The 144,179-nt window shown below is 39.0% G+C and overlaps 1 protein-coding gene across 4 annotated transcripts; it reads left to right on the top strand.

Moving 5' to 3' along the window:
• The first annotated feature begins 40,681 nt into the window (after positions 1-40,681).
• On the top strand, positions 40,682-110,296 carry IGF1 (insulin like growth factor 1). 4 transcript variants are annotated; one of them, XM_088025669.1, is made up of 5 exons: positions 40,682-40,744; positions 42,863-42,865; positions 45,208-45,364; positions 94,148-94,329; positions 96,058-96,219. In XM_088025669.1, the coding sequence occupies exons 1-5, from the start codon at positions 40,682-40,684 to the stop codon at positions 96,217-96,219; spliced, it is 567 nt and encodes a 188-aa protein (XP_087881795.1). The 4 variants fall into 4 exon arrangements, with proteins under 4 accessions (XP_087881795.1, XP_027977464.1, XP_087881796.1 ...); XM_028121663.2 differs by lacking the exons at positions 42,863-42,865; positions 96,058-96,219 and adding an exon at positions 110,237-110,296; XM_088025670.1 differs by lacking the exon at positions 42,863-42,865.
• The last annotated feature ends 33,883 nt before the right edge of the window (positions 110,297-144,179 follow it).

Genomic DNA, 144,179 nt, shown 5'->3' with positions numbered 1-144,179 from the left:
TCCTTACTATCTTCCTTTCCTCACTCCTCATATCTATTCAGCACCAGGTCCTACCTAGTTTAGCTCCTAAATAATCCTCAAACATGTCCATCTCTCTCTGTTTCTACAGCCACCACTCTAACTGAAACTGCCCTCATTCATTACCTGCTCTCCTGCTATAACTGGTCTCACTGTTTTTCCTCCAAGTCTTCTCCTGTTCTTTCTGCAGATCTCAGCTAATACCATTTGTAGCTTACTGGTACTTTTTGGATAAACAAAGTCCCTCATCTAGTCCCTGCCCTCCTCCCATACTCACCTATCCCTTGCTCTTGGTACCACGTAGGTAGACATGAGGAATGCTGATAAGCAGTCTACAATGCACGGGCTTCCACAATAAAGAATTATCCCTAAATGTCAATAGAGCCAAAGTTGAAAACCCCAGTCTAAACTAATCATTTTACACCCCTTGCTCATGATTGGTTTAAAATTCCTGCACTACATACCATCTACCTGGCTACTAGTATAAGGTCCAGGAGTGAGCACTATCTTAAATTAGCTTCATTTGACTGCAAAGAAGGACTTTTCCCCCATGGTTGGAGGAGAGTCTCTCTCTCTCTTCCTCTGTCTCATTCTCTCTCCTTCACCTCCACCCTCTCCATTGGTTAGAAACAAGAAAGCATGTTGTCCCACCTGCCACTGACAAATACCTATGACCATAGGAAGAAAGCAGTTCAAGAACACAACTTATACACCAAAGATGGCAGAGAGGAGAGAGAAAGAGAACCCGGACTTTATGGCATCATTGAGCTATTGGATCAACCAAACCTGAAGTCCACCTTACTGCTGAACTTATTACATGAGATAAATAAATGCCTTAGTTGTATAAGTTAGACTGAATTATGTTTGCTGTTACTTGAGATACTGGCAAATTGATTTGTATGGTTCCTTTCAGGCCTTTATGATTCTAAATGTGGCTAATATCTAGATGTGGCTTCTAGCCCTGTACATATTCAATAGAAAGGTAAATAATTCAAAGGTGTTCTGTTAGAAGATGGCAGGGAAGACTACATTTTCACCAAATTAAAGAATACTTCTTTTCTTGTTTACCACTTGGGTCATTACACATTATCTATTCCTCTCAGGTCTATCTCAGACATATTCAGGACATGACAAAAGGCAGACAATTTATTCTACTAAGATGATGACAGGTGTGTTTGTGACCCCATCAACCTTGCCTTCTGCCTATTTCTATGGCTTCAGTCTCAAACATCTGCTTCTTTCCCCATTTCCAATGTGCTGAATGTTCAGGAACCATCTATTCAACACTACCACCACCACCACCACCATCATCCATCACAGCCCCAGATGCTGTGGTCACTTGCCATGACAATTAGGCACTGACTTTAGGATGAACAAGACTAAAATGCTGGACAGAATTTGGACAATACCAGTGATGGCTAGGATGATTGAGTGCTTGTTATAACCAGGGCTTAGTACTTTACACACCTTCTCTTTGAATCCCCACAGCCATTCCATGATGCAGGCACTATCACTAACCCTATTTTCCAGATGAGGTCATGGGCCACAGAAAGCTTAAATAATTTGCCAAAGTCCACACAGCAAGTAAATGAAGCCCTTTTTCTTGGATCATAGAAAATAGAGTGGGTGAGGTTCCTATGATTTAGTTGGTTTTCATTAAATTTGTCTTTTCTAAAAATTTCCATTAAAAAACAATAAGTACACAAGACAACTTAACTGAACATTGTGTAGAGTGAGTGATAAAGTGAGAAGCAGAAATCTCCCTACCTGGCTGTCCCTTTCTAGCTTTCTTGTCCACCTCTGTGAGGGTAACAACTGAAGCTTCTGGAAGATGTTCTGCAGAAATCACCTTAGTGTATGCAAAAAAAGCAGTTCTTTTTAAGTCACATTTTCCTACCTCCCCTGACCTTTCAGGGCAGCACTCTCTGGACACAAACCATCCTTTGCCTTTTTCCTATGTCTTTCCCATCTCCCTCCCCACCTCCACCCCCAGGCAGGCCTCTTTGCCCTCCCCCGGAGGGCAGGAACTGCCTTTGCCAACTTTTGCACAGTCAAATCATTTTGAGCACAACCATGGAATGAAAGGATGAGAGCTCAATCACCAGCATCTTGCGATGAGAGAAAGAAAAAAAAGATCAAAAAAGAAAAATCCTGAAAAGCAGAAGGTTCCTGAATAGTCTTCCTGCAGCCCTGTGGAACAGCTCTCATTTTCTTATGTCACCCTAAATGGGCAGACTCTGCCTAGTTGCTGAAATGTCAGGGTGAGCCCTCAGCTGGACAGTTAAATAAACACATGAGGTCACTGGCAAAGAAAGACATTCCCAAGGATCTGTGCTGTTCTGGAGATCCCCAAGTTAAGACAGTCCCAAGTGTTAATTTGGGATTCTCCCCTTTATTCTGCTTTTACCACAAGCTGCTTGTATTTTTTTTATTGTTTTTTAAGTTAAAGTGCAGATCTCTCAGAAAGGCCCTAAAGAAATAACCTTTCAAATAGGACCTTCCAAATGTATTCTACTCCAAACGCTTGCTCTGTCCAGAAGTGGCACACATTCCCACTCACTGCTAATCCCAGCTCACTCTCCATCTCTCCATTGCATTCCTCAAAAGCATCAACCTAAGTATTAGTGAGTGACAAACATTTATTCCTTAGAAAACCAAATGGAAATTGGGCAGTGGGCACTGGATCTCTCTAGGGTAGGTCTCAGTGAGAAAGTGACCAAACAGGTGGCTTAGAGTCCTTAAGACCAGGTAATCCTTGAATGCTCGTGTGTGAACGAGGCGCCCAGTACACCTGAAGTAGAATGGAATGGGAAGAGTGGTAGGAGATGAGGGAATGAGTTAGGGAGGGCAGACACTGTAGTATCTTTTATTCTAAGGAAAACAGGAGAGCTATTGGATGGAGACATCTGTCGCTTTGTTGCCTATCCAGCCCCCATTTCCCATCTGTTATCATACCTCCATTTTCCCTCTCCCATTCTCAGTCCATGTGGTTTAGGTGGAGCTGACCAAACCTCATGATCTAGGTTTGGACACCCAGGTCTAGCAAATCAGTATCCTGATCATTGGGGTTGGTTCAGGGTTGGACATTTGACCTGCATTCAACCTAAAATTCAATTCCAGGATTTTCACTGAACCAAAGAAAAAGAGGCATACTTTTTCTGCCTGGGTTGCCAAGTTGATAAAATAAATCTGGAGTTTTCAGAAACCATTGTGGCATCATGAAGCAATAGCTTGCCTCAGAATGATGCCAGCGCAGAGCCTAGGAATGGAGAGACACAGAATCCTATTAACATCACTTGAGCACATGGGTCCAGCCCTATCTGAAGCTAGTGTCCCCAGTCTTTTTAGTTATGTTAATAATTTCCCTTTTCAGCCTCAGCTAGTTTAGTTGGGTTTCCCTTACTTGAATGGGAAAAGTACTGACTACAACACTAATGGATACAAATTAGTTGTCATTTTATAATGACCTTAATGTCTTGCCTCTTCAACCAAAGGAGTAATTAATGGCAGACAAGATAGCAAGGAGTACATGTGAGCTGTGGATAACATTTAAGAGAACTTCAAACCATATGCCTGGCCTCTAACTTTCACAGCGGAGACCATTAAAGGCCCACCTGTGCACTCATTCTTAGCTCAGTTCATGAGAACTTTTCTAGGCAAACATGGATGTATTAGAATCAAATAGGCCTCACATCTGGGTCCCTCTAACCCTTGAAGCCCAGCTCCCCAGGAACTGGCTTCCTGCTTCCCCTTCCCCCTGTGTCTCAGTCCTTTTTGGCTCTGAAGCTGCCAGGGACTTCACTTCCTTCTCCTGCATCTCACTTTCCCCATATCTGCCTATAGTAGATAAAATCATCAGCCCCTGTTCTTCACTCCTCCTGCATTCACAACCTTGCCATGGCCTCTTCATGGGAGCAATGTACTTCCCTACCCTTTGACTTTGAGTTTGGCCATATGACTTGCTCTGGCCAGTGGCATGTGGGCAGAAATAACAATGTGCTAGTTCCAAGCTTAGGTCCTAAGAGGACTCACATACCTCTAATTCACTTTGTTATCACTGGTTCCAAGAAGAGAATGAGAAATTTGTGACGGCCTTCCCATCCGCAATAGTCTGAACTGAGTTACCCCAATCTAACCGAAGATCTACATTTACAGACAGATTTGCTCACTCTAGTCCATTCTAGATGAACAAATGACAGCCAACTTGCAAAAGCATTAGCAATATTATACAGTTATTACTTTAAACCACATATTCTGGAGCAATATGTTATGTAGCATTTGCTAAATGATACACTGACTTTCTTAAACAGGCTGTCAATATCACCTTCTTGGCCCATATTTGTGGACATTCACTGAACATCTGGTATCCTGAGTATCTTGGAGTAAGATATTTAGACTTCACATGTGAAAAGATTTCTCTTTTCTTCCCTGTAGGGCTGCTGGGTAAAATACAGGTTGCCCAGTTTAATTTCCATTCCAAATAAAACCTGAATATTATTCAGTGTTACTATATTCTGAGCAATATTTGCAAATATTTATCTAAAATTCAAATTTAACTGGGCATTCTGCACTTTTATTTATTAAATCTGACAACCCTACTCCTCTACTACTTAACTCTTGTTGGTGCTAAAAAGAGAAGATGCTCCTTCTGCACAACACACACATGGACTTCAGACTTAGGATGACTTACTCTATCACTTCATGGAAGAGTTATTTGCAATGAAAGTTTAGAGCATTTATTTTTTGTCAGTTTTAAGTGACTGCCCTGTTACTCCAAATCCCAAGGTGCCAAGTTGAGGGAAGCAAGATACGGGGAGTCGTTTATACTCTATGTTTATGCAGCTAACTAAATCAGTGTAAGGACAATATTTCTCTCTCTCTTTTGAAAATCTGTCCATTCTTAACACATCATAGGTGAAACATAGAGTTAAATTCCAGCAGCCACATATTGAGATTGCAAATGACTGCTTATCATTCCTCAGTTCATAGAAGGACCATATCTTTTATTGTCAATTTGATTAAAGGCTTCAGCTTCAAAATAAAATTCATGTCCAAGGGGCTTTCTTTTTCCCTTTGATAAACGGGCATAATTCACTTTTCTTTAATGTTATTCCAAAGAGTGTTGTGTTACAATGGGGTTTTTGTGATGCCCCAAAAACATTTTTGAAACTGTTCTTATCTTTCCAGGCTCTTGCTAACAGCCACCACAATACTCTCTTGGGCATAAGTGCGCCTGCTCTAGCAAAGGCTCAAGAAATAAGTTTATAGCCTCTGGAAGTTGGATCTCCTGGGTGGGAGGGAGAAAAGGTTGCATATAAATTCTTTCCCATAAAAGGCTTTATCAAATGACTGAAACAGATCATACTAGGTAACTAGTTCCAGATTCATTTTCAATCAGCATTTTGTGAGCACTTCTAGGTACCCAGTGGTTCATAGTGGTTCTTAACCTTCACTGCACATTAGAATCACAGAAGGAGCTTTTTAAAAATACTGCTCCCTGGGGCCCACCCTTGGAGATTCTAGTTCAGTTGGTGTGCCGTTGGGGCTAAGCATTAGTGTTGTTGAAAGCTCCCTAGTGATTCTAAGGTGGAGGCAGCAGTAAACAATGCTGATATATACAATTTCATTTATTCTCCCCTGCGATCTGGCAAGGTCGGTGGGAGTATCAAGCATAACATATGAGGGGATTGCTCACTATAAAGCAGCCTCAGTGACCTCCTCCTCAAGCTTGGGCCTATTTCATGCTCAGTTTCATACTATGACAACTCAGGATACCAAGGGGCTGCAGGGGATTTGTTTAAAAATTGAGTCCTCTAAAAAGTATAAATCCTCAGATCATCTCAGAAAATTAAACTCAACATACCAAAACATGATAGAGGTATTTTAAACTTTGTATTATCAAATGTTTAAAATACATGAAAGTGAAGAAGCAGCATGATTGAATCCCCAGTACTCATCTCTAGACTTGAACGATTAGGCTGATTTTACCAGTTCTGCTTCCTCTCTGTCCTCCAGGGTTTTTGTTTGTTTTGCTTTATTAGATTATTTTAAATCAAATCCCAGTGGTAGTATTATTCACTTGTACATACTCCAGAATTTTTCTCTAACACCTGAGGACTTTTTTCTTGTGGTGGTAAAATAAAAATGACATAAAATTTACTATTTTAACCATTTTCAATTGTACAGTTCAATGGTGTTCAGAACATTCCCATTGTTCAATGGTGTTCAGAACATTCCCATTGTTATGCAATCATCACCACCACCCATCCTTAGAATTTTTTTCATCTTCCTAAACTGAAAGTCTGTCCCCATTAAACACTAACTCCCCATTCTCCCTTCCGTCAGTGAGGTGGCAACCACCACTCTTCTTTCTGTCTCTATGAGTTTGACTCCTCCAGATCCTAGTTACAGTGGAATCCTATGATATTTGTCCTTTCATGTCTGGCTTATTTTACTTAGCATAATTTCTTCAAGGTTCATCCATGTTGCAGCACAAATCCCCTGAGGACTTTTTTCTGTAGCAGAATCCAGTACCATTTTCATCCTTAAAAAATTAATATGATATTAAGATAAATATCCTTTAATCTAACAGTGCCCTCTTACCCAGAATTTGGCATGATTTTGTGCCATTTATTTGTTAGAGAAACCAGGTTATTTGTCCTATAGAATTGCCCATGTTAGATCTGGCCCATGCTCCTTGGAAAGGATTTGGCAGTCTCCTCAAACCCAATATTTGCTGAAAGCTGGGTAGGACCAGAGACTTGACCAGACTTGGACTGTTGTCCCATTTTTTGGCAAGAAGAATTCACAGGGAGTGGACATACATCGTATTGTGCCTTTCAGGAGACCTGATTGTCCTGCTTTTAGTGATGTTATGGTCACTTAAGTGATGTCACCCTGATCCTTCTATCTGATTTCTTTGTGATGGAATTTCAACATGAAAGAAGCCACTCTGAGGGGCACCTCGGTGGTCGATTAAGCGATTAAGTGTCTGCCTTTAGCTCAGGTCATGATCTCAGGGTCCTCAGCGGGGAGCCTGCTTCTCCCTCTCCCTTTGCCCCTGACCCCTGCTCGGGCTCTCCCCCTGACTCAAATAAATAAATAGTCTTTTAAAAAAGAAAAAGAAAGAAGCCACTCTGAGTTTACGACCCCTTGATCAGCTTTTCTCACCTGTACACAGAAGAAACAGGACAGAAGAAGTTTAATGATTTGTTCAGCAACATTTGCCAACCAATATTTATCAAGTTTCCACTCCTAAGAGAGCCCAAGCCTCTTTCCATGTAAAGTTCCATTGCTCTTCCCCATGCTTCCATGCGGCTCAGTTCTTAAAGAACTTAGTAGGCTATGAAAACTGCCTAAGGGGGCACCTGGGTGGCTCAGTTGGTTAAGCATCTGCCTTGGGCTCAGGTTGTAATCCCAGGATCCTGGCATCAAGCCCTGTGTCAGGTTCCCTGCTCAATGGGGAGCCTGCTTCTCCCTTTCCCTCTGCCACTCCCCGTTTGTGCTCTCTCTGTCTCTCCCTTTCTCAAATAAATGAAACAAAATCTTAAAAAAAAACTGCCTAGAATAGACCACAAGCCACAGGAAGGAAGAGAGTTTATCTATTCATTCACCATTTAACTCCTTGGGTATATGACACAGAGCAAGGGACTGATACGTATTTGTTATATAAAACAAAGACAAAAATGAATGAACGAATGAATGATTAATTGATTTAATTAAAAGATGCATGAACTTTGGGGTCATTTTTCTAAACATATGTTTCTACAGACATCTTTATAAAAGAATGCCCCAATAGTTTTTTAATATATTCTGGCCATCATTCCATCTCAATATAAAATTTAGATACTTGTAAAAAGCAGTGTAATCCTTTGCCAAGTGCCTTTTCTGGGAGATCTCACAAGGGGTCAAGAACTGGCTTTGATTCCCCCAAAGGGCTTTGAAGTCTCTTACCTGTATGCTCTATGCCCCTCTACAATTTCCAGAGAGCAGCCAGGGTGAAATTTTTCAAATGCAATTCTGATCATGTCATTCCACCAATGAAAACTCTCTAATGTCCTTCCATTGTGTTTAGAATAAAGAATAAAGCCCAAACTTCAAGCTGGGACCCCCAAGTTCCCATCCATCCTACCTCATATCTATTTCTCCAATCTCATCTCAGCTTCTCTTCTCTTGCACTGGCCTCTTTTCATTTCCCTGACCCTAGAACCTGCAGCCTGTTCCCACCTAAGGATTTTGCACTTGCTTTCCCCTCTGCCTGGCCTGTTCCCCTGCAGTTCTTCCTAAGGATGGTTTATTTTCATCCTTCAGGCCTCTAATCAACTGCCCTGGGAAAACCCTATTTAAAACGGGCCTCCTCTATGGTGTTTCTATTCCATCACCCTGGGTATTTACTTCATAACACTGTCCTCATATGTAATTATTTTATTTGCTCCCTTGTTGACTATCTCTCTGCTCCATTAAAATAGAAGCTCTATGAAGACAGGTAATTTGTATTTTTACCACTCTATTCTCAACAACTAGCACACTGCCTGGAACAGAAAATGAGCTCAATAACTATTTATTAGGTGAATGAGGTAAGGCAAACCTTTAAAAGTTTGTGAATGCATAATGCCTGAATTCTTGCATCAGCCTGCCTGTTCCTCTACCCTGATCCTCAACCCAATACATAGCTAAGCTTTTTGACACACTATGGCTCTACTTGGCCCCAGACTCTAGGAAAGGTTGAAAAGAGCCCAGATTTGCTTGGATCTCACACAAAATCCCCCTCATGTTAGGCCTGATCCTATCTTGGGCCTGAGGTCTAACTCCTAAGGTTGTGGCTTATTCCTTCACCTAAATATCCACATTATTTCTCAGGCTATATATATAGCCTGAGAAATAATGTGGATATTTAGCTATATGTGGATATTTATATATAGCATATATATATATATATATATATATATATATATATATATATACACTCTGCCTTGTTCTCCCTGCTTCTCCTTCTGCCTTTTTCTTATCCACTCACCTTCAGTCTTAGGCATTAGATCCTGGTCCTTATGCCATCCCTGTGCTGGGACCACACTGCTGTTGACATGGTGGGTCTCCTCTGGATCTATCTCCTTATCCCCCATCAAAGCCTTTCCCTTTCCCCTTCTACCAACTTTTGACCAAAGCAGCCAACACCCAAATGGTGGGTCATGTTAAGAGCTGGTACACCAAAATCAAGCAAACAACTTGCTTTTCCTCTATGGAAGATGGAAAGGGTGTCCCCAAGGTCTTGAAAAGGAAGAGGAAGTGGGTCTGTTTTTCTCATAAACACTTAGAATAAAAGGAAATATCAACATTGCAGATTTGAACTATTAAGGCAAACCACATGAAATTGCCAGTATGCTACCTACCAAAAAAAGGAGGCTCATATCACTCAGCCTAACACATTTCCCGCCTGCCTCTCTCACCCAGTCATGGCACCCAAAGCTATTGTCAGCTGTTTTAGACTAATCTGGAGTGAAGAAAATATGGACCATAATTAGAGGGTGAAGTCTGGGACCAAACAATTCTATGGAAGGGAAAACCTCCCAACCCCTTTGCCATTGCTTAGGATACTTAAAGCCGAGGATAAGAAGGAAGTATTAGTGATTAATTCAATTCCTCAGGACAAATGCAATCAAGTCCTGTGTGCACTGGGCACTATGCCTTTAACTTCACACTACCTTTATACTTTATGTTTAATTACAGCCTTATTCTTCCTTTCGAGGAAGATCTTTGTGTTACAACAAAACAGCACTGCTTTAGGATCAGAAAAATCAAGCTTTGGCTCCCAGATCTGTTCTTAATTAGCTGCATGGCCATGGGACAAATTTCAGACTCTGAGTTCTGAGTTTTCTCGTTGATGAAATGGGTATAAAAAATAACCTACACTATACTTTGAAAATGAAATAAGTTGATCCATATGACAAGTGCACTCACTATGAGAAAATTCCCTTCATTTCTTCTTTTTTCATAAGCACTTTATTTATTCTCAAATTTCCTTATGACAGCCATAGCCTCTGGTTCCCATAGGTTTATACAGGTTGAAGCAAACACTTATATTAAGTGGGATAAAAGTCTGGGGTAAGGTTCACAGACACCAGGTTAAGGATCCCTGAGGTATGTTTAGATGCTCTAATACTTAGTGTATGACTCTGACCCCAAATGATCAATGTTGCTGTTTGCTTTCCTGTTCTATTTTTGGATGTTTGATAAACACACTAATATCAAAGAGTAATATCAGAGTTTGGTTGTCACACTGGACTTTGCCCCTGCCCAAAGCCCTTGGCCAATGTGATCATTGGTCATGACTAATTGTTGGCAAAGCTGCAAGGAAGAGTCACTCTTCTATCCAGCTATGAGAAATATAAATTGAGGATACTTTTTAGAAGACAATTTGACAGTCTATATTAAAAACCCAGAAATGTATATAACTTGTATTCTAGAAATTCACCATTAAGAATATCTGGTGGGAAAATAATATATTAGATGTTTGTTTATAAAACCTTGGAGGGGAACTTCTCAATATCCAACCAGAAACCTAATTAAATCAAGTATAGTTTCCCATAAAATGGAATACAATGAGCCACTAGACTTTTCATGATGAAATGAGAAATTGTAATCTATTGCTAAGTGAATAAAGCTGATTAGAAAACAATACATTACATTGAACACTACATCAAAAACTAATGATGTACTATATGTTGGCTAATTGAACTTAATAAAATAAATAAAATAAAACAGTACAGTACAATGAGGTTTCTTTGTTTTGTGTTTTGTTTGTTGTTTTTACCAAGTACACAAAAAGTTTAACAGTAGTTACATCTGCATGAAGGGATTATTGGTGGCTTTTGTCATCCTCTATGATTTTCTATATTTTCTAAATTTTCTGCAATCTATATAAAGTACTTAAACTGATTTCAAAATTAGGAGGTGGGGTAAAGGATGCACCTTTTTGTTCTTAAGTAGTTGATTTAAAAACAACTCTTTAAATAGCACTCCACCATAGGGGAACAGAGTAGAGAGCAGTGATTTCCGAGAATGATGGGGACACAAATAGCCATTTATGGTCATGCAAGATTTAAGGATCAACCTTGTTGATACTTTCCTGTTCTATATTGTTACATGTTTAAAGGATGTTATAAGTTTTCCAGGCTACATGTAAAAGATTGCCTTGACCACTTGCATTCCACTCCCTGAATAATACAATGGAATTTCAGTGCAGAAAGGAATCTTCAAAATCAATTCGTTTTGTTCCTTTTCTTAGATGAGGCATCTAAGCTCAGAAAAGCCAAGTGACTTGTCTTGGGCTGCAGAATTAGTCATATCCTTATATATGAGACAATGTAGAAAGTACATTGAGATCCATATGATGAATGGGGAAAGATTATCACAGATTAGAAAGACCCATCACAAAACTATCCATCTGCAACAAGGTGGGTACAAAAACAGTAACAAGACAAGATGAAAACTGTGTTCGCCAACATTCCACTGGAGGAGAGCACAGTGTTTGTTTCAAGGAATGTTGTGATAAGCTTACTTGGACTGGAAGTTGAGGCCTTGGGGCCATGAAATGGTTTGGTGCCAAGGCTTCAAGAAGGGGGGGCAGAACCCCCTTCTGCAAGAGGAAAGAATTGTATTTGTTCCTTTAAAAGGGAAGGATGAAGAAAGCGGAAAGAGAGAAATGTTGGTCATGAAATGCTGGTGAGTAGTTGGTTTTTGGGGAGGTCCATGAAATACCTGTGTTCTGTACCCAAGTTGGGGCAACCAGTAGGTTGACTTGTCCCAAATCATCCCAGTTTACCTAGGAGTTTCCCAGTTTAGCGGCCATAGTCCTGTGTCCCAGGAGCCCTCAGTCCTGGACAAACTAGGATAGTTAATCACTCCAGGGCAACATGAATATTTATGGGAGTTGGAGACCTTATTTAACATCTAGTTTACAAAAATAATTTTAAAAATCCAAAAGACTGTCAAATTTTGCAAAACACTGTCAAGTTTTGCAACAGGTTAAATGAGCAAAAGGGAAAAGAAAATGTATTTCCCACATCCAAAGAATGTATAATTTTTCAAAAGCCACTTCCCAGGGTAATAGTAATGCTTTAAATTATTTATGAATGTGAGAATCTTAATTAGAAAGCTTCTGTCTTGTCAGTCTTGTGCATGATGAGCAAGGATTAAATTCCTACCCTCCCAATGGTGCAGCACACCAAACTTCTGTGATGCATGCAGAAATCACATCTCCTAAAAGTAAAACAAAACTTCCATATGTAAAATGGAGATGCAATTGTTGTACTATTTCAAAGTTCCAAGGTTTAAATGAGCTCATGAGTGTAGTGATGACTTAAAAAGTTGTTAGTTTCTTTGACTTTTACTGGTTAGAGCTGTTGATGGCATTTCTATTCCATTTTTAGATACTCTGCAAATGTGCTTAAGATTGAAGGCAGAAGAAACCTGAATGTAAAAAGCTCCACATCACAATGCTGGGTCAGAAGCTGCTCCCCAGCCCATAGAAGCTGCCACATTTTCCCCTCTTAATTTTTCCCACTTTTCCTTTCCTACTCTAATTCTCCACAGCTCCAGAGTGAGGATTTGGGTGGCCATTACCCATGCTCTTCCTGCTTTAAAGGAGAACTTGCCTTAGGAAGAAGAGTCAGGACAGGTGGGAAAAGATATGCCTTTCTTCTGGTCACTGCATTAAAGTCCCCCAGGGTTGGGCACATGGGTCATAACTGCCTTCCCTTCTCATTGTCTCTTTGTGGCCATAATGGTAAGATGGAGTAAGGAGGGGGTGATGGAAAGATGGGAGTTGAACAAAAATACTGTCCACTGAACTCCTAAACAAGAGTTAGGAGGACCTTTAGAAAATAATGGTTCTCAACCCTGACTGAGCATCAGAATCACTAAAGAAATTTGTTAAAAATAGAGATGCCTCAGGATCCATTACAGATTTCCTCAGTCTGAAGGTCAACCATGGCCTGAATGTTTGTGTCTCCTCAGAATTCATACATTGAATTCCTAACACCGCAGGTGATAGTATTAGGAAGTGGGGCCTTTACGAGGTGATTAGGTCATGAGGGCAGTGCTCTTGTGAATGGGATTAGTGCCCTTATAAAAGATGTCCCAGAGAGATCTTTTGCCCCTCTCACCATGTGAGGATACAATAAAAAGTCAGCAACCTGGAAGAGGTCCCTCACCCAACCATTCTGGGACCCTGATGTTGGACTTACAGCTTCGAGAGCTGTGAAGAATAAATTTCCATTGTTTAAAAGCCAGCTAGTCTGTTGTTATACCAACCCAAATGGAGTAAGACAAGTTTTATATTTTTAGCAGGCATATGTATATTTAACCACTTCTTCAACTAATTCCAATGTAAAGCCAGGGTTGAGAACTTTGCGTATGGCATATGTGTGGTGCAGTGGGTCTCAGATTGGGGGTTCTGAGGCAAGTAGAATGAAAACTGCACTTTGAGAAAAGCAACTCCAGTGGTTAAGAGCACAGGTTCTGAAGTGAGGAAGACCTGGGTTGGAATTCCAGCTCTGTCCCTATGTGATCAAATTACTTAAGTTCTCACTTTCCTCGGGTATAAATTGGGAATGAAAATAAGACCTTCCTGTTAGATGAAAGGAGAAAATGTTTGTAAAATATTTAGAAACACATTAACAAGATATACAGTAAATAACAAAAAAATGGTCATACTCTGCTTCTAACTAGTCACTCAGTTCTCTGTGAGTCTCAGCAACCTCATCCACAGAATACAGTGTGCTCAAGGCTATCTCCATGGTGACTCTCAGTTCCCATTCTCTATGATTGAATAGGATGTAAAGTAGGCATTGGCAAACTTTTTCCTCTAAAGGAACAAACTGTGACTATTTTAGTCTTTTCAGACCATATCGTCTCTGTTGCAACTGCTAGACTCTGCCATTATAATGTGAAAGGAGCCATAGTTAATACATAAATGAACAAGTGTGGCTGTGTTGTAATAAAAGTTTATCAATAAAAACAGGCAGTGAGCCAGATTTGACCCTGGGCTATAGTTTGCAGAACCTTGATATAAAGGACAAAAGGAGAAGGCAAGTTCTCTCCACTCTCCAGCAGCGTGTCTTCTCCCAACTACTACGCTGTTAGAATATATTGAGGTACAGAGAGGTTACATAACATGCTTGTAGTTGCTTATATTTTTTAAATATAGTCATAACAACGTCTCCCATTACATATGCTATTCATACAATGAGACTTTGACATCCTTTCATCAAGAGGTGGAGTCAACATTTCCTACCTTTAACTCTGGGCAAAATTATGACTATGGCATGATGGCACTATGTCTTTTGAGATAAGTTCATAAAAAGTGATGCAGCTTCCACCTAGTGCCCTGGTTCTCTGGTTGGGACACTTGCCTTTGTAACCTAGACACTGTGCTGTGAGGAAGCTAAAGTCTCCTTGTGATGAAACCCACATGGAGAGAAATTGCCTGTCAGCACCAAATTGTCAGTCCTATGAATAAGCCATCTTGGAAGTGAATCATCCAACAATAGATGGGCTACCCCAACTGGGAGGAGCAGAGATGAAATGTTCCTGCTGAGTGTTGTACAGGTTGAAGTTTCATGAATCAAGTAAATGATCGGTTTTACTCTAATCCATAAGTTTGAAATGGTATGTTATGGAGCAATAGACAGAGTTTGGTACTGAAAATGGGGGGGAAAGTGAAATATATCACACTGGCTTTGGGATTGAACAGGACAGAAATCTAAAGTGTCTTGAAGAGAGGGTTAGTGACAGCCTAAAGGCCTCAAGAAGGTATCAAAAGGAAAAGTGAATTCAATGTTATTTTGAAGCTGGAGGAAAGGGTATCCATATAATGTAGTGGCAGAAAATTTGACAAGTGAGTCACATAGGGTAATATGGCCAATAGGAAATGTACCTAATGAATGTAAGGACTTAGCTAAAGGGATCTCAAAGAATATTAGAAAAACTATCTATGATAAAATGTAAGAGAAGACAGATTAGCTAAAGAACAAACTTTTATATACAAATAAGCCAGGATTTGCAGGATTTGAAAATAAAACTGTGTCTCATTCCTAGCCTCACCAAGATTTTCAAATCTTTAAATGGCTTCAAGGCAAAGATGATTAAATACAGGATGTGACTATAAATCCCTTTGTTAAGACTTCAGAAATATTTAAACTGATGCCTCAGAGACTTTGATAAAAGGACCTCTGAGAATATGAGAAGCATAGATCACCAATTCTCTCCATCAAGTAATAGGGCTTCCAAAATCTTAAAGGCAATGTCATTCAGTAGACTCACAGGGGGCCAAATATTAAAAGCCTGTCTCAGATAGGTTGTTGGTATAACTTTTGTCTAATGGGTAAACATCAATATGATACATAGAAAACCCACAATGTTTTTAAGATTTTTCTGGTGGAAGCACAACTAATTTGGGTTGAAAGGGACAGAAACTATACCAAATAAAGAGAAATTTGACTGGAATGTGGACTAAGAAAATCACTCAGCTGCAAATGTGGTCTACAGTTTATGGAAAATAGAGGATAATTCAGGAGAAGGAGCCAGGTGTCAGAAGAAAGAACCAAGAGCCATGGAGAACCATTTCCAGAGAATAAGATGAGCTCTACTCAAGGAAGTAACAATGTGTCTGGCTGGATTCCAAAATTATTATGACCCCAAACAGTTGTGTGTTTCTTATTTTCCCTCTCTCTGAAAGAAAATTTTTTTGTCTGTGAAGTTATTTAATGCCTGTCCCAAATTATATATTGGGTATGAAAATAGCAGATAACTTGCCTCTTTAGTCACAGGTCTTCAGAGCAGTATTCAAATGACTGTACCTGATGCCATAATGAGATGAGATTTGGGGATCTAGAGAAGGATATAAGTATATTTTGCATAAAGAACAAATGTTAATTATTATGACCAGAAAGTAAATTACAGAAGACTGTATTTTCTTTAAAAAAAAAATGGTAGAACAATAGCTCCAATCTCACATGTTCTTCTTACAATGTAGCCTTACCACTCTTCTATCAAAATGTGATGCTCTCTGATTTCTGAGGCTAGGTCATAAAAGGTGATACAGCTTTTGTCTAGTTATCTTAAAATGCTCATCCTTGGTATTCAGCCACCATGCTATAAGGAAGCCCAAGCTCTCTTGTGGAGAGGTCCCTGTTGAAATTGCCAGCCATGTAAGTGAGCCATCTTGAAAGTAGATCTTCCAACCTTATGCCACCCCAGCTGACACCATATAAAACAGAGATGAGTTGTCCCCACTGGACCTTACCCAAATTGCAGATTTATGCTATAAATAAATGATTGTTGTTTTAAAGCTATTAAGTTTTGGGGTGGTTTGTCACATAGCAATAGATAACTAGAACACTTAGCAAATGGTAGAGCTCACATTTGAATACAGGCATTTTAATTCCAAAGTCCACATTTGCAGTTTATAGAGAGTGCTGTACTGCCCAGATCCCCCTGCAGGAAAGAAAGTCATATTCATTCAAGTTCTGGGTGTGTTGCTCACCAATAGCTCTCAGTCCTCAGGCTTCCACAGTAATTGCCCTTGGATGAAAAGAGACACCTTGCCTAATGTCATCACTCCCTCCAGGAGCAGCTTGCATCCAACATCTGGTTCATGTAGAGATATGAAAGCTCAGCTTCCTTCCCCCAGTCTGGGCCAACTCTGAAGGGCTTCCCCAGCTTCAGAACTCCCTGGGGTCAGATAAGGCCTTGTTGCTGCCATGCCACAGTACATCCTCTCTCCCAATCTGCTTCTTTCACTTCCTCCACAGGTACAGATCCTGAGAAACCTCCACCAAAACTTCCTGCACACAAATCTACATTTCAGAATCTTTTTCTTGGGGAATCCAGCCTGCAATATTATTCTTATCCATCATTAAAATAGAATGAGATGTTTACAAAGGATACAAGGCATTCAAGCACAGGCACTTGATGGGAATAGGGTAGAGGGAAGTTAGTCTATGTAAATAACTTTTACTGATTGCCTATTGCATGGGAATCTAAAAATAAGAGACTGACTTTATCGAGAAAAGCTTACCATCTAATAAAGGATATAGACAAACAAACATGAAATTGTAATACAGTATAATAAGTACTATGAGAGAGAAGTATTCTAACGCATCCATGGGAACCCAGAGGACCAGGAAATGTGTCTCTGTGCTTTGAAATACAAGACAACATGAGCAGCATATAGGGATCCATAGGCACTGCTAAAAATACAAACGACGGGAACTAGTAAGTGATATAGCTAGAAAAAGCTTTCATGGTCTGGACCATGAAAGATTTCAGTACCCCGGTTAATGGAATGTATTTTACTTTATAGGAAAATAGGGTTCCACTGAAGGGCTTTAAGAAATGGATCATCAGAGTTATATCCATATTCTAGAAAGATCACTATAGCCACATCTTGGAAAATGATTTTAAAAATGGCAAGACTGGAAACAGGAAGAGCATTTAAGGTTTGTTGTAACAATGATCTGGATGGGATTATGATCTTTTTTATTCTTCAAAGGTGCCAACTAAGAAAAATGGGAATTCTGTACCTCTCCCCCAACTCCCTGCCAAAGATTAAACCATCTAATCTGGGCAGTCTATGCTAAATGTGGCTGCCTGTCCTGATTTAACTGAGCAACTAGCTGATTAATCCTCTCTTCCATGGAGAGGCTGAGAAGGCAGAAGAAATTATAGCAGCTCACCAGTTTCGTTAGGGAAAAATAGTTCCTCTAGCCCCCAGTACCCCAGAGAAAGCACCAGTTCCTCAAAATGAAGATCTGTATTAGACACTTCTGTGACATGCCACTGCCCAGACAAATGCTGAGATATTCTGGGCACCCCTAAGGAGTGGCTTTCCTGCCCCAGAGTGTCATGACCACTCGGAGGACTTCCCTCAAGGATGAGAACATCTCTGCTGGCAATGTAGTATCAAGAACATCTAGTCCAGCTTATGCCAGAACTTATTTGTTGTTTGTGTTTGTCTTAAAAACAGTTTTCAGCCACCATTTCTTTGGTTCACAGGAAAGCAGAGACCTGTGAAACATGCAACAGCAAAAGAAGTCTGGAGGAGATTTTCATGATTGGCTGGGAATGGAATAATCTCAGCATTAGGGCATCTAAGAGTTCCAGAAAATTGCTGGAATCCTTTGAGATTCAATTCCCTTGCGATTAGAAGGTGGGAATGGAAGTAGGGAGAAAAGTGTCTATTTTGTTTCATTAACTACCATCTACACATACATACACACACAAGTACTCCAATTCACTTAACATTTTAATTTCTTAAAAAAGGTCCTATTTGAGCATATTAAAAAATTACACAGTACAATATATTATAGTAAAAAAATAAGTTTTTTCTCTTTCACTTTGCCTTTCTCTCATTCTCAATTTCCATGTCAGAGGAATTACTGTGTCCAAGTTCTTCAATATCCTTCCAGTGATATTCTATGCATATATAAATATATATACATATATACACATACATATATACACACATTTTTGCACATATGGTGGCATACTATTCAAACCATTATTAATCTTGCTTTTCTATATTAATAATATATATTGATGATTTTTCTGTATCAATGTATCAATACAGATAGAGTCTTCTTATTTATTTAGCAGCCACATAAGATTCCAATATATGGTGGTGCAATAATTCGTTTAATCAGCCTCTTACACTGATAGACACTGAGACTATGTCCAAAATTTTGCTACTATAAATAATTATGCAATGAATATCCTTGTATGTATACATGTATGTATTTGTGCAGATGTGAGTCTTTATCAAGTGCATAAATTTTTAGAATTAGAATTACTGCATACAAGGGTATAGGTGTTTAAAATTTTGCCCTTCATGCCCCCACCATACCCCTTCCTCAGTCACTAATGAATTCCTACTGCAAGCACCTGCACCTCTTTGTCTGAGGTTTTTCCCTGGCCATAAAAGTATGCTTTGTGCACTCACAAGGTAGGCCAGAAAAATTGGGGACTGAGCATACGCAAGAGAAGTCCTCAGTCAATGACAAATAAATGCCCTCACTTTCTTCACCCTTTGGCAGGAAACAACTCTACAGAGGGGTCCCTAGTGGAACTGAGCCTCAGCTATCCACAGTGATAACTCTCTCATTAACATACCCTTTTATTGACTTCCTTCCCTTTCCTCTCCCTACTGGTGCTACATGGGATCACCTCCTAAGTAAACTACTTGCCCTCAAATCTTTGTCTCAGTATTTTTGCTTCTGAGGAAACACAATTTAAAGGTTCCCTCCACAAAGGTTGTGATACTTTGCACTTCCACCAACAATGTCTGTTCCTCATCCCCACCTCAATTCCATCCCCACCCCAACTCACCATCAATTTTATTGTTTATTTATTCATTTATTCATTTGTTCATTCATTCAATAGATAATTTTTGAGCATTTTCTATGTTTCAGGGACTTAGCTGACCCCTGGATACAATACAAAGCACTAGAAATCAGACATACCTTGATTACCTATATTCTTCCTCCTTTAAGTTTACACCTAAATTTCTTTTAAGAAAGGCAAGTCCAATATTATTCCACAGTCAGAGCAAAAGCATTGAAAATGCATAATCTTGACTAAAGAAACATACAAGTGAAGCATTCCAAAAATATGTTCTCAGCAGCAACAAGACAGATTACCAAATCCTCCCCAGGTTTGTGGAGGGTTGGGGTTGAAGAGAACAGGAGATGTCAGACCCTTGAAGTAGGTCAAGGGGACCTGGGACAGAAGATATTCTTCAGTGATTTCACATGGTGATCTAGACTAGGGTCTGGTCCAGGACAAAAAGAAACTGTGTAGTGAGCAATTCTGTCATACAGCTACAAATGTTCTGCTTTCATGATTTATGGACATGTTTTTGTTTTTCAGACTGCCTGTTTTCATAGTAAAAAGCTTTATTCCTGGAGTACTAATTAATGAAGGTAATATTGTTCTTAAAAGAACAAGAAGGAAAGTTACCCCTGTCCTGGATAAATGCCACAGTCTGCCTTCTCTGCTCCTAAACCAGGCTGCCAAGCCTTGCTGGGAAGAAGTCCCTCCATTCTATAATCATGGACTCCAATCACAGCTGGACCCTGGATACTTTGAATATAACTTGTACTTGTCCATGTTTAACTTTCCCCCATTTTTCTCAGCAGCTATTTCAAACTTTCTCATTTTTCTTTAAACCCCTAATCTTCTACTTTTTGCCTTAATCCAAGCACATGAACTTTTTTCCTATTTTAAGGGGAAAAAAATGGGCAATCCAAACATGGACTTCTCCATCCACAAATTTCTCCACATCTGCACCAACTCCTGCTCTCTATTACTGAGAGGACTCAAGAACCTCACCTATTTCTCTGGTCCTCTCCAACTCATTACTCTAGGGCTCACCTCCTGTATCTCTTGTATCTTCATCTTCTCAAGGCCTTACTATAGCCCTTTATTTTTAACAAAAAAACATGCCCGGATCTTTCCCATTTTTAAATAAAAGGCACTTTTTCTGTCATTCCCTCTAACTGGTTCCCTCTCATTTCTTTGATAATTTGGTGTCTTGAAATAATTGCCTATCCTCATTGCCTTTACTTCTTCTCCTCCCAATCATTCCTAACTCCCTGTATCTTCATCCATCCACCACAAACAGACATACTGTTCTCCTTTTCCACATTTTCAATTCCAATAAACTTTTTTCAAAGCTCACTTTCTTCAAAATCTCTATAGCAGTGATTCTCAAAACTGGTCCCCAGCAAAAAAAGCATCACCTGGGAAATCCTTAGAGACTTAAATTATTGGACTCCACTCAAGATTTACTGAATTAGAACTGCTGGGGTGCAAATCAGAGTAGGAGGTGAACCATGAGAGACTATGGACTCTGAGAAAAAAACTGAATGTTTTAGAGGGGAGGGGGGTAGGGGAATGGGTTAACCTGGTGATGAGTATTAAGGAGGGCACCTATTGAATGGAGCACTTGGTGTTATATGCAAACAATGAATCATGGAACACTATATCAAAAACTAATGATGTAATGAATGGTGACTAATATAACATAATAAAATAAAATAAAATAAAAAAGAACTGCTAGGGTGGGGCCCAGCAATCTGTGTTTTAGTAAGCCCTCTAGGTGACTCTGCGTTTTAAGTTTAATACCTCTAACCTCTTCTCTTCCTTTACAAAATTCCTTCTTCACTTAGTTTCTATGAGCTAGATAGTGATGTTTCTTTTACATTTTAAGCTATTCTTTTTAGTCTCCTTCTTCCATTCATCCATAAATATGGTTTTTCCTGGTGCTCTATTATCTCACTATCTGTCCTGCCCATGTGATGTTATCTATTTACAACACTTCGGTTACAAATTGTGTTAGTCAGGACTCTTGGTTACAAATGGCAGAAAAGGCAATTCAACTTACGTGATGTTGAGCAATGTTAAACAAAAGATAGAATTTATTGGTTCATGTAACATGTTTGTCTTTCCCCAGGATCTTAAATAATATTACCAGGATTTGGCTTCATTCTCTTTGTCTCTTAGTTCTACTTCCATCTGAGCTGGTTTGGTTTCCAGTTCAGGCCCCCTCTATGTGGTCTCTTGAAGCTCCAAAAGTACATGTTCTCAGTTCCAGAGCAAATTAATTTATGTGCCCATCATGAATCAACCATTGTCTCCAACAAAGTAGAATATGATTACTTCCTTAAGCCTGAGTCATATCACTAATTCTGGAGATAGAAGTGAGGTCAACCTTAAACAAACTGACCTTTATTTAACATACATAAAACACTTACTATGTACCCAGTACTGTTCTTGGTTCTAGGAATGCAACAGTGACCAATGGAGTCAAAGTCCCTAGGCTCATGAACGGAGTCAAAGTCCCTACACTCATGGAGCTTATATTACAGAGGGATATATAGTCAGTAAACAAATAAAACAAACAGATAAATATAAGCATAGGAAGATAAAGGGGTAGAGAGTGATGAGACTGCTCAGGGGGACAGGGGTAACTTCCCAGAGACTATCAGGATGTTAATAGGAATAATGAATTCTAGGTTGGTAAAAACAATAGATACAATTCCCAGGTCTACATCTTTAACAATTATAACCAATTGCCTATTGACCCTGTCACTTAATAGGAAAATTAAAATGTCCCAAACTGAAAAATATTCCTTACTTTTAACTTCCTACTTGGTTTTCTTTGAATGGATTTTTCTTTTTAAATGAATGATTTTTTTAAACTAATAAGGATCAACCCCTCAAATTGGAGGTTATAAATAACAAAGGATATAGAATGGAAACCTCACAAACAGGAATGGAGAGAAGCTAAAAAGACTATTTTTTGAGACATCTTAGGTAGGAAACTTGTGGAAGGATGGCCAGAGTGCAAAGACATGAACAACCTATGAACAATAGAAATGAACAACTTCCTATGAACGATAACCTTCCTATGAAGTCCCTTCCAATCATCCAATGAAGTACTCTGGGTAAAATCTTAAATCTAGAATGACTACATTTGTCCATTGTCTCTAGCTTCTACGTGATGGTTCCTGATATGAGCAAAGCTGATTATCTAATTTCCAAAGTCGAGGTTCACTCATCAAATCATGCCAATTCAGGGGCGCCTGGTGGCTTAGTTGGCTGGGCGACTGCCTTCGGCTCAGGTCATGGTCCTGGAGTCCCAGGATTGAGTCCCGCATCGGGCTCCCTGCTCAGCGAGGAGCCTGCTTCTCCCTCTAACCCTCCCCCCTCTCATGTACTCTCTCTCTCTCATTCTCGCTCTCTCAAATAAATAAATAAATCTTTTAAAAAAAATCATGCCAATTCTGCCCCCTAAATGTTTCTGGAAAATATTCCCTGACCCACATTCCTGTGACCACTTTACTCTAGTCCATGGTTCATCATCTCTTTTCTCTCTCTCTCATTTGAATCATAACCAGTCTTCTTCTTGTAGTCTTATCCCCTCCCCCAACATTCCTCACATTATTTCTGGAAAGGTTGTGGATTTCCAAGCAGTACTGCACTGTAGGTTGACTTGGCATTGCTGGTAAAAACAAAAAACAAAAAACAAAAACCTCAGCTGAGTTTGCTCAGCCTGATTGTTTTCTTCAGCCACATTCAGCTGCACCCAGGTAGTCAACAGAGATTCAGAATTGGGGTTTTGCCTGACAAGTATGATGGAAGGAGTGATGGACAAGGTATATATGCACATGGGGATGGATTAAAGTGATGGGTCACAGAATCTAAACTGGGTAGAGAGGGAAGCAAGGGCATAAGGGAGTAACAGGGAAATACGGTAGAATCAAAGGATTGGATATCCCAATGGGGTAAAGAATGGTTAGAGGAAGAGTACTAAAAGAAATGAGCTGGAAAGATAGAAAATGGTATGCAGGGAGTGGTATACTTAAAATGAGGATTTTGGAGATGAATATTTTTTTCCTTTCCTGAAAATATGTTTATCTACCATATTTTGAAAATAATGAAAAAAATGGATTGAATTCAATTTAAAGTGGAAGCATGCTTCAGCAATGGAATTTTAAGTGATAATATTTGGTAACCTAAGTAAGTGTCAAGTGCCACAAAACCCCAAACAGAAATTTGAGTCCTGAACCTTCAGATAGAAGTCTGATGCCCTACCAACTGAGATATCCAAGATAGTGGTAATTGAAATAGCAGTGTCTAGGGCATAGTGTGTGTGTGTGGAGAGGGGGTGATAGCTGAGATAAAGTGGAGAACAGATGACTGGATGCAAGGAGGTCAAGGAGTTCAAAGGCCACGTTGTCAGATGTACTGTTCATATGAATGCTGAAGTCCTCAAGAATGGTGACAAGAGCAATGGTGGAAGGAAAAGCAATGATCCAGACAACAAATCTTCAATGCATAAAGGGGAATGACCAAGAAGACAATAGGTAATAGCAATAAGGTGGCAGAGAAGGTGGCATATTCTGATAGCTTGTGCTCCCAAGGAGTTGGAAATGGAGTAGCTTTGGGAAGACAGAGCAAAAATCAGAAAGTAATCATAGGGAATAAAGAGGACACCTATCCATCATCCCCAGACCCTGTTGTTTATGAAATATAACATGAAAAAATAAAACAGTCTCAAGACTGGGAAAAATCGCTGTCCTCGGGAGAGACAGATGGGTTTCAGTTAGAGCAAAAAGGGGAAGCAAAAGAAGATGAAGAAATGGGGGATTTTGCTGATGACATGTCATGAGTTCCAGAGAGCACAGCAGAAGAGTTTAGGGAAGGAATACAGAAGACTAAGGCGGATTAAGGAATGCGTAGAGGAGGATAAAGAGTGTCTCATGATGAGATATGACCTGGAATGTAAACAGGGATCAAAAACATGATACGGTTAGTCCATGTGGTCTTTTAGAGGGAAATTAGTAACCAGCTCTAACTGTAGTCTTTTTTTTTGAGACTAGTCTCTGAAGCAGTTTTCAGTAGTGAGGTGGGAAGTGTTGGAAAGTAACATGGTCTTGCTAAAAAGCATCAGAAGCTCTGTTAGCCTTATAAGGAACCCCAAAGCAATTCCTATTAATCTCTGCATAAACTGTAACCTTTTCAGGGACTGTTTGTATTTTTAAGTGAGGCTGTTTTCCTTAAGTGTATGGAGGAAAGAGATTTGAGCCTCTGCATCTTGCTTCCTCTGTCCCATTTTTATGTATGCTCCACTTCACCTCAGCTATTAATATGGCAGAACAGAGATTACATCTGCTACTCTCCTATCATCAAATCATCAAAATAAAATAAATACTAATATTTAATGTAATGTTTTTCTAAATTAAAGCTAACAAATATGACAGAGAGATCAGTGTGACTATTTGTAGTTTGAAGAAATTTCAGAATCTGAAATTTTTTGGATAGCTACTAGGTTGGATATTTAGATTCGTTGTCCACTGTGGATTAATGACAGGGATGGTACATTTTATAGTAGGTGATATTTCCTAAGAGCTCTGCAATCTTTCATGTTAGCTAGCTTATTTATCAAGACTTGCATAAATTTGGGCACCTGGGTGGCTCAGTCAGTTAAGCAGCTGCCTTTGGCTCAGGTCATGATCCCAGAGTCCTGGGATCGAGCCCTGCATCAGGCTCCCTGCTCAGCGGGAAGACTACTTCTCCCTCTCCCACTCCCCCTGCTTGTGTTCCCTCTCTCACTGTCTCACTCTGTCAAATAAATAAATAAAATCTTTTTTTAAAAAAAAGACTTACATAAATTTGGGAATACCCAAATCAGTTTTAAAAAGGTCACCTTAACCTTGACCTTGACCCAAATTTTCTACTAAAGAGAGGCCATCAGGAAATTCTGTATACAGATAACAAAGTAAATTCCAAATTGGAAAACTTTATGTTAGTGGTTTGTACTAAATATATACAAACATTCTCATACTAACAACATCTATTCTATTAGCACTTTTTGTGTGTTCAATCTGTGAGGTAGGTATCCATATCCTAATTTTATAGATAACTAGCCCAAGGTCACACCAACAGTTAATGATGCTGCTGGAATTTAAGTCCCAGTCTGTTTCAACCTGGGATTGTAGATAGAAAAGCTCAGAGAGAATGAGTAACTTGTCCAAGGCCATAGAACTATTTGGCAATATGTCTGGGATTTAAACCCAGGTCTTGTATCAACTTCTGTGACACTTATTTTGGGGGACTATAATTTACTCTTTCCAACATGATGCTTCTATTTCCCAACCTGGACCATCTTGAAGCTTGGCTTATCCACCCAAAAATCTATCTCTAAACTTCCTTTCTTTTTGTGTTACCTCTCTTTTCTGAGGCACACAAATCTAGAAGAAATCTTTTTCCCAAGAAAGTGCCCATCAATGTGTCAAAGAGGTCATCCTTACCATTTGCTTCTTCTACAAAGTGCCACATGAGTGAATATATGTAGGAAAAATACACATTTCTTCCTTCTTGTTCTCTCGCCCAGTTGAGATCACTGTACTTCATTATTCTGTACATATCCCTCATCAGATTTCCCTTTCTCCATTTCAGTAAGATATCAAATGAATAGGCAGCTGGACTTGAGGTGGTTTCCAACATCCCTTCCAATTCTAAAATGCCATGAATCTCTCAATCTGTACTTCTGATTCTTGTCTTGAAATATGGTACATTAAGCACTGATAGCAGATATGTGCTTTTGTTGCTACCACCCCTCCTCCCCCAACTCCAGCAAAAATATGCATAGTAATTATTTTAAGTGTTGGATTTGCATTTCTGTAGTTTCTTTTGTGATGTCAAGTAAGGTTGGATCATAAAGATGGAAGGTGGTCATGGTTTTCTGTATTTGCCCTCCAAGTTTTCAAATACTAAGTAGTAAGATGAAAAGATGACATTGATTAGCCTCTCTTTGAGGCTGAGAATAGGTATGTATTTATTAAGTGCTTTATGTTCTTCATGTTGATGTCTACAGATTGGCTGTTTTAGAAATTGTCTTGGCAATTTATCAGTTGAGCTTTGTCTATTGCAGCTTCTGATTTTTTCACGAGTTTTCTCAAATAGCTATCCACCTACACCTAACACAATTTTGGTGCAGTTCTATGAGATAGATTAAATTATTTGCTGCCAATAAACTAAAATTATCATAGTTATAATTCAGTTATATAAGCAGCAGTATCTAATTCACCAGTGTGTTCTAAATGTTTTGTGTTCTAAATGTTTATGAACTCCAAGAAATCATAGCTGAATGAATAAACTGAGGCCTGTGGAAATAACCCACTTGCTAGAATATTGGCTATGAAGGCACACTACAGTACACAAGCCCTTATTTTTATTGTACCTACTTTTGAGAAATGCTTTTTTCCTAAAGAAAATACTTCATTTCTATCCAGTTGGAATTGGACCTTTAGAATCTATCCAGTTGGAATCAGACCTTTAGAAATTCTTACCACTGATAAACTATGATTTCCCCTGTTCCACATAACTATAACTATGTAACTATACATAGTTATATATGTGTGTGTGTGCGTGTGTATAGTTCAGTGGGAAAAAGTTCAACAAAATAATGCTCGTGGTAAAAGGAGGGAGAGAAATGAGGTGGCAGCTGGATGGGAAGGTAGAATCAAGATGGGAGAAAAGCCAGCATACTTATGTACTGGTGAGAATGATGCAGGATGGAGGGCTAATACAGGAGAATATAAGAGAGAGGGGAAGAATTTCTGGAGTGAGTTCCTTGAATAGGCAAGAAGGGAGGCAAGTGGTAGTTAGTGTCAACTAGGAGCACGGATATTTACACCTATTAATGGAAAAGAAAACAATACGTGTAACAACAAAAAATGGGTGGTTAGAAAAGTACTGTGGGAGGAGCTTGTAGGAAGTCTCTTGTGAAGCTTCTATCTTTTTGATGAAACAGGAAGTAAGGTCTTCAACTAAGAGTGAGGATGGTGGCAGAGGTGATAGAGAATTTGGGAGAGAAGAGAAAATGAAAGCCATCTACAAGAGAGGTGAGTTAATAGAAAGGAAAATAAAGTATGATTGCTAACCAAGGTCAAGGGCCCATTCTTCCCTCTCTGCTCACCATAGCGATAAACACATATCAATAATCACATAATCTAGAAATTGTTCACATGCTCAGCTTAATACTTCATGATTATATCATCTCTAATTTTTTTGTTTGGTGTCTCTTAAGCAAGATAGCAATCTCCTCAAGGTCATCATAGATCATGTCTTGTATTTCTTTGTGAACCTATAGTGTCTACCAAAGGAGCTGGGCACATAGCAGAGGTTCCATGAATGCTCACTACATTCAATTAGAACCATAACTGCTACCTCTCTAGAATCAGAAACTGACCTGGTGTGGCAGAGCTCACAAGTCTGATGTCAACACAGAAAGAGATGTGGTTCAGAATGGTTGATTTTGAGCTCCTTGGCCTTTGGGACTTGGGGATTTGGGCTGGGCATAATGCAACTAAGATGCAAATATTGGAGAGTTGTCTGCTCTGTGGAGACTTCAGACCACAGAGATGGCTTTGGAAGACTTACTGTGTTCAAGTAATGTCACCAGGAATGCATGACAAAACCTTATTTGGCCCATGGCAAATACAGTAAAATCTTTATCTGTAGCATTTAGATGAGTTAACTGAGATTTATTCTTAATTTATTTGCTTAATTTATTTCATTTTTCAAGAAAATTTGAATATTTGTTCCCTAACTGTTCTTTCAATTTATAGAAACTACAATTTCAAATGAGGAGGACATTTGATTCAACTTATAGTACTAAGCTTTTTCTGCCAGAGAAAAGGTTTAAACAACTTGAGATTTTAGTTTTTATTATTGCTTCTTGACACCATGATTATTATAACAGGTGATTTCTATATGTTCAATTTTTTAAAGGACTACCTCTAGATTCTTATATTCCTAATCTTATTTCAAATTTAAATTGTCTACCGTCACTTGAGTCCAACCTATTTCTACCTGCATTAAAAAAAGTTACTTTGGGATCATGTTGTTTAGTTAAAGCCCAGAGTTAGTGCCCACAGCACACTTTCCCTTTGTGCTTCTAGGAGGCCTTTTTTCAAAGTGGGTCAGTGACACAATCAATTAAACCAGGTACTGGATAGAACACTACAGCTAGAAGAATATAGGTATTTCCACTTCTTAGCATGTTGCCTATTATAATAAATGACTACTTTATGAATGAAGGAATAAATATACAAAGAAGTGTCTACATGCCTACATAAATGCATACAAGAGGAGAAGGGCATGAACAAGTGATATGGGAGCTTACAGGGATGAATCATCACTTATAGCTACTGCAGGGGTGAGGAGGGCATGGAAGAAATGCCGGGGGCATTAAGGAAGGATAGGTGGAAAATGTGCCAGAATTTTCAAGCTAAATGTGCTGGGGTTGAGGCAGGGGTGAAGATAATTTAGTAGGAGCTACAGGTACAAATGGGGCAAAGCATGTTTAGAGTATAGCAAGTAGTCTAACTTGGCCCAAGGGACAGATGAAGTTATGTAACAAGGGGTACATTTGTTTGCAAAGATCAGTTCAGGCTGAACGGCAAAGGGCTTGGAAGTTGTATTAATTTCATAATAACTTAAAAAAAAAGTTGGTGTGATTCAAAACAGTACCCTCCAGGATAGAGAACATTGTGAAGCAGATATCTACAGTCTAAAAGTCTAAATACTTTTTAAGATGACTCTTTAGAGGTTGCTTAGAACTCCTCCTTTTGGAAGAGATTTTGAAATTTAAGCAACACAACAAATAGAAGTGTCTTGCTCTGATCATTCAGGACATTGAAAGGTCTGATTTAACAAAGGTTGGTTACTCAGTGATACAGGCAAGGTGATCTACATCTACATTTGCATTTCATGCCCCTAGACCTTTCCAGCAAATGTTCTGTTTGACAGTGGAAATGAGCATGGCACCATGAGGCTAAACTGGGAAAAATCTCAGATGGAAAGGTCCTTCAGTATCTCCTTTGCTTGCTCTTTCTTTTCTTTTTCTCTTTCTTCCCACTGCTTTTTACGTGTTTGTTTTGTTTTGCACACACACACTTACTTAACTGGAACTATGGGATTTAGCATTATAATTCCACACATATCATATTTCAAGTGTGTCTCTGTCTAAGTTACTAAAATCAGACTTCCTGGGCAAAGAGAAAGCCTCCACTTTGCTCCCAGCAGATGATTGGGACATAATGAACATCTGGAATGTATACTCGGCTTCTTTACATGATTACTGATAGACCCAATCCTGTTGTGTTCTTCCAAGACTATAAAAACGTGTTAACATGGTTACATCACACACTTCAGCTGGTTTGTATAAGGCATGATTTTGCCACATGATATTTACTTTAAAAAAGTAAATAATAGTCTCATTTTAAAGTGATGCTGTAAGTCAGGGCACCCGTGTCAGCCCTGCCCTGGCATTTCTAGCCCATTTTCTGGACTGAACCAAATTCTTGACACTGAGCTATGTAAGCATATTTTAGTATTACCTACTAACTAAGGCAGCATAGTTTAGTAGTATAGGAGAATGTTTTCTCCAATTTGGGGTAACTCTGGCTTCAGTGTGGGTGGCTGGAATGCCCCAACTGATGAGTTGCATCTTCTAGTCCTATGTTTCAGAAATGGCCTCCTTCACGAAGAAAATCCCTCTTGTGTAGGATAACACAGCCCTGGGTTTGGCATGTTTGGGACATGGTTGCTGCTAAAATTTTTCAAAAGGACTCAATGAGGATCCTGTGGAATTTTTTTTATAAACTGCAAAAAATGAAAATTTATCACCACTGGTACTAGATGCTGATGATTGCTATTGTCTGGTTGTTCCTGGCTACACTTAGCATCTGTTCTTAGTTCTTCTCTCCCACTGAAAAGATTCCCTTCATTTCCCATGAGCGTTGGGTTTTATGTTTTGTCTATTTTGTGTTTGGGTCCTAAGAGTTGGTCAGGTTTGGATCATAAGAGTCCCTTGCCCACTGAGGCTGTCCTTGGGGGCAACACCTGGAAAATTGTCTTTGGTTTGGCAACACTTGCTTTATCTGAAAAATGCACAAAAGTGAGTGGGTAGAAAAAGTTTAGATGTTGGAAAACTTGACCTAGATAGCCTCTTGGGAAAAACAGATGCCTTCACTTAGCAGCCCCAGCCTCTCTCCAAACCCTGCAAATACTACAAATGCCTCTGGATGTCTCTTGCTTTCCAAAGCAGTGGAGTGAGTTTAACAACCCTGGCACCTTGCAGAGAAGCTAGCCATTCCAGGATATGGAATTGCTACCTTGATGGGAACCCAAGCAGGGAAGGAGCCTGCCAGATGGATTGGCAGTGATCTAGCCCTGGCAAGATCCAAATTTGAAGTCACCATCTTCCTTGTGAAGAATCAGGGATGGAAAGCCAGAAAGCAGTTGATTAAAGGGAACTAGTTCAGCTAGTATTCATAAGCCAGGAAAAGAGCAGAAAGAAAGGGGGATGTTGAAACAGACACAAAGAGTAACTGGGAGCAAAAGGTCAAAATACTAGTTAGTGAGCATACGGTCTGGTCAAACCATCCTACCTTGAATTGAGAATACTCTGTAAGACTTTAGGAACTGTCCCTAATCCATCCTGAGCTCCATTTGGGAATTGCCAGACAGGTAAAGTCATAGCTTTCTGAGAACCCTCAAGCTGCACTTGTTCTAAGGCAGGTTGAGAGGGATTTGCCATGTTTTCTATCCCAGGACAACCTGTAGATGTTTCCCTAACCTTAAGAAGTACAGAAACCAAAGACTGAGTTTTCCCAAAGATTGAGTTTCCCCTAATCTTTGTCTAAGAAGTTGAGCGTAAATTACCCTTAAATAAGAAATGTTAAGGTGTTTATGTCTCATTGAAAAAAAGTTTATATAAATCAGAGTAGGATTCAGTAGATAGATGCTTGACAGTGTGAGTTGCTTTACTACAGCTGCCCACATCTACATCCCAGAAAATCTATACTCTTTTCTTATTGCAATCGGAAGAATATAAGTGGCTTCCTGTCTGAGGCAAGCTCTGCCTGAGTTTTTGCCTTGGAGTCTTAAACCTTTTGCGTCTTGAGAGTAATTGTCTATTTAAGTGACTTTGTTTACTTGTTTTGCTTTATTAGAGGCACCATAGTATAGTGAAAAATCTGTAAGGACTTGTTTTTGTTTTATTTTTTTCTCTGTATTTCTGAGACAGCAGCTCAGGCTGGAAGTAAGCATAATCTTTCTTTGTTAGTTTCTCCTAAAATGCTCCAAACATGGCTGTAACCAGACTCCACCCTAAGGGTTCTCTGAACTTTTCAGACTAGCTATTTCGGAAATTACTATTACAATTATTCTAAATTCATGTTTAGAATTAATTATCCCTTTATTGAGCAGCAATGAAAGTACATTTTACAATGGGGGATGTAGGGGTCATATAACAAAATACTGAAAAGATCATCCAGCTACTAAAGATGTGTAAATCATGTAGTGTTATATATTAGACCAGCCTGAATTTGAATCCTGGCTCTGTTGTTTACCAGCTATGGGACATTAGGCAAATCATTAAATTCTCCTAGCTTAATTTTCTCTTCATTCATCCAACAAATATTTTAGAGAATCTGATTATGTTCCAAGAACTGCACCAGGCACTTTGAAATGAAAGTGGAAATAGAGTATTTCATTGAGGTATGTGAGAATTAAGTGAGACAATTAAAGTAATATGAAATAGGGGCACCTGCGTGGCTCAGTCAGTTAAGCATCTGCCTTTGGCTCAGGTCATGATCCCAGGGTCCTGGAATCGAGCCCCACATTGGGCTCCCTGCTCGGCGGGAAGCCTGCTTCTCCCTCTCCCACTGCCCCTGCTGTGTTCCCTCTCTCGCTGTGTCTCTCTCTGTCAAATAAATAAATAAAATCTTAAAAAAAGAATAATATGAAATAAAGAATTGGATAGAATATATATTCAATAATGCTAGTGGTTATTATCATTAATTAACAAATATATCTTGAGAACCTATTTAAAAGCAAGCACTATGCTAGGGCTAGGGATATGGTGATGGACAACAGGTTATGAAGAAGCCATGATGGGCATTAGCAAGAGAGGAGGCTGCTAAAGAAAGGGGTGTTTTGAATGGGACGAGAGAGACTTAGATGTGGCCAAGGGACTCTGAGGAGGTGTGAAATACATGAACATGGCATTTGAGGAGGAAACCAGAATTGGCTAGATTGACATGAGGGAAGACTGTTAAGAAGCCCATGTAGTAATCTAGGAATTCATTAATCCAATCTAGAACAGTGGTGGGCAAATTGAGAGAAGGAGGCTGAACTTTTTTAGACATTATAAGGGAAGGTGGAAGAACGAAGGTGAGATTTGATGAGCGAGTGCATATACATATCATATAAGTAAGCCAAGACCAAGATGGTAATCATAGACGTTCAAAAGATTTGCAGAGGTAAACCGAGCTACTAGATACACATCCACTCAAACACATACATATATGTTACATATTCAGTTAATACTAGAGACAGATATCACCTATCAATGATGTTTTCAATAATTTTTGAGACTTTTCCTGACTATAAAAGTATACCTGCTGAATATAGAAAATAATAATAATTGGAAAATGCAGAAAAGTATTAAGAAGAAAGTTGAAATCACTTGTTGTCCAGGTACTGAAAGGGCCATCACTCCCCATAAAGCCAGGCATGGCATAAGTCTCTGGAGGCAAAAGCATGTAGGAAACTTCTCTCTCCATTTTGCCAAAAGGCAAGACATCACCCTACCCAAATACCACCACAGGCCTGAAACTTCTCTCCAGTGATCTAAACAGCTATTTTTAAAATAAGGGAATGAATACATTTCCTATTATCTAGAGAAACTAAGCACAGATGTTTACATGTGCATGTGTTTGAGGTATATGAGTGTGTGTAAGTGTGTTATATGCACACTTGTTCCCCTTAGTGAAAGGGGAAAAAACCCAGGTTTTGGGGGGGCACCAATGAGTAACATCTTCATAAAATATAATGACATAGTCAAGGCAAGTGCCCTGTGACTTCCTTTTATCAATAATCAAGGAAGAGTGAGTATAGGAACCAAAGGTTTAAGAAAAAATGTATGGAAGGAAAACTCAGAATTGGGAAATATAATCCATTAACTTGAGTTTTCTTTTCTGAAACTGGGAAAAGACTATTATTGTTGTTCAATTTTAGTGAGGGAGGACTAGTGATTGTACCTTTGGAGAACCAGTGGTGTGATGTTTAATATATATGTCAACTTCGCTAAGCCACAGTACCCAGATATTTGGTCACATTCTAGATATTTCTGTGAAGGTAATTTTTAGAAGAGATTAACATTTAAATCAGTAGACTTTGAGTAAAAGCAGATTATCCTCCATAAAGTGGGTGGACCTCATCCAATTAGTTGAACCCCTCCCTGGAAGAAAAGGGAATTTTACCAGCAGACCACCTTTGGATTCAAACTGCAACTCTTCCCTGAGTCTCCAGCCTGCTGGCCTATCTGCAGATTTCGGACTTGCTAAGCCTCCATATTCACATGTGCCAATTCCTTAAAATAAATTTAGATAGATAGATAGATAGATGGTAAATAGATGATAGATATCGATCTTATTGGCTCTGTTTCTCTGGTGAACTCTGATCAATACAACTGTGTTTAAATATTTATTTTGAGTTCTGGAAGAAGCTGAGGACTGCACCCTGTGTTGTGAAAACGAGCAAAGTGTGTTGTAGACATGTCTGAATGCCTGCAAGGTGTCCACAGCTGACTTTCACTCCAGGATCAGGGTTCTGTGCTTGGCAGAGGATAAGTTACAGTCTCCAAGGGTACATGCTTACCAAATGGATCATTACCAAGTGCTCCCCTAGAATCTGTATCTCCTCTTCAATTGATTACTCAAACTGCTATTTATGCAGGGAACCTTAACGGGAAGCAGTCTGAAATGTTCCTTAGCAGCCATCTTTAAGTAAAGAATTAAGGGTGGTGGCTGTGTTCCCTGCTCTCAAAGAACACAACAAAACTTCTTTAACTGACCCACATGAAGAGTGGGATGCTCTGAGGAACCAGTTTTTCTTTTTTTAAGATTTTATTTATTCATTTGACACAGAGAGAGACAGTGAGAGAGGGAACACAAGCAGGGGGAGCAGGAGAGGGAGAAACAGGCTTCCCGCCAAGCAGGGAGCCCAATGCGGGGCTGGATCCCAGGACCCCGGGATCAACCGGAGCCGAAGGCAGACACCTAACAACTGAGCCACCCAGGCATCCCGAACCAGTTTTTCTAGCAAGTTCAGGGCTCACCAGAAACAAGACCTTTTTGCATTTAACCTTTATTCTGAAAAATCTTTATCAAGTATAATTGTTTCATTTTTCTATTAAAATTTACTTACCAAAGTAGAAACACAATTTAATCTTTCAAAATGGAAGCTCTGGAAAGACCACTAGGTGAGCAAGAGATGCCTCAGTTCTTCTTAGCTAGCACTGCTCTCAAATTGACCTATGTCCAGGTCTGTTGTTCCATATGTACCTTGAGGCATGATGCCATACCCAGAGTTAATCACAGATTCAGCTACATACAAATCTTTTTATACAAGGGGATCATGAGAGAATTAAGACTGTTTTCCAGTCTTCTAGCTAAGCGAGGGCTAACTGATGAGGAAAGTAGAAAACCAAAACGTCTCCACAGTGTAGGAATCTGAGAGCATAGCTACAGGTCATCCCCCACATTGCCCCTACACTGGGAACCTCCTCATTCTTATAATACAACTTTGTCCCTGCTGTTTCTTCTGCCCAGCCTTTACTATTTTCTTGTCATCTTAGATGTGAACTCATACCTCAAGACCTAACTCAAATGCTACTCACTCCTCTATACATTTTTCAACATCTTTAAGCTCTATGAAAGACTAGAATAAAAATGAGTGTGAGCTTAGAGGATACTTAAATTATCAAGAAACATAATTAATACATTTATATGGTGGTATTTTTTATACACAGGGTCTTTGTTCCCTGCTTTTTCAGTGTGACTATGTACTTTTCCTCCCAACACATGGCATGTTCCACAGCAGTGATTCCCAAACACCAGATATTCAAATACCAATTACACATTTTTTTGGTCATAACCATTGGCCACCTGTAGTAGTATTTGCTTGTTTAAAATTTTTTTCTTAAATTGATTTTATAAGAGTTAGATATTTGCTTCAAAATCAGCATCACTTGCCCTAAATAGAAGTTATCCTTAAAAATAAATACAATGAAAATAAAACAGTACTGTTAAATTCTGGATAAAACCACTGCATGCGAAGACTTTGGGCTTAAGGTCCATAGTTTTTGTTTTTTGGGTGTTTGTCGTTGTAATCAGACAGGAAGATCAGCAAGTTTTAGAGAAAACTGAAGACAGACTAGTACCAAACTGAGCTTTTCTCCCTTGTAAACTCAGGGTAGAAAGAACTGACAATGAGACCACTTTCACACTTGTGTGATTCTTTAATGCCCTGTCTTTGACCATCAGTGCAAAAGCCCACATTTTGAACCCTGATGAGCGCAGAGCATATAGGGAGACTGGGTTCGAGATCCATTTGCAAATGCCTAAATTTGTTTCAGTAAACAAGTCACTTTTCTATCCATCGATGCCCCGCCCTTCATTTTCCTTATTCACTCTCAGGAGAGTTTATGATAGTTTTTACATGAAATAGTTTACTTTTATCATCACTTTTTTTCTAGACTTTCATTAAATCAACAAAATGCTTTGAACCCATACCAGAAGCTCACCACTGAGACTACAGCCACGGGGAAGACATTTCGTTCCCTCGCTGAGAGTTCTCTTTCTTTCTCCCCTTAGCTCTTTCCTCCTTTTTAAAATTACAGCGAATCAAATACCCAGTTTATTTATTTCAAACTGATGAAAAGATTAAAGATCGGTGCAGCTTAAAGTATACTTGAATCCAGAGCTTTTCAAAACGCCCCACTCCTCCCAAACACACATTAACCATGAAGATTGCCGTGGCAGTTTCCCCGCAGGCCACTAGGCGGCGCGCACATTTTTCGATTCCGAAAGAAAGTGCTTATGTGGGTACTACCCCTGAACTTTGGAATTGGTGTCTCCTTTCCCCACTTTCTATTCAACTTGGGGCAATTGTGGAGAGCCCTCAGGTTCACTCACTCCACTAAGCCATCCTCGACCCATGTAGTGACTCCTTGTCTGCCATTACGAAGAATTCTTTTGCTCCCCAAACCACAACAGTTTTGCTTCTGACTGTTTTCAGCATTTGCCCTTTTGACATTTTAGAAAAAATAAGATCCAAGTTTAATGTTGAAAAGAAAGCACTAATTTATTTAGTGAGAAGATTTCTTCTCCCTATTACTGTTTTCCCTAGCTGTGGGGAAAATGCTCCTCTAAGTATTTAAAGCAGCTCCTTTGAGCAAAAGAGCTTTCTGAGGAATAACAGAGCTCTTTCTGAGCAGATCTTTTGGAGCTGACACTGGTACCCTTGTCAGCAGCATGTTGTATTTTTGAGGTCCAGACTTTGTCTCTGAATTTTACATTCTGAATTAACAAGGCCTTGAGTTCAAACACTGCAGAATACATTCCCAGACCAACTGTCCCTACAAATCAGGATCCAAGACCTAGATCCAGGAGTTCTCCAGGTTCTTCACCTGGTGTGTGGCCCTAGAACCTTAGACCTCACCGTTTATCTGATCCCAAAGTCCCCTTCCCTCTAAATATCTACTCTGAGCTTTTCTTGGGAGTCAGCAAAGATATTAATGAAATAAATTGTAAATATGCCCTAATGCACATGGATATGATATTGCCTTTTGGATGAGCTCCTCCAAAGTTGACATGGGGAACTCTGGGAACAGGGCTTGAGCAAAAAAGAGTGAAGACTGGGCCTTGCCCATCCCTTTCTGTGAATCTCAATCAGCCTGTTCTTTAAGGAGATAAGCAACTTTCTTTCTTTTTTTTAAGGGAGGTGTCAGAAGTCTTCTGAGGCTGCAGCTTTATGCAAATGCACTACTCAAGAAGAAGGCTTTAGGGGAGAGTTATTTATATCCCACAGGCATTACACATGCAAAAGGTGAAACTGTGAATCTCTGAATTTCCAGGAGTGGATGTTCTCATGATGAGCGCATCTTTGCAGTTAGCTATTTTGGTGGCACACAATTCCCATACCTGTCAGATTGTTCCGGGGAGGAGACTACATAATGATCCAGTAATTTTAGACTGACCCTGTATGTTTCTCTCCCAGTGGGACTGCATGACCTGAACTTTTTCTGGGATTAGATTTACTACCGCCTTCATCTACCTAGTAATAGATACATTTCATTTCTTTTTCTCCTAAACAGGTACAGCTCTCAGTTATTAAAAGGTAATGATGTGGCACATTTATTGCCTCTTTCCCTTTCAGATTGACCCCTCGAATTAGCAAAGAAAATGGCCATGTCTCTAGGAATTATTGCCCTGCTCTGTCACTGGCTTACCCTACCCAGAAATACAGACCATTCTCCACATCGAAGTCTACAGTAATCACTTCAGGAAATTGCTTTCCCTATTGGAAACTGAGAGCTCAAATCGGAATGTTTCCACAGCACAGCTGATGATAATTACGACTCACTGAAATTTCAGTTTTCTTTGATTGTGACATAAAAACTGGGACATAAATTAAAACCCAATTATCCTTTAAGGGTAATTGGGGTTATAAAACCAAGAGACTGTGAGTCAGTGTGTCGATATTGCAGAAGCACAGTGTCTGATGGAACAATATGTGTTCTGTATCCCAAACAGCCTTTCACATGAAATGGCTGGGAATAAGGTGATCCGTGTACAGTGCCTACCGAGAGTGTACATCAGACCAGGTGACAGCCTTGGAGAAATGCAGTGAGCTTCTAGGACATCTTGGAAAGATTAAAATATGCAAAAACTCTAATGGGAACGTCCTGGCCTTCACCTGTGAAGGTGCCCAGTGGTGGAACAAGGCACTCAGCACCAAGACTCCTGCCAACACCTGAGTGCACACTTGCAAAATGTGGTTCTATCTACCTGGGCAATAGGTATAGTTCTTTGGTGTAACACAATCTACATCATTATAGTCCACGAAAGGATGGACTTTGTTTTTCACGAAGGGCATGATCCCACAAAGGCTGCAGAAAAGATTTTTGGTAAATCAAGTCATAAGTTAACTGCATGAAGGAGAGCTCATTAAAGGAAGATTTGGATTATTATTTAAGGACAGGAATTGCCCACATACCTGTGGCTCTCTACCAGGCCACTTCTGGATGATGAGTATGTATACTCTTCGGGTCAAATCTTATCCACCAAAACTTCCCAACCACGTACCCCAAGCCCTATTGTGACACATCCCTCATTCTGGATTTTCAAAAGAGTTTCACTTCCCGGTCTTTCTAGAGAATTTTTTATTCCCTTCCATTGTGCACCGTTCATATTTTTAAAAGAGTACATACCCACCATATGACAGTGACATTTTCCTCTCTGGCTCTGCCACTCTGCCCTTGCAGTGCCTTGACTGTGATGCGTGTGTTGGGCACATAGCAGACACTCACTAAATGATGCTGAATATAATGCACCATTGAAACAGCATAACTCCAGATTTTTAATTCTTCTTTTTGGAAGGTAAACATTGCCATAAGTTATTAACTACACAGAAGACTTGAACAAATCCAGCTCCCTTTCAAAACCAACCAGGTTTTCCTTTGAGGGCACTCACCTCTGCAAACAATTTTCTGGCTGCAGGACAACATAAAGGTCCAGACTAGGGTATCCAGCAGACCTCTGTTTTTAATTGTTGCGTCAGTCTCATCAAGTCCCCTGAGAATCACGAGAGAGAAATGCAAGGTCCAGGTTATTTCCACAACCCTGGGAAACCAAGCTTGGATAGACATCTAGGGAAAGTGTTATGTCTGATCTGGGCTTTTGCAACCTTATTTCATAATCCACTTTCTTATCTATTATCTCGCAAAACCAAAGAGCAATTGGTACAAACTGTATTGACAAAAGATCAGAACTTGATTCTCAATGGCAAAGGCAAGTATACATTATAAATAGCAAAACAGCTGGCTTGGACCATGTTGCCGGCCACTCATCCAGTTGAGGGATTTGAATGACATCATAACCCTTGAGAGGGTATTGCTAGCCAGCTGGTGTTATTTAGAATACACAAAAATTGGAAAAAGAAAACACACACACACACACACACACACACACACACACACACACACACATACAGGTTCAAGTTATGCAGAAAAACATGAACAATGGAAAAATAGTTTGCCCCTTAGGTGCCTTTCCCTGGGCAGGGGGGAGGAATGGGGGGGAGGTTGGTAATAGGAAGCCTAGTAGAGAAAGGAAGAAAAAGATTTTATTTTTTCAGTTGGCTTTATAGCTCAGCAAAGTCTCTGCCCTGTTGCGGGCAAAAAGCATGAGACGGTGTCCTAAAGGGAGCCAATAGCAATGCTGCCTGCCCCTTTTCTAGGTTCTAGGAAATGAGATCATTCCCCTTGCTTGGCAACTAGGACAAGGGGTCACCCCAGTGCTGTCTTCCAACCTACTTTACCCCAGTCATTTCAGGGTTAAAACTGTAGGGTTTGCTCGAGATTTTTTTTTTTCTTCATTTCTGTTTTTTTATTTTTGCATTTGCTCTGGAATAGAAAAATGCTCGCCCATCCTCCATTGTATGTTCCTTTAATACTGGTAAGGTGTATTAGCAGATGTGTGTGTCTCCATGACCAGCAGAAAGTTAATCAGAGAACAGATTCTTATTTTTTATGGCAGCATCAGTATATTAATGTCTGCTAACCCTGTCACTAACACACATTCTTTTAAGGGAAAAAAATGCTTCTGTGCTCTAGTTTTAAAATGCAAAGGTATGATGTTATTTGTCACCATGCCCAAAAAAGTCCTTACTCGATAACTTTGCCAGAAGAGGGAGAGAGAGAGAAGGCAAATGTTCCCCCAGCTGTTTCCTGTCTACAGTGTCTGTGTTTTGTAGATAAATGTGAGGATTTTCTCTAAATCCCTCTTCTGTTTGCTAAATCTCACTGTCACTGCTAAATTCAGAGCAGATAGAGCCTGCGCAATGGAATAAAGTCCTCAAAATTGAAATGTGACATTGCTCTCAACATCTCCCATCTCTCTGGATTTCTTTTTGCCTCATTATTCCTGCTAACCAATTCATTTCCAGACTTTGCACTTCAGAAGCAATGGGAAAAATCAGCAGTCTTCCAACCCAATTATTTAAGTGCTGCTTTTGTGATTTCTTGAAGGTAAATATTTCTTACTCTTTGAAGTCATTGGGGAAATTTCTTTAAATTGTGTACTGTTTGCTTCTGCCTAGAAATGTTATTCACTTTAGAATTTTCATTGTTTCGGAACTGGGAGTTATTTATAAATTGCTGAATATGCAATTCTGTGGGATCTGAAAAACTAGCTCCGGGAGATGGATGCCTTTGCACAGATATCTGTATGAGTAGAAACTATAGCAGGGTACTTATGCTAAATCCTCCACTTGTGCAGGGCTTCAGTGGTATCATTATAGAAGGTTCCTTTAAATCCTGTCTATGGTTAAGGGCTATAGAGCATGGATATGAACTTTTAGATTTTTTTTTTGCAGGTGCAGATGTTTTATTTTTAAGACCATGTTTCTGTGTGTGCGTGTGTGTGTGTGTGTGTAACTCGTCAGGACTTTTTATTACGAGGCATGCCACATACGAAGAGTTACCTTTTAGGTGATATTAAAGCTTTTAAATATGATCTTTGGAGCTAAGGTCCCAGAACTCTCTGCACTTATGCCCAGAGAGTCAAAGTTAGAGCGAAGTTTAATTTGCTCTTCTGAAAAAGAACTTGACAACTCTTGCTGACCCTGCATGTTCGTATAATTTAAACAAATGCATACTGTATGTATGAAAAGCGGAAACTTTTCTAGCAACTGCATGTCCAAGTTTTCTCTTTGGAAGAGGACTTTCATGGGTGAAGTTTGGACTTGGGATTTCGTGTTGTAAAACTGATTTTATACTCAGTGTTGTAAAGTCTCTTTAGGTAAATTTGGCTGCCGCTGTTAATGCCAACTTCTCGTTTCCAATCACTGGCCCTAGTTCAAGTTTCCATTCTCAGCAAAATTATATCCTTCAAGACTTGTGTTTTTCCAATTTGCAAGCATTTTTAAGCCACTGTCACTGGCTCCTCAATGCAATTGCCTAAGAGCTCAATTCATAAAACTTCCCTGCCACTTAATACAGCATTCATTTGCTGCTTTCAAATACTCCACCACTAGGATTTTTCTTAGTCAAGTAAGTGGTTTAGGAGTTAAGAGTACATCTTTGTCAGGCACCTGATTCTGCTACCTTCCAGGTGCCAAGACTGGCTACCTTGCTTTTAAAAGAAATGAAGTCTCTCTATATACTATATATATAGCATATATAATATACTATGTGGTCTGACAGCTAAGGTTTTTTTCTCTCTACTTAGATGATCATAAAAGGGGTTGTTGAGTGTTATCTCTGCATTAATTACAAGTTTGGAAAACTTTCTCCAAATGAACTTTTCAGAAATAGAGCTAGCAAATGTTGTTACTTTTCCTTTGTACCTGGAGCAAGAAGTGGCTTCAGGGAGCTTTGTGGTCCTTCAAATGTAATTCAATAAGTAAAGGGGTCCTGCCTAGAGGCAGAACTCAAAAGCTGACTGTACTCTGAGTCTCAAGATATTTGTAAGTGTTTGAGTCAGAGGGAAGGGGGTAAGGCAGAGGACTGGAGCTTGGGGTCCCTGTTTAGAGCGGCTACAATAGGCACACAATGGAAATTGGTGCCTTGATGGCGGGGTGGGGGAGAGATGGACTCAAATCCCAGCTGTGCAATTTGTTCATTGTTTGATGGACAAAAGGCAGTTTACCCAGGCTAATGGCATACCTGCCTGGGTGTCCAAATGTAACTAGATGCTTTCACAAACCCCACCCACAAAGCAGCACATGTTTTTAAGTCCTCAGTTTTCTATTCACATCAGCCTCATAATACCCACCCTGACCTGCTGTAAAAGATCTGGAACAAACAAAAATGGTTACACCTACAGTGAGTATTTTCTTATGACTATTGCCCTCAAATTTTGCTGGGCATTTTCAATGTATCCCAGACATCTGGAATCAGTTGATATTCCATTTATTTAAGATAAAAAAGAAAGGTCTTTTAAATTTTGAATTTGTGAATGATTTTTGAGAAACAGTGCTATGAATTCTTTTTCTTTCTTTTTTTCTCTTCTCTTTCTGGTTCTTCCTTCCTTTCTCTCTATATCTTTCCGTTCTCTCTCTTTGTTTCTTTTGTGTTTGGCAAAATAAAAGACCAAGAAAAGGACGGACATATGGGGCCACTTGTTTCAAACTTTTAACCCCTAAGCAAGTTTGTTATTGTTTTCTTTGGGGGGAACATAATGTGATAAAATTCTCTGGTTCCCTGTGGGTGTACTGGACTGTTCCCTGAACTAAGGGAAAATGCAGTGGAGGTTCTCTCTTGTCCTAGAACTGTAAGTGCTGATATTTATCTAACAACATAACTCAGCAAAAAAAGAAAAGGAAAATGAAAAAGCTATAAAAAATAAGTCTTATATTCTGAAATGCTAGTGATCTATATGTGAGAACTTATATGTTATGCCAGAAATAACTATTAAAAATATAGTTTTGACATCTCACGAAGTTCTCAATTCACTAAGGCTACGTCTCCCCATGGATTTTACGAGAACTAAAGAACGTCAAGCCATCTACAGTTGCAGGTGCTTCAGCATTACTATAAACTCAACAAAGAAGGGAGGGATGGAGAAATAAGATTGGTAGAATAGTGTGCATTCTAGACCTGGCCCATTGCCAGAGTGTGGGGTATGTTCTGTAAGATCAATTCACAGTTTGCTCTTTTGGAAAAGGCAATGAGGCCCAGACAGTTTGGAACTGTTGAGATTTCCACTGGAAATATTGAAGGGGAAAACCCCCACCAATTATTTTATGACTAAGAAAAATGTAGATTGGATGAGAACCTGTTTCCTGCAGTCCTGGTGGCTTTGGCTATGTGGAGGTGGAAGGTTTCTATACAGAGGTCCTATTGAGAAAATGGAAGAAGTGTTCAGTTGAGCTTTCACCTCCTCCTCTATTTTATGTCCATTATTTATGATGATTTGCAAATAGAGGGCACTTTTCATCTTAAACTGTTTTACAAGCATTAACTGAGTATTTACGTTGTGTTAACGAGAGGCAGGGGTTTAAGGTGTTTTTTTTTTTTTTTCCCAGTTTCTGAGCTGAAGGTCTGGCCACAAAAATGGAAATCTTAATTAAAATGATGGAGGAAAATCTGCCGCTGATGTAGAGAGCCATTAAGTTGAGAGTTTATGGAGGGCAAGGAAGGCAAATGACTGAGTCTGTTTCTCCAAAAGGGATGGGGTTGAATGGGTCTACCACTACTGTGAGGTTCAGAAAAGCATTTTTTTATAATGATCGTTTCCAGCATAACTCCATGACCCTTTTGATAAGGTCCCTCACTTACATCCTGCCAGTGACTCCTCCAAGGCCACTGAAAGTAAATACATCCAAGAGAGGTAAAGCTACTCACCTTGGGAGGCTTCCTGGAAGAAACCACATCTTCGTGCCACAATAGCTGTATGGAAAAGTTAGTGATCACCTTAGCATTGTTCCTACTACTTTGAGAGAGGATAGAGCCCTGAGCCCCAGAAATCCTGCTTTTAACCAGGCTGTCATTTGGCTATCACCGGGGGTCCCTCAGTATATTCTGCTATAAAATGGATACAGAGACACATTAAGTCCCTCCAAGACATGAAGTCAGAATTCCTGTGGCAGAAAAAACAAAAACAAAAACAAAAAAACTTGAGCCCAATGCCCTGTTCATGGAAGGCAATATCTCCACACATATGATTTGATACTGCACTTGACCCAGAGGACTTTAGAATACAGAAGATGTAGGGTCTACTTAGCATGAGCCAATTTCATTCCTAAATCCTATTTTTCCTGTTTCTGTTTTTTTTTTTTTTTTTCACTTCCACTTGTGGTTGTGTTAACTGCTGCTATTCCCCCAGGTAAGAAGTTTCTCTGTCTCTCTGTCTTCCTCTCTGTCTCTGTTTCTCTCTTTTTCTCTCTCATTAAGTGAAAAAAAACAAAAACAAAAACAAAAACCCTGTAATGACATATAGTATTTTCACAAATCCATTTTTATCCACAGTAAATTATCTTTAATCAGTATCTGGGGAATGATGTTAACTTAATATTCTGGCCCATAATGAACGCATAGGCCATCTGTGGATGGCCAATCTTTAGAGAATTTAAATTAATAAAATGTATTTGATCCCAAATCTGGACTGAGCATAGTTTAACCTTTGACAATTCAAAAGGTTTACCAGGATCTCTGAGTGGTGTGGGACTCTACTGCAATCATAGCAGTTTTCATTTACATAGTAAATGTTTCTAGATATTTTATCTCATTGAATTGCAATAGGAGTCTGCAAAGAAGGGGTTCAGAGAAGTCCACAGTGGCAAGGGGATTAAACACAGGTTGTTTGATGCCAAGACATGCTCAGTCCCCACCACCCTGCGGTCCGTCATGCACTCTGTTGCACTTCTGTGCAGGGTAGTTCTGACTAATAGCAGTAATGTAATGCTAGGAGTGATGCACCTTTGCCTCACCGCCACTGCCCTTGCAAGGACCAAGGAGGAAACATGACCATCCTTCTATTTTTTTGGCAGGTAAAGATGCACATCATGTCCTCCTCCCATCTCTTCTACCTGGCCCTGTGCTTGCTCACCTTCACCAGCTCCGCCACAGCTGGACCGGAGACGCTCTGTGGGGCTGAGTTGGTGGACGCTCTTCAGTTCGTGTGTGGAGACAGGGGTTTTTATTTCAGTAAGTAGCCCTCCCTCTCACTGCTCTGTGGATTTACAACCACAGGGAGTGTGTGAATAACTGAATGACTGCCCGTGGCTGGCAGCCTTCCTCAGCCTCTGAGATTCCTTACCTTAAAGTAAGCCTAGTGTTTCAGCGGGGCTGTGGCAGGTTTTGCAGATTTAGGATGGAATTTTCCTCCTTAGCAGTTTGTCTTTTAACTACTTCCTGCTGAGCTTTCCCAAAATTATTGTGCTCTACCCTCGCTATTCCTTTCCTTTCAGTGAAAGGAAGGGACAGAATGACCCTGGGGAATTGAGGTTTTTGTTTTTGAGATCTGTGGGTGCTCATATAAACATATGGAAACACGGAGACCTGTTTTTAGTGGTAGGTAATTTGGAGTAAAATAGTAAGGTGGACTGGAAAGAAGAATTAAAGGGGCACATCCCAGATGTCTCCACGCAATGTGAAATCACCAGGGACAGAAGGTGAACTTTGCTCAAAGGCACATTTATAAAATCACAGGCATTCTCTAAATGCAAACTGAAATGTCATATTAATTTGTCCTCTATGAAAATTGACCTTGATGTTTTGTTATAGCCTTCCTTTGACTTAGCTTTTCTCTGGGACTCTCCAGTGATATCTCCATCTGGAAAAGGGTTTCTGACAAGTGTGGGGTTACTTATCCCATAAGTAGGTCTCAGGTGATTAAAAAGCTGACAGTCAATAAAAAATAGACAGCCCAGTCAATGTTTGCAAATAATAAACACAAACATAAGTCAATGTTGCCTGGGGGAACTGAGCACTTACAGAATCTACCTCAGAGACATCTATCTCATTGTATATTATAGGACAGTGAAAGATTTAAAGCCAATTGCTCATTCTATATAATTATTTGGAATTTTAGAGAGTTCCAGGAAACTGATGTTCAGGTCCTCAGTGAGCATGAATCATTCTTAGAGGTTCATTATCACTCGAGTGTAGACAGCTTACCTCAGTTGCCCACTAAGCTTTGAATAGCTCCTCTGATGACTCACACACTTCAGGTCTCTCTCATCTTCTTCCCAGGGAAGGTGGTGTGTGCCTGTGCATGCGTGCGTGCATGCGTGTGTGTGTGTGTGTGTGTGTGTGTGTGTGTGTGTGTGTGTGAGAGAGAGAGAGAGTAGGGGGAGGGGCCTGAATATAGCAGTCTGGGATGAGTCAGAGAGATGGCAAGGGAGAGGCTGATGGGGGACTGATGATTTGTATTCATCATAGATTTGGCAACAAATAGTCTTTAAACAACTAGTGACAGAGAATGAGAAGTGCTTTTTACTACTTGAATGGGCAAACACCCCTCTCTGTTTCCAGCTAATGCTTCAATAGGATGAATTCATTTATTTTTCTGGCAATAAAGCAATTCTATCCAGGTCTCTGTTGTAGGGCAGATGAATAAGTTCATTGGGTGGGTACTTTTCAAACAGCAGACTTGTTTTAATTTTGAAATATACAGTGAAAGGCAAATGTGCTACATCAACATCACCCAATGATGGGTTGTCATTATTCTTTACTTTGCTGCTACTGATCCACATATAAAAAAATGAATAAGTAATTCTCACATATTATGCCCAAGAGGATTTTTTTTTTGCCTTGATAATCCATTTGTGCAGTTTCCTTTGATCCAAGGATCAAGGTAATTTCCAAGCCCACAATTGTCTTCCGTTATGTGCCAGAATGAATTGTCTTGTTCAACTTGACGTGCTCCAGGATTTCCATGCACAGTGCAAGGAAACTGGATCATTCTGTGCTTATGATGTTTGCATTAGATAATGAAAAATGGGAATGTAAATAATGATTTGGTCTCAAGTAACCATATAATACTGATATATGAGCACACAGACGGTTAAGAGTATTGGACAACTATGATGGAAACCAATTTCAAGGCACCAAAAAGGTTCTCTTACTGAAATCACCTAACCAGGATCTACCCTCTCAATGAGCTCCTTGATGCCAAAGACTATGTTTATTTTCCATTGAATCCCAGTATCTAGCTCAATGCCTGGCTGATATAGAAAAGGCTCTATTTGATCATTGAACTGACAAGCTTGAATTAAATTGAACCCAGTTGAATGGAATGGAATTACATATTTGGGATCTTAGTCTTCAGAAGCATAAAGAATTAGGTTTGTCAATTACTTTGGATAATTCATATCTCCTATTTACCCAGCTATTGGATAAAATTGTTTTTCTTTTATTCAACTGAATACGACTGTGAGGCTGACTAGAGGCTGCATTTTGGTTGTCATCCTTAAGCTACACTGATGGTCTGTTTTGTGTCTGCGCCAATTATTTTAACAGGCATTAACTGTTGTCAACAAATTGTATTGAGTTTCCTTTTTGTCCCTTGAGATTTAGTGTGTGTGAAGTTAGCTCTAAGCATTTACACGTCTTTGAGATACTTTTTTAGAGGAAAGCAGTCTTCCTCACCTCTATCCCTTGTCAGTTGACCCTTTTCATTCTTTTTACCCTTACTTTCAAAGTTTTATTGCAGCTGTGCCTTTTATTTTAAGCTGCTTCAAATCCATTTTGAAAGTACAGTTTTGTTGTTGTTTTCTTTTTTTAATAGTGGAAAGCAGTTTCTGATCTTCGTTTGAAATTCAAACATCTAAAAGAAAATTGCCTCCATATTTATCTTTTTTGTCAGGTCGAAATGTTTAACAAGGAGAGTTTTCTTAACCTATTAGACACAGAACAGTTCTGAATTAAAAAAAAATAATGTTTACTTTGTATAGACTGACCCAGTGTGTGAATGAGCTCATATTTCTCTATAAGCACAAGTTCTACTACAACACAGTGGAAGCAACCTTCTAGATTATCTGTTTTGTGAACAATTTTTCCAGCATAAGTGGAACAGTTCCTCTATAATTAATGCAGCTTCCCCAGACATTTCATGAAATGAAAGTTCCAATGAAGAGCTAATTACTAATTCTTCCCTATGCGTCATAGTAAGAGAAGGTATCAGCCAGTCTTATGCTCTCACAGTCCTGTGAGGAAAATGGTGGCGTAATGAAGTGGTACATTGGGAAAGAGCTCGCTATTATCTCGCCAGATTGATGGAGCCCTTATAGAGGAGGGCTTGTTATAACCTCATTTTGCATGAAGCATAGCAAGAGGAAAAGAGCTTCAAGTGAAAAAGAAGAAGTTAAGCTTGCCATAGATATAATTTTTTAACAGTCATGGTGATTAACCATTTTAACATGTACTTTAAGGGCTTGTGGAATTTCTCTCTTTGGAGATACTTAAAAATTTGAAAGACAACCAACCATCTTGGATGGTTTCAATTAAGAGCAACCAAAAGAAAGCAAGTTTCTGGGGTCCTTTTTAGTTTTAAGAGTCTATAAACAGTCCCTTAAATAAACTGTATATGCTTTACCTCAGCGGTCTGGGAAAAAGAAGAAGTAAATCAAATAGAAAAGAAAGTTGGATACCCTTTCAGCTATTCCAGATTTATAGCTTTTGTAAAACACACTTCCAATTCATAGTTATTAAGAACAGGTCTGAATAAACTAAGGGCATTCTTCATGCGTTAAAACATACTGCTTTATGGAGTTTAAGCGAAACTTTGCAATGAATTTCATTGTTATTGATTGCAACAAACTTCCTAGATCTAGGTATTATTATTAACTCAGGTTTCTTTCATTTGAAATATAGTGCTCAGAAAACTGCTCCCAGACCTGTCACTCATTAGCTGTATGACTTTGGCAGGCATTTAAACTTCCTGGGTCAAAATGTCCTTGTCCATAAAACAAGGGGATTTTGTTAAAGTAAATGACTTCTTATAACTTTAACAGACTCATAGTCCAGGTTATAATGAACAAGGATTTGGTGTTATTCAAGAAAGGAGAACCTTAGATTTAAGCAGTGACCAAAGAACATTTAGTGTCCTTTATCTTCCCTAAAGAGTTTCTGTTTGCCCCAAAGATAGAAGATTCCACCTACGTAAAGAAAGAGTAGCTAGCTTCTTTGTTTCGTTTTGTTTTGTTTTGTTTTGTTTTGTTTTAATCTGGGTTTCAACCCCTCAGGAGTGGAATAGAAGCTCAGACATGACCAAATACACGAAAGTCATCTGGCCAAAGGAGCACATGCAAGCAGATTGCCATGTTTCTTTGCGAGGAAGGACCACCTGACAGTTCTCATCTTTACATTTTCTCACTCTCTTGGTTGTGAGAACAAGTGAGTAGGTCAGTTTTTAGTTGTCCTTTATCAAGTCAGATGGGACAAATAAGAATCTATAGGCTTCTAAACCTTGACCAACCGCCTTTTGCCAGCCTATTGATACTGCCTTTCCAATTAAAGAAGGGAGTGTATAGTTCAGGGCATTCAAAGATATACACCATTAGCAGTGCTTTGAGTGGGGCTGGGTTTGAGCTACACCATTTGTATTCCACGGCTTGGTACCCCTTAGACTGCCAGCCATGCATTTGTATGACAGCTGGTCAAAGTTAAGGGTACAGTCTCTGGCTGTGGAAAAGCTTTCTCTTTGAAATTAATTGGCACATGTGGGGTTTTACCTTATGGCCCTGGGCTCATTAGTACCACTAAGCTAATAGGCCACAGATATTCTTAAAGAAAAGTAATGTGTTTTTATATTGATGCTAAATGCTTGCATCCCCGAGGACCAGTCTATGCAAACAAAGGACCACTTAAAAAGTGATAGCTTCTGTGAGAAATTAGAAAATAATTTGCATTTTTCTAACATTTTAATATTCTTTAAGACCATCTCCCTGATGGAGAATTATAAGAAGCAGAAGAGTGAAGGGTTCAAGACCAAGAGCATGGTCTCTATTGCCAAGAATTCAGAGTTTGAATTCTAGCTTACTTGGTAGGTAGCCTTGAGCAAATTACTTAACCTCTTTGTTCCCCAATTTCCTCATCTGTAAAATGGGGCCTACCTCATAAAACTGGTGTAAGGATTAAATGAGTTCATGTATTAGAACATATTAACTTAGAATACTGCCTGGCACATAGTAAGCACCATACACATGTTAGCAATACTTATTTACGCTCTCGTGGGGTCAGTTGCAGAGTATATTGCAAAGGTTGAGGTATCTGAACAGCCCAACTAGTTATACACTCATTTGCTCTCCTTAAGGGCAGCTGATAAAACCTATTATTATTAGTAGGTATATAACAATATCAGTAGCAAGAAGAATTCTTGTGTTTGACTAGTATATTTACTTGTTCAAAATCCACTTGCATCAGCTTTCTCACTTTGGTTTTATCCCATGGAAGGCAAGAATTATTGCTTCACTGGACAAATGAGAAACATGAGACACTGAGATTTTGTGCCTTACCTCACTGGACAGATATAGAACCAAAGTTAGGGTCTCTTGTCTCCAAGAAGCATGTTCATTTTGGCCATTTACATTGTTTAGTGACCCAAAACGTTATGGCATAGAGAGATGCTTCTAAAAATCCCAGTCCTCTTCTGAGACAGAGTAACCCAGTTGATTCTGAACCCTTCTTTGAAAGGAAGCATGAGGGAGATATTCATGTGATCACCCTACATTTTATCTTCCAGAAAAATTTAGGAAATACTAACTGAATATCTTCAGGGTGCACAAGAAAAGTCTTTGATTAGGGGCTGCTGTTGTTCAAGAGACTGGACCCCACTCAGATTGAACACTGCAGTTCGCCTGTGAACACCAGGATATGCAGTATGATCCGGGGGAAATCTTCTGGACAACTTCAAGTTTTCTTCCTTCTCTGCCAGCAAACTTCAAGTGCCTCGTGTCTTGCAGCTATTAGTTCTGTTGGCTTTTCTCAAAGACCAACTGAAGAAGGGCTGTTTATTTGGACCGGGAATTTTTCTCTGGGTGTATTGGGAGAGAGGCGATAAAGGAGAGGGGATCACAAGGTGCCATAATCCAGATAAGGTGCCAGGCAGGAAGAGGCTTCTCCAGCTTGGCCGTGGAAGAAGTTATGAGAGCAGCCAGCGGTTTGGATGTAAGGCTTCCCCCTGTGCAGGTATCACTCAAGCAGTTGTTTGACACTATTGGTTTTGGATGTCTCTTATCTTAAGTGGCTGGTAAGTTAGGCATTTTGGATCCAGAAGAGAGTTTTGGCATTCTTCAATTCCCTGGGCCACCATATGCCTTTTCCAGACATCATGTACCATGCCAGCCTTCCTCAGGGCCTCCGTTAAGAGCCAACCTCATCCTTCTACCAGCCTTCCTTCCCATTTCACAGCCTATAACAAAGAATCAGACACTGAAAACAGGTACAAGATCTCTCTCAAGCAGATTTCTCATTGTTCTCAATAATGGGCTATAAAGCCTTTGCTGTTTTATGTAGCCAGATCTCTTTGACAACCATGGTGGCAAAAAATCGTTCTTGCACTGAGCTGCTGCCCTGGCAGAGTTCCATCCTACACCTCCCTGTGAAACATCAGCAAGCTCTTACATCACAAAGAATTACTTTTGGTTGCCTGGAAAGTTCAAATCATCAGGTCTTATTAGCTGTTAGACTAAGAAGATGACAACACAGCATTTTGTTTGTCTTTATCTATATGCGAGATCATGTTTAAAACAGCAAAGAGCTGTTATTTGACATGCAGTTCCTTAACTGCAGTAAGTTGTATGCCTATTTAATGCATTGTTTAGTCTTGCATTGGCTAAAGCCACTTAAAGAAGCACTTGGCAAGCTCTGGCTTTTCATTCTTGGCATAGCTGCCCCTCTTACTTTTTCACTGAACCTTAAATACCAAGAAAAACCCTTCACTTACTTTGTATCTGGCATATTGCTTTATGCAATTGGCCAGAACTTTTCCACATGGCCCTCTGCATTTGTCCTAAGGTAATTAATGGCTTTGCAATATTTGATCAGCAGCAGCACGGACACAAAGAGAAATTGTGCAACCAGTAGAGACCACACAGTCTTTTAAATTAAAACCTTTTGCATTTAATGCTCAGGCATACTACAGGATAGGATTTCCATGCCAAAAAAAAAAAAAAAAGAGTCATGCTGAAGCCCTTGGAAAGACACCCAAGAACCTGATTATTGATTAAGTATATATCTCTCTAATATCTCCTTCTTAAAAATACCTGATTATTCAAAGGAAGTAAAATTAAAGACTGCTATAAGTTTGGAAACCCTTGAAAAATAGTCAAACATCAAGAATGAAACTCATAGAGAGGTGATGTGTCCAAGGTCACACTGCTATTTAGTGGCAGAAATACAAAAAGACACTGTGGATTCTCTTTTCTGATTCCAATGCAGTGTTGGCCTCTGGCAGCAATGAACCATGCCTATGTCAAAGTTACCTGGTAAATTAAAATGGCCTGGGAGAGGGCTCCAATCAAGCTCACCCAAGTGAATATAGATCTTGGTGGCTCTCTCATTCCAATAAACTCACCTGAAACTTAAGTTTAACACTTTCCCTTGCTATAGAAATTTGCACGGACTAAAGTAATTCCTTGCCTGTTTCTTATACATTACACAAAAACTTTAGATGTGCTTTAGGCATTCCAAGTCCACTTAAGGTCATAATTTAGACTATTATTGTATATTGTATTATTCTGACTCTTTGGTCACTCTCTCCAATGTCAACTTGGGTAGAGCTGCTTTGGAATGACTTAGCAAAGCTGTGCTCCTGGAAAATCTGAAACAGTCTGACGAGTTGTTGGATCAGCTTTTTTTCTGGAGATTTCTCTGACGGCCCCAGGCCAAAAGAAATTTACACCTGATTTTTTTGCAGACTTCCAAGCAAATACTCTATGAATCTCTTCAGATTTTCTTCTTTCATCTGTGGTCTTTATGAGGTATTAAAAGGCTATTGGAGGGGTCTTCTTAACTTCGAAATCTGGTTAGTCATAGAGTCAATTCTGTGAATATTGCTGGGAAGATGGTACTACCTCTGTGCCATTTACCCTGGTGAAAGTGCTCTTTCATCAGAGGCAAGTGATTAAGAAAGTCTGCACTGAGCCAACCTACATGCAGCCAATAACTCCTGATTATCTATGAAACTGGGGAAAGGAGCACCAAGAGTTAGAATTCTGGATTAAACTGATTTGAGGACACTATAGATTTTGGCCTCCTTACTTCTCCTTCCTCACTGCCCCAGCCCCAGACCCTTTGTGAGACCAAGTGGCATGTTTTTAAATCCTACTGCATTCTTATACTCCCCACTCACCTCCCCCAGCGGTGTCACTGGCAACAGTTTCTCAACCTCAGCACTATTGACATTTTGGGCCATATAATTTTTTATTGGGGGAGGGGGGCTCTTCTGTGCATTGTGAATGTTTAGCACCATACTAGCCTACTACCCTCTGGATGCCGGTATCCTTCCTCCAAGTCATGACAATCAAAAGCATCTCAACATTACCTGATGCCCCCAGGGTGGGGGTGTGGAATCACCCCTAGTTGAGAACTACTGGACTAGAGGTCTCTAGAAGAGAAGCGACTAGAGGGATGGGAAACCCATGAGTGAAAGAAACAGAGAAACTAATTATCAGTCACTGGTTAATCAGGAGTCTATGTTCCATTGCCCAGAGTAAACAATGAGAAGATTCACTGTGGTTTTAAAAACTTTTTTCTGAAAATATAAAGCTCTTCCTATAGGCTATCTAGGTATTTGTAGGCACCACCTTTTGTGTTATAGCTATGGAACTCATTTATTTTAGTAACAACAGTAAAGGAAGGTAGAAATGGTGTAGAGCAAAACTTTGTGCTTAGAAATATGATTATGACCACTTGGAGCAAATGAAAAAGAAGCCCGTTATCTATGACCTCAATATTTATGGCCTTTTCCTTCTTAGTCATATAATAAATAGCTGTCAATGTCACACAAGTGAAAAGGCCTGGCTCAGATATGGTGGTCACAATTTTTCTCTTGCCTTCTGTGTCTTTCCTATCTAAATATCATCAGAAGCATTTTATTGCCCAGAAACAACCCCAGCAGAAAACAGAAAGATCAATGAAGTATTACATTGGAAACCAGAAGTTCCACATTTGAGCCTCACCCAGTTCCCCTTCTTAATAGCACTTCTCCCCCTTGGCGCAGTTAGTTAATATCCTTGGGTCTTACATTCTCCTCATTAGTAAAGTGGGAATTAAAATATTACACCTTGTTTTGAGGCCCAACTATAGAAGGTTTTGAAAACCTAAGGGGCCATCTAAATATGTTACTGTTAATTGATTGAGTTGAATGCTTTGCCTTGTCTCTCTAATGATCACCACAAATTATTTCAGTGGTTTGACTTCAGTTATTAATGGCATTGACCCATTAGTTCAATTGTTCTGCAGTAATTATAATTTAGAAAAGTTAATTTGGCAGTGTATCATCTCAATCTTATTTATTAGAAAGAAAAGTATATTGATATCTTCTATTAACATATCGCTTTGCATTTAGACGGCCCAAGAGTTAACTAATGGATTTTCAGAATGTTCACCCAGTATTACTGTTCATGTCCTCATTGCAGGAAGTAGAAAAAAGACAGAGCCTATCACTTTACCACACTAACTTTGCTTAAAGAGTCTGTCTCCTCAAGGTGGTTAGGTAGTCACTGAGGTTTCACATGGAAGCAAAAGATTTCCATTCTCCCAAATCAGCAATTGGTGATTTCTGCTCAGCCTCAAACTGCAGTGTTCAGCAGAAGGAATGTACTCACTAATCAGAAAAGTATCTCTGCACTCTCAGGTTGCCCAGCGTAACTGCTTCCTTATCTCAGCCTGACTTAGGAGAATTGAATTTTTTTTTTTGTTTCGGCATGGCTTTGATGAAATCAAAATTGTGAGTTTTATCAACATATGGTCTAGTGACCATGTGGCATGTAGTTCTTCTATCCCAGAGGCTTCACATCAAACAGCTCTCAGAGACACAATATTTGACTTAGCAAAGACACTTTTGAACCTCACAATCAAATACTGGTCACTGCTGCCATGAATTTTCATTCTATTTTGAGCTCTTTCAGAAAAATAAAATTTTAAGGTTTTTTTTTTTTTTTCTGTCCTCCACAACATTCGGTGTTGGGCACTTAGTTAACCTGCTTGACTTGATGTTGACAGAGTCATTCCAATAGTTATTTCCTTCTACTAGTCCCCAGAATATACCTCCATAGCTTTCCATTTGCTACTGCCACCATTAAGGATCTGAGATTTAAGGTATAGAATAAAAAAGCCTATTTGAGATATCATTTCTTGGGACCCCTTCACTATTGCCCCAGTAAAAATTTCTCCTAGCTCAATAGTAAGCTAATTCTAGTCAACAGAGAATTTTTAAGGTCTACCAAAAAGAGCCTTCACAAAGAGGTTCCATCTGTGGAAGTGGCTTTGTACACAGAACCTCCACTCAGTTCCTCTCAATTTCATCTGAGATATTCATACTAAAAGGAGGGATGGTAGTCAAGGGAAGGCACATAACAAATGGTAGATCCCTGACAAATAAGCCCCCAAGGTAGGTATAACATCTGGAGATTCAGCCCTCAGAGAATAGGTAATTTTTATCTGTCACAGTATAACTGTAGAATTGGAGATCTAGAAAGAATTGTATAGAGCAATCTGGTGCAGTGCACTCACTTCCCAGATGAAGGAAGCGAGATCCAGAAAATAACATAATAGGCATGAGGTCACAAAGCACACCGGTGGGAAAGCCAGAACTGCAATTCAGTCACCTCACTTAATCTAGGGCTCTTTGCACAGGAGGACACTTTAAACTTAACCTTGATAAAGTCACATAAAGGTAGCACTAGCAACTCAGAACTGCTATGTCAGTCACTTCTGGTGTAATGTATTAGAATAGTGTTTGAAAATCTGAGCCCTTAACCAGTCAGAAAACTTTTTTTTTTTCCAACTTCTATCACCCATTGGATAACATCAAGTCTCTTTACTCCAAATCTGATCAACCTGACTGTAGGACTATGGATCTTCATAGATTGTAGTAGTTTGATGAATTAGAGGTTTAAAAGAAAATAGTAAAGAGCTAATTTCTTTTTAGAGATGCCTTCAATTCAAGTCATGTCTGCTGGTTGCCTAGTTTATGCATTTTGTATTGCTTGTTAACTCAGAAGCCATTCCCAAAACAAAATGTATTGTCGAGGCATTATTTCTGTCTCTACACATTCCTGACTTGCTAGTCTTCCATGAAGGTCTTCCATGAAGAAGCTTAAATTTTCCTACGTATTTTGAGTTTTATGTTTCTTTCCATTAAAGTTTCCAGCCGTTCATAGACATATTTAGTTTGGCAGAAGGTAGTGGTGACTCATGGAATGAAGAAATTTGAAAGCAAAGCTACTGAAAATGGATCTAATTTCTTCTTGGGGTAATTTGGGAGCGAGCGATTGATAATTTGTCTAATTTTTCCTGGTTTCATCAGCTGCCATACTGCCAAATATTTGTTCCATATGGATGCTTTGTTATTACTGAAACATATAACAAATTTCAGCTGCAACTATATCTAATATGGTCAAAGGGTAAGACTATTGTTGGCTCATTTTCTCATTGTTTTTGGCTGAACACCCTCAATCAATGGTTATTGAGTGAAAAAACAGGATCATATTGAATCCATTTTCAGCATGTTTCTTCCTATGGATCCAACCATTTCACTGTGAGTTTGTCAAGCACAGCAAATGTTCCTTATTAAAGGGATGATTATGTTTTCGGCATAGACATGACTGCCAGTTAATTGCATTCACCTTATAATTCCACTCTCTCAATTTGGTGTAGAGATGTTTTTGGCTTTCCAAAGATCCTTCTTTTCTGCTTATTCTTGCCTCCCACTATAGAACAGATATTTGGGGATAGATTCTGAGAAGATCAATGACATACTCATAAAATAAGCATCATTTCAGGCTTACCTTTAAGATAGACAGTCTGTGGGCCCTGAGTCATTTGAATCATAAGACTTACAAAAGATATTAGTGCCACAAATCTGGCTGGCATTTCTGTAGATTACTAGTGCTTTGCATGCAATTATGGAAATCTCCCTTACCAGAGAAGCCAGACAAGGGTTCAGTAACATTGCATGAAAACACTATGCTGTGTAAGCTAAAGACACAGAAGGATTTATTTCTGGCTGGTTCTGAAGTAGGCACTGATCACTTATTGTCTTAAAGTCATCCATCAGGTAATTGATTTCAGTCAATATAAATGATTTCAATATCCTCTCCCAACAAAAAAACAATGGCAATAATAAAGAACAGAGAAGTCTCCTAGAAGAAACCAGATGTTACTGAAGACCATGGAAAGTGGCAAGAAGTAGTCTCTTGTTTCTGAAAGGAAAATCTGGTTTGATTAACAAATGTTCTAAGGGTCACACATGATAGCTTGTTGGAAATGCAAAATCAAGGGCTCTACTCCAGACTAATTAAAACAAAATCTGCATTTTAAACCAAATACCCAGAGGATTCGTATGCACATAAGGATTTGAGGAGCCCTAGTCTAGGGAATCACAGGGAATAACAGGTACATGTTGATTGGTGACTCATCTGTTAAGAAAGAAAACACAAGCTAGTCAGAGTTGAACTTCCACTGAAGATTTGAAAAGTGTTGTTGGGGCCAAACATGCTTGTGATCATTAACAATATATATGTTGATTCAACCATATCAAGTCCCCAATTCCTTCACGTTGGTAGAACCTTTCCTCAGAGGAAGTATAGAACTGCTCCAAGGATAACCCCAAGGCCTGACCTTCTATGAACTGGAAATTGGAACTCCTAATTGCTGTGGCTGCAATTTCCAAACCCATCACTGGGGCCAGGAACTGAGATCCAGTCCTTAAGATCTTGCCAGCTTCTTTTTCAATAGTTACATTTTATAAGAACAGCCAAGCAAGAGTCCTTAAAAAAAATATTTCTAATTGCATTGAGTGGACAAATGTGTGTTTTACTCATATCAAATTGCTTCCTTTGTCATGCTTAGCCAGGTTCTAATATTATTTCTTATGACTCTGAGTTGATTAGTTCCATTAGGTTTGCTATTGGAATTTAAAAGAAATGGTTTTGATCTAAGAAAATTGGGTTTCTGTCTCCTATTGGAAGATGAAGGGTAAACTTTAAAACTGCTTTTCAAAGAGGCAGCTGGATCCCCAGTTGAAAGCCTTCACTAGACCCTTTCTGGAATTCGGCAAGTTCCCCAGCCTGAACCCATTTATGAAAATCTAGATTGCTAAAGGACGTGCTTGTTCAGAAGGACCTCATCCCACAGCAAGGCAGGTAAAAGTGAAAGAGGGCCAGTTTATAACTTCTTTTCTTTGAATGACACTAGAAAAAAGAGAGAGGGCTTTGAATGAGGGACTTTGAGTATCTTGGATTTACTCAGAGGTTTACCACTACATAACTTCGTAAATTTGGTGAATAGTCCTATGAGTCTCAAAACCTGTTTCCATTGAAACAATAATAATAAGTTGAACCATGACATTCCACTTCTGAAATGGGGTCACTATGATTTCTTTTCACAGTTCTCCAGAGGGAAAAAAATAAGTCATAGATATAGTTTTCACATTTTTTATATACATTTTCCTTAAACTTTAAGTATCTGTCACCTCTTGATTATATTCAATTCAATTGGTGGTATTTGACTTAGCTCACAATTATATATTTAATTTATTTAGACTTAATCCATAGCATTTTAATGCAACATCCCTAACTCCTTGGCACTCTACCCACTGAAAGAATATTGACAAGATACTCTCTAAGACCTTTTCCAAAACTAACATTTACTGTTGTTTCATGGAAATCTTTAAAATCCTTTAAGAAATCCAACTGGTGGGGCACCTGGGTGGCTCAGTCTTTAAGCGTCTGCCTTCGGCTCAGGTCATGATCCCAGGGTCCTGGGATCGAGCCCCGCATCAGGCTCCCTGCTCCGCGGGAAGCCTGCTTCTCCCTCTCCCACTTCCCCTGCTTGCGTTCCCTCTCTCGCTGTGTCTCTCTGTCAAATAAATAAATAAAATCTTTAAAAAGAAAAAAGAAATCCAACTGGATATAGAGCTACTGTTGTTCCTTTATTAGAATTCTTCTTTCATTACTTTTACTCAGAGCTTTAGTAAAATGTATAGAAGTAAAATTACAGCACTAACCTATTTAATTATAGCATTGACTGGGCACCTGTTCTGTGCTAAGCACTACCCAAGAGAGGATGAAGCCATGCCTTCAAAGAGATTCCTCACTCGTACGTGAGGACCCATTAAATATCAGTCATGAACCCCAAGCTTGGATCAGATAGAAATGTTCCTCCCCTATATTATTCCAACCTACACCATTCATTGAGTGTCCTCTGGTTAGCAAAACACTAATGATGAAGGGAATGAGTAAAGATATTAACTACCCTCATGGAGTTACTTTAGAGCAGATGTCACAAAATGGTGCCCTATTCCCACCCCACCTGAATCTAGCCCACAAACATGTTTTGTTTGCACCAGCAAATATACTTTTTACATTTTGGAATTATAAAAAACAAGAGATTTTAAATAAAAAAAAACAAGGATTAACAGCTTCTCTTGAAAAGTTAGGTGATCTAGCATTACTGGCCAGTATTCCTGAGTAGCAGCTATTGGCTAGAGCTTTAGGGGCAGGATATATGCCCCTCCAGCTCACCACAGTGCCTTACAGGCTTGCTTTATTCATATATATACCCATCATGCCTCCACATACATGGACCTGTGCCACCCCTTCCCCAGATATGCAAGATCTCTTTGGATATTAACCATTCACCTTTCTTCTTTATTCAACACAACATTCATTTATTGCTTTTTCATTATCACCCATGCATTAGACTAGTCACTGCTGATTCCACAAAACTTTTCTTTAAGGTGTTTCATTGTTCTCTTCAAATATAGCAAGGGTATAGCTCAGGTAAAATTTAAAAAACAATCAAATCTTCCTGGTGAAGGAAGAGCCCAAATCTGAAAAACTGAACATTCAATAATTTAGAGATCATCAAAGGGATATTTCTTCAAGAGTAAGTGGAGCTTTTGGCTAGTGATCTTATAAAGCAGGAAAGACCAAGTTCCCAGCCAATGCAATGGACAAGTTACACAATCACTCCAAGTGTTTAGGACAATGGAGACCATCAAACCCAACTCTTCAGACAAAGTGAGTTGTAGCATTGTAGTTTGTTTTGCACCAAGATCCAGAACAGCTGTTACCAATTCACTGGAAGATTACACATGTGTCCTTCCTTCCATTCCCATCACTATTTAGGTCCTCCTCATCACTCACCAAAACTATTGCAACAGCCTCCTCAATGATCACTCTGTGTCCAATATTGCTTGACACCAGCCATCCCACCCATGAAATTAATCTTTCTAAAGCACAGTTCTAATCACTTTATTCTTTTTCTAAACAACTTCAGTAACCATCCATGGCTAAATAAATTGAATCCAAACTCCACAATTTGACAGTAAGGCATTTTATATAAGAGCTCTATCTAACTTTTCAACTGTATTCCCTAACATTTCCCTACAGCAAAGCTCACAAACTGGCAGTCTGTAAATTGTATCTAATCTTCAGAAGCATTTTGTTTGGCAAATGCAAAACTTTGAATTATCTGTCAATATAAATGACTCTTCTACATTAGCACCAAAATCTTCACCACTTTCTATTGCATTACTATGGCCCACTCACACCTTTACATGATTTGCTTGGCTCTTATAGGCATTTGAGTTTATAAATACTCCCTACATATTCCAACATCTGACCTAGATGATTTCCTACCACATATAATATTTTCCTAGGCTTTTCTCCTGTTCTTCTTTCAAATGTCACCTCCTCTGAAAAACCTTCTACCAGATTTCAACTCTCTTTCCTCTAAATAACAATACTATTACTCTTATTACACTTATAACCTATTCTATATTGTGTTTTTTGGTGAGTGTTCATGCTTTATACCATCTGGTTGGCTATAAGCTCCTCAAAGTTGAGGGCTGTCTTATTAATCTTCTGTAAAATCCCACACACTCCCTTGAACACAACATGGTCAATGTCTTCATGGAATTAATTAAGCTATCTATTTTTCTTTGCCTTCCAGGCCTAGATCAGTAGTGTGTGCCCATAAGAAGGTAGTAACTCATTTGAAATGCAGACATGGCTGCGTCGGAATGCCCCCATGGACTTTTAAGCATTTTCAAGTAGGGAGTGAGAAATGCTGTATCTAAAGGAAACTACTGAGGGAATTTAGGTAAACAGAACATGATCCTTTTTGTTGGAAGCTGGCTGTGGTCTTACGATTAAATCCCTATTGCATGTCTCACAAGGAGCATCAGCAAACCCATTAGTATGCTTAACTTCCTTAGAATTACAGGAGTCAGTCTATTCCGGGAGGGGGGTGGGGGGCTGAAACAGTGAGTTGAGCCAGCACCAGGTAGAGCACAAATACCCTTGAAAAAAAATGAAACAGAAAGAATTTTGCACACTGCATTCAAAGGTATCAATTTCCAGAGTTACTGAATACCCAGAAAGGCACTCTCATTCCTGTTTGCCCTGGCAGAAGGAAGAGCCTGTCAACAAGTTGCAGGGTTATGGAGTCAGAACTTAGTGGCTCCAGAAATGGATCCAACTTAACGGATTTTGATCAGAATGACAGGTGGTAAAATATGAACTAAAAGGAAGACAGTCACTCTTCTAAAATATAATTCAATTAAGTAATGCTTTATGGACTAATAGGTATCCAGGATAGTGCTAAAAATTAAGAGAAAGTTAAAACAAGAATGCAAGTAGAGACAACTAATATATTAACAAGCACACACCATGTTCTCCATATATAACATAAAAGCCTGCCTTAAGTTACCTTCAGTCTGGTTAAGAATGCAAACTTTACCCATGTGTAGGAATTATCATCAAGGTAAACTGACAGCATTAAAATAAATAATAAAATATAAAAATGGCATTCTTTTTTTCTATTCCTCCTGGACATGGCAGATGTCAAAACATAAGTTTACTAAATTTCCAAATGAATACTGAGAATTTTCATTCTTCTCTCTATATATAGTCTTGTGAGGTTTTCCATTGATGTTTAAAAGGAAGGTGGAATTTGTCACCTTCACGTACATTCTGTCTGCTTGAGTCCTTAACTAGGTAGAGGTATGGATGTGCTTTGTTGCTTGAGAGAGGCAAGAAATACTGGGTGAACAAGCTGCTTTGACTTTGAGTTGATGGGAAGTACAGGAAAAAATCCCTCCCTTTGTGAAGTTGCCAGGCCAGTCTTTCCAACTCAAGTTCAGTGATGTATCCAAATCCTACCTGGAGTCATGAGGTTCCCCTTCAATGAGATTCTCTGTATTTCCCAGCCAGACAGGATCTGACACAGAGAGCATGGGCATTATTGACTCCTTTTCTTTCAGCACAAGGATTCCTCAAAACAGATATTTTTCCAAATTAAACAGAAATATAACTGTGGGTATCTGTGTATATTTGAATAATATTTTAGGTTAGGTATCAAAGGGGGCTCAGATTAGGAGGTGAGGAGACCTGAACACCCTGAGGAGACTTGGCTTTGCTAGTTATAAGCTGAGTGCATTTAGGCAATTCTCTTGCTTGTAAATGGGGTATCGTCAGCCCTGTTCTGCCTCCAAAGGGGGGGTTTTATGAGTATCAGGCAAGATAATACCTCTGGAGTCATCACAAAATTTCTAGGGAATCAAGGTCAGTTACAGGTTTCTAGAGATAACTTGAATGAGGTGTTCGAACTGATGGAGTGCTAGGCTAGAGTACAATCTAAAGTTGCAATTGGGTTAGCCAAGATGACATCCAGGCACCTTCCTCTAGAGGTTGGGACAGCCATTCCTTTTTGGGTCATGTATGCTTTTTGTTGGAATTACAAGGGCAAAAGTAGGAGTAGCTGTATTATTGGTCAGTGCTTCCCATATTCCACCATCCCATGAGTAAGGATAAGAGGTTAATTAAATATATCTCTCGGGCAACAGAAATGATCAAGGCTGTCCCTGGAACACAGTTGCTTCAAAAAGTAGGCTTTTGTTTCAGGGAAAATCTCCCACAGAGAAACATGGAACACCAAAGAGAGCTATAAATAGGGCTATCATTTATGTCAATTATAAATAGATTTGTTCCCTTTTGATTAGAAGATTAGTTCTAGCTGAAAGTCTGTAGTTGAACTGAAATGAGGGAAAAGCTCCTGACAAAATATTATTACATGCTAACAGTTAGATTTGATACCTTTTCCTCCCTGAGGTATTTTCTGATTTTCCCTAAAAGACATTTGTGTTTAGAATCCACTTTTAGTTTTTGAAGTACGTTTATTCATACTTCATCACCTCCTCAGGATCTCTCCTTATCTTCTTTAAATTAGAACACACACACACACACACACACACACACACACACACACTCCACTTTTTAAATTGAAAAATTGAATAAATTGAATATCAGTGTTAGGAATTCAAAAGAGGTAATATTCTCCTCAGAGGCTCCCAGGATGGTCACCATACACTATTACAAAAGTCTGCCTTTTCATGAAGGAGATTCTTTACCAAATTGCAGGTCCTTAGCAAACAAATATTAGCATAACGACTGAAGGGCCAAAGTAAAAGATCAGTAGAGGAAGGGTCGTATCCCACAGGCTATTGCTACTGATCACTTGTCAGATATGCAGCCCTTTTCCTTTCATTCCAGAGGGATGATTTCCATTCAATATCCAGAGGGACCCCAACTCTTTGGGTCTGGTTAGTCAACTCCTTGTCCTCTGCTCATGTTCATGATTCATCTCTTCCCAGGGCCAGAGAGAGAAGTGGCAGCTTCCCATCCAAGCTGTCTGCTAGGTTCATCCTGGGACGAGGGTTTGTGGATGGAGCAGCAGGGTGCTGCTGTACCAGGCATGATGGAATGCAATGGAATGCATGTTTCCTCCCTGCTAGGATGAAGGGTTGGAAAACCTTACCTGAGTCTAACCTACCTTGCCTCTTGGAGACTCTTGATCTCACCTATCCTAGACTCAGCATTAAAAAAGAAACTATAGGTGAGAGTAATTGGGAGGAGAGGGCAGACGCAATGAGCAGGAACCTTTCTGGGAAGTTCCTCCCCCATTTTAAATGCCTTATCCTGATTTCACTGCAGGATATTTGAAAATGAACTTAGCTTGTCAACTGGAAATTCACTGCCTGACCCAAGATTCAAGGGAGATTTCTGGAAAAACACTAATCAGGGATTTGGAAAGCCTGCGCCCCAACACATAAAGAAATATATTGAATATTTTTAAAGATATAAAATTCTTAGAACTGTTGGACAGTTTTCTGTGTGTGACCTCTCTCTTCCAAGTGGCATTGCTCAACAGCCCAGCTCTCATCAAAAGGCTGACATCATGCTGTTGTGCAACTCACAGCCATTGCAATGTCACTTTGCTAACTGCACTTGCTGTGTATTCAACTACTGAGAAGCAGAGCAGCTTTAGGTCTTGAGTCAGAAGTCCTGAGCAGGATCATTCCCGTGAAACCTAAGCCTTTGGTTCTTCTAAAAAGTCAAAATCCATTTGGATCTTGCAAATCGGGAATGTCAGAGCCAATATTTTCTTCTTAATCAAAACCCAGGAATGCTGCAGTGGGTGATAGGGGCCATGTCCTCCCATTTTCTCATTCCCTTTCCCCACACTCCCAGCCAAAATTCTCCAGGCTTGAGAGAACTGAATGGGAATGAAGTACTGGGCTTTGCATGTTCAGTCCTGAACTTCTCTACTGAGCACTGCATTATGGCGGACTCTGACACAGTAGGACGTAAAAACATGAGACTGGAGATCATCCATTTGTTCCCAGACAGGTAGGTAAACAGAAAATAGGAAAGGCTTCTTCCCACTCAGTCTTGCATTCCCAATCAAGTATTTAGGATTCTGTTCAACAGCCCAATTCTCCCTCCAGTGTTGGCCATTGAACCTGCTGACTCTTTGATGGGGAATCTTCCATCCTCATCCCCTTGGATCACTCCTCTAGCTCAATCTGTGAAACACTTTTCAAAATTGAGGAGATGAGACCCTTCTCCATTCTAAAATAGGCTGGTTCAGAATGTTCTTGGGAACTTCATGAAGAGCTCTCTCTGAGTCCTGTCTTATTCACAAAGCTGGCAATGGCCTTCAGATTGGGTTAAGTAAAACATAGCACATTCAAGAGACCAGGTTTACCTTGTTCCTTTTGTGGGGCTGTCATCTTTCAGGGAAATCTAGAAATAGCAGAGAGATGAATCTGCCCTTCACTGCCTCTAGGGAAAAGGAAGGGAAAACCCTGACATTCCCCAGACCTCATGAATCACTCCAGAAGATCAGTAGTAGCTTTGGTTAATGGGAAGTTTTAAGAAAGGAAGCTTCCAAAAATTTGCCATGATGCTTGTGAAGTGGAATAAGAATACTCACATTTGGCTAGAAGTTGCATCTGGTGTTTAAGAGAGGTTTTGAATAGATAGGATTTTGATAGATAGAGAAATTCTGGGCAGAGAAAACAACTTAGTGGAAAAGCCGTGAACAGCAAAGTATAGGGCATCTTTGCCCCTGCATAAGCCATCCAGCCAGTTGTTGGGGTAGTATGCTGGTGGAGAATAGTGCAAAATAAGCCCAAAGAGATAGGTTAGAGAAACATTTGTATTGAAGAAGAAGAATAACTAGCACTCTCTAAGCATTTATTATATCCATGGTATTATTTTAAGCACTAATATGTATTAGTTCTTTAAATCCTCACAACAAAACTGTGAAGTGTATACTATCAGTATCCTCACTTTAAAAGTGAGACTACTGAGGCACAGAGAAGGATATAATGTGTATAAAGGCACATAGCTTCTAAGTGGGACAAATGAGACAAAACCATGGTTTTAACTCAGGCAGCTGACCCCAGCATCCATTGTACCTGGTAGCCTTTCAGCTTATTGCCCATAGCGTGCCTTTATTCTTTGCTTTTTCTTCCATCCCCTCTTCCTTAGCTATGGAAATACTGGGTAACCTCTAAGGGCAAGCTCATATATTCCTTCCTTAGTGAGATCTCTTCCAACTCCATTGGTAAGAATGTATCTTTCCCTACTCCAATTTCCTCTTTATTTGAATTTATAGTAATCTTTCCAATATTACTTAGAGTGAAGTATGTGCTCATTTACAAACTTCTATAATCCATACTTGTTTTCATATCCCCCTTCATATCCTCAGACCGTGGGATAGTGCTTTACATGTAGAAAGTGCTCAATTAACATAGCTGAATTGAATATCAGAGTCCACTGGTTGAAGCCTGGGGAAATGTCCCCTAATCCCACCATATCTCGTTTATATCATCTTTCCAAATTCAAAACAACAACAACAAGAGACTAAGAAATCTTGAGCCCTACAGGGAACTCCCCACTCCTGAAATCCTACAGCCCAACAAAAACCATTTGGAGAAGCATAATGTGGACAGGCCACAGACCAAGAACACCATTCCAGGATTACCCTGCTTGGCTGCAAAAGAATGCTAACTCTAACAGTGCTTTTACAGGCTAAAAGGTGGCTACACATGGATGAAGTATCTCACCAAGGGCTGTGGGGTTCCAGGATTTCTGAGAAGACTCCCTTTATTCTAATAAAGTTCTCAGTTTCTCAATTCCCATATCCCAACTCCCTGTGGGAGACTCAAAAACACCCAATTTAATTAAAACCTCTCTTTTTTCACATTGAAGTCACAAGTTTTCACAGGGTGCAACGTGTTGCTAACCCAGCAATTTCCAGACTAGACTGCTCAGCAAGACAGGTGCTGTTTTCTTTTTACGGCCTATGTCCTTAAATTGCTTTGCTGCTTAGATATGACTGAGGGCCAGGTTGCTCAGAGAGATTCCAGCCCAATCTCTCCTTCTTTCACCCAGCTCTTTTCTGGCCTGGAAGATTTCTTTCTCCCATAGGTGAGGTTACCCAATAGGAAGAGAATGTCTTATCCTTTTAGAAAAGTATCCTTTTAATGTTTGTCATGAGTTACCTCCAAGTTCAGAGAGTCAATAACAAGTAAGCACAGTGTGATGCCTTTGGAAGGATGTCAGACAAGCATGTGGAATGACCTACAATTATCTAATTGTCAAGGCCAACACTACACAAATTGAGATATGCAAAGTTGAGCGCTGAAATGTGGTGGATGAGTACACGGTTATTTACTGAGCATCTATTATAATGCCAGGCTCTGAAGCAGGTGTTAGGGATTTAGTGCTGAACCAAACTGACAGGTCTCCTGCCTTAGGTGCTTAGAGTTTAGCCAGAAATGTGCTAAGGTCCAGGGCTAAGGGTGAACAAGGAATGGTGAGACTCTTATGCCCTATATTTGTCTGGGGGGAGAACAATACAGTACATGCCCCAAGCTTTCTTTTCTTCCTAACCGTTGGAATATTTTTCTAATCAATCTCCCATCTTCTTCTTCTTACCCTCTCTTATTATTGTTGCCCTCTATAGCAGGCATTGTTGCATATCCACTCTTATAGGCATTGGTTTAGATGCCTTGTGGCAAGGAAGCCTCGACGTTAGGTTCAGTTTGGGCTTTTGCTCTTTCCTCGTCTTATCCCAGACAATCAAAGGAGGCAGCTTAAATTGTGTAACTAGTTTGCTTCTATCAGTAGTCAGACTCATTGTTCCCCTCTGTTTTTCTACACATACTGGGATATTCCATGTACACTGGAGTCTCTTGTCCTGGGAAAGCCCACAGTTCCTGAGGTGTTAAGTAAAGGAAACCATAAAATGTCCATGGGCCTATGTCTTGGCACCTTGATCTCAAGCTTCTAGAAGTGCCAGCTTCCTGGAAATTTATTACCTACTTTGTGTAAACAAACAAAATAGAAAATGGTGGGAAACACTGGGCAGGTCCCAAATTACTTGTTTGATAAATATCCAAGTGCCTTGTGCAAGGAAGAGCATGGTCTCTGGTCCTTGATTGAATCTGTAAGGAAGTCACAGGTTTTCATACTTCTTTGATGAACTCAATCCCAATCTAGAAGCCAAGTGATTTACCTAGAATAGTTCCGGGAATAGATAAGCCAGACTTAATGTGGGGGATCATTGATCAAATCATATCAAATTAGGTATGAAACTGACTCACTTGATATGATATTAGAATGTATATTTTGACATTGTTTATTTTTCTCACCAGTAGACTTTTTGGTTTTCCAAAATCCTTTTCTTTGTTAGAATGGAAAGAATGAATCAAAATTAGATGCATAGATAGAAGGATAGAATACTGAAAAATAACATGTAGAACTTGAGAAAGTAAAATCAAGAATAGGAGAGAACTTGTTTAAGTGCACCAAATGAACTTGAAAGAAGAGCCCATTGGCTCCTTTTATCTATATTCACTAACATAGAGTAAAAATCAAAATCTCCAAATGAAATGGTTGAAAATCCTGGCCTTCAAATGGGAGGTGAAAAGAGATTGAGAAGTCCAGAAAAGCAGTGTTTTATCAGGTCTAATTTAGTCCTAGAGCTATTGGGAGTCGATTTGTCTCCAAGTAGAGCATTGCCTGGTGTCTGTGTTTCTGTTCATGCAGAAAGCTGCTGGGGCCATCAGAGCAAGAGAGACTTCACAAAGAAAGTCAGAAAGCAGTGCCAAAAGGCAAATACGGTTCCTGTCACAGCCAAAATAGTTCACTTAGCTCTTTGTGTTGCTCTTTTACTCTGTAATGGAGCAATTTCTATGAGAGTTGTGTAAAAGTAAGGAGATTTTTAGCTTTGAGTGAATTGGGCAAGAAAAGCATGAAATTTAGTGAGGGAAAGAGTGATAGGGAAATAATATAAAAGCCCTGGAAAAGAGTGCTTCCTCTTTAGAAAATCTACTATGTGAAAATCCACACTTGTAAAACAGATACACTCTGGATGGATTTTCTCAGTTCAGAAAAATTTATCACTTTACTAAATGCTTTTTAAGTCTTCATCTTGTGACTTCTCATTTAATGTGGTTGAACACTTCTTTTGCTCTCTCTCCCTCTCCCCTTTCTCTACCCTACATCTACTAGAGATGAAAAGGTGTGTAATCCCTCAGAGGCCTCTGTGCCTACCCATGTTTGTGCTTCATTTCTACCATAGTGACAAGACTTAGAAATATGACAAGACTTAGAAACCCTTGGTAGACCAGAGGATAAGAGTTTCTGTCAAGAATGGAGATGGGGGGTGGGGCGGGGTGGCACCTGGGTGGCTCAGTCAGTTAAGCATCTGACTTTGTCTCAGGTCATGATCTCGGGGTCCTGGGATCGAGCCCCACATCGGGCTCCCTGCTCTGTGGGGAGTCTGCCTCTCCCTCTCCCTCTACCCCTCCTCCCCTGCTTGTGCTCATGCTCTCTCTCTCTCACTCTCTCAAATAAATAAATAAAATCTTTAAAAAGGAAAAGAATAGAGATAGAGGGACTATTGAATTATAGGGTTGCAAAAAATCTTTGAACTCATAAAATCCCTCTGCTCTTCAACATCTTGACAGAAGGACTCTGCTGAAACCCCCCAACTTTACTGCCCCCCACGGTCTGCAAGGAGAAAAACATAGCAATGGGGTGTTATACCAACCCATGAGATGGTCATCTCTTATGAATAGAGGTCACCCCTCAGTGATTCAGCAGGGTTCTTTCTCTGAACCTCCATTGTACCTTGTACCTGCTCAGACACTTAGCCTTATTCTGCTTTTTTATTATGGTATTTATGAGTCATCTCATCCCCTGCTGGGTCACAAACTCCTTGAAAGCAAGGGTTTTGCCTTACCCAACTATTTTCACATACCCTTAACACTTAAGATGGTGCATCTTAAAAATGGCAGGTAATAAAAAGTTTTGTTTGTTTTTTAAAGTGACTTGTTTTTAAGTTGAATTCCATCTTAGTTCTGTAGGAAGACTATCCAGATTAGAAATTATTTTGTCACCATAGATTTAAATTTCCTTAATATTCTCTTAATATTTAATGCATAGAAAGTATGCCTAACACATAGTAGATAATGAATAAGTTTGTTGAATGAATTCATGAGTGAAAAGTCAATGAACAGCTGCTCATGGAGGGTGCTCCCCTCTTCCCCTGTGAAGCTGAGGCAGCACTGGGAGAATGCTTTATTTATCTGACCCTCACTCTCCTGTTTCAGTCTAGTATTGCTGATACAAAGGTGTCATCATCACCGTTAATCCAATACTGATGTAACCTGAACTTTTGCTCTGTGTAATCACAGATATGGGTGAATTTCTTAGAAAAGAACAACCCCTGAACTAAACTGTTAAGTAGACAAAGTATAAATTTGGGCCTCTTCCATATTGTCAAGAGCAAAGGAGGCCCTAACTCTGCTCTGCCCCTTTCATCCTGACCCCCCACCCCCTGCAGCAGCACTTAGTAATCCCTGCCACAGAATTATAGGAACCTCAGGCTTGCCTATTTTATACCTCTTCCTACTCCATTCATGCACCCTGAGGCATCTGTTGCCTTCCTTCCCAGAAGTTCTGTATAAATATATCCTAATCCAATGAGACAAAGCCATAATGGGGTCATTCGAGGCATCAATAATAAGCCAGTGACCTTCAATAAACTTTGCTCTTTAAAGAAGTGGTTACCATTAAGATTCTGTGCCAGTAACAGTTCCAGGATTACATTGGCTTAACCAACATGGAAGTCGATTCCTCTTTCACATACAAGTCCCAAGGTACATAGTTCAGAGCTGCTGAACTACCAGCTGAACAGAGCAGCTCACGTATCCAGGCTCCTTCTAATTTTCTGTTTCACCATGCTTATAGTGTGGCCCTCATCTACATGGCCCCAGATAGCTGCTAGAGCAACTGAAAACAACATTCCTGCCAGCAAGAAGATTTTTAAAAAGCAAAGGATACATGCTGGTTTTCTTTTTAGGAAGGATCCCAGAAATTGTCTTGTGAAACTTTCGCTTATATTCCATTGTCTAGAATTTGAGCAAATGGTCACACATAGCTTCAAGGGAGGCTGGGAAATATAGTCAGCTGAAGATTAATGTTTCCATTATCATGGAGAGAGGGAGAATGGATATTGGGCAATGAGAAGGAATCCCTGCCAGAAGGACCATCCCAGAAATCTTTAAGTCATATCACTTAGGTGCTCACATATGCACTGCAAAAATCAAAGGTTGATCTTGTGTCAGCCAGATCCAAATGCCAATTCTGGCAGCCTCACTTAATAAGCTGTGTGATCTCTGAACTTTTTCCCATGCTATCAAACATGGAAATAATACCTCCCCCTTAGGTTCCTATAGGATGATGTAAGATGACTGGTGGTGCGTAGCACAGTGCCTGGCACAGAGTAGATGATCAGCCAACATTTACTATTATCATTCTGCCCACATATAAGATTCAGATCTGCTCTGTTCCAGGCTTTAGACCAAGTTGGGCATGAAAACATTAATAAAGCTCCTGGTGGCCATGTTTCTTGAATAATTTCACATCCTATCCATTAGCCAGATGTGTTAGAGCAAATGAATTGCTGCTCAAGAGAATGTTTTTATCCTTAGTTGTCCTTTCCTTTCTGTCTTTGTTGGATGGTGTCAAACAAGACAAAAGCAATTGTTGAACTTCTCAGCACTGCAAGAGATGACAATTAGAATCAGCAGCACTAAAAAGGAGCCTAAAATGATGGAGGGGATAGTGGACTTTTTAGAATACAAAGAGAATTCAATTCCACTTCACTCTATTTATCAGGTCAAGCAAACTACTGTGGAAAGTCACTCTGGAAAAGGGTGAAGAAATATATGTACCACTTTGGACTTCCCACTGTGCATATCAAGTAAATGGGTTAAGAGGTATACTGGGCTTTATTTTTCACTGTTTCATACTAAGTTCCTCTTAGAAGATGCTCTAAGATGCACTAAGTTCCTCCCATTGTTTTCTATCTAGTCAGGAAGTTACTATTCTAATTGAAAAGTACTGTAGTAGGATGATTTGGTACTTGGGCAGACATGAGTTTAAATCCTGGCTTGGCCACTTAATAGCTGTGTGATCTTGAGACATATTAATAGACTTTTCTAAGCCTTGGTGTTTTCAACTGTAAGATGAGGATAATAATGGCATTCATCTCATAGGATTGTTGTAAGAATTAAATGAGATAGTATATGTATAAACCAAATGTCTCCAGGTTTTCTGGTCTGCTTAGGTCATACTTTTATCCACTATCTACATAAAATGGCTTGTGACCCCTTTCCACATTCCATGGGAAGTCCATGCACTGCCCAAAAGCTCTGAATATTTGGGGCACCAGGCTTTTCCTTAGTTAGTTCACTCCACAGTTTGTTTCCATACTATTTCCTACTCCTAGTTGTCACTCTTGATTCCTGAAACTGCCTTCTTCTGTCACCTGCCCCCTTTGCTCTAGCACATCAAAAGATGAATCAAGGGTGGGAAAAAAATAGAGGCAGGAGAGTCGTGAGTGCCTGGAATTTTGCAGAAGCCTTGAGAGCTATGATAAATAAGACTTGATGCAATATATTGCCTGCCTGGATAAAGGGGGAAAGGAATAGCAAGTAAACAAAGGTGATCGTAAAATTTTGAGTCTGGATAAGCAAGAGGATGATGGTGCAGACATGGACAAGTCCAGAGGAAGATTTTACTTTGGTTGACTTTAGTCAATGGCAAAGATGCTGACTGGTTTTGAGATACTGAATCATAATGGTGTATTCAGGACACAATTCCCAAGGCTCATTATTGGTGCTGGTTCAAAGCTCAGAGAGACAGCAGCCCAAAGAAATAGGTTTGGAAGTTTCCTTGTACACATGATAGCCAAAGCATGATCCCCCTTATCCCAATATTTAAATTTTAAGTTATTTTTTTAAACAGGAAGGAAGAAATAAAATTGCCATTTTGGGGTCTCAAAAGAACTGAGCATCATCCAATTACATCACAAATGGTCTCCTAAAAAACTCATTCCTTTAGACCAGCAACTGATTTTTTATTCATTATTATATTTCTAACTAAAATTTAGAATTACAGAATCAAAACATGCTACAGTTGGAATAAGCCCTAAAATGTTCTTGGTCCAAATGCCTCACTTACATATGGGGAAATTGATCTTCTAGAGAGTCGAGATGACCTATCCTTGTTCACTCATGCTGAATAGTGATGCCAGGTAACTATAACCTACTACTAGAATTTCTGTTCTTCCTTGCTTATTTTTTTCTGCTACAGTTTAGTTACCAAAGATATGTTTTTAGAGATTTACCTGATTAAAAATGTTCTTTCCAACTGAAGTACAAACACAAGTAGTGAAGAGACAGCATAGAATAAGGAGCCAGAGGGTCTGGATTTTAGTTCCATACAGAAAGAACTGGCTATGTGACCTGGAGAGGGTCATTTAATCTTTCAAGATATCAGTTTTCTCACTTGAGTAGCAAGGAGATTGGTCTGAATTAGCCCTGAAATGCTTTGCAGCTCTGATATTTCTTGATTCTTGGAAGTATCAACTGTCTCCAACTGGATCCACATTTTCTAATCCCACACAAGATGGAGAGCAGGTCCATTCCAGTATTTGGGGAGGCCCATCAGGACAAGAACTGGCCTCTTTCTGTGGGGGCTGGAGAAGGGAAGCAGCTGAAGCAACACTATCAGTTTCCTTCCCATTCAGAAGAGAACAATCGAGCTCCTCCCAGGGGAAGCCATTTGGATTTTGACAGTGCGGGGTCTGTCTTATGATGGGAATGGAGGATTACTGTAGAATGGGGGTGCTTAGTGGCTATGATTCTGAACACAAAATCAAACATGGAAGGAAATCCAAGAGGTCCTTAGGTCCAGTCCCCTGTCTCTCTCTAAGCCTTCCAAGGCAGATGGTTGTCATCCTACATTTAAAGATCTCCAGGGCAGCTTCCCACAGAGCCCTGGGTCAGCATGTTTCCCCCTTAAAATCAAGAAATTCTTCCTGGTATTTAAGTGGAAACACTTTCTGTATAGCACTAGTCTGTTTACCTTTGTCTAGTCCTTAGTGGAGATAAGGAAGAATATTCTGTGTGATAATAACACTTCTTACACCTGGCAGTGGTAAGTAAGTCAACTATTAGCCTTTGGGGGGGGCTAAATCTTAACTCCATTTTCCACCCAGTTAATCTTTTTTTTTTCTTTTTCTTTTCTTTTTCTTTTCTTTACTCCTAGCTGGATTCTTTCCAGCTTCTCCAAATGAGTCTTAAAATAGGAGGATGAAATCTGAGTTCCCACTCTAATTAAAACCTCAGCAATGCCAAGTTTTGTAGAAGGATTACTCTCTAGGCTTTCATTTTATAATTCTCAACATACGCCTGCCTCATTTTACAATTTTGTTGTAGTAGTTTCTCGCTGACTTGGGGCCCACAGCTATTTTGCTATAGTACTTGTCTCTGCAAGTTGGAGCCCATTTTTATCCATTTTAAACATCTTCCTGCTTTTAATGACCTCCCCCTTTCTACATTGTTAAAGGTCACTTTAAATTCTAATTCTACCTTCTAATATTTGAAGATCTTTTCCTGGCTTAGTGCAATCTGAAAAACATTCTAGTCTATTATTTCATTGAGGAAGGAGTCTCAATTTTCTCCCAATACCCACAAGCATGGTTTGAGCATGACAAGCACAGCAGACCACCCTTCTCCAGTCATCTATTCAACAAACATCTTTTCAAGCACCAATGATAGGCACTGGGGATATAGTGATGGATAAATCATAATTTCTTTATCCATCTAGTAACATATACATACAATGTATACAATATGTATTCATGAAGTACTTACTCTTTGCAAACCTGTGGTGGGTATAGAGGCTGTAACAGTGAACAGGACATATAAGGCTCTTGCCTTTTTGGATCTCATATTCTAAGGGAAGTAGAGGAGGAGGGAGACAAAGTACAAGTCAACCAATAAATAAACAGTACTATGTCAAATCTTGATAAATGTTCTAAAAGAAACAATGGGATGATAAACATCATAGTGGTGGCTATCTTAGACGGGGTAGACAGGAGAGACCTCCCCAAGGAGGGGGCTCTGAATACCTTACAGCCTAGCAGGGTTCTGCTATCCTGAACCAATCCTCTTTAGCAAACCAGACCTTCCTCATGGTCTCTTCTCTCAGACCCAGAACTAACTTTTGCTGGGATGTTAATGGCTGATAATGCACTGTTCCTTAGTAAATTATTTACATTTCTGAAGGACTCTTTCATGTTCTTTAATCAAAAGGAATGATAAATGAATTTCAGGATACAGGTGCCTTAGTTCCATAGGCAGTTAATAGACATTCGTGGAAAACAAGGATCCAGTGGTCCTTTAGGTGTGGAGAGAGACTTCAATACCATCACATAGATTTCTTCACCGCAGGGTTTCTTACAGCCTTGAATAGGTTGGTGAACTTTAGGACTCTCCCAAATGAGAAGTTTACAGCTGTTCCCTAAGCTTTTGGCATGGAATCTGTGAAAGAACGTTCTGTGATGAATCCTGGGCTGAGGAGATGTCTTGGATCCTTTGGTGTCTTTTGACATTGGGTTTGGCATTGGGGATATGATCCCATATCATAAGCACCCAGTATGCAGGCTAGCCTTTGATGTTTCTGAATGGTATGACAGAAACAAAATGAGCTTCTCCATGATCCTGGGCCTGTACTTCTCTTGTTTCTGCAGATCATGGAGCATTTTGAGAGTCTTTTAAGTGTCTTGAATTTCCTCTTCCCAGGAAAATACGCAAACATACATAATTACACATCATGCGGAGGGTTCACAGGTCTCCTACAAAAACGCATGCATGAACTAGAAGATTTCTAAGGACCTGTTCAGTGTTAAAGTTCTGTTTCTGCTCTCAGATCATACAGACCTCTCAGTTCATATTTTTTATTAGCCTGTGGGTTTCTTGAGACTGGGTGTTCTACCTCTTCCCACGCTTGGTCGGCCTTGGTGGAATGCTCAGTACACAAAGGATGCTAATAAGTATCTGTGAGCCTGTGGTTGCCTCCCCAGAGGGTCCTGTGGTGACTGCTGCCTAAGAAACAGCCAGGGAGAGTGGAGAGACCCCCCCAAACAAAGAAGTACCAACCAACCGTGGGGATACCCAGTTGGCTTCCCAGTTAGTGAATGAGATCAATTTTCCCTCTGATCTTTTTCAGAAATAGATCTGTGAAGAAGGCATGCACTGAAATGACCTAGCAAGGCAATGAGAAGGAAGTGACTAGAAAGGGAATTATTAAAAACCCAACTTCTTCTTTAAAAGGGAAATGGAAACAGGGACCTGGAGGAGGGTTATAACTGCCAAGCCAGCAGTGGCTCCTGCTTTCCTCCCCATGCTCCCAATATGGATTTCCTGCCTGCAGGGTACCGTTTGATTTAGAGCTATGGGAGCCTCACACACACTCTCATGAGAAGGGCTTGGAAAAGAAATAGAGCAGTGTTTGCCCTCTTCCTGCCACTTCTGTATGAAGGCAGTTAGATTAATTAACCCTGTTTCCTCAGCAGGATTGATCCTGACACTTGCTTGAGAAATTTTGATGATTATGTGTAGCCTGACTGACAAATAACAAATTATGATTTTTTTCTTTTTTGCAAAACTGTATGTCCTCTGGTTTATGTAACCACCTTGATTCTATAGGCAATCATCAGTGGCATACTTCCCTTTCACTCTCCTTTGCCATGAGTTTTGAATGATCCATGAAAGGATGTTTTGATGATGTGGTCCCGAAGGTGTGCCAAAACCCCACCCCATCTTTTTGGCTTCTCTGCTTTACCCTAGGTGGTTATAAAGGGTGAAGGCATAGAAAAGGTAGATTTGGGTCTTTGGGAAGTCTGTCTTCTGAAGTAAGTTTTACAATTGAGCAGATGGGCTTGAATACCCACCTGACAATTTTGAAAGCCTAAAAATAAATTGAACCTGGTGCTTAGAGAAGGTGGCTTTCAATATCAGAGGACGTCCCTGTGTTTCTAGCTCTCCATGTGGTCGGGGAATTTGTTAAGGCTCTAATTTCCTTCCCTGAGACCTGGCTTGTCTTCAGGTGCTCGCTGGAAGTCAGAATGACACAGACTGTGCAAATAAAAAATGCAGGGAAGGGTAAAAGGTCAACATGTGTTTTTCGTTTCAGTTTAGTTTCTTTCTTACTTTGGAGGGTTATGTTTTTTTTTTTTTTCCTTTTTGCAATAAGATTGGTCCTGCTACCAGACTAACATATGGATACCTTTATTAGGGAATTATCAAAAGATATCAAGCATTTCTGGAGTTTTTAAAGTGTAAGAGGTCTTTCCCAGAACTCCTGTTCTCATTGGCCCTTTCCTCCTTGCTAGTGCTCTACTAAGTCATATATTACATACACATGTTGGAAGTCTTCATCACACATAGGCATTGGGCCTTGGCATTATCTGAGAACTAGTTGGAAATGCACATTCTCAGGCACCACCTCAGACCTACTGAAACAGAAACTCTGAGGGTGGGGCCCAGTGATGTTGTTTTAGCCAAAGATACTGATGCAGGCTCAAGTTGGAGAAGCCTTGATGTGCATCATTGTGTAACTAGCCCCCTCCTGGTTCATTAGTCATGTTGCACACTGGATGCTTCAGGAACACCCCCCCCCAGATTTATAAATATGAAATCCATCCTTGCATGGAGGTTAGTGGAGACAAGTTGTGGGTGGGGAAATTTTACCATCTGAAATCAAAGGAACTTCCAGATTCGTAAGTCACTTGAACTTTCAGGGTCCTGGGGAGTAGGGGCAGGGGGACAGGGTGCAAGCAGGGACCGTGTCTCCTTTGTCCTCATCAGGATCCTAAACCCTGAGTCCAGGCAACATAACAGCCATTCATTGACCTTTTGCTGAATAATTATAACCAACATTTAGTAAATGTTTACTCATGCACTCATCAAATACCCTTTGAGGTGGGTACTATTTGTATCCCCTTTTGTGGATGAGAAATGAAATGTTAAGTACTTTACCCATGCCCACATAGTTAGAAATGGTGGAGCCAGCATCTGAATTCAGGCAAACAGGCTCTGGAGGTATAACTTCTCTGCACAGTCTCATAACTAATCCATGAGTTGTGATGCTAAGGGTGGTGATGGGAGGTGATATTTCATGTTTGCTCTGTGCTGCTCACTGTTCCAAGCTTTCTTTGTGCCTTACCTCATTACAACCTGATAGAGGTACATACTATCATAGCCCCCTTATTAATATAATTTATTTTTATAAATGATCTCAAGGAGTAGAAAGTTATTTCAATGAAAATATTTACAGCTACATTAGTTAAAATAAATAGAGACTAGTCCTGATGTTGGAATTACTCTTACCAAGGTAAAAATGTCTTCATATTGCACTTCTTTGTGTACTGTTTGTGCACTCGACTTACCAATCCAACTAATTAATAAGTATTTATGAAGTGCTTGATTAGTGCCCAGTGCTGTCCTTCTAGACACAGAAATATGAGACACAGATTCTGCTCTTAAGATGCTTCGAATCAAGTTGGGAAAATGTGCCAGTCTTCATAAAACAGAAAATAAAGGCTAATAGGTAGGTAAGTGCTGGTTATGATGTATAAAGTAATCATTTTACACCTTCAGAGAGGTTGGTGGAAATGAAGTCCTCCGAAAAGAATTTTCACAAGGGCCTAAAGGAGACTCCTATTTCTAGACTCAGACTTCAATTGTTCTGGGCAGCTGTCATTGAACTGTTGAGTTCAGCATCCCTGCACACAGTCTCCTTCAAGGTTATCACAGGAATCAGGATTATAAAGGGAATTGTGACCTGTTCCTCCATTTTTGTCTGTTTTGTTCACTTATCCTCAGTACTGAGAGTAGTATCTAGAACATATTAGGTGCTCCATAAACATCCGTGATTAAGTGATAATAAGCAGGAGAAGAATAATGTGGGAGAAGGACAGATATAGTTTGCCAAATTTGGGGTTGGATGGGGAGGCCAATGGTCAGGGATATTACTCCCCAAAAGCAGATTGGGAAGAGCCTGGTATTCTACAGAGAACTTGGGTTCAGAAGGAGAACAGGAACAGAGACTTTTGTTATTTACAGTACAAATTCCCCTACTCCATACAGTGGGGTGTGGTGCTGTCTTGGCTCCTTGAGCTCCCACTCTCCCCACCCTAGAGAAGAAACCTCATAGGTACTTGGTAATTTTGAAAGTTGAGAACCAGAGTCTCTTGTCATCAGTTTCATTCTCCCTGGTTTTATTTCTACTTAGCAAACCTTTGGATGCCAAGCCCAAGTCTTGGTTACACCCCCTATTTCCTTCAGAGGAAACTGTACTAGTAATTGAAAACAGAAATTGGTTATTTTATTCTAATTCATGGGATGCAGGTAAGATTCCTCTTTGTGCTCCACCTTGGTTGTGTCTTTTCTAATCCTGGGAAAATATCTGAATATAATTCTCTGTTTTAGTCCTTTGGTCTTTCCTTCTGGTCTTTATGCAAAACCATGGTCTTTCATCAAAATTAGATTGTCTGACAATATCCTTTGAGCCCTAATAATTCCATTCCTTGGAATTTATTCTTTTTTTAAAAAGATTTTATGTATTTGTCAGAGAGAGGAAGGGTACAAGCAAGGGGAGCTGCAGGGAGAGGGAGAAGCAGGCTCCCCAGTGAGTAAGGAGCCCAATGCAGGACTTGATCCCGAGACCCTGGGATCATGACCTGAGCCGAAGGCAGTCAGTCACTTAACTGACTGAGCCACCTAGGCGTCCCAACTGGGAATTTAATCCTATAAGTGATCTCAAAGAGTAGAAAGATATGTGCACAAAAATAATGCTACATTAGTTAAAATAATGATAGAACTGGAAATAGCCTAAATGTCTAGTAACAGGAAGATAGTTAAAGAAATAAATGATGAAAAATCTACTCAAAATACTCTGCTGCTTTAAAATTATAATTATGAGGATTGTGTAGCAATATGGAAAATGCTAGTAATATAATGTTAAGCAAAGAAAACACAATACTATATTATATTTAGGCTGTGACTGTAGCTATGTCAAAATGATGTATGCATCTGGATGAGAACTAGAAAAAAATTTTAAGTGAAGATATTATTTGTTGAGATACCAAGATTATGGGTAAAATTTCTTTATTTCAATTTCTGCTAAAGTTGTTATAACTTTGGCAATTCAAAAGAATTGGAAACAAGATGGTCTGGCTACTGCCCCTTCTGGAAATGGAAAGAATCACAGTGAGATGTGAGCATCCCATACGCAGCTGTACCCCAAACCACAGGATTGCATAGACTTCTGTCTCAAGGGCAAAAGCCATGCATGGTACTCCTTCCGACATTTTCTAGAATACCTAGTGTAAAACTGTCTACTGCATGCACTCAAACCCTGGGGTTGGCTGACATAGATGGCCTAACCCACATCCTTCATGGGTATTATTACATGCCTTTGAGAATCCCAGTAACAGTATCAACTTCAGAGTTTTTCCTCACCTGGGATTTCTCCCATTTTCGGGTGTCTTAAGTTGAAGGGAACTAGCTCTGCAACTTTCTAGCTGTATGATTTGGGTCAAGTTACTTAACCTTGCTAAGTGTCTATTTCCTCATATGTAAAATGGATATAGTAATAATGCTACTCCATGTAGTACTGTAGGATGTAAATTTAAAAAAAACAGGAAAAGTGAAATTTACTATAATAGTTTAATAGAAAGCACTCAACAAAGGGAAGCTATTGGTAGTGTTTTTATTGCAAAGGCCCCCATTGTTCTAAATGTCAAAGAAATGTTTAAATATAAAATGAACAAAAGAATGAAATGCTGCCTTTCACTCTCAAGAGAAACTTGTGTTTAATGGAAAAGTTTGCAACCTCATTTGATTGTATCTTTGGGTCTTGTTATATAGTTCTTTCTCTTCCACTGGCTAATCATTATCCCCTGGGTTTGAGTCTTGTCAAGTGTTCTTGCTGCGTGGAGGTACTGTCTGCACTATGGTGTTTAAAACATGTTAAGGAGTTTAACTAAGCATCCAACCAGATAGCATGGTTGAGCATAGTAACTCTGACATTTGAAGAAATGCATAATTTCAGGCCAGGTAGAAGGCTAAGAGAAAGAGACACTGCTGGTGATGCTGCAGATGACTAACCAGCTGAGGGAGATGAGAAATCTGGGAAGCCAAGAGCCATAACCAAGGACAAGCAAGGAATCTGGTTTGCAAAGAGAGTGTTAAGACATCAACAGCCTGGAAAGAGAAGTCCAGGGTAATTTGTGGCCTGTTGAGTACCAGGAAAAAAGATGTGGCAAAAGAAGCACAGATGTTGTGAAGAATGCAAGGAATTTATGACAATTCATAGTCTGACTACGGGAAATGCCTGCCAAGGGCAGATCTCAGTGGACCATGGGAGCACTAGTTCAGTGAGAAGATATGTAAAGACTAGGACTTCACAAATGACCTTTACCAGAGTATCATCTTGAACCAGAAGCAAAGGAAAAGGAGGAAGAAGAGGAGAACAAGAAATTGTTTGAGAAAAAAAATAAATGTTAGCAAGTCTTTAAAAGTAATTAAAATGTTTCTAGACTAACACCCCCCTTTTTCCCATCATTCTTTTATTTAAGAAGTCATCATCAATGACTTGAACTCACAATGATTGAACTGTGAAATGAGGTTGTATGCAGCTCTCTCCACATTCTCTTATCAAAACCCATACTACTCAGTCAAAACGCTTTACTTCTCTCCTCTCATCCCAAGTACATAGAAGTTGCTGCAAGACCTTGAGGATCATTTCTTCTCAACAACCTTAAGGTTTCTATATGTAGTTTTTATATAAATATGCATCTAATTGACATAGTGAAGATTATGGAGACCATACCCATCAAGAGGTCAATGGATTTGATACTCTCCTTTCTCACAAGTGTGAGAGGCTTGGTGTGGGGTTACAGGGAAGAAGACACTTTCTGGAAAGCTGGGAAGAGAAAATGAAGGCTGCCCTGCTAAAAGACTATGCATCAGAAGAGATCTGTTAGCCCTCACTTGGGCCCTCACTTCATGCTGGAGTTAAGACAGAGCTAATTTGCCTAAGCATTAGCATAAGCAGTGCCTCCATGCAACCTTCCCAAATCCAGATCTGAGCCTAAGAGAGCAAATAGAAGGCAAGTGTTAAGGGAAATAAAATGTCCCACAAGCAGTATCCTGCCCCCATATGACACATCAGTCCTCAGGTTCCTTGTTCCTAATGAGGCTAATTAATTCCCCAACCATGGATAGGGTTTGTGATAAACTGAAAAACAACTTCTGGGGCAACTGTCTCTAGTTCACAGAAAGTAAATTAATGGAAGTGAGTGACTGGCTAGGAGGCCAAGAGGCCACTGCTTCAGAGTGGCATCCCAGAGTGGAGCGATGCGGTCATTCACAGCAAGTTTGAATATGTGAGAAAAAATTAAAAGAAAGGAGTTTGGTTTCTCTTTTGTGATTTCCCAATATCACAAGATGAAAGTATTTTTCTTTGCTAAATTTAGTAAAATAAATAAGAGAATCAGAGATTTTTCTTAATTGAGAATATTTGCTAAATAGCATTCATAAGTTTTGAAGAGGTAGGCATGCTATCAGTCTTAGATGAAATAAAATTAAGAACAGTATTTATCATGGAGACAAGCCACAACTTAACCACACCTCTCCCTATCCTTATTCATAATTTACTTCTTCAATTCAGAAAAACAATATTTGGGGGAAGGAGATTGGGATGAGTGGGTGGTTAAAAGCTAACAGGCTTAGTGATTGCCAGATTACTAAGAAGTCTCTTTACTTGATGTTAAGTTTGCTATCATGTCCAAAGATGTATGAAATTCTAAAATACAACAATTTGAGGAAAGCACTTCAAGTCTCTTCATCATGTTTAAGCAATCAAATATTAAGAGAAAAGGGAGGAAAATTATAGCAGCAAAATTCCATTGAAAGAAAAGAAATAAAAGATGATCTCATGAGTCCAGAATTTAGCTGAAATTTCCTGAAATAATATAATCACTCTAAATAAACCATTCAGCCTCAGTCTGCATACCTGCTTGGTATTTTGATAAATAATACTACAACTTGCTTGAGAACTCCTTGTACAGATTTTAAAATTTTAATAGCCTTAACATTAGTTTATTTTACCAAAAGGGATGATGTTTGAAAAACCATGTTTATAATGGTCATCTTCTAATTTTGTTCTCTGGGCAGATGTTGGGTACAAATAACAGAGATGATGACCTGTCTGAAAGTCCATTCACTTTATCAGAGATGAGACAGCATATGGTGGTAGCTGGAATTTTCCAGGGAAACTATGCCTGTGTCCCCCTGGAAGGAACTGAATATCTCACAGAGGATTCATATACCATTCACAGACACCAAGGAAACTAGTGAAATAAAAAGTTGGCCACTCTGAGTGCTACGAAGTTTAGCATTCTGGCCTACAATATTAGCAACCCTCCCAGGGCTTGTCGCTTATTCATTTTTTGAAGGTGCAGCTTTGTAAAGAGTAATGGTAAAAGACTGTGCCCACGATTTCACACTAATTTTCATTTCCAAGAGCCCACACAAGTGAAAGCCATCCCTGACTTATTCCTCAAAGCCTTCAGGACCCTGATTTCCAGAATGTAGTTTGATTCTCTCTACTATTTCAACAGCTCTGAAAAATGACTTTTCTTACCCTCTTTCTAATTCACACCTGTATCTTCCTTGAATTGGTTTCTTCAATCCCCATAGATGGTCTTGACCCCTCCTCTTACTCAAACCCACCTCCATATTGGACATTCCTTATTTTCTTCCAACAAACCCAACACTGACCCCTGCTTTCCTTAAATTCAGCCTATAAATCTTGTTTTCATCTAACATTAAACCTGACAAACTAGAAACTCCTGGTTCCCTCATCAAACTTCTCTTCGCTATATATTAACCTATTATTAGGGAGAAGTGCTGATATGCCATTTGTACATTATTGATTAAAAAGTGGGGAGTGTAACCATCCAGATAATCCTTAGGGTCATATTGTTAGAAAAAGTACTTGATTTTATCCAGTACTTTGGTTATCAACATGAGAAAACTGAATCTCAGAGAGTTTGGGTGACTTGTAAGTTCGCACAAAGGATCTGGGGCTAAAATCCAATGTTGTTTTCAATATACCACATTGCCTTCTTTTTATTCCCTCTATGCATATGGCACTCTTGTAGGTGCTATTAGAAACACTTCCCAGAACCTTTCAATTCAGGAACAGCACTGTTGACACACCGGCATGAAAGGGACATCACACGCAACCCAGCTGGCACTAAAGTGCACACCATGTGGTTATTTACATCATGTAACACCCTAGCCACCTTCTCCCTCCTTCCTCTTCCTTCTCTCCCTGTGTTCAATCTGTCGCTGACTCTGACTGTTCCTTCTCTGCGGTAATGCCAAGGGCTGTCTCTGCTGCTGTGGAGGCTGCATTCCAACAGCTCACTCCCTGATGCAGGCCCAGTGCCTCTCCTTATGGGGCCTCCACCTCCCAACACTCTCCCTTCAGACACGCCAGACTGCCCTGGCAGCTGTCACCCCTTCACCTGCCATCCTGACCATGTCACACCCACCCCTGGGAAAATCTCCAGATGTACCCTGAGCAAAACACATAGGCCTGAGTGAGGAGACTGAGAGGGAACAGGGCCCCTGAGAACGCAGAGCAGGTGCCAAGTTTGCAAAGAAAAGAGAAATGATAGACTTTAGAGTGAAACTAAAAATAAAGAGAATGTGTTTTAATATCCTTTTGGCTGATTCATCTTTCTGTGGCACCAGAGAGAGGGGTGTTACCCTCTATTCACCAGTGTGCCTTATGTTTTGCCTACAAGGCCTCTCTTACCACATTTGAAAGAGTAAACGAACAATAACAATGCAAGTATAGCAGATAATGTTGGTAGCATGGCTACAATCTCCAGGTTGGAGCCAGACTCATCTTACAATTTCCATCATAGTCTTTCTCAAAAAAATGAGATAAGTAAAGTCCATATACGTGATTCCTCAACATCCCTTCGTATTCTTTCTCCTGTTGTCTGTTTTCATCTCATTCAGGCATGAGTCCAAGATGGAGTAGTGACTAAGTGGGCCTGGTGACACTGTACACTTGGTGACTGCTTATTCCCAAAGTGAGGTTGGCAGGAGAGGGAGCCCTAGTTTTCAGTCATTCCAGGGAGGGAACTAAACTCTAATTCCTAGCCTACTATGAAGTCTGCATAGCATCAACTTTTGTCCTAAAAATTCATCAGTGAGTAAAAACATCAGTGGCTGTCAATAGCAGGAGAGGAGAAGATATAGAGGAAGAAGAGAAAAGAAAGAGCTGAGGCATGCAGTGAAGAGAGAGGAGAAAAATACATATGCTGGTTGAAAGTGATTGGGAAACCATGATAATTGACTTTCTCTGCTTGACTTATTTCACTTAACATAATCTCCTCCAGTCCCATCCATGTTGATGTAAAAGTTTGATAAATGAAGGGGGGAAATTGGAGGGAGAGATGAACCATGAGAGACTATGGACTCTGAGAAATAAACTGAGGGTTCTAGAGGGGAGGGGGATGGGGGGATGGGTTAGCCTAGTGATGGGTATTAAGGAGGGCACGTACTGCATGGAGCACTGGGTGTTATACAAAAACAATGAATCGTGGATCACTACATCAAAAATTAATGATGTATTGTATGGTGACTAACATAACATAATAAAATTAAATTAAAAAAAAAAGAAAGTGATTGGGAAACCACTTCTGACCATCTATTTTGCCCACACCCATCTCATGCCTTGCAACACTATTTTGAAATAAGTGGATGGATGGGGATGGTAACACTGAATAACTATTGGGGAGAAATCAAAAGTAACAAGAGGTCAAGATAAGCCCATATGATTTTGCTTTGTTTGACTTCATAGGAGCATCCATTTTCAGAGGGTCTATTCTAGATTTAAACTATTTAGAACAATCTATACAACATATAGTTTGGGTATCCTTTTAAAGGAACAATTATTCATTTATTTTAATGGCAAATAGTCCTCGTTTATCTAGAAAGGAGGATCTTTTTCAACCAAACATTGGAAAGGATGCATTTTTAAGAGTAAGGGAAGAAGACGATACCTGCCCAGCTAGATATGTTATCCAACTCAACTCCATAGTGATACTACTTAAAATAGCTAACATTTATTTGGACTTTACTGCATACCAGACATTGTGCAAAATACTTTACATACATTATCACTTAATCTTCCCATCAATCCTGGGAAGTACTCTTTTACATATGTCCATTTTATATAATCTTTGAGTCTTAGAATATTTGGTGCCTTGCCCAAGGTGAACAGTGAATAAGTGGCAGAATCCAATCTGTCTGACTCCAAAACCTGTGCTTTTAGCCATTCCACATACTGCCTCCTTCATTGGTATGACTGATGTCACAGGCAGATCATACTCAAATCCTGTAATATGTTCTAAAGAACCAAAACTACATAACTAGAAAATGGTAGCTAACTTATATAGCAGGCCCAACTGAAGTCGTTCAAACATAAAAATGACCTCTTGGCATTTGATTATCTTTTACCTTAGACGTTGATAAACCAAACCATTCCCTTAGGACAACATTTCTGTCCAGCAAAGCATTTCTCTTGCCAAAGTATAATTTTGTTGGCTACATCTATCTCCTCCAAGCCCTGGAATCAGACCTAAACTAGTAAATTGTGCTGTCCTGGCAAGACGCTTGTCCTCCAGGGCATTGTATCAGGCTAAAGTAATACATCATGTTGCTTCCCACTCTGCTGGCCCATTTCTCCATAGTCCTAAAACAGTAATGTTTCTGCTCTGAATCGCCAGTTTTCTTGTCCCTAGGCCTTGTGCTTTAGCTTCCTGGTCTTAGAGATAGAGGCAGACTAAATTGCACTATTTTTACACCTGCCCTTGAGTTGAGGCTTCCAAAAGAAAGGAGAGTTTAAAGAAAGGGGAAGCCCCATAGATCTCTGCTTCATTCCTTTCAGACCCAGAGATACACAAACATTGACTTGATTAGGTAACGAGAAGATTTTGGTCTTTTGGGGTTGTGGGGATTTAGTAGCTGAGAAAGAGTTGCTGAGTGGTGGGGGTGGGGGTGGGTCAAATAGGGCCAAGATTCCTAGAAAAGATAACCTTGTCCAACTGAGAAGTAGTAGGACCAGCAAACACCAGCAGTTAAAAATTAACATAGGCCAAAATGAAATCAATGCCTAAATGTGATAGGTTTTCCAGAAAAGTTTGTGACATGTAGTTCATAGAAAAGTGGACATTTTCTCAGTGTTCACTTTTACAGATGCCAAAGGTCAATCCTACTTGGAAAGATCCTTCTGTAGAAAAGCAGAAATGTATAGGGTCCACCAGCAACATATAAGGCAGGCAATAGGTATACATTTTAGAAAAACTTCTTCAAAAGCAATCCTAATTTCAAAGTGTTTGACAGTAGCCTTGATACTGAATGTAAGTCACTTGACTCCCTGATACATGTACAAGTGTGTGTATGTATGTTATTCTAAGTGCATAATGATGTGCCTAGTTTACAGAAGTGAAAGCCTCTTTCTGTATCTTTACTAAGCATATAACAACATATATCTCAATAACTTTTTTCATTCAAGTGTGATTTCCATAGAATTTTTTAAAGGTAAAACATTGCCTCATCAAAAGGATTTAAGTTAAATGAAAATCCTATGAATTCAGAAAATATCAACCATCAATGTATCACATTTTGTTTTTGGATAAATAGTCTTATCACAATTTTCCTTATGTTAGGAATTCACTAAAGGAGCCTAGTTTTCCATATAAAGCCATAAAATGTGTAGGAAGGATTGAGAAGTGATTCTCACTTTTCCACCAATGAAAATAGCAATTAAAATGTTAAAATAGAGACAACTTCATGATTACTCATATTTTACCAAAGTTTCCTAGAGTATACCATGCAAAATTATGTCAACTGAATGATTTTTTTATTAAACAAGGTGGCCCATGGGGAAATGTTGCCCTAAGAAATTAATCATTCTGAGTTACTCTAAATTGTCAACATGTCTGGAGGTTTTGGATAAATAGTTGGTGTAAGAAACTTAATTTTCTGGCTTCTGTGGATTCTTACTGTAGTAGCTAATTTTGAGATCCATCCTCAGTTAAAGTTAAATGGAAGTAGTTTCTTATTACTTAATAACCCCATTTGTGTTTTCCATCAAACACATAATTGTGAATTTTTTTAGAAATAGCCAACTTGAATTGTCTTACTTCTTTTTTTCTGCCTTCAAAATATGATTGACTTTAGAACCTACTCCTGTTAGCAATTTCTAGAGAACAGTTTTATTCCTCAGAACCCAAAGAGTAGCAAGTTGTGTCTTCAGAACTGGATATTTCCCTGTTTGCAAAATGTTTGCATTTTTAATTGTTTAAATACTGATTCTTCAAATCAATGTCTCTTCTTTCCACTGATAGGGTTAAAATAATTAGAGTAAAGCTTTCTCAATAAGAGGAGAACTTTCAAAGGAAATTAAAATTGAGTACAACATCCCAACTGCATTCCAAGAAGCCTATAAGAAACACAAGCATACATAGCACCAGTAGAGGTAGTACCATTTCTATCAGTAATGAACAACTAGAGCTCTTTGTTCTGGAAGTGATGACCCCAGTTTAATCTCAGCATTACACCTTCTCCTTCAGAGATGGAGGGAAGCAAGTTGCTTGCATCCATGACAAAATGTGAGACTCAGCTAAATGGTGTGGTTTTGATGATGCCACAATTCTGCCCAAAACCCTTGTAACTAGCAAGTTTGCCCTGAAGATTATTGAATTACTCCACTGACCATGCATTATTTAAAGGGAAGTGCTATTATTATAGAAGCCAGCTGCTTAACCATTGGAATTCTGTCTGCTGGCCAACTTTCAAGATACAGCAGTGCACTGTGACTATGCATTATGTCTACTCCTAGTGGAGTCAAAGCCTAGGTTAAGTGGTGGCCAACTTGTCTGCTAAGCAATATTTGGTGTGCAAGCTTTAGAGCAAAACTGATGACAAAATAAATAAATAAATAAATAAATAAATAAATAAATAAATAAATAAATAAATTTTCAATGTCAAGACTCTATCAGCAAGAAAAAGTCTGTGAAATTTTATCCATGTTTATCTATTCATGCTGATGGTTAGGTGAGTATATGGCCACTTCATAAACACCAATACCACAGAACTCTGGGACTGTACCTACTTATAGAAAGGACTATCCTTTTTCTATTCTATTTCTTTTGTGGTAGTCTCAAGTGAGGAAAAATATTTTAAGCCTCTTGGGGAACTCAAATAATAAATAGAAAAAAATATTTTCAGTTTCTAAGTTAAAAAATATTTGAACCTATTTCCTGAAGACAATGTAAGTAGCTTCCAACCATACTGAATATTTGGCCTAGATGGGTTTTCTCCTCCATTTCTTTACTTGTTACAGAATCTCTGAAATAGACAGGACCATGGCAGTCATACACTGTGTACAATACAGGAATATGCTTCTAAGATCTCTGGCAGGTGTTCATACAGCCTTTACTTAACTGTTTCTAGCAATGGGAAGTTCATTACCTTTAAAAGAAGTCTGTCCCATTTTTAACACTTTTGAGTACAAATTGTTAGTTTTTTTCTTATATTAAGGCAATATTTGTTTCCCATTCACCTACCAATTCTGACACTGCCCACTGGAGCAGAATTACATAGTTCATGTAATTCCAATGAGGAATTTATAAAGGCAAGGATAGAACCATTCATTCCATCTCATTTAAAAATTAATCATAATGACAACAGCTATAATTTACAATCATTAAAAAATCCCCATTTTTCTCAAAATCGATACTGGAGCAAATGATTTTATGGCCTTTCTAGTAAACTACATTGTTTCAGACTTGTAGTTTTAGCCCATAGCAAAAAATGTCTTTATTTTAGTTCTAGAAAAAAAAAGTAATATGACTGTACTGGTGGTGGGAATGCAAAATGGTATAGCCACTATGGAAAACGGTATGGAGGTTCCTCAAAAAATTAAAAATAGATCATATAATCCAGCAATTCCACTTCTGGGTATTTATCTGAAGGAAATGAAACACTAATTTGAAAAGACATGTGTACCTCTATGTTCATTGCAACATTATTTATAATAGCCAAGATATGGAAGCAACTTAAGTGTCCATCAATAGATGAATGAACAAAAAAGATGTGGTATATAGTATATACAATGGAATATTACTCAACCATAAAAAAACAATGAAATTTTGCCATTTGCAGCAACATGGATGGACCTAGAGGTATCATACTAAGTGAAATAAGTCAGATGGATAAAGACAGATACTATATGATTTCGCTTATATGTGGAATCCAAAAAACAACACAAAGGAACAAACAAAACGAAACAGAAACATATTCATAGATATAAAAAACAATCTGGTGGTTGCCAGAGGGAAAGGGGTGAGGAGTGGGCAAAATAAGGGAAGGGGATTAAAAGGTATAAACTTCCAGTTATAAAATAAATGAAAAACAAGGATGCAATGTGCAACACAGGGAATAGTTAATAACATTGTAACAACTTTGTATGGTGACAGATGGTAGCTAGATTTATCATGGTGATCATTTCAAAACGTATATAAATGTTGAATCACTAGGTTGTGCACCTAAAACTAATATAATAGTGTATGTCAGCTATACTTCAATTAAAAAAAAAAGAAGTAATACGAGGCATTTGAAGATAAAGGACAAAACTTTGACCCTCAACTGTGGCCTCCCAATTAGTGAGAAATGATTTTTTTGGTTACATATCTTGATGTAGAACCAGAAATCTAACCTATAGAACACTTCAAAGGATGAATTAAACTTTAAAGGGCAATAGGTAAAAAATGAAGGTGGGGAAATTGGAGGGGGAGACAAACCATGAGACACTATGGACTCTGAGAAACAAACTGAGGGTTCTAGAGGGGAGGGGGTGGGGGGATGGGTTAGCCTGGTGATGGGTATTAAAGAGGGCACGTATTGAATGGAGCACTGGGTGTTATATGCAAACAATGAATCATGGAACACTACATCAAAAACTAATGATGTAATGTATGGTGATTAACATAACATAATAAAATTTTAAAAAATAAAAATAAAAGATATGGACAAAAGGTAAACTTTTTTATGGGACATTACAGAAAAGTCCTAAATTTCTGTTCCCAAATTCATTGATCTATGGACTGAAAAAGCACAGCTATTTTATAGACTGAGCCATGTAAAACTCTGAGTTCATCTAAGAAAGGTAACAAAGCAGATGCCCAGTGTGTGTTATTATTTTTTTGCTGTGCTGATGATTACTTGCTATTTCATAAGAGGAAATAGACCTGTGGTGAGTTTCATGGCTATTGATCGTCTCCAAGAATGGAATATGCAATATATACAGTGTTTTCTGCCTTCCCAAGACTAAGGGTGGTGTCTTCCTCCAGAATGAAGATTACACTAGAGATGCATGAGATGGAAATGCTAAAGAGATCCTGGAATTGCAAACCCTAACCTCTCCATCTTCAACCCATAAGCATGAATTTTGAAATTAGTTTTTTCTGAGTTAGCCAAGTTTGTAGGTTTTTGGAACCACCTTTACCACCCCACCTTCAAACATAAAATTATTATTCTATACTATACAACAAAAAAATCCCAATTATGTTCCATTAAGAGATGTATAGTTTTGACAAAGAGCAACCATTACCTATGGTGAACAACGGGAATTCCTCAAAGTAGGCCAAGCCACCTTCTCCTTCCCACCCCAAGAGAAAAACCAGTGTATCAGCTCCTCTTAACTGGCTGACCCCTTCAACCTCTTGAAATAACCACTTAGCAAAAAGTATGTAGAAGTCCTTTGTGGATTACAAAGAACCATGTAAACCCATTTGTGTTCTTCCTCTAATTTATAGTCCCAGGAAAAGATTATAAAAACAAAAAACAAAAAACATTGTTTACATTGCCCAGGGGACTGGCCGAGTCTCAGCTTGCCAGGGCCTGGCTGGCAAGCGGAACCAGAGAGTCTTCAGCACTAGTGGCAATGGCAAGTGAAAGCACTACTGAGGCTTCAGTTGGGGCCAGCTGCCTGGTCCCTCCCAAACCCCTCAACCATGAGGTTGGATTTGCCCCTAAGTGAGAAAGCAGACCCCACCCAAAGAGACCACAAATGAACCCTCACTGAGTTACTACCCCCAGCCGCCCTAAGAATGACAATAAACCTGACTTACAGGGAGGAAGCATCCCCAGGCTCCTGTGCCAAACATCAGGAAAACATTTGGGTTTGTAGAGGATGCCATGAATGGTTGGCCCTTCAAGCAGCAAGGCAGCCAAACTAGTTTGGTAGCAGGCCATTACTATGGGTCTGATCTTCCCTAACTAGGGAGTTCAAAATATACATGGGGATTTTGACTTTCAAAACACCATTCTGAAGAATGGTGTCATTATTATACAAACATGAGGCTTTTTATTTAAAATATAACATTGTCTTCTGTGTCGGCAATAAAGATTGAATATATGCCAGATTGATTAGCTGGATTCTTCAGGATCCGTGGTTCATAAATATTCCTCCAGGAAGGCTGGATATCAGTGCAGAAGACCAGGCTCCCCACCTCCCAGAGGAGGTAAGGGAGATGAGAGAAAGCCAAGATCCAGTCCGCCCTGCCTTTGTCTGAGCCAGAGCAGTTTCACTTTTGTCTGCTTTATCTATTGGTGTATAGGGAAGATTTAGTTTAACAGAAGTTCTACTTTAACAAAAAGCTTACAAGAAACTCAGGTACATTTTAAGTTCCTGTGGCAAGTTCACATAAGCTTGTTTTGCCCTCTCTTTTAATTCTAGAGCCAGGAAAATTGTGTCCAAAATAAAACTAAACCAAAACCTATTTGCCAAGTAAAGAGGTCTAATTTGCAAATATCAAAAGAAATTTGATTCATGATGTGCCATCTGGGCAATTAGAATCACATGAAAGATGGACATTTAGTTCATTCTGTCTCAGTGTAGTAATTCTATAAGAAACAGAATTGATTGTTCTGGTCTCTCCAGGATGATAGGAGAGGAAGCCCCATCACACTAGTACTGTTATCAATTCTAAATTCCAAGGCTTCAGGATGCACTTAATACTAAAGTTGTTTCTTCACAGACTATGTAAGATCCTGGAAAGGGTACTCAGAGAAAGTAAACTAACATTATTTAGGATCTATGATCTATGTCAGGTGATATTCTAAGCACAATTCATACATTATCTCATGGAATCCTCAAAGAATCCTTATAACAAAGATACTATTAAGCCTACTTTACAAAATAGATAAACTGGGCCCAGGAGGCTTAAATAACTTGTCCATAGCTACACAACAGGTCTCCTGGGCTCTCTGAGCCACTTGAACTCTGCAGGGAATAGATCTGAGTTTGAATCCTGATTCAACCCCTTACTGCATGAATGACTTGAAGCAAGTCATTCCCCACTCCAAGTCTCAGTTTCCACATCAGTAAAATGAGGAGCCCTTTCCAGACTTGAAACCCCTTTGATACTCAACCTGATGTTACAATGGAAGCTGTTAAGCAAAAGAGCAAACACTTGAGCCACGCTGCACATAAAAACTATGCAGATTTGCTAAAAAGATGAAGAAAATTTAAAACATGATGTTCTTTTAATTAATATTCTTAGCAGCCTCCAAACTAAGTGAATATATAAGGAAAGATTAAGTTTGTGCATAGACAAGATCCTTGACTACAGGTTTCTGAGAACTCGAGAATTAACACAAAGTACATGGTGCATTGAGTTAGTGCTAAGGAGTTTGAGGCAGAGTCCAGAGACACACTGGAATCCAGAAGGATCTGTTAGGTCAGGAATTGTTGGGGAAGTTTCATGAAGATGTTGAGACATATAGATTTGCCAGGTGTGAGGAGAGGAGAGGCTTCAGGAGCTGGGTAGAACTGTGAAGATAGCCAATTCCCCTCTAAAGCTAGGCCACTCTGTGTTTGATTTGCACAGACAAGCCCACGGGGTATGGCTCCAGCAGTCGGAGGGCACCTCAGACAGGCATCGTGGACGAGTGCTGCTTCCGGAGCTGTGATTTGAGGAGGCTAGAGATGTACTGCGCACCCCTCAAGCCTGCCAAGTCTGCCCGCTCAGTCCGTGCCCAGCGCCACACCGACATGCCCAAGGCTCAGAAGGTAAGCCCGCTGGTGGGGAGGGATCCACCATCCTCAAGATATTGAGGATACCTGTGGGTAGGCCAAACAAATTATGCCCCACAATCTCCCGGCTTACAGGTCAAAAAAAGCAGCATTCTCACCTCAGACGTCCATCCCTTTGGTCACTCCACATTGCAAATTCTTTCCACTGTTCTGGACTATCTGATACCAGAAGACAATGGAGAACAGTCACTAAACATGAGCTTTGGTATCAGACAAAACTGAAGTCCTAGCTTCACCAGTCACCGGCTGAGAGCCCTTGGCCAAATAACATAATCTATCCAAACCTTAGTTTCATCAGTAAAATTGGGATAATAATACCTTCTACATCAAGTCATTTTAAGAATTAATAAATACACATGCAATTCTTTTCACATCCTGCACAAAGTAACTGTTGGACAAGTGTTAACATCTTTCATAATTGTAATTAATAACAAAGCATGTAACTTTTCAAGTCCTGGTATTCTGCAAAGTTGCAAAGAAAAAAAAAATAATGCTAAAATGGGAACTATTTGAAATTCATGTTCAATGGCAAACTTATTAAAGGAAAAACCCATTAAACATAGAAATTTTTGGGTTTTTTTGTTTTTTTTTAAGATTTTATTTATTTATTTGAGAGAGAGAATGAGATATAGAGACAGCATGAGAGTGGGGAGGGTCAGAGGGAGAAGCAGACTCCCTGCCGAGCAGGAAACCCGATGCGGGACTTGATCCTAGGACTCCAGGATCATGACCTGAGCCAGAGGCAGTTGCTTAACCAACTGAGCCACCCAGGCGTCCCAAACATAGAAATTTTTGTTTGGCTCTAAGAATACCTAGAAATTTCTAATGATCAAAATCTGTAGGTGTCTTTTTCTATGAACTAGACTTCAAACAAACCTTAGAGCTACTATCTATGCCATCAAAAATACAGAAATCATCTGATGCATATTAGTCACTTGATAAGTTTTGTTGAATGAGTGAATAAATGAGTGAACAAATGAGAAGTGATTAAATTTTAGTCCTCAAGTAGAAAGAATGAGAACTGAAAAATAGGGGATAGGTGAAGGAGAAAAAAGAAAGTGAGGAAGGGTGGGTAAGGAAAGTAAAGCCCAAGTAGGTCTCCTTGGGGACACTGTTTAAAAAACAAAACGAGAAAACAAAAACAAAAAACTGTGGTTTTACTCTTTGGAGCCAAAACTAGCACTGTGCAGAAAGCATAAGAAGAAAAACCAAGAAGTTCACAGTGACACATGTGCTGCTTCCTGGTCCTACACTGCAGCTGAACCTGGAGGAGGACCAGGAGCTTAGTGGAGAGGTGAACCCAGGGAGTCACCATGAATGATGGAAAGGGCTTAGGCATAATCTGGTGCACAGAGAACACAGTAGCCAGTGGGTAAGTCAGGGAGCAAGCATCATGGAAGTAACTTAGGTGAATGTGGTTGAGAAGCGTGCTTGAGGGGACAAACGCAGGTCAATTCTTTCTCTTCCCAGGTGACCCAGTGTCTCACAATTTCTAGCTGGAGAGGGGGTGGGGGTCAGAGATGAGTCCCAGAGTTCTAGAAATTTGGGTCTTGTGACTGAGGCCTAGACATCCTTCCAGCACCAATGCTGTCTCCTATACCACATGGAGCCCGGGCATTCTGGGCTAACTCAAAGGCTCTGTCTTCTGGGACACACCAAGGGAACCACCTGTTCTCAATGCAATTATTTTTGTGATGTTTGCAGTATCATCCCCCATCTACCACCAAGAAAACGAAGTCTCAGAGGAGAAGGAAAGGTGGGCCAAAGAAACGCCCAGGAGGGGAACAGAAGGTGGGGACGGAAGCAAGTCAGCAGATGAAAGGAAAGAAGAAAGAGCAGAGAAGGGAGACTGGAGCTAGAAACTGAATGCAGAGGCAAAAAAAAAAAAAAAAAAAGGAAACTGGAGGAGAGAAGGACTAAGCAGACAGAGGCAAGGACGATGAGAGAGAAGCAGACAGCAATAAAGAAAAGTGGGAAGTGCTATAGAGGAATGAAGAACAGTAGGCCTGGTGGAGCTAGATAATGCATGTGATGGAAGGAGAATGAACCTGTTGTAGAATGTGGATAACAAACATGGAGAGAATGAAAAGAAAAATATAATGCCCAAAGAAGTCCAAAGAAAAACAGTGGCAAGAGTGAAAAAAAGAACACAAATTATAAAAGAGGCAAATAAGACACTACATTATGCCCCCCCCACAAAAAAACAAATAAGAGTAAAAGAATTAAGATAAAAACCAAGGCTTTTTTAATGCATTTTAAAATTTTGTGTGAGGCTATTATAGAAGAATTGGCCATGTCAATGTATGTCCAGAGTTAAATATTAGCCCAAAATTCTCAGCAAGACTGAATTGTGTCATAGAAGTTCCCAGATTTCCTTTCCTGCAGTGTCATGGAGGCTAGGTTTCTTAGTCAAGTCCAGGTTCAGGCCAAAGGGCACTGAGTATTTGCCTAAAGGCCTGTGAGGCTGGTGAGGTAACCTACAAGAGGAGGTCGTTGAACCTTTCCTTTTTTTTTTTTTTTGCACTTTGGAATCAGATATAGAAGATGTATTAGTTGTATTGGTCTGATTGGGCTGCCATAACAATATACGACAGACTGGGTGGCTTAAGCAACAGATATTTTCACACATTTCTGGAAGCTTGAAGTTCAGATGAAGGTGTTGACCTCATTTTAACTCAATTACCTCGGTAAAAACCCTATCTCCAAATAGGACACATTTTAGGTACTGAGAGTCAGGATTTTAACTTATGAATGGCCAAGGAGAGACATAATTCAGCCCATAACAGAAGACTTCTGATGTCTGATTACTGCCTTCTAATCCTATCTCCTGTAAAACTCTGTGTATATGCCTATCTCTGTCACACACACACAACACGCACACGCACATGCACATGCACACACACAAATCAAGTTTTTCAGATATGAAATCCTGTGAGTTTCTGTTCCATGGAAACACTTCGACAAAAAGCCTCTGAAGTTGATTGGTTCAATCCCTTCATTTTAAAGAAAAGAATACTGAGATCCATAAAAGGGTAAAGGCATGCTTGAGTTCTAAGCTGCCCTCCTTCTGGCCAGCAGAGAAGAGCCCATAATCAACATGGACTAAGAAAGAATTCTGAAAGGAAAAGATGGGGCAGAAATAGACGGCACATGAAATCTTCCATTAACTTAATAGTTTTCCACCAGAAGGAAGGGCATGAATGAGAGCAAGGGGCTGGATTTCTCTGAAGGTAAAAAAAGCTAAGTAGAATCACAGAATTTAGGTCTTGTAAATCTTCTCCTTCAGCTTCTTTGATTTAATTAGTAGACTTAGCATCTTCATAGATATAGAACAAAAAGTCTCAAGATCATCCAAATTGTGAATTCTAAGAGCTGAGAGAGGGTGTAGGAGAGCAGTGGTCACCCAAGCAAATGATGACACTTGGGGTAAGAAGATGACTAAACCAAGAAGTGAAGTATTTCATCCAAGTAACCTACTTTGAAGATGTCATGGTATAAAGGAACCTCCTTTCCACCTGGTCCTTCATGTCCCTGCTGTTTCTACTTCAGGATCATCCTTTCTCTATGGTGCAGTGAAAACCCAGGATATATAATAAATATAACATAACAAAACATATAAGGCCATGCCCAAGGCTCAATTCAGGAAGAAAAGGTCCAGTCAGAAATATGTCAAGCCCCAGATGAGAGCTAAGCCACTTCTGCTGTGGTTGCAAAAGCCTGGCCTATCTGAATAGACAAGGGTAGGCTGGTGCCTAAGCCCATCTAGACAGTCACCTTACTCAGGAGATGCTGAGTTCTTCTACTAAGACATCCATGCTTTGAGACCAGCCTCAGGCATAAACCAATGTTTATTGCGACCACCACCTGAGAGTAGCCTGCAAATACAGATGGTTCTTCAAGTTCCACAGAAGAATTAATAATTCATGTCCTATGGAAAAGTTCCTTAGAGAATTATCTCTTCCCTATTTATTGTTGACTGCATAAATGTCAATTATGACTCAAGGCTTTGGATAAACTATAATAATACTCTATGATAAGCTTCATTCAAAAGAAGTGAGGCAAAGACTTTAAAAGAAAAAAAAAAGGAATGGAACTTCCTAGTTAAAGAATGCTTAACTCTCACACTGTGGATTAAAATACACTTCTTTTTGGAATGGGTTTTATCAACTCTAAAGTAGTCATCTTGAATGCCTACATATGATTTCTGAATAATATGAACTAAGTAAATAGGAAGAATCTATTATTGTCTTTCCATCTCCTCCTTTCTAGTGTCAATACACAAGTACCTAGTGATACATGGCATATAATGCTAGATGGATGGGTGGGTGGATGGATGGATGGATGGATGGATAGATGGATGAAATAGATGGACAAATAAGTGAGACAGGAAGCTGAATAGTGGTAGAGAAAGACAGACCATAATAATAAGTAGCATTGCTGAGATGAAATGATTCCTCTCATCCTTGCATAGGACAATAAGGCAAGGACAGAGTAAGAAAAAGGAGGGCAAAGGAGATGCACTGACAACAAGCCTCGCATTGCATGTTTAGAACTTCCTTCTGGAGCTTAAACTGAAATTGTTCAAGGACCCACTGCTAAAGGTGGCAACTGGCTGAGTAGTACTTTATAGTGAATGTTATGTACCTATTTCTCTCCTCAATGCTTTCTTGAAGTGTGCAGAGTATTAATCATCATTTAAAATTCTGTTTCTACCATATCTTGGTGCCAAACGATGACTGTAAAACTAATGGGAAGATGGAAGGAATCATGATCCTGAAATCAAATTGTCGAAAAATATTTTTATTGAGCACCTACAATGTGCCAACCTCTGTACTAGGCATGAAGGAAAATTATAAGGATTGAAGGGGCAGTAAAAGATAGCAGTTAAGAATACAGACTCTAGAGTCATGCTGCCTGGGTTCAAATCCTGACTCTCACTTACTGGTTGTGTGGCCTTGGGCAAATCATGTCATTCACCTATGCCTTGGTTTTCTCGTCTGTCAAACAAGGGTACAATTGACTCTACTTCCTATGGTTGTGAAGATTTATTGACATAATATCTATATAAATGTGTATGTGAGCATGTGTGTACAAATAACATATCATATTGCTTAAAATGGTTCCTGGCACATGGTAATCACTATTAGAGTTTTAGTTAATATTATTTTATCTAGTTCTGAAAATTAGAGCCATCTGAAAAAGTAATAGATCTCTTTAAATGGAAGTGAGTCTTGTATCACTAAAACCTTCAGGGCCAAGCTTGCCAGCACTTTTTGGTGAGGTGGTAGCTGGGTTTCAAGCAGATAATAGAAGGGAACTCAGTGACCTAAGAGCCCTTCCAACCCAAAGAACCCCAGTTCTATGAATAATTCCAACTTAAGTGGAAGCTCAGCTCTCCCATGTGAGGAATCGTTAACTTTTATTTCAAGGTCACAGAATGAACTTTCAGAAAACCACCATTTTTCTCAACCAGTTAAAATCAAATGTAATATGTGTTTTCATTTCATGGTGCCTGAGGAAAATTTAACTGTAGCATGAACTCCAGCTCTTACTAGTTTTAAGTAAAATTGCCAAAATAAATAGAAATGTGGGATATTTCCGGGCTCACACAGCTTCCGGGACATTTCAGTTTCTAGGGCTGCCGATCCAGTGCCTTTCACAAGCATTTGATCTTCTTTCAAACATCTCTTGAAAACAAACAAAACCTCATACAGCTTCGAATGTGCGTGCTGTTAGGATGTAAGGGTGGAAAAAAAGGCAAAAAAAAGAAGTTCTCCAAGAGCCCCTCCTCCCTCCCTTAACCCCTTGACCACCCTCCCACCAAACACCAACAGGAAATAATGTTTTCTTAAGTAATACATTTTGCAATTTCTCAAGTCCATTAGCATCTATGGGGGAAAGATGAGGTCTATTCTCTTTACTTGTCTATGTGAAGGGAATAAGGCCCTTTCACTATTTAATAGGTAACAGGGAGCTGACTTTTAATCCAAGGGCAAAGTTGATAGTTTGAAGTTAAAGTGGATGGCTTTGGTAGCAATAAGAAGATAAATTGTTTTAGACAAACCAGAATGCTCTTTTATGAGGTTAGGGATTTGGGGTGACTTGTTTTCCAAAATTATAGGTAAATATAATTTCTTGGTTTTTCTTTCAGTGAAGAATTCCTCAGGTTATATGCTCACCAAAATGATTAAAAGTCCAGCTACTAATTGCTATGAAAATCAGTGACAGTGATTTATTGACCTAAGCAAGACAAGCCCACATTTAAAGAAGGAGCAGGTGAGGTTAGCAAATGTTCTTCAGTGGCCATGAAACTTCCAGGTCAAAATCAGCTTCTCCATCCTCAGGGTGCTAACTGAAATCTGAGCACTTTTCCCTGATGTCTGCATGTTTGGGGTTCACCTTTGATGGGACTCTTTAATGCCTTTAGTGCTACCTCACTTTTATCCAGCAACCAAAAGAGATTATTTAGAAATACTGACTTATGTTTAAACTCAAAAGAGAGAAAAAGAAATAGAGAATGGCAGCGAAATTATGTGAGATGTGGACAATGGACCTGTGAGTCCATATCTGGTACTTCTAGCAAGCAGCCAGGAAAGTTCTCACCATATACTAGAAGCTCAATTACAGATCTGATGGGCTACTGCTAGATAAGTAACAAGAGCTAGAAAACATTTTGGAAAACTCCTATCTTTATTTTATTAGCTAATGTTCAGGAAACTAACTCTTTTGAAAAGTGGAAGTTTGATACAAATAAGGCACCCAACTAATTTTAATTCTAAAGGTTCTTGCTGTTAATTTACAATCTGTAATTAACTATAGAAAATAGTTTTGAGGAGAAAGAGATTCTTTTCCCTACTTTCTGTGTGTGTGTTTACATAGTTTTGTGTTCTAGCATTGTTGCAACCACTAGGGATTTGGGGTGAATCACTTTCCAAAATTATAGGTAAATACAGTTTCTTGGCTTTTCTTTCAGTGAAGGCAAATTCTTATGTGAAAACTAAGCATCATTCAGGAGAAATCACATTATTCCTTTGTCTTCTCAAAGGCCCAGGTTTAGTGCTAAATTAAATATTATTCAGGAAATAAAGGGAAAATTATTGAAGAGGGAGAAAGAAGTTGGTTTTCTTTCTATTGTATCTTCTAAGGATCCATGGATTTCAACTACTTCCAATCTGATCTACAGAGAGAAAGAATGGTTCTGTATATCAGAAAACAGAAACTTTCACACAGAACCAATTTGCAACTTTAGAAACTTTCAGGTCTAATTCTTGACCCAGCACAATCATAGTTCAGTTCATCCAGCCTGTCTTCATTCCAGCATCCCCTGCTCCTACTTCTATTAGAGATTGGGGTTATTGGCAAAAACTATCCAATGCCTTTTCCGCCACTTTCCCCTTCCATAACTGTAAACCTCTAACTTCCTCAGTTCACTCTGGCATACATACACTTTTGTTCCCATTGGATCATACAAAGGTACATACATTTATTTGAGTAGGCGTGTATTACTGTCACTATGGAAAGAAGGAGGCAATAGTTTATACCATCCTTTCTGGCTTCTCTAACTAGTAGGGTGAAAATTTCTATAGGAAGGTGGGATGTTAAGAGCAAGACCTATGAAAGACTGAGCATGATGGCAGTTCTTCTGTCTGGTAAAATAACCCCAAAGTTCCCACTGAGAGACCAAGAGATTTTACATCAAACCCAAAACTGACCAAGTAGCCCCGTCTTCTAAGATGGGATTCTCATGCCAAATGTTTTTATAAAATTCTGTGTAAAATATATAAATGTTTATATGGGGCTTTCTGTCTGGCCAGTTCCAGGAGGTCAAGTAATCAAAGACCAACCATCCCTGCCATCTGTGAAAATATGATGTGCTCTTTTCACAGCTATAAATAACAATTATGGCAAGACAAAAATTCCAAATGATTAGGTGCAAGACCATGGCAGGTTGAGGGTTGGGTAAAGATTCCTAATCAGTTGACTGTTGTAGACTTGGGAATATGCGTTATTTATGTCATGGTGTGTGGGTGGCATGCTTGAATAGTTCCATGAGGCATTGCAGGACTAGAAAATAAGGAAAGTATAAATGAATCAATAAATACATAGCGCTATTACTGTTACTTTGTCAATATCGGTTGACTTAGGCCACTGTTGGATGCTCTGGTTTGTCTTTCTGTAAATAATGACATTTATTTCCTTCTTCAAATGAATATTAGGATAGAGGTAGAAGTGATTTTGGCACAATGAAGCAATTCTGATTTCTAAAAACTGTATACACGCATGAATTGTTCTTGCGCCATTTTCTGTCCTGGAAAAGCTCTGCTGGCACCATGAGTGTTTACTTTTATAAGCTGAAAGGCTCCCATCAACGTCAAACAGATGCAAATCACTTTAACTTGTCACAGTGTTATTTTGTTCATCCTAAAAGTTCAGACAAGCCTTTCAAACTTCCAGAATTTCTCTCAATTCAGCGAGGAGGAAAATTTAGAACACAGTATTTGAGTGTTCTGCCCAGATGTGTCACACACACAAAGAATGAGTGGAGGAGGGCAACACCCTTTCCTACCGATCCTGTGAACTCATCACTATGGCGTTGAAATGACACCAAAAGCTACAGCTCTGGGACACACATCTCCTCAGGACATGGCAATATAAATCACTTCATATACTACTTTAAGTACTCCAGCATAAGTTGTATGTCAGATGTATGGCATTTTGGAGGCTTGAGAAAAAAAATAATCAAATCCAGTTTTCAGGTAAAAATGTGCTGAATCTTTAGCACACATCAGTGAAATTGTTAGAATGTGGTGTTTCACTTTTTAAAGTACCACAACATTTGAACCTTTCAATAATTCCAAAATCAACTCCCTCTGGGAAAGATAGTGTTCTTAAACTTTTTTTTTATTTAAAAATGTAACACAAACACAAACAGCTAACTAAACAAGCTGCCCATAAAATCAACAGTGTAAGCAGTCTGAACCCTGAAGTGTTTTACAACATCCTTCAAGACTATTAAAGGCAACGTAAATACCTCTTGCCAACAAGGGAAAATACCCTTCAGCACTTTTTTTCCTTTACTTCTTTTTCCCCAGGATTTTAAACAATTTTGGTAGTGATTTCTTACATCACAGACAGAAATATTTGAAATAAAGTCAGGTGGTATCCTTTGAAGAGTAAGAAAGTTGCTAAATCTGGATAATCCATGAATAATTATGGGACAAATATAAATTCCCTAAATCCTAGGGATTCCTAGGGATGCACCAGTCTCTAGAAAAAAAGAAGTGTACATCTGGTATCCCAGCATTCCAGGGAGCTCTAAGCACTCAGTAAGTAGATTCCCTTTCTCCTACCAGGGAAAGGCAACACCCTCCTATGGGATGGTTACAACAGTAACTATAAAAAGGGCAGTGGGCAGTAAGAATAGCTGGTACTTATTAAGCACATGCCCAGTGGTAAGGATTATAGTGAATTATTTCAGTTAATCTTCACCATTAGATTATAGGGTAAATACTAAAATTATCCCCATTGTACAGATTTAAAAAGTTGGGCTGAGTATGGCTAAATGTCTTGCCAAGGTCTTACTCTAACAAGTGGCCAGACCAGAATCTAAACTCAGGAGGGACTCCAGTGTGTTAACCATGCACTGCACTCTCTTTTCTGCATTTTTCGTTGATACTTCTTGTACCACAACCCACCAATTGTAAGTTCCAAAACAGGAGGGGGCTCTGTGCTATTTGTCCCCATAGAGAGCACAGCAGGAAGTAGGAAGCCATGCAAGGGTTGCTATTTAAACTCTATTCTACTACTTCTACAGAAAAATTAAAACAATTTAGCAAGCTTTTCCTGATTTGCTATGCTTGTTGGAAGTACTGTGCATCTGGGAAGGATACAGAGGTGAAGGAAACATGTTACCTATCCTCAAGGAGCTTACTTTTCCGTGGGGAAACAAACACAGACATATTTACTCTACAGCACATCAATGCTCTAACAAAGGTAGAGGCAGAGTGGACTCTGATAGCATTGAAGCCTGAGCAGACTGATGTTGCTAATAAATGAGTTCACAAAATGGATCAAAATCAAGGGCCCTTGAAACAGTAGGCTATCTCACACACAACTATGCCAGGTAAATGTGAAGCGTGATCACCTGCACTCATAATAACATTATGAGGTGGGTGCTTTTACCCAACCCTTTCTTTTTACAGAAGAGGAAAGAGAGGAGAGAACAATGTAGTGATTCTCAAGGTCCCTTAATTCCTGTGTGGGGAGGTGGTATCCAAACCAGGTGTGTAAGCCCAGGTCTTTGGGGAAACAGAGATGAGACTGGGTTAAATGAGCAGGATTTTATTAGGGGAAATACTGGTGTGAAATAGGTGGGGAATCGGGGAGCCTGGGCAAGCCATCAGAACACAATGCAAGTGTGACCCCAAGTGAAGGAGAAGGGCCTGCAGAGAGAATGTTGGGTGGAAATGTCTTGGACTGCTGTATAGTCTAAGGAAATGTTCAGAAAAGCCACTGAGGAGTCTTTGAATCAAAAGTTTGCCAATAAAGGAATCTTGTGTTTCCCAGGAATGGGTCTACCTGTATCCCCACCATATTCATTCTTGTCTTTGGGGAAGGTGTCAGCTCTGGGCCATTCACCGTTGCCAGAGAAAAGGGTCATATTGGAAAAAATGGCCATTCCCACCATAACCACAGAAAAGGTAGGATGAGGTAATTTCCAGGAAAAAAGGAAGAGGCTGAACAGACTGACATTATGTCTAATCTATATACCTTTTACTTTGTTAAAGAGGCAACCATCCCACCAGGAGCACAAGTCTCTTGAAATGTGCACCTTTGTCCTTTGGTTTTAAAAAGTCACATCCCAAAGCACTGAGTAGACCGCATGACACTTACTCTCTTGGCTCCCAGAGATGAAAGGCTGACCCAACTATCCTGGAATTTGAACTTGTGATTCCCTGAAGTAACTTTGATATTGAAACATCTAAATCATCCTCCACAATTTCATGTGTCTCCAGGCCAAACCAGCAAAGTAGCTAGAGCACATCCTTTTCTACAAGCAAAGAGCTGATATCTGGGCGATCTTTCCAATTATCTGTTCCTCTGTTTCCCCCCTATTTTGCCCTTTTTAGGAGAAGGTCAATGCTGAATTAGGATTTTTTCTATACAATAGGCTGCTGTCTACGGCCATACCACTCTGAATGCGTCCGATCTCGTCTGATATAAAATAGGCTGCTAATATTCCATGCTGGACATTATTTTCCCAGCATTTCTTATAGGGTGCCAGGCTTTTCTTAGACTTTATGTCATACAATACTTACTTGTTTGGAGTAGTTGAGATGGAAACATAGTCTATTGAAAACATCACTGCTTCCTCTCTGAAATTTAAAGAGACTATTATCATCCTTCTTTTAGATGCTGTTTCTCAGGCAAAACCTCATAAAGATAGGTGGGGCAAAAAGAAAGGCTTATGATATCCACAGGGTTAGCTTTTCCTAAATGAATACTGTGCTACTAAACTCCTATCAATAATAATATAAATGGGGCCCAGCTCACTCTTGTGGTAAGGGACGGTACACCTCCGTAGTTTAGAGTCTAGCCTTACCCTCTAAACAAGCATATAACCACCATCTGGGATCATGGGCAGCTTATAACATTGTCAGTTATTATTATTGGAAAGATATTTGGACCTTGAAGCACCCAAAAATGTTTTATCTTTTGGGGAAGCAATATGGTAGAATGGCTAACTGGTGAGTTCCAGAATCAGAGGAAACTGGTTGTTTAGCTTTTCTAAGCTTCAGATTCCTTAAAGGCAAAATGAACAAGACATATTATCTATCCCCAAGAGAACTAGGAAAATTAAATAAGAAAAATATGTGCAATTAACATATATAATGTAGTGCCCAGCCCTGAGTGAGAGAAGTATCTTATTAAAATAATAAATTGTCTAATTATTAGTCCTAGGTCTATCAGTTTGTTTTTATGTGACCTCAAGCAAGTCACCAAATCTTAGCAAGCCTTAGGTTATAAATAAGACTGATGCAAATAATATCACTTTACTGGAGATTACCACGTAAACTATAAAGTGTCCGCAAATGTTAATCAAGGTTATTGTTACTGCCATTGTTATTAGCTCTCAGTGATCTTTTCAATCAAAAAGTTTGTGGATTGCTTTCTTTTGTAAAGCCAGGAGCTAGGATAAGAGCCAAGAGACAATGGGAGAATGTGAATTTCATGTAATACTTCAGGGCATTCACCAGCTTCCTAAATATCTGTGTATGGTACACAATGTGTTATTATGTATATCACAAATTAAGATGTTCTGAAACTTATTCCCTGATGAGTTGGTTAACATTTCCTTCGAAGTGATAAATTTCCTCAACCAACCTGAGTGAGCTAAAGGGCCAAGATTTTTTTTTTTTTTTAATAATCTTACCTTCCCTGGTGTCAGTAGGAAACAATATTTACTCACTACTGTTTTCCTTTCAAAAATCTGTCTAGTTGCATACTAGAAACAGTGTCAGCTGGTTTGTTTGTCTTGGACAAGCTGTTGAAGTGAAAAGTTTTTGCTTGGCTCAATGTGGGACAGTTTCATAACCCTTCAAGAAGTGCATTGAAGGTGGGTGCCAGTTCCGGCTGCTTCTAACATGCCTCCACTTGCTGCCCATTGTCAAGGGTGGCCAATGTAATTAAATTAAGACAATAAGCAAAGCAACAGATGCGACTGAGACCAAATCCCTGAGTGCTTTTGTTTTGTCACTGTCATTGTCTGCAACAAAGAAGTCACATGTGAGAGCCTGGGAAGGGAGCCAAATGCAAACCAGACAACATCCCAGCTGGTTTTGAATGGCCTCCACCTTACGCGTGTGTGCATGGGAACCATGCTACTTGGAGCAGTGTCTGCTCTACTCAAGTTAGTTTCTGCCCGTGGCTTTGCTGCAAGGCTGAAACAGACTCAGAAGAAATAGGCCAGATCCCTGTCCTCAGACTGACACTTTACACCTCTGCTTTGAGAGAAAAGAAGAAGAATCTCTCTGTTGGGGAAAAGGATAAGATCCATATGGTTAACCAATCTAACCCCAATCCTTTTTGCTACAGCCTTCATGAATTTGAAGAGGGATGGAAGATACCTGAATTTTTTCTTCTGTAAATCTGGGATTAATTTGGCTTGAGAGAAAGACTAGAGATTATCTCACACCTCATCTTTTAATTTGTTACTATTTCTTTCTTGAGCATTTTTCCTAGTATGCTCATTATCCAGATTCTTAAAATCTTTTTCTAAACTGGTATGCTTGTTAAAGAGAAAACAAGGCAAACTCAAATTAGCATATTTTTAGATCTGTTATTTAATTTGATTAGTAGTTTGGTAGAGAAGTGGTATCCTTAATAATGGCCATGTGGGGGTTTTGATGAGCCACATACCATCTGCAGGGTCCACTGCATACTAAACAGAAATGTTTCAAGGAGTTTGGGACAATAGTGATACAACTCTGTAGCCCCATTTGTTTTTCTTCCATTTTTCAGGAGAACTCCTTTAAGAATGCAGATTGGTGGGGGGTGGGAGGGATGGGGTGGCTGGATGATAGACATTAGGGAAGGTATGTGCTATGGTGAGCGCTGTGAATTGTGTAAGACTGTTGAATCACAGACCTGTACCTCTGAAACAAATAATACATTATATGTTAAAAAAAAAAAGAAGAAGAAGAAGAAGAAGAAGATAGTAGGAAGGGCAAAATGAAGGGGGGGAAATCGGAGGGGGAGGCGAACCAGGAGAGACTATGGACTCTGAGAAACAAACTGAGGGTTCTAGAGGGGACAAGGGTGGGGGGATGGGTTAACCTGGTGATGGGTATTAAAGATGGCACGTATTGAATGGAGCACTGCGTGTTATACACAATGAATCATGGAACACTACATCAAAAACTAATGATGTAATGTATGGTGATTAACATAACATAATAAAATTTTAAAAAATTTAAAAATGCATCTAAAAAAAAAGAATGCAGAATAACATGTAAGATTAGGAATATAAACTTACTGGTAGCTTAACAGTGGATATTTTTATATCAACAAATGCATGTTAAGTGGACTTGGTGAAGTTGTATGGTATCTGGGGGAAAAGTGCCAGTATTTTAAACAGATGCATTTCAAGCTATCCTATACAAATGTCAAACTTCTTCCCACAAATTTTCAATGGCCACTGAGCTAGTTATTTTAATAAACATATTTACACAATGAAACTATCTTCCCTCTATTTAGTCAGTACAGGATATTGCCCGTCAACTTACAAAGTGCTAACTAGCTTTTTAGAAGGACTTGATAACTCTAACATTCCAGGTAGAGCTGAAAAATGTGTAAGAGAAATTACCAAATCCCTATGGGCCTTAGCCAATAGGTTTTATTTCCAGGGATTGTAGTCAATTCTGTCCCAGCTTCTCACACCCTGCAGGTCTCAGGTCTGAACAGTTTCCAAAGTCCTTTACAATGATCTATAAGTTCCTAAGAATGATTGGGTTGAGAGGTCATTACTTTAGCCAGAAGGAAGAATTTGGAGATTCCAGACACCATAGTGAGAACTCTTATTTTTGGTCATGATGAAAACATGTTCTGGGAAAAAGGGATATTGTGGATTCTTGAACTTTATTCTGTACCAATAATGATTCATTATGTCCTCTTCTAAGGGCCCCCTCGTTAGAGGTGAAACCAAGAGAAAAAGCACCTTATGTTTATGCATGCCGATGCCATTTCCTCCCGGATTTAATCCACATCTTCTTATTTGTGTAAACTTTGCTTTTTAAATATATTCAAGGATAAAATAATAACTATAGGAAAAGTACAATGACTTGATTATACACATTATTAGAGGGCCCAGTATAGTCATTTAATTCATTCTATAGCTATTTATTGGGCAACTGCAATATTTCAGGCATTGTTTTAGAGAAAGGGATATTAACCATGAACAGACAGATGGATCTCTACTATATAGGGCTTCTATTCTAAGCAAAACTCAATATTCCTTGGATAACAGCATTGCTTGCTAATAAGTGAATGGTAGCACCAAAGCAAGGAACCCAGGGTTTTTAGTACAGGAATGGTTTCCAATGAAGATGAAATAATAATAACAAGTAAATAATGATAACTAATACTTATATAGTGCTTACCATGTGCCAGGCCTATTATAAGTCTTTTAGGTACTAATTCTTTAATTCTTAATCCTACAAGGTAGGAACTATCGTTAGGCTAGTTTATAGATGAAATTGAGACAAAAGAGATTGCCACTTGCACAAGTTCGCATAACTAAAACTGAAAGAGTCAGGATTTGAACCCAGCTCAGTACGTTTGTGATTTTACAGATTCTAAGTCAATTATAAAACTTCCCAATCTTCTACTTCTAAAACTCTCCCTTTCTCCATAGGAGAAAAAGAAGAAAATGAAAAATGTCTCCTTTTTACAAAAATTAAACCAAAACAAAATGCAATAAAACTACAGAGGATGATCCCAGAATGTGTTCCTTTTCCGCCCCCCCTCTTAGTAGGAAAAGATGCCACAGGCCAGAATTCTGGATTTTTCATTCTCCTTCTGGTCAACGAGTCCATGATAGTGGCAGATGAATAGAAACACATTTTTGTGTGATTATAAAGCAATCTGTAGTCCCCATGACACCAGGGACACATAAAAGTAGCCTGAGTAAAGTTTGACTGCACTAAAAACTAAAGGCCTATCTACTTACATATGTCTTTCTTAGAAAAAAAACAGGCTCAAGGTGTCCGTGAGATTGACCGATGAAGCATCAAATATGAAAGGTTGAGACCCAGTGTTAGAAATAGATGGGTAGGGTACATAAAACTTCATCAAATTAATGTCACTTTTTCTCCCTTATTTTTAGGAAGTACATTTGAAGAACGCAAGTAGAGGGAGTGCAGGAAACAAGAACTACAGAATGTAGGAAGAGCTTCCTGAATTGTGAAGAATGACATGCCACCGGCAGGATCATTTGCTCTGTAGGAGTTACCTGATAAACATCAGAAGACTTACCAAAAAAAATAAGTTTGATAACATTTCAAAAGACGGGCATTCCCCCCAATGAAATACGCAAGTAAACATTCCAACATTGTCTTTAGGAGTGATTGTGAAAAGCTTTGCACCTTGCAAAAATGGTCCTGGAGTTGGTAGATTGCTGTTGATCCTTTATCAATAATGTTCTATAGAGAAAAATATATATATAAATATATCTTAGTCCCTGCTTCTCAAGAGCCACAAATGCATGGGCGTTGTATAGATCCAGTTGCACTAAATTTGTTTCTGAGTCTTGGCTGCTGGAGCCATTCATTCAGCAGTCTTGTCTAAGTGGTTTATTTTTTTTTTTTTAATTTGCACTTCTTTCTACGCAACACAGGCCATTTGTTTTACATTGTCTGATAATCTTGTCTATATTCACCCTCCCCCCACTTCATCTTTATATTTGCCAAATTTGGCCTCCTCAAGAGCAGCAACAAGCAGTCAAGTAGCACACCCAAAAGATCTTAACCCAAAAGATTCCATCTGTGGCATTTGTACCAAATATAAGTTGGATTCATTTATTTTAGACACAAAGCTTTATTTTTCCACATCTTGCTAGAAAAAATTTTGAGGCCAATCATTTTTAGGCATATGTTTTAAGCATAGGAAGTCTCAAACTCTCAACAGTTCCTTCAAATGATGAGTTAATGTGCAAACTGATTAGTAACTTCTCTTTTTTTTTCCATATAGAGCACTATGTAAATTTAGCATATCAAGAATACAGGATATATCACAAACAGTATGTAAAACTCTGTTTTTTTAGTACAATGGTGCTATTTTGTAGTTTGTTATATGAAAGAGTCTGGCCAAAACGGTAAAAGGTGAAAGCAAAACAGAAGAAGCCTGGAGCCCAAGATGATACGAAGGGGAAGGGTCCTAAAAATCCATCCATTTGGGAAAGAAGGCAAAATTCTCCCAATGATGACTTCCAAGAAAAACTTAAGACACAAAGTCCGCTAATGCAAATTTGACTGGGGAGTCCAGAGAGGAGTGGAAAAAGCAGAAGGCTAGGAATTTAACAGTCCTGGCTTCTATTTCTCACTGAAGAAATAAACATTTGCCAACTCTGTCACGGACTCACCGTTGTGTGACTTTGGGCAAGTCACTTCACCTCTCTGTGCCTCAGTTTCCTCATCTACAAAATGGGGGCAAAACGCCATCTACCTACCTCACAGGGGTGGTATGAAGATTACAAAGATAAAGCTCCAGATTTTATTCTGGGTTGCTATAAGGGCACAAGTTCAGAGCCCTTCAGTTGCTGGGATGCAAGGAATTGTAGAAACAACCCATTCACCGCATAACTAGGAAACTGATCAGCTGAATGTTCCTGACGTGCTGATTCTTGTCAATGTAGCTATCCCACAAACTATCCAATTATCTAGTTGTTAAAAGCTGCCAGCTCCATCTCTTTTAAAACCCTTTCAAAATAAGTAAGAAATATCTGATATACAATCAGATCTGAATTCTGCATTTGGATTTATGAATACAAAGTGCAAAGAGAGAAAGGAAAAGGAAAAAAAAAAAAGATTTCCACCAGTGAAAGAGGGACTACTCCATCTGTTAGCACTCCTTGACTCACCCAGGCAGTTACTAGTAATCTAGTAATACTTCTTGTAATATTATAAATGATACTCTGTTCATTTTGAACAATATAGTTATTCCTTCTCTTTGGGTAACCACCTAAAAAAAAAATGGCCCAGGATTTCAAATATTGAAATAATATCTAATTCTAAAAAAAATCACAAAATCACTTTCTCTTATCCTTAGCTATATTTACATATACATTTTTTTTAATTTTTGTTAAAATATGCTTGACTAGAGTTGCTAGTTGAGAGGCAAAATTTTCCTTTAGAACTAGAAATTTTCTTTTATGTCTGCTGATAAGAGTGACCCCTGGCCTTCTGCGGATGCATCTTATCCATTCAACTGAAAATTGATATCAAGAAAATCCAACAGTGAGGATAGGCCCATGGTGACCTAGAAAATGTTTCCCAACTACATTTTAAGATTTTCTTATTAGAACAATGAATCATCCATCATTCAGATCTTTTTATCTGCCTTCAAACTTTTTGGTGAAAAGCCACCAGGCTTGATTACTTCATGCAAAGTGTATTTCTTTGTTCTTGGAAATTGTACATGGAAAACCAAAATAGCATCTTTAGTTTTCATCCCACTGGTTCACCTCAAGGTTCAGAAACCAGAAAACGTCTAAGACTTCCTGGATCTTCAAACATATGCAAAAAGAAGCCCTATATAGTGGGTACCCCTGCTCAGCCAATAAGTGCTTAAACCCTCAGACCCTCAGCATTACTTGAATTGAGCACCTCTGTCAGGCTGAGCAATGTTGTGATCACTATAGACAAATGTAAAAGAAACTAGAAGTCATTTTTGCCCTTTATCTGTTTTCCAGACAGATGTGTTCTGTGGATTTAGATGCTGGACCTCTCTTCCCAAAATGGCACTTCTGGTTTTTATTTCTTTTTCTTCATGTGTACCTTTTAAAATTGCTGTCTCTCAGCAACAGTTTACATGCAATCCTCTGCAGACCTATGGGTTTCCAGGCACAGTTGGATATGGTAATTCTAAGAGTATCTATGACTTATTTGATTCACTTAATAATTCTATTCACAGCCAAAACTACCCTAGTGAGGAAGGCTTTAATATGCAAAGCTTTATTATCTTTCTTCATTTTTTCCAACACATAATCCTCTCCAACTGTATCATAAATCAATGAACTAAAAATTAACTAATTATACTAACTCACTATCTTATTTTTAAATGAAATAAAACTAGAAGACAAATCGATGTAAAACCTCAAAAATCAGTTGATCTACATACTACAGCAGAATGACCCAGGATCGATAGAAAAGAGCACCTAAAATTTCACATCTCAAAACTTTTACAAGCTTTGCTTTGGATTTTTCAAATGAGGCAATTTCAAAATGTTTATAAAAAAGCTATAAATATCGGTAAGAATGAGCTTTCAGTTTACAGGCTTAGCTTTAATTTAACTGACAATACTGAATACCTAGATCAAATTTCGGTTCCCAGTTCCCCAAATGACATTACAGTATCTTTTGAACACTTTAAGATGAGGAGGATCCACTGAAAAAGTTAATGTATCCTTCCATCAGAATCCACTCTTCTAGAAATAAAGAAAAACTTGCAACACCCACCCCCCCACAGGCACGTGCACGTGCACACACACTCAATCTAAGAGTCCAGTGGAATACTGAGAAGAAATCACTTCCTTGAAAAAACTTATTGGGGGAAAAAAAAAGGCCTAGCCTCCCTTGAGAATCCATCGCCTCCTTGGAATGTCAATGTTTGTGTAGATGACACCATCTCATGCACTGTGGCTCCAGGGTTTCTGTTACTAGTTTATGCACTTGGGAGACTGCTTAAATGGAAGATGTAGCACATTTTGCTTTCCCATTTATTGTTTGGCCGGCTATGCCAATGTGGTGCTATTGTTTCTTTAAGAAAGTACTTGACTAAAAAAAAAAAAAAAAAAAAAGGAAAAAAAGGAAAAAAAAAGAAAGCATAGACATATTTTTTTAAAGTATGAAAACAACAATTCTATAGATAGATGGCTTAATAAAATAGCATGAGGTCTAGTCGCCACCACCTTTCAACTTTTTATCACTCACAAGTAGTGTACTGTTCACCAAATTGTGAGTTTGGGGGTGTAGGGACAGAAGATGGAATTTTTGTAAAGTTAGAAGGCTCTGTTATTCTGCTGGCTCTCAAACTCAGCAAAATTAGCAATATGTTATCCAATCCAAACACCTCGATCAAGAGCATAGAGTATACATGGGGAAAAAAAGGACCTTACAGGCAAATGGCAGAACAAAACATGATGAAATTACTTACTGATTTTTGTGCTCTCTGCTCTAAAACAGGTATTCAGCAAGTGGAGAAAATAAAAACAAAGAGATAAAATGCATAGATTAAATCTGCTAAAAATAGCTTCTGCCACATCCCCCTTAAGTCATTCTTTGGCATTTACTGATTTATAGAAGATACTCTCCCTTCATCTAAACATCTCAAAGAGCAGTAGCTCTCATAAAAAGCAATCACTGATCTCATTGGGAAGTGTTGGAAAGTATTTCCTTATGAGATGGGGGTTATCTACTGATAAGGAAAGAGAAGAATTTATGAGAAATCGTTGAAAGAGATGGCTAACAATCTGTGAAGATTTGTTTTTGTTTTTGTTTTTGGGGTTTTTTGTTTTTTACTTTATACAGTCTTTATGAATATCTTAATGTTCAAAAATGACTTGGTTCTTTCTTCTTTTTTTATATTGGAATGAGGGATGATAAGTTAAACCCACATAGACTCTTTAAAACTATAGGCTAGATAGAAGTGTATGTTTGACTTGTTGAAGCTATAATCAGACTATTTAAAATGGTTTTGCTATTTTTAATCTTAAAAGAGTGTACTAATTTATTAGAGATGGTTCCTGTTTGGCTCTCTTCATAAGAAAGAGCATTCCCACTCAAATCACCTGGGCTTTCCCATCAGTGTTTTCAAAAGATAAATCTGATTTATCCGTCATTATGGCATCATTTATTTAAAAAAATTTTAATAGAAGAATTGTAATTCTTTATGCCCCTCTCTTGCAATGATCATGAAGTTCAGAATATGAGGGAGCAAAAACAAGAAGAAAATTTTGTTGATTCTTTGTTTTTGGTTTGTTTAAATGCTAGTGTTTAATCCTATAGTACATATTTGCTTATTGCTATTTTAATATTCTAAAAGACTTTCCTGTTAGGTGTTAGAAACTGATACATAGATATCTTTTTTGTGTGATTTCTATTTAAAAAAAAGGAGACGAGAGGACTGTCTGAAGCTTTAAAGTGCATATGGTACAGGATAAAGATACCAATTGAAATAACCAAGTCCTATCTAGAACTATACTTTTTTGGGGGAAACCTCTCATAGATAAAACAGAGGCCCAGGGAATTTTTGAAACTATCTCTATTCCTCCCAGTCCTTATTCATTTAGTATTTGCCTCAAATTTTTATAGAGGGGTGACCAAGCTGAAACCCTAGAATTAAAGGGACCTCTTTAAAAAACATATATTCCACATGTTCCCTCTTAATTTATGATTACACATTGATCTTAAACATGGTCCCTCTTTCTCCCCATTCTTCAGCTGTCATTGATAGGGTCTTTGAAGGAAAAAAATGTTAATTTTAAAAGGGGAACACAAAAGTCCAATGTTACTGCCCAATTGAAATGTGAGTTAAGATGGAGATAGTTTCTCCTACTCTATCCCTGCTGAATCCCCTGATACCTTCAGAATGACCTTTTGTAAACCTTAGAATCTGCCTTTTATTTAATTGCCCAGACCTACTGCATCCAAAAAGTAAACATTATTCATTTTCTTTTGCCCAAAATGCACTGATGTAAAAGTTGGAAAAAAAAAAAAAACAAAACTCAAAAATCCCTTCCAAGTCACCCACTGGCCCCATTTACCTACCCAGAGCAAAGTCACTTCTGTTAATCCCTTAATCTGATTTTGTTTGGATATTTATCTTGTACCTGCTGCTAAACACACTGCAGGAGGGACTCTGAAACCTCAAACTGTCTACTCACATCTCTTATCTGTGTCTGTGTATCATTAAAATGTCTATTCAAAATATTAAAATCTTTCAAACACCATGCAGCTTGTATTCAGTTTACATAAAGGCCCCAAATACCATGTCAGATCTCTTGTTACTAAGAGAGTTAATGAACTATGAGAACTGGGATTACATCATGTGTTTTGCTTCATATGGTTTTATCACAATTATAGGCCAAGTGTGATAAGTACACTTACAGACACTGAATTTTTCCCTGCTACTTTGAACCCAGAAAATAATGATTGGTCATTCATTATATCTATCTTAGTTCAAAAGCATATTTTTTATTAAATTAACTCTGATTGTATTTGAAATCATTCTTCATTTATGGCAGAGAAATATCAATCCTAATGACTTCTAAAACTGTAACTAACTGAATCATTATCTTACATTTACTGTTAAGTAAGCATATTTGGAAAAATGTATGGCTAGAGCGTCATAATAAAATGATATATCTTTCTTTAGTAATTACATTAAAATTAATCATGTTTGATTAATTAGTTCTTTTGGACAATGTTGGTGTAATGTGTCATTCCTTAAGAATTCTATTGTTATGTAGCATTTTTATTAATGAAGGTCACTGCAACAAATTAACAAGAAAACTTACCCAGAAAAATAAACCTAATCATACACCAGAATGGAGATATCTTATAGAATTTACAGATTATATTTAAAAATAAATGTTTTAAAGAGCTTGTACAAACTATGTAAGAGATGTATGAATTGTACGATATATGCATTAACAATAAAGCAGGTGTAATTAACTAACCCCACTCACTGTAACCCAACGGTGAGTTATAATCCATGACACAAGGGTCTGGGAAAAGATTTTCTATCAAATAGGGCACATAATATACAAGTAGCATTCAATATTTACCCATATTGTGAGATTTCATAAGAATGTGGTCTCTCAGCATTGAGTTTTTATTTCAATAAATCTTTCTAAATCTTTACTGAATAGCAAACTCACAGCAGCATTTGTAGAAGCACAAGGTGAAAAGATTAATAATTTCCCTCTTGTTGTTTGAAAGTATCTCATTCTATTTTTCTTTTCTTAAAACTTCCATGAACTATTTGGAAAGTTACCTAAATATAAAAAAGACTCAGGAGACTTGTACTTGATTTTAAGGAACTGCTAGCTATACCAGTTTATTATTTTCCCACGTGCAGCTCACCGTGATTCCCATCACTCCCTCAGAGTCCCCACAGCCCTCCTTAACCCTATCCTCCAGACCTCCTTGTCCTATTTGTGCTCAGCATCTTGCTGCCTATGGCCATGAGCTTCTAACTTCATTGCTTCTCTCCCTAGACAATACTTTTCTCCCTTTATTCACACTAGGCTAATCTGGGCACAGCCTTTCAGTAAAGGTTTTGGGGATGATGAAGTGGGAGGCAATAAAGCACACGGCAGAAATTGGCTGCTAATGTCAAACATCACTGTTAACTAAAATCCATTAAGGAATTTCTGGCTGCTCATGTGTCTCTTGTCATTTTAGTAAGACTCCTTCCTCCTTTCAACAAACTCTCCCTGGAATTACTTCCTATCCAACACTTCATCCTCACCCTTAGAAAGAACTTGCAAAGTTGGGGGCAGGGGGAGAAGCACCTGGGTGGCTCAGGCAGTTAAGCATCTGACTCTTGGTTTCAGCTCAGAGCATGATCTCAGGGTTGTGAGATTGAGCCCACGTCGGGCTTCATGCTGGGCATGGAGCCTGCTTAAGATTCTCTCTCCTTCTCCCTCTACCTTCTCCCCAAAAAAACAAATAAAATAAAAATACTATTCAAATTTGCTGAGCATTTACTAGGGGTCAGTCACTATGCCAAGTAGTTTACCTCTATTATCTCATTAGTCTTTACAAAAATTCTATGAGTCAGGCACTATTATGAACCCTATTTTACAGGTGAGAAAAATGGAGACTCAAAGACATTATGTAACTTACTTAAGGTCACAGACAGGCGGGATGGGCTTGAATCTGGGTCTAAGGACATCAAAACCTGTGTTTTTACTCTCACCACTGCTATTCAACATAGTATTAGAAGTCCTAGCCACAGCAATCAGACAACAAAAATAAATAAAAGGCATCCAAATCGGCAAAGAGGAAGTCAAACTCTCACTCTTTGCAGATGATATGATACTGTATGTGGAAAACCCAAAAGACTCCACCCCAAAACTGCTAGAACTCATACAGGAATTCAGTAAAGTGGCAGGATAGAAAATCAATGCACAGAAATCAGTGGCATTCCTATACACCAACAACAAGACAGAAGAGAGACAAATCAAGGAGTTGACCCGATTTACAATCGCACCCAAAACCATAAGATACCTAGGAATAAATTTAACCAAAGAGGCAAAGGATCTGTACTCAGAAAACTATAAAATACTCATGAAAGAAATTGAAGAAGACACAAAGAAATGGAAAAACTTTCCATGCTCATGGATTGGAAGAACAAACATTGTGAAGATGTCAGTGCTACCTAGAGCAATCTACACATTCAATGCAATCCCCATCAAAATACCATCCACCTTTTTCAATGAAATGGAAAAAATAATCCTAAAATTTGTATGGAACCAGAAGAGACCCCAAATAGCCAGAGGAATATTGAAAAAGAAAAGCAAAGCTGGCAGCATCACAATTCCAGACTTCCAGCTCTATTACAAAGCTGTCATCATCAAGACAGTATAGTACTGGCACAAAAACAGACACATCGATCAATGGAACAGAATAGAGAGCCCAGAAATGGACCCTCAACTCTATGGTCAACTCATCTTTGACAAAGCAGGAAAGAATGTCCAATGGAAAAAAGACAGTCTCTTCAACAAATGGTGTTGGGAAAATTGGACAGACACATGCAGAAGAATGAAACTGGACCATTTCCTTACACCACACACAAAAATAGACTCCAATGGTTGAAAGACCTAAACGTGTCAAAATCCTGAAGGAGAACACAGGCAGCAACCTCTTCGACCTCTGCCACAGCAACTTCTTCCTAGAAACATCGCCAAAGGCAAGGGAAGCCAAGGCAAAAATGAACTATTGGGATTTCATCAAGATAAAAAGCTTTTGCACAGCAAAAGAAACAGTCAACAAAACCAAAAGACAACCGACAGAATGGGAGAAAATATTTGCAAATGACATATCAGTAAAGGGCTAGTATCCAAAATCTATAAAGAACCTATCAAACTCAACACCCAAAAAACAAATAATCCAATCAAGAAATGGGCAGAAGACATGAACAGACATTTTTCCAAAGAACACATCCAAATGGCCAACAGACACATGAAAAAGTGCTCAACATCGCTCGGCATCAGGGAAATCCAAATCAAAACCTCAATGAGATACCACCTCACACCAGTCAGAATGGCTAAAATTAACAAGTCAGGAAACGACAGATGTTGGCGAGGATGTGGAGAAAGGGGAACCCTCCTACACTGTTGGTGGGAATGCAAGCTGGGGCAACCACTCTGGAAAACAGTATGGAGGTTCCTCAAACAGTTGAAAATACAGCTACCATACGATCCAGCAATTGCACTACTGGGTATTTACCACAAAGATACAAATGTAGGGATCCGAAGGGGTATGTGCACCCCAATGTTTATAGCAGCAATGTCCACAATAGCCAAACTGTGGAAAGAGCCAAGATGTCCATCAACAGATGAATGGATAAAGAAGAAGTGGTATATATACACAATGGAATATTATGCAGCCATCAAAAGGAGTGAGATCTTGCCATTTGCAACAACGTGGATGGAACTGGAGGGTGTTATGCTGAGTGAAATAAGTCAATCAGAGAAAGACATGTATCATATGACCTCACTGATATGAGGAATTCTTAATCTCAGGAAACAAACTGAGAGTTGCTGGAGGGGTGGGGGGTGGGAGGGATTGGGTGGCTGGGTAATAGACATTGGGGAGGGTATGTGCTATGGTGAGCACTGTGAATTGTACAAGACTGATGAATCATGGATCTGTACTTCTGAAACAAATAATGCAATATATGCTAAGAAAAAAAAGAAGAAGAAGATGGCAGGAGGGGAAGAGTGAAGGGGAGTAAGTTGGAGGGGGAGACGAACCATTAGAGACGATGGACTCTGAAAAACACACTGAGGGTTCTAGAGGGGAGGGGGATGGGGGGATGGGTTGGCCTGGTGATGGGTATTAAAGAGGGCACATTCTGCGTGGAGCACCGGGTGTTATGCACAAACAATGAATCATGGAACACTACATCAAAAACTAATGATGTAATGTATGGTGATTAACATAACAATAAAAAATTATTTAAAAAAAAAAACCTGTGTTTTTAGTGCTTTGCCATTCATGCCCCAATCCAGACACAAGGACAGTTCCATATGGTGACAGATATATTCCTATTAAAATTTGGTTTTACAAGCTACAGGCAGAAATATAGCTAATTGCACCTTTGAGTGATAAACTATTTATGAATATTATATTATCAAGATAAATAAGCATTTTTGCTCAACAACTAATGAATCTAACTGGGCTTTCAACCTTACCTGCTGCCATTTCTCTGCTCATTCACACTGCAATGTCAATTCTTGATAGTCCTTCACATGGTGTATATAATATCTGATATTAAACCAATCTCAGAATTCCTCAGTGAGGAGGTGTGACTTGGGTCACAGAAATAAGCCATTTCCACATAAGTAAAACTAGAAGCTGATGATGAAGAACCTTGCCAAGAGCTTTGGCAACAATACGCCTGTTGTTCTCTTGACAGTTTGTCAAAGCCAGTGTGGTATCAAGGGACATGGTTGAATCAGGGCTTCCACAGACAAAAATGTGGATTCGGGGAGTGAGTTTCATGAGACTCATGTTCTTATATCTCTGCCCTTCAAAAGGGCCTTAGTTATCCCACTCTCAGGAGTTCCAAAGGGTATAATGCTAGCTCTAGATGGCATTTTGGAAATGTGTAGGGACATTTGGGGTTGTCATTCATGATGATTGAGGAAGGCATTATTGGCATTTAATTGGGCAGGCGGTTAGGGCTTCAGACATTTCATGTGGATGACAAACCTATTTGTAATTACCTAAGCCTAGGCTATAACTCTAATTTACTTACAAACTCAAAGTATTTTTGCATGATTTTAATATAAACTGAATTTTCCAGGAATGCAATTACCATGTAAATTAAGAGGAAGGTGGCACTTTATTTCATTTGGAACTTTACCAAGTGTTGTCCACTATTTTAGAAAAACATCATTGATGACAATGCTAATTGTGCTGTTTGAATCTCTCCATTCTCTGAGCGGATCAGTCAGCTTGCAGCTATAACATTCATGATTCTCCACATTAAGGGTAAACATCTGACCACTTCATTACATGTTCTAATGGAGTTGTGCCTGAGCTTTTCTATCTTGTAATGCATGTTATCTTATTATAAACTATTTTCATTTTAGTTCTCCTTTATATTATGGTTCAGGCATCATTTTTATTTTTATTGAAATTGTATATGTCAGCATTATCTATAAATTTCTCTTTGGGACACCAGAGGGTATATCATAAAATATTTGTTACATAAAGGGGAGCTTTGGGTTTGATAGAACTGAACCACTGGGCTATACATACCAATTACAATCCTCTCTGGGTCATAATGGCAGGTGGATGTCAGAGCCTTTGCCCTCTTCTCCATGAGGCATCTTTTAAGCGTAAAGCTGAGCTGAAAGTTGGTGTCTTCCTCACCTGTTTATGAATAGAGATTAAATCTCTTTGGGATCCAATAAAGGATAATGGTTATGGTTAATATAACATCTGGTTTCTAAATGTTCTTTCCGTCACCCTGTGATGGGATGAGATGATTTTGAAAAGAATAAAGTGATCAGTAAAAACAGAAACAGATGTAAATTGGATTTGAGACAATTGCAACAGTACATCAGAAATAAAATTCAACCTTGGATTTCAAGGAAGGTACGAAATGTGGCCTAGAAAGGTTTCTCTCTCTCTCTCTCTCTCTCTCTCTCTCTCTCTTTGAAGATTTTATTTATTTATTTGAGAGAAAGAGAAAGAGAGTAGGGGGAGGTGCAAACAGAGAGGGAGAGAGAGAATCTCAAGCAGACTCCACACTGAGCATGGAACCTGAGGCAGGGCTCAACCTCATGACCCTGAGATCACGACATGAGCTGAAACTAAGAGTCAGACACTTAACCAACTGAGCCACCCAGGCGCCCCAGGAGGTTTCTCTTTTTAATGGCTACTACCAGGGAAGTTAAAACTGGAGTACCTGTCCTATAATTTCCTAAATTTATTTAACTCAATGGCTCCTGCTTAGCCCCCAACCTCCTCCAGGGAAACACTAGTAACAGTCTCCAAATGGAAATTGGAGAGTAGAGGGTGGGAAGGTCCTAGTCTCTATTCATGACAAGTCTCTGTATAAGTGCGGTCGCTGAATCCATCATTCTACTCCACAAATATGGAACTGTCCTTCGCAACTCCAAATTTCTGAGAGAGGGAGAGGGAGAGTGAGAAGAAAGTGACTGTTCCTCTAAAGAGGAGAGGAGACACAATGACAGAGGCAGAAATGATAGCCATGGTTGGCTTCTGCCACCTTATTTGACCCAGAACATCTAATTCAGCCACCCTTATAGAACCTAAAATACTCAAAGGTAGGGTTACCCCAAGACCAAAATTCTCCCCTTATTTCTTTTGCCTCTCTCTGCTTTAAAGGTCATTTGGAAATGGAAACATGCCCATCCCCCTCCTTTGGCAAATAAATTCTCTTAAACTGTTAATATTGAAAAGTTCCTTCTAGGAACTTTATTTAATTTAATTAAAAATATTTAATACATATTTAGGCTATAATATACTGGATGTTTATCTGTTTGCTCTCTTATCCATTTCCCAACATTCCCTTCATTGACTCTGTTTCACAAGGAACATTTCTCAGTCCCTACGTTCTCTTGTTTCTGAGTAGGTTTGCCTAATAATAAGAGGCACTAACGAAAGAAGCAGGGCAGGAGGAGGGAAGAAGCCAGGGCATATCTCCCCATTTTCTCTCTCCATTTCAAGTAGCATCTTTGGCAGCAATGGCAGTTCCTCGCTCCATGGACCCTGCCCCCACCCCAAATAGCACCCTGTCCCTGGAGGGAATCTAGACCCATCCAGGTAATTTTTCTCAGATGGGAACACCACCTCCTCTCTGGGTCTCTCTATGCCTAGGGATGGTAGTGACTTCCTGATACTGATCTCTGGGTTGACTCCCCTCTGTAATTTGGCTACTCATTTCTTCCATCACCCGTTTTAAATACCCTCTGTTTACAATACCTAGAATGGTTTCTGCTTCCTTCAATGGACCTAGATACCCAAAGGAATAACACAGTGGTAAGAAGCAGGAGCACTGAAATCAGGCAGACATGGGTTGGGTTGTGATTCTGACACTTCTAGTTGGATGTTTTGGACAAATTAAAACAACTTCCGTGAGGCTGTTTCCTCTTTTGTAAAGTGATAATAATAATAATAATAAATATATTCTACCTCATATTATTTGAGGATTAAACATTATCATGCAAGTCCCTAAACTTCTAGATTTCTCAAAATAGTGAAATCCAAAACTAAAAGTATAAATTGACTTAAGATGGAAAAATATATTTGGCTAAAATAAGGATTTTTTTTAAAGAAACATCAATCATTATGTCATTACAAGGGAATTTATTTAAATAACATGGATATAATCTCAGAGTAAAGGGAAGTTTCTTAAGTTTACTACATTAACCTTTAGGGAAACTCATCACTTTGTATTAATTTGTTCTTTTCATCTTTCAGTTTCTCTATGGCTAGATTAAAACACTGGCGCCAGACCTGCATTGGTCTGCTCATCAGCTCTTGTGTGGTGTGGTTCCTAACGTTTGTACAGTTACCTTCAGTATCACTACTTCCCTTGTTATTATTAGTTATGAAAGAATTAATTAAAGATCTAAGATATCCAGGGTAGAACCTCTCCATTGGCTTGTCACACTCTTTTTTAAATATTAATTAATTAATTAATTAATTAATTTTGAGAGAAAGAGCAGGGGTAGGGGCAGACAGAGAGGGAGAGAGAGAATCTCAGGCAGACTCCATGCTGAGCACAGAGTCTGACAGGGGAGTAGGGGTGGGGCTCAATCTCACAACCCTGAGATCATGACCAGTGCTGAAATAAAGAGTCGGATGCTTAACTGACTGAGCCACCCAAGTGCCCCTTGTCATACTCTTTTCTGTGTACAATCTGGTTCATAGCCTCAACTTTTCTGACACTGACCAAGTGATCAGTGTCACTTTTTTCCCTAATTTGATTCTGACTTAGCAAAATCACTTGAAAAGTACTGTTTGAACCTAAAATTCCTTGCACTACAAAGGCAAATGTAAAATCTCAAATCTAGCATTTTCTTGCTATGTCACTGATCCTTTCTCTTTTTTCACCCCAGCCCAGCCCAGCCATCAGGGCTACAAACTTTCCATATAATGATTTTTAACTGCTTATATGGTATTTTCAGGCTGTCCCTCTATAGTACCAAAATAATTACTCTTGTCACTATAATCAATTCAAGAAAACAATGTAATTAAGTTCCTTGTGTGTCATTATGTACGACTTAAACTCCACTAATTTTTTAACCACTTTTCCTGGATTCATCAGCATATAACTTTAGTTATTCTACATTTTACTTTTAGTCATATTTGTTCCACACCATATTCTTCTAAGTCATCACTGTAATTCTTGGCAATCTATTAAATAATATTTGATGGTCTGGTCTTTTACTCCTCAGCCCTTCAAATTTTCCATAATGTCAAATAGAAATATCCCTGATGTGGCAAACACAGAGTCCCTGAAAGAAAATTGAACCTATTTTCAAGTCCTTCTTAAGCTGTGAGGATTTACTTTGAATCTTTCAATATGTGTGTAACATTATTCCAAATCCTCTTTGGGGTTGCTCCTGCAGGACCCAGGGATGTATCAGTCAACTGGAAAAGCAATTTGAGAACCTCTAGGATTGATTTTTGAAAGTGCAGTATCCACAGAAACAGACTTCAGATGCTATCCCAGCAAATCCTGGCAACTCTGTGCTTATGTAGAAAGAGCCTCCTGTGGGTTTTTCCAAAGGTTGTTCTATGGACATTGTCACTCTTTTAAACATAGCACATTCTATGCTGTATCCATGTATGACCATTTCACAAGAATTCTGAGTGTAGACTTGTATTTCCCAGTAAGAGTATGCAGCAAGCTAGAGCAGCCTGATAAGATAAGGAAAATCTGTCAGTGAAAGGTTTGCTAAGAGAGTCTTTGGGCACATTCATGCTCTCCAGGGTTTATTTGTACAATATTAGTAAGCCAATTCCCAAAGCCAGACTGATAATATTCAAATATTTCCAAGAAGACACTTGCACTGAACAACACAGTCTTGGATCATCACACTGCCTTTTACCTGAGAAGTAAATAAATGTGGGAAAACAGATGTGGGTGGCCATAAAAGTACAGTTCTATGTGCTTTTGGTCATGACGTTGTCTCTGAAAATATGAACTCTGTCCACAAGCTGAAGGAGGAAGGGAGACAAAATTTCTTGAAGAAGCAACCCAGATAAACCCACTTGAAGCCACTCTTTCAGTATTTTTAATGGATTGTACACAATCATTCACACTTTCTCATGGGCCCCCTTGGGACCAACTACATAGTTTAGAGACAAGTAGACAAGATTAGGGGTAAAGTCTGTGAACCAAAGAACACAGTTTTCCTCTGAAACTAACTGGCCCTTCTGGGGATCAAACCCATGACCTTGGGCTCATTAGCACTCTACTCCAACCATGCCGAGAACAAATACAGGTTTGAAGCCAGAGAAGCTTCAAACCACACATAAGAATGTAATCAACAGAGCCACAGGGAAACACATAAAGTAAACACTTTCTATATAGGCAAAAAGAAAAGAAGATTTGGAAAGAGACTACATTTTCTGAAACCCTTAGTCATCTAAAGGCTTACTGGAAATTTCCACTTGGATATCTTTCATCACTTTCACTTCAATCCATTTTCCTCTCTCAGCTCCCACCCATGTAAGGAATTTACCATTTGGAACTTCTGTCTATGGCACCATCACTCAGTCAACCAAGTTCAGAACCTTGGAGTTGTCCTTAGCAACACATTTGACCATCCAATGCATATTTAGTCCAAAATAAAATCCCCCTGAAACCTGTATTCAAACAAAATTTTAAGGTTTGATAATATCAAGTATTGACAAGAGTATGGAAAAACAGGTTTTCTCATATTCTGTTTGTGGATGTATATCTAGTTCATTGGAGTGTGAGTAGGCAGTAATGATTAAAATTTAAAATATCTGTATCCTACATCAATTCAACTTATTACCCTAGAGAAGCCCTGACAAGTGTGTGCATAAATGAAAGCACCAGGATATCTTATGCAGCATTATTTGTTAAAGCAAAAATCTGTAAATAATATCAATGTCAACAGTGGGGAAACAATTAAATAACTGTGATTGTATTCATGGTAATGAATACTTCATGTAGTTTTTAAAAATGGGGTGTATCTCTATAAACTACATGGATAGATGTCTAAAGCAAGATTTAGAATGATATCTATGGTAGCATTTTTTTATGGAGATAGATGATAGATAGATAGATAGATAGATAGATAGATAGATAGATAGATAGATAGACAGATAGATAGATGATAGATAATAAATATCTCAGCCCATTCAAGTTGCTATAACAAAATACCACAGACTGGGTGGCTTATAAACAACTGAAATTTATTTCTCATGGTCCTGGAAACTGGAAGTCCAAGGTCACAGTGCCAGCATGATCAGGTTAGAGATTTCTTCTGGACTGCAGACTTTTCATTGTATCCTCATATGACAAAAGGGAGTAAGGAGCTCTGGGGAGTCTCTTTTTATAAAAGCCCTAATCCCATCCACAAGGGCTCTACCTTCATGACCTAAGCATCTCCCAAAGCCTCCACCTCCTAATATCCACACATTGACCATTAGGTTTTCAACACATGAATTTTGGGCACACACAAACACTCAGACCATAGCAGTAGACTAGAGAGATAGAAGAAAAGGAGGGCGGAACAGGGGGGAGGGGAAAAAGGAAGGAGGAAAGGAAGATCATTTAGAACAAGAAAATGGATAAAAACACCTAAGGAAAGAGTATGCAGAAGAGTGAAGGGCCCAGAACTAAACCCCAATGAGCTATATTACTCAGAGTTTGGGGAAAGGAAGGAGGTTCTGAGAAGCTGCAATCACAAAGATAGGAAAAGAACCAGAACATTGAAGTGCTACTGAGCGAGGTCAACAAAATGTTACAAGGAGACTGTCAGTGTTCCACTAGATTGATGATGATTAGTAGGTTACTTTTGCAACACAGCAGATATCAGTGGCTTTTCCTGAGTAATTTTGGTGGATAAGAGAGAGAACACACATTAAGGTGAAAGTAAAGAATCAGTGAGAGGTGAGGAAATGAAGAAAAAGGTACAGAGAACTTTTGATCAAGAAGGTGCCAGAGACACAAGGGGATGTGAGCCCAAGAGTTATTTTTAATGGAAGACACTAGAGAAGGTAGGTATATTAACAGAAAAGACCCAGTAAAAATGTAAAGATCAAAGATGAAAGTAAGAGAAAAGGGGAAACTTGAAGAACAAAGTCCTTGAAAAGATGAGAAGGGATATGATCCAGACCCTTGCAGGGGAAAAAAAAAAAGTGGTATTTGATAAGAGAGGGGGTACTTCCTCAATGATAACAGGAGGGAAGGAGGAAAAAGTGCAGCTGCAGATAGGCTTATAAACATGGCAGCAAAAAAAAATGGGGTGTGCATGTCTGATGATGTCTACATTATCTGTGAAGTAGGTAGGATTCAAGGTCATCATAAAAAGATTGAAATCTTTCCATCAGCAACAACATGGATGGAACTTTAGGGTATTATGCTAAATGAGATAAATCAGAAGAATAAGACAAATACCATATGATTTCACCCATATGGAATGGAATTTAAAACCCAAACCAAAACCAAAACCAAACAAATAAACAAACAAAACTCGTAGATATACAGAACAGATCAGTGGTTACCAGAGGGAAAGGGGTTAGGGGTGGGCAAAAGGGGCAAAGGCAGCCAACTGTAGGGTGATGGGTGGTAACTAGCCTTTTTTGGGGGGATCATTTTTTAGTGTATACAGATGTTGAATTATAATGCTGTATACCTGAAATATATATAATTAAAAAAGTGAGGACAATGTGGGGTGTGGGGGGACGTCAAAGTTTGAGGTGGGAGTAAAAGGTCTAAAATACATTTATTGTGGTAGGTAAGAGGACAGCCTTAGTAGGGAAATGTATTAGCAGAGAATATCTATTTGAGGTTGAGGATTACAAATATATATGCCAATATGATCACTTGTCTGTGGCTATAGGTTAAATATACTAGAGAAAATGTACAGCATTAAGTTTTACTTTCATTCAACTTTCAGTAAACTTATAGTCAATCAGAGAGTGTGCATTCTATCAGACTTTTATTTTTTGAAATCAAAGAATTATTTGGAGAATATTGTTTGGTGTTGCTTCATTAAATCTGTTTTGAAAGCTTCTCCATCAATTAAATGAGCAGTATTCTTTTTGTTTTATAAATACATGAGCTGAGAAACAATAGGTATAAATGAGTTATCTTTGATCCTTCTCTTTCCTTCTTTCCTGTAGCCACCTGTAGCCACCTGTAGCCATCAAGTCCTCCCAGTCTGCTTTCTGGGTGCTTCTCTAATGTGTTCTATAGTTACTGCTATTACTCTAGCCCTGCACATTGTGGGGCAAAAGCTAGCTGCATATAAGAATCCTCAAGCTCTATGCAGACTGGTTCAGAACGTCTAGAGACTGGGACTCTAAAGTCTCCATTTTTTTTTTTAAATTGAAGCGTATGGTGCACCTAGGTGGCTCAGTCGGTTAAGCATCCCACTCTTTGTTCTGGCTCAGGTCGTGATCTCAGGGTCATGTGATTAAGCCCACATCGGGTTCCATGCTCAGCGTGGAGTCTGCTTGGGATTCTCCCTCTTACTCTCCCTCTGTCCCTCCCTCTGCTCACACACATGTCCCCCCCGCCCAAATAAATAAATAAATAAATAAATAGAAGTATAATTGACATATATTAGTTTCAGGTGTGTAACATACTAATTCACTCTTTCTATGCATTGCAAAATCATCACCACAAAAAGTCAAGTTACCATTGGTCACTATGCAAAGTTATCAAAAAATTATTTTCTTGTGATGAGGACTTTTAAAACTCTTTCAGCACCTTTCCAATATACAATACAATACTATTGACTTTGATTACCCTGCTGTACATGACATCCCCATGACTTATTTATTTTATAGTGGAAGTTTACACCTCCTGATTCCCTTCACTCATTTTTGCCTACCCCACTAAGCCCCTCCCCTCTGGCAACTACCAATCTGTTCTCTGTGTCTATGAGTTTTGTTTTTTCATTTGTTTTGTTTTTTAGATTCCACATATAAGTGAAATCTTTTTCTGTCTTACATATTTCACTTAACATAATACCTTCAAAGTCCATCCATGTTGTCACAAATGGCAGCATTTCATTCTTTTGTGTGACTGAGCAGTATTCTATTGTATACATATATACCACATCTTCTTTATCCATTCATCTATCCATGGGCACTTAGGGTGCCTCCATATCTTGGCTATTCTAAATAATGCTGCAATGACATAGAAGGGCATATACATTTTCAAATTAGTGTTTTCATTTTCTTAAGATAAATACCCAGAATGGAATTGCTTTATCATATGGTATCATTTGATACCAAATGCTGGATTATTTTTAATTTTTTGAGGAAATTCCATGTGGTTGCACCAATTTATATTGTCACCAACAGTATACAAGTGTTCCCTTTTCTCCACATCCTTGCCAACACTTGTTATTTATTTTTTTGATAATAGCTGTTCTGTCAGGTGTGAGGTTTTGATTTGCATTTCCCTGATGATTAGTGGTGTTAAGCATCTTTTCATGTGCCTGTCTAATCAAATCTTCTGCCCATTTCTTAATCAGATTGTTGGTTTGTTTGTTTTGTTACTGAATTGTATGAGCTCTTAAATATCTTGGATACTAATTCCTTATTGGACATGATTTGCAAATACCTTCTTCCATTCAGTAGGTTGCCTTTTCGTTTTGTTGATGGTTCCCTTTACTGTGCAAAAGCTTTTTAGTTTGATGTGGTCTCATTTATTTTTGCTTTTGTTGCCCTTGCCTTGGGAGTCAAATCCAAAAAATCATTTCCAAGACTGATGTCAAGGAACTTATCTCCTATGTTTTCTTGTAGGAGTTCTATGGTTTCAGGTTTTTTGTTTGTTTGTTTGTTTTTTGTTTTGTTTTGTTTTGTTTTTGTGAGAGAGAGAGTGAGGAAGGGCCGAGGGAGAGGGAGAGAGAATCTTAAGCAAGCTCCACATATAGCATGGAGCCTGATACAGGGCTTGATCTCACAACTTTGAAATCATGGCCTGAGCTGAAATCAGGAGTCATATCCTTAACCGACTGAGCCACCCAGGTGTCCCTATGGTTTCAGGTCTTATACTGAAATCCTTAATCCATTTTTGAGTTAATTTTTGTGTGTGATATAAGACAGGGATATAGTTTCATTCTTTGCATGTGGTTGTCTAGTTTTTCCAACACCATTCATCGAAGAGACTGCCTTTTCCCCATTGAATATTCTTATTTCCTTTACCATAAATTAATTGACCATATATGCATAGGTTTATTTCTAGGCTTTCTATTCCATTCTATTGGCAGATAGTGTCTGTTTTTATCTCAACACCATATTGTTTTGATTACTATAGTTTTGTAATATATTCTGAAATCAGGGAGTGTGATGCCTCCAGCTTTGTTCTTCCTTCTAAAGATTGCTTTGGCTTTTTGGGATCTTTTGTGGTTCCATACAAATTTTAGACTTGTTATATTTCTGTGAAAAGGCCATTGGAATTTTGATAAGGATTGCAATTTAATCTGTAGTTTGCTTTGTGTAATACGGACATTTTAACAATATTAATTCTTCCAATTCATGAACATGGAATATCTTTTCATTTATTTGTGTCTTCTTCAATTTCTTTTATCAATGTCATAGTTTTCAGTGTATGGGTTTTTCACTTCCTTGGTTAAATTTATTCCTAGGTATTTTATTCTTTTTGTTTTGATTATAAATAGAATTTTTTTCATAGTTTCTCTTTCTGGTAGTTTGTTGTTAGTGTATAAAAACACAACAGATTTTTCTATATTGATTTTGTACACTGCAACATTGCTGAATTTGTTTATTAGCTCTAAAAGTTTTTGGCAGAGCCTTTAGGGTTTTCTATACAGTTGACCCTTGAACAAAATGGGTTTGAACTGTGTGGGTCCACTTGTACATGGATTTTTTCAATAAATATAGTACGGTACTATAAATACATTTTCTCTTCCCTATGATTTTCTTAATAACATGTTTTCTTTAGCTTACTTTATTATAAGAATACAGTATACAGTACATATGACATACAAAATATGTGCTAATCAACTCTTTATGTTATTGGGAAGGCTTCTGGTCAACAGTAGGCTATTAGTAATTAAGTTTTGAGGGAGTCAAAAGTTATACACAGATGTTTGACTGTTCAGAGAGTCAGCATCATTAACTCCTATGTTATTGAAGGATCACTTGTATGTAAAATCATGTCATCCACAAATAGTGACAGTTTTACTTCTTCCTTTTCAATTTAAATACCTTTTTTTTATTTCCCCTAATTTTCTAATTGTTCTGGCTACTACTTCCAATATTATGTTGAATGTAAGTGGTGAGAGAGGGCATCTTTGTCTTGTTCCTGGTCTTAAAGGAAAAGCATTCAGCTTTGCACTGTTGAATTTGATGTTAGCTTTGGACTTGTCATATATGACCTTTATTATGTTGAGATACGTTTCATCTGTATTCATTTCATTGAAAGTTTTTATCATAAATGGATGTTGACTTTTGCCAAATGCTTTTTCTGCATCCACTGAGATGATCATATGGTTTTTATCCTTTATTGTATTAATGTGGTGTATCACATTGATTGATTTGTGAATGTTGAACCATCTTTACATCCCTGGAATAAATCCTACTTGATCATAATGAATTATCCTTTTACTGCATTGCTGAATTTGGTTTGTTAATATTTTGTTGAGTTTGGGGATTTTTTTGCATTTATATTCATCAGGGATATTGGCCTGTAATTTTCTTTTTGTGATATCTTTGCCTGGTTTTGGTATCAGGATAATGCTGGCCATATAAAATGAGTTTGGATGTGTTCTCTCATCTTTTTGGAAGAGTTTGAGGAGGAGAGGTATTAAATCTTCTTTGAATGTTTGGTAAAATTGACCAGTTAAGCTGTCTGGTCCTGGACTTTTGTTTGTCGAGAGTTTTTTGATTACCAATTCAATCTCCTAACTAATAATTGGTCTATTCAGATTTTCTATTTCTTCATGATTCAGTCTTGGAAGACTGTATGTTTCTAGGAATTTACCATTTCTTCTAGGTTGTCCAATGTGTTAGCATATACTTGTTTATAGATCCTTTGTATTTCTTTGGTATCAGTTGTAACTTCTCTTTCAGTTCTGATTTTATTTATTTGAACCCTTGCTCTGCTCTTTTTTTCTTATTGAGTCTAACTAAAGATTAGTCAATTTTGTTTATCTTTTCAAAGAAACAGCTCTTAGTTTCATTGATCTTTTCTATTGTCTTTTTAGTCTCCATTTAATTTATTTCTGCTCTGATCTTTATTATTTCCTTCTACTAACTGTGGGCTTCATTAGTTCCTCTTTTTCTAGTTCTATTAGTTGTAAAGTTAGATTGTTTATCTGAGATTTTTCTTGTTTCTTGAGGTAGGCCTCACCACCATAAACTTCCCTCTTAGAACTGCTTTTGTTGCATCCCAAATATTTTGGCATCTTGTATTTCCATTTTCATCTGTCTTAAGGTATTTTTATTTCTCCTTTGATTTCTTCATTGATCCATTGATTGTTCAGTAACATGTTGCTTAATCTCTACATATTTGTGAGAATTTTTCCCATTTTATTCTTGTAATTCTTTTTAAGTTTCCTACCAGTGTAGTCAGAAATAATGTGTGATGATTTCAACCTTCTTAAATTTTTTGAGACTTTACTTTGTGACCTAATATATGTTTGATCCTGGAGAATGTTCTTTGTGCCCTTGAGAAGAATGTGTATTCTGCTGCTTTTGGATGAAATGCTCTGTATATATCTATTAAGTCAATTTGGTCTAATGTGTCATTTAAGGCTGATGTTGATTTTCTGTCTGGGTAATCTATCCATTGGTGTAAATGGGATATTAAAGTCCCCTACTATTATTGTATCACTGTCAATTTCTCCCTTTAAATCTGTTAATATTTGTTTTATATAATTATGTGCTCCCAAGCTAAGTGCATAAAAATTTATAAATGTTATACCTTCTTATTGGATTGACCCCTTTATCATTCTGTAATGTCCATCTTTGTCTTCTATTACACTCTTTGTTTTAAAGTCTATTTTGTCTGATATAAGCATAGCTACCCCAGCTTCCTTTGGTTTCCATTTGCATGAAACATCTTTTCTCCATTCCTTCACTTTCAGTCTGTGTGTGTCCTTACATCTGAAGTGGGTCTCTTGTAGGTAGCACATATATGGGTCTTTTTTTCCATTTTAGTCCCTCTTTGTCTTGATTGGAAAGTTTCACCCATTTATATTTAAAGTAATTACTGGAGGCATGTGCTTACTGCCATTTTGGTAATTGTTTTCTGGTTGTTTTTAGTTCCTTTCTGTTCCTTTCTTTTTCTCTTGCTTTCCTCCCTTGTGGTTTTCCTGTAATGTTAATGCTTAGATTCCTTTCTCATTATCTTCTGTGTATCTACTATAGGTTTCTGTTTTGTGATTACCATGAGGCTCACATATAAATATATATGTCTATTTTAAGTTGATAGTGCATTAACTTTGAACACATTCTAAAACTCTACATATTTACTCCACACCCCCTCATTTTTATGTTTTTGATGTCACATTTTACATCTTATTTTGTATATCTCTTAAGTATTACAGTTATTTTTACTACCTTTGTCTTTTAACCTTCATACTAGCTTTATAATTGATTGATCCATTGCCTTTACTATATAATTTCTTATAAGGCCAGTTTAGTAGGTGATAAACTCCCATAGCTTTTGCTTATCTTCTTCAATTCTGAATGATCACTTTGTCAGGTAGAGTATTCTTAGTTGGAAGTCTTTTCTTTCTAGCACTTTGAATATATCATGCCACTCCTTTCTGGCATGCAAAGTTTCTGCTGATAAATTTGCTGACAGTTTTACGTGGGTTCCCTTATACATAATAAGTTGTTTTTCTCTTCTGCTTTTTATATAATTATTGTATTCTTCAGCTGTATGACTTTTGTTTGGTACTTTCTTATACTTTCTCTTTGTTGAAGTTCACACTGTGTTCATACCTTCTCTCAAGCTCAGCAAGCATATTTATGACCACTTGAACTCTTTACCAGATAAATTACTTATCCATATTTTATTAAGGTTTTTTCTGGAGTTTTATTTTGTTCTTATGTGTGTAACATATTCCTCTGTTTCCTCATTTTCCTTGACTTTCTGTGTTTATTTTTATGTATTAGGTGAAACATCTCTCCCAGTCTTGAAGGAGTGGCCTTGTATAGAAGATGAACCTTATCATTTAATGTTGCCCTAGCTCTTGGTTGTCTCCTGAACCTCTGTGATTGTTTAAGCAGCCTGATTTATTCTTGATAGAACCCTATTATTAAGGGTATGTCAAGTGTTCCAGAAGGCAGGATCTCAGTCAGCACCTAATTTCAGGCTGATTGGAAGCTAGAACTTCGGGAAGCAGCTTCTAAGGTATGTAAATATATACAGTACTGTGGGGTTGCAATTGTAAACCCTGTTGGCCTTCAAACCATGTGATCTGGAGGTGTCCCCTCAGCAACAGTTGCAAAAATCAGGGCTCCAGACAAGCGTACGAGTTCCTTTCTGGGAGGTAATGGTGAGCTGTAGTGAGGTCAAGAGTGAGCACAACAATGGCATCCCCTGGCCTATGTTCCTTGAGAGTCACTAGATGTGTGGAGCCTGCTCCTCAGACTGAAGCTCCAGGATGAGTAGACTGGCCTTTTTCATAGGAAGACTGGGGTATTTTTTGGTCTGCTGTCTGTGCAGTATCTTGGAGTGGTAGCCTACCAGGAAATATCTCTCTGATTGTTTCAGATCCATGGGGCCCAGAAAGAGAATCCCTCTGGCCACCAGATCTAAGTGCTCAAGGGTTATCCCCTGTATGAGCTGCATGTGTGGCTTTGACAGGGCCATGGGAGCAGCACAGAGGTGGGCCCCCTGTTAGCAGGTTAGAGGGAGAATGCAAAAATGGCACCTGCCAGTGCCTCAGTCCCCAGAGAGTTTTAACAAGCTCTTGCCCTTCTAATAGATGCTTTAAGATTAGCAAATTAATCTTATCATGTGGTCTAGGTGCTTTCCAAACTGCTGGTTTTTCACTGAGTCCCAGGCAAAATGGGTCTGCATGTGAGCCCTTTAAAAGTGAAATCTTCATTCCTTACAGCCCTCTGGTTCTCCTGGACATAAGCTATATTGGTTTTCAGAGCCAGATGTTTTGGGGTCTCTCCAGGACAGATCCCAAGGGCTGGGGTGCCTGATGTGGAGCGCAAACCCTTGGCTCCTTAGGGATAAGCTCCATATGTGTAAGATCCTTCACAGCTGTCAGTCATCATGCCAGAGGTGGGGTTTTAGCAAGACTGCATCTCTGACTCTCCTGCTTATCTCGATATGGTACTTTTATCCTTTGTTGTGGAGATGCTGTTCAGCAAGTTTTCAGGTCTTTTCAGAGGGAATCACTACATAGGTGGCTGTAGATTTGTTGTGTCCACAGGAAGTGAGTTCAGGATCTTCCTACACCATCTTCAGTCTAAGCTCCTAAAATCTCCACTTTTTCAGTCAACATTTGTCCACATTTGGAACATACTCTACCACATGCAAGGTATATTTTGGTCTTTCTTGACTCTGTAAAGAAGCATCGCGTGTGCACACACACACACACACACACACACACACCACTGCCTCACCTAATAGAGAAACACATCTGAGAAAGAGAAAGAGGACTTCCATGTCTGAACCAATAAATCATCCTTAGAGATGACTGCTTGAGTTTAAAGTACATAAGGCCATTTTGTGTGTAAGAATTATTTGTGGAATGAGTAAATGAATGGATAACAGTTGAGTCCAAGGAGGAGACAAGGAGATGCTACATTCAGTAGTAGTCTATAAGACTGGACAAAACTTTTGTACATCCTGTGTTGAAGAGCTACCAGGGAGAATAAATGCTTAAGGCCAAGGAAAAGTAGTGTAAGAGGAAAACTTAAAGTGGAGTATGAAGCTTGGAAGGAGCCACATATGAAATTAAATGTCATTTATTCTTTTCTAATCACAACTCAGTTTAATGAGGAGATTTGGCAGGGAGGGGGCCCTGGTTGGAATAAAGATGCTCTATTAACCAAAGAAGTCAGTAGAGATTACGTAGTCAAATAAACTGTAATGGCCTTCCTTAATTTACCAGCTGTTTCCTTTCTGTTGAATGGAAATAGAAAAATTAAAACTCCTAAACTCAATATAAAAATAATTCCTTCAGACTCTAGAGAGCATGATCAGGTTCTCACAAGAGAAACTATTTAGCAGTGACTTAATAATGCATCTTCAGAATACAAATTCAAGGGATCAGACATGGAATGTTCATCAGCCTTTCTAATGACATTCGCAGAGTTATTTTTATGCTTAATCAAATGAGTCTCAGACAGCTTTTGAATATGGAAAGGATGATACACAAATGTTTGTGCCAATTTCTGGTTATGCACTTTGCTTAAAAATTGACTTGGACTAGTTGGATTTTGGCTGAAAGGTTTTCTTGGTAAGAGCAGAGTAAAATATGTGGGCATTTCATCTGAATTGGGGAAGGTGTCATTTCACTTTGGGTCTCAGGGTTGTAAAAGTTCAGCTAGGTGACAAAGTGACAAATTCTCATTACATTATTTAACGAGATTTTATAGATTACATGTTGAAGTAGGAGATTTCCATTACCATTTCCTGGATGGGGAATACATTGAAATCTTCTATTAAAAGGATAATAAATGACTCAAAACATAAAAATTAAAGCATGTTCCCTTCATTTGCTTTTTTGCCTTAGAAATACAAATTCATAATATAATTTGCAACTAAAATAAAGCATCTAACTCAAAACACTTGTTTCACAAATGAAGAAAAGTTGTCAGATTTAGTTCAAAGTTAGAGCACCTAAGAGTTGATTGGATTTTTGATAGCACTGCTGACTTAGTATGACTGAAAACCTTGCTTTGATTTTCCATATGCACTGGAAAGAAGACCAGCGCTCCCCAAATAATACCCCATAATGGACAGTTGTCATTTCCCTCAAAGTCCTTGTCTTCAGATCTTTCCCACAATATGCTGATTTCTAGGAAATACCTGGTGGAACAAAGCGAAGAGAGGAAGGGAGACCCCTGCAAAATCTTGCAAAATTACCAATTCATGTGAAGAGAAAAAAATCATTTTTTCCTTGGCTAAAGTAATTTGGTTTGGCTTTCCACATGACCCAAATTCACCAGATAATTACCAGTTCTCTGTTTCCCTTCATGCCATTTTGGTCTGGCCTTTGAATCCTGAGTGTACCCACAGTCCAAGGGATTAACTGAAAATTTCCCCTGACATTATTAAACCCATATACCATGCCTTTTATGACCTGCTGCAAGACCCCAGATTGCCAGCACTAGGGAATATGCTCAGAAGATTGTCCTGTGTCCCCAGATCAGATAAAGGGAAAGAAGTTATTTGAAAAGACTAGCTGGGATACAAACTACATGAGGGTAGAAATATGTCTCTCTTATGTCATTTTATCCTCACCACCTTGCACAGTGCCTGGCAGTCAGATAGAAGGGGCTAGATAAATATTTCTTGAAAGCATGTATAAATGAATAAACAGAAAATCAAATGAACAAATCTACAAAGTTGAAACAATGAAATGTAACTTACCTCTTAGTTATTATAAAAAAGTGTCAGTTTGTCAGATCTGTACCACACACACAGAAATTTGTTCTGGTGTGGCTGAACACAGATAGTAAGAACAACTAGAAATAACAATTAGTGGACTCTTCTATGTATCAGGCACTGTTCTAACTAAGTCCTTCATATGTATTAATTCATTTTAACCGAAGCAAACCTATGTAGCAGACATTGTGATTATGCCATCTGGCAGACAAGGAAACTAATGGGTTGAGAATCTCATAAGTTTTCTCAAAGTTTCCCATCTAAAAAGGGGAGAGAACCTGGATATTAGGCACACACTCTTAATCACTATGCTGTGTTAACTCCTAAAATTAATGTTAAACTTAAGTAATGAAGATGGCTTGTGACTCCAGATAATTGTGCTAGGGGCTCACCCTCCACATCTCCACCCACCTTCTAAGAAGTGTGGCTCTGTTTTGGGGTTATTTGTTAGTGTCATTGGCCACTAAAGGAGAAATATCTAAATAGGTAGCTCTTGTGGAGCTTAGCAAAATCTTGGGACATTGCGGGGTTTCACTTCTGCTGAGAGCCCACACAAAGGTGATATGCAGGCCACTGTTTACAGAAGGTCCTCAACAGAAAAGCTGAAACAGCTAACACAACTCTCTCCTAAATGGCACCTAATTTTATGCCATAGATTCTCTAGCCTGCTTCCTTAAGGACCTTTCCTTTGGATTCTCAAGGGTTTTTTTTTTCCCCCCTCTATCAACAAAACCTGTCTCTTACAAATCAAAAGCTCTTACATTCGAATCTATGCTTCTGTTGTAGGTTGCACGAACATATTTTATTATTTTCTTTCTTTTTGCTTTCCTTATCTAACAATCCTAACTCTCCTCAAAGCAATATAGATGCCTGTGGCTAAACATGGAAGAAATGCTGAGACATAAAGAGAGGTTAGTATTTCAAAAACAAAAATAAAAATAAAAACCTCCCTTTCATGCCAGCCAACCATAGTCTACTCAATTTAAGAGATCATCAAAGCTTAATAATTTACTTCATTGAAGTATGTTGTTTCATTTTGCCTCCTCCCAAAACCTGCAGAAGCAATTTTTGTACATGACCAGATTTGCTCCAGAGTGGAAAACAGCTCTGGGCCTTAACTTTTGTCCTAAGTCTGCCCTTAACTTACTGTAAAACTTGGGCTGGCCACCTCCCCGCACTACTGGGTAATCTGTCCCAGTTGTACAACCTATGGAACAATCCACTGTTTATGAGGCAATTACCATGAGCCAGACCTCTCTGGGAAGGGGTACATGCATTGCCTCTCTTGACTTCACAAGAATCCTGAGAGCAAGGAAGGTATTTTCATTCCCATTTTACAGATGAGGCAACTGAGGCTTATCATCAAGGTATAGTGATAAATCCAAGATTCAAAACCAGGTTTTATGGACTCTGAAACCCTTTTCACTCTACATCTATTATTGTGTGTGTGTGTGTGTTACTATAGAGCTGCTAAGTACATCATAGGGGAAACATTAATGGGCAAATACACATTCCAAAACATACCTATGCCCACTACTGGAAAGAGAACACCCAATAGTTAGTCACCCTAGCCAAGGGGCAGAGCCATGGGGATATCCTCATCCAAGAAGATACAGACAGCAAATGTGAGTGAACAAGCAAATTCCCTTTGGTTGACCAATCTGGGTTGATTACATTGTTGGGACAATTTCTCACCCTTCTAAGGCGAGACCAGAGTTGCAAAATCTTTAGAAAGGGCAAGGCAGAGACCACAAGCATTCTGGCAAAATTCTGGTTTGCAGTGACCTCTCATGATGACTTATTTCTGCTGAAATGATAAGGATCCCAGACAGGCTCTCTGGGCAGGAAACTCCAGGGCCTAGGGAGGGAACCTAATTGGGAAATGGACAGTGAACTATATGCAGATTCTCATATCCCTGACACAGCAAAATACTCTTTGCTCTGCATGGCAAAGTTGTTTTCCCAGTGTGTGCGTGGGAGAGAGATGACACATTCTGTGACAGTAACTGCGAACAGGTGGGGGGAAAAACAAGGGTCACTTCCAAGAGGTCTGTTAAAACTTGCCCTTTTCAAAGTCTGAGGAAATAATAATGTGGCTGCCCAAGTGAAAGTCTATCTGTTGCTATGTGTTCAGTGTACACCTTGCTTATCCACTCAAAAGTCTCAATTAAAATCACAGGTGTTATTTGTGTATTGGGTTCAGAAACTCTCCCATGGCCATGGCAAAGGAACAAAGGAAAATACCCTTGTTGGTTGTTACACCTGCAAATGGGATGAATGGAGGCTGCGTTCATATTATATCTGGAATAATAATAATGCCTTTCATTTGCAGAGAGCTTTACAGTTTGTGATGCCCTTTTATGTACATTTCATGCATTCATTTGAATATGGTGCCTCCCTTACAGAAAATAATACAAAGAGATACTTTTAAAAAAAATCAGTTTCTGCAGCATGTAGATGACCAAATGGTTCTGAGTGTCTAAGTATATTCATTACATGGTCATAACACCCCAAGATTTCCCACTCAACAAATTTCTCCTCCATCGTAACAACAGTAACACACACACACACACACACACACACACACAGCATATAAGCATATTTCTTGTTTTTAGTTGTGTTGTCTATCATTTTTGCTTATTGATTTATAGGAGTCCCTTATGCATTATTGATATGGGTTCTTTGATATGAGTTCTCAATATGAGTCAGATATATGATGATTATGACCATCTTCCAATTCCTTATTGAGTCTGTGACTCATACTATTTGTTGAACTTTGGAGTAAGAAAAATTACTAGTGATTCTTTAGCCCAACCTCTTCATTTACAAATGAGGAAAATGGGCCCAGAGAAAAGTTTATAAAGCTACTTAGTGGTAAAATTAAGATTAGACCCCAAGTCTTCTGCTTTTTCTCCTGGGCTGTAGCTAATATTCTGCATTGGTAAATTCTTAAATTGTATGACTGCCATACAATGTGATATAGTCATACAATTCACATATAGCGAGTAAAAATAAAACAATCTACTGACATGTGAAACAACATGGATAAATCTCAGACATAATTCTGAGTGAAAACGTTAGACATAATAGGTTATATACTGTATGATTCCATTCATGTAAAGTTCAAAACTAGGCCAAACCAGCCTGTGGTGGTAGAAATTAGAGCTCTATTCCTTGAGAGAGGACAAAGACTGAAAGAGAGCATGAGAGAGCTTTCCCCTGGTGTTGAAATGTTCTATATTTTGATGTGGAAATAGTTGCATGGATGGATACATATGTAAAGATTCACCAAGCTGTACATTTAAGATTAGTGCATTTTACTGTATGTAAGGTATACATTCATAGAAAACAAAAAAGAAAACCAAAGCAGATACTTAACTATTTCTCATTGACTTGGTGGGTATTGAGCAAAAAAAGAATAATTCTGGCCCTCAAATGATTTTTAATCTGAATTATTCTTTTTGGCTGACTTTCACTATTACACAAACCACAAAGTTGCCAAATCTCCACTTTTTTGAATAGTCTGGCTCTGCCTTGAACAAGCTGTGGGTTGGGCTAATTGACCTTCAAAGTCACTCCTGGTCCAAATTTCTGGGATTTTTTGAAAGAGATGCCAAAATATATATAATCTCTGAGTGGGAAGGAACATCAGAAAGTTTCTGGTTCTTGTCTGTTATTTTGTGGGAGCAAAAGTGAACTTGGAGAATGGAAACGACTTGTCCAAGGTTGCCCTGATAGTAATTCAGTGCAGCTCTGCAGATGTCATCTCAACTCGGTTCAGCAGATAACCTGAGTACCTGCTATGTGTCAGGCACTGAGTGAGACACTATGTTGGGTTCCTGAGTTCCATAAAGCCACAGCCAAAGGCACCACTGTATTACTTTGTGAGAGAAGCAATGAGCTCATATCCCACATTCTTGTGTGAGACAAGCAGAAGATAAGGTCAGAAGACTTGAAAAGGAAGTAAGACAAAGGTCACAGCACCAAAGTAATGTAACCACATAACGTGCTTTCCTGCACTCAACCACAGAATCATAAAAGCCTTTCCTTGTCCCAGGATAGTGGTTCTGGGACTCTAAATAGTGATAATGGCAAACTATAATTCTAGAACCTAGTATATGAAAAATCAGATCATATGGCCTAAAATTATATGAGCCTGAAATTCCCTATTTTGTAAATTTGTTCTTCTTTTCTGGAGGAACTTATGTTTTTAAGCAAAGTAGTTTTCTTCTTCAGTTGCCTTAGCCAACATGACGAACTAATTGCTGTAGCCTTCTTATAAAGTGGCTGTAGGAATCAAACTGATGAATATAAAATTTCTCACTCAAAGCATCCAAAACCTAAGAATTCACCATTGTGACAACAGCTTAGTACAGCAGACACAGTCTCAGGGAGAAAGTCAGAAGACATGGGTCTGTCTTTTGTTTATTTGGTTGGTTGGTTGATTTCTTTTTCAAGTTTTTACTTAAATTCCTGTTGGCTAACTACAGTTTAATCTTAGTTTCAGGTGTAGAATTTAGTGATTCATCACTTACATACAACACTGAGTGGTCTGTCTCACTTCTAACACTGACTAGTTGTGTATCCTCTCCTCTCTGGGTAGTCACTTTTCTTTTACAAATTAAATGAGTTGGACCAAGAATCATCCACATTTTTCTCAGCTCTAACATTCAACAAAGGCTGTGACTCATAGGCTCATTTAAAAACTTCTGAGGCTGGCAGGCTTTGCTGGTTGTTCCTGGGAGCCCTATGGGTAATGAGGATGCAGAAGGTTAATGAAGGAAAGAAAGTATGGAAAACACAGAAGAGGGAAATGGGGTAATTGGAGCAGACTCTAAGAGGAAGAGATTTCACTGAGGTCTGCTTGACTAGCTGCTAGGTAAGGCCTTCAGGTGGCTCCTGTACTGGAATTCTGACCTTTCCTTTCCCTTCACACCTGTACCCATGAAATATCTCATTCTATCTTGATCAAATTGATCACTAAGGTTCCAGGACCTTAGCCTGGGATGGTGACTGGCTGTTTTCCTGCACTTTCTCCCTCATCTCCTACCTCTCCCTCGTCTATGCTATTTTGGTCCACCCCCAAAACTTCTCCTCTATGTTCCAAAGGCAACATAATCCACACATTTCTTTCTATTTGTGAGTTTCATGGAATTGGTTGAAGTTTATACCTCTAACCTCTGAGCTTAAGGAGACTATGTAAATGTAAATGTAACCCCCCACTACCAATCTCCTTGCAGTCTTGCCTCCTTTAAGCTTAGCATGGCTCAGAATTCACCTAGGATACAGACGGGGATTTTTCAACAGTGGGCACAGTATAGATGCCCAATGTATCTCTGAAGAAAGTAACAGGAATACTCAGTGCCCAGTTACCAGGAAAGCACAGTCGCACACAGCTGAGCCACTTCATATAGACAAGCTCCCAGGAGAACATCCCTTCCCCCAACACAAAGTGTATACAAACCAGTTTGGGTCTTGTTTCCTACCACCACCATTTAATGAGACCTAAAGAAAAATGTGACCTTGTAGGAGCCACCCCCCTATTCTATCACCCATAAAATCAAAACCAAACTCCCCAATCTCCCCAAACTCCATCATAAACTTCTTACATCTCCATCATAATCTTTAGCATTTCACCTTCTTGAATCTGATGCTGTGGTCCTGTGGTTTTCAATGTGGGGTAGAATGGTATTCCATATTAGAATCACCAGGGGAGCTTGCCCTGATGCCCAGGCCACACCCAAGATCCAATAAATGAGACTCTCTGAAGGTGAGACTCAGGATTAATATTTTGTAAAGCCCCCCCACCCCGATGATTTTTAGCATACTGAAGTAGAGAATCACTGCATGAATTGGTTTAAGCATCATCTAGGAGACTTGTTAAGAATAAAGATGGCTTAGCCACCACCCCTGAGATTCTAAATCAGTGAGTAAGAGGTGGAAGCCTTGAAATGTGCATTTTCAACAGACTCCCCAGGGAATTATGGTGCAGATGGCATGAGGACCACACTTGGAAAAAACAGGGC

Source organism: Eumetopias jubatus, unplaced genomic scaffold, assembly GCF_037043125.1.
Source record: "Eumetopias jubatus isolate StellerSeaLion01/CBP00866 unplaced genomic scaffold, mEumJub1_p1.0 scaffold_8, whole genome shotgun sequence".
NCBI lineage: Eukaryota > Metazoa > Chordata > Mammalia > Carnivora > Otariidae > Eumetopias > Eumetopias jubatus.
The sequence above is the reverse complement of the archived record's forward strand: the minus strand, read 5'-3'. Positions and strand labels throughout refer to the sequence as shown.

What these genes read in the sequence shown, in the direction of transcription:
- IGF1 (XM_088025669.1), top strand. Translation starts at nt 40,682, where the DNA reads ATGGGAAAAATCAGCAGTCTTCCAACCCAATTATTTAAGTGCTGCTTT. An exon ending in AGACAGGGGTTTTTATTTCA is followed by an intron (nt 45,365 to 94,147) that starts GTAAGTAGCCCT and finishes TGATTTGCACAG; the next exon opens with ACAAGCCCACGGGGTATGGC. An exon ending in ACATGCCCAAGGCTCAGAAG is followed by an intron (nt 94,330 to 96,057) that starts GTAAGCCCGCTG and finishes TGATGTTTGCAG; the next exon opens with TATCATCCCCCATCTACCAC.